This window comes from Pieris brassicae, chromosome 6 (assembly GCF_905147105.1).
Source record: "Pieris brassicae chromosome 6, ilPieBrab1.1, whole genome shotgun sequence".
Lineage (NCBI taxonomy): Eukaryota > Metazoa > Arthropoda > Insecta > Lepidoptera > Pieridae > Pieris > Pieris brassicae.
In genome coordinates, this window is record NC_059670.1 from 13,887,450 (window position 1) to 14,031,628 (window position 144,179).

Genomic DNA, 144,179 nt, shown 5'->3' on the forward strand with positions numbered 1-144,179 from the left:
TTGTCCCTATGATTGTTTTGAGATTGGTTCTGTTCAGGTTTAGAAGTCGCTTAGTAAGTTGCGGGTTCACAGCCGGCAGAGCCATTTTGGACTGTTTGCAATCTACACTTCGCGACCATCGTTGATTCTGGAGTACAGTGGATCTCTGGCGGATCCAGGTTCGAACCAGCGAGAAGGGCAAGGGGAGGAGCGGATGCGGGCCAGCAGGTATCATACCAGAGCCTCTTCTCGCAAGCTCGTCGGCTGCATCGTTGCCGAGAGAGCCACTGTGTCCCTTAATCCACTGTAAGGTAACTCTATTTGTTAGAGCTATTGCCTCCAGTGCTTCGTGACACTCCAGTATTAATTTGCTGTTTGTGTTTTCGTTACCGAGCGCCATCAGCACGGATGCACTGTCCGATATGAGCTTAATGTAAAAGTCATTGACTCCCATCCGCTGTACGGCTCTGGCTGCTTCGGTTAGAGCGACACATTCACATTGGAAGATTGTGCTTTGTGTGCCCAGAGGTAGGTGTATGTTGATGTTGAGATCAAAGGAGAAAATACCAGCGCCTGAGCCACACCCTGTTTTTGAACCATCAGTGTATATACGTAGCTCATTCAGGGGCGACTGATCTTGCTCCTCTTCTCTCGGTTGTATAAGATATTTCTTGTTGAATATTAATTGATTAGTGATTCTGTCACATGGCGCAGCTATAAGAGGTTGGTACTCTATTGCCCTGTTGAGAATCACTGTGTGTGAACTGTAGTGGTTTTTTCCCCATAGGTCCAATACCATAAGCCTGATGGCCGCTAGTGCCGCCTCCTGCTGTATGTGTAGGTCTAGAGGTAAGATTTGCAGGGCTATCTCCATTGCTGCGGTCGGAGTTGTTCTCATACAACCGCTAGCAGCGGACAAGGCAAGCCTTTGGAAGCGTCCCAGTTTCGTGATCGCCATTTGAAGTTCAGATCTTGGCCACCAAACCAGGGCTCCATAGGCCAGCATTGGCCTGATTATGGCAGTGTATAGCCATAATGTTATTTTAGGCGATAAGCCCCATTTCACGCCTAGCATCTTTTTGCATTGATAGAAGGCGATCGTTGCTTTGCTCAGTTTGTGTTCTAGGTGTTTGTTCCAGAGCAGTTTACTGTCCAGAATCACACCCAAGTACTTTATTTCATTTTTGAGTTTGATTTGTGTGTTGAAGAGTTTTGGAAGCCTGTGTGGTCCCAGAACCCTCCGGTTTGTAAAGAGTATTAACTCTGTTTTTGATGGGTTGACAGATAGCTCGTGCTTGTTGCACCATCTCTCAATTACTTTGAAAGCCCTTCCCATGAGATCGCATAGGGTACTTTCAAAGCTTCCCGATATCAAGATAGCTATGTCGTCCGCATAACCCACTGTGTAGAGGTTGCCAGCGTTGAGTTCTGTGATGAGCTCGTTAACTACGAGGTTCCACAGTAGCGGCGATAAGACACCACCTTGCGGACAGCCTCTGCTGACAATGCCCCGTGTCGTGGAATTAACAGTGAACTGTATAGCTCGTTGTTTTAGCATGTTGTTTATCCACCCTATCAGGGTTGATGATACTCCACATGTAACGAGTGCTCTGGTAATGCTCGTGAAGTTTGTTTTGTCAAAAGCGCCTTCGATGTCAATAAATGCACCAAGGGTTGACTGTTTTAACTTCAGGGAGTCGCCAATGCGAGACACAACGTTGTGGAGTGATGAATCCGTTGACTTGCCTGGGCTGTAGGCATGCTGATTTGGGTGCAGGAATTTGGATAGCGATACCTGGCTACGTATTTCCAGATCTCCAAGCCTCTCCATTGTTTTTAACAGGAAAGATGTGAGGCTTATGGGTCTGAAGGATTTCGCCTGGGTATAGTCCTCTCTGCCTGGTTTTGGGATGAATATTATTTTCACTTCCCTCCATTTCAAAGGTATGTAGCGGTGGGCTATACATGCTCGGAAGATTGAGACAAGATAGTCCACCAAAAGGTTTCCACTCCATCTTAGTAGGCCTGGGAAGATGCCATCCAGGCCAGCCGCTTTGAATGGTAGGAAGGAGTTGATTGCCCATGTTACTTTTTCATTTGTGATTATTTTGTGAGCTACATTCCAGTCTGAGTCGGTGGTGGCTCTTTCTGAGTAGGGTTGCCATGCTTGGTCGTTGGCAATTATGCAGCCTGGAAAGTGTGTTTCCATCAGTAGTACACATGTTTCTGCATCGGTTTTTGTAAATGATTTATCAGGTTTTTTAAGACAACCGATTGAGTGATAAGGCTCACTAGAGAGGCATGATTTCACTCTGGTTGCCTGGTTGTTGCTTTCAATGCTGGTGCAGAAGTGTCTCCAGCACTCTTGCTTCCTAGAACGTAAAAGTTTTTTGAATCGTCTTCTCGCGATTTTGTACTTGTCCCAGTCGGCAGGTAAACGGGTATTTCCTGCTCTATTGAACAGCTTCCTGACCTTCTTTCGGTGTCTCTCCAGTTCGGGGCACCACCAGTTATGTCTACTCCCCCACCTAGGCATGGTAAGGGGACACGTCCGTTCAAAGCTGGTCTGGAGTAGGGACGTTAGGTTATTTACATGTTTGTCTATGTCTTGTACATCAATGGTGGTTGGTATTGTTAGTTTGCTTACCTCTGAGCCGATTATACTGTAAAATTTTACTGAATCAGTTCTCCGAGGTATGCGTCGTGGTTGTGGTTTAGGTAGCTCCCCTTTGATTGTAAAGCGGATCCACCTGTGATCTGAGCATGATAGCTCTCTGGAGACATGCCAATCTGACAGACCAGAGGTCACCATTGTTAGATCGATTATGGTTTGCGAGCGTGCGTTGATAAAGGTTGGTTCAGAGCCGCTGTTTGCTAAGATAAGATTATTGCTAAGAATGAAGTTAAGCATATTCTCACCTCGAGCGTTGGTATTTGCATTACCCCATAGCGTGTGGTGCGCGTTGGAGTCTGCTGCGATTATAAGCTCCAGTTTCTCCCTCTCACAGTAGTCAGCCAGAAGGCCGAGTTCTGGAGTGGGCACGTCCTCGTCACCCGGTAAGTAGGCGGACGCCAGGACGATGTCTGGATGTGCGTCCCTAGGTAACCTAATGGATGTAAGGTCCCTTGAACACAGTTCGTTAATTAGGTATGCTGGTACATGTTTAGGTATGATAATGCAGGTTCTTGGGTTACTTACTGAGGTATCCAGCAAAAGTTTACCACCGGTGTTACCCAGGCCGCATACCTTGCCATTCCTGATCCACGGCTCCTGGATCGCGGCAATGGTCTTCGGGTTGGTCTCCAGCAGTCTGCGTAGTGAAGCCGACGCTGTTTGGCTGTGCTGGAGGTTGGTCTGGATAAGGTCAGTCCGGTTAAGGGGAGGAGCGCAAACAGCTGTCGCTGAATTCACTCCCCCCTGTCTCCTGAAAGAACTCGTCATCCGAGGTTAGTTGCACCGGTGAGGGTGGTTGTTGAACTGTCTCCATGGGGACGTTTACCTCGGCAACCGCGGCTATCTCCGTCGTTGACGAGGGCGGCTTTGGCCCCGAGGATCCCGTCCCCGATGTACTGGCAGTAGTTACTGTGGCGGCAGCTACCACTGAGGGTTCATCCTTTTCCAGAATTCGGATATAGATGTTCCCCATCAGATAGTAGATGCGGCGTTCGTGTGCCTTGATCTTTGAGATCTCATATTCCGGAACACGAAGGAACAAAGATACGCCTGTCGGGTCCTGTGTTCTACGTTCGTGAGTCAGGGTCCAAGATCTGATGTTTAGGTGGCGGTTTTGCCTGGTGATCAGTTTCCGTAAAGTTTCCGTGCTACCAGTGAACTCTGGAACATGCAGTAAGCACGGCACCTTCTTCGGAATGTCTGACTGAGGCCGTACCACCAGTTTGGTGTCCGGTATCGGATTGTTGATGAACTGTTGATAACTTAGACGGTAACTCTGCTCCAATAATTCGATAGTTCCGTCACCTACTAAAAAAATATCGCTTCTTAATTTCACATTTTTTAAATATAAAAAAAACTTCAAAATCGCGAGACTAACCTAACTATCGTTTTCCAAATAAGGAAAATTATTCCCGAGTGATTATGAAATAAACAAAGACAATGCATTAAAAATATAAACATTCTAAAATAAAGGACACCTTAATACATTTAAATCTTTATCATAACAAACAAATATACAGTATTTACAATTTTTCTTATCTACATAGTAATAATAAACGTAATTAAATATTAATAAAAAAAAATTATAACTAATTTATATAGTTTGGTCCCTGTGGCAGTGTACCTTTAAAACTGGCAGCATTTCCACGCTGTATTGTGATACTTATTCGTTAAGCGAGAAAAGCATCAGCTCTGAGGTCACCGGTACTATATATATGTATCTATCTATCACATATATGTAAATAAAAATTAAAAAATATACGCGGCTCGCTAGTAATTCTATGTATTCTTTACAAATGTTACGTGAACTTATGAATTTAAAAAAATAATAAATGGCTTGATGTATTATTAATATTTTGTATTACACTGAATTTTTATTTATTTTTTATTTTATTTATTTATTTACACTTCGTTACACTACAAAATAAAAATAAAAATTAACATAATTCAATCAAAAGGAGGGCAACTTTCGGCCTTATCGCTTACGAGCGATCTCTTCCAGGCAACCACTTTAATATCCTTTTTAATATCCTTTTAATATGTTTTAAGTTTTTGTTTCGTTATTAAACTGATATACGTGTAGTACAAAACAGTTGCGACTATCACCAATGAAATTAGTAAGAGAGATGCTAATTTAAGTACAAATTCTACTTCATAGTACTCAATCCAGGACATATTAGCATTGGCAGATCGAAGGTGCTTCGCGCCTCCATGGCGCAGCACATACTCTGTCCACCACACCGCGCGATCTAACGCACTCTGTGGCTGATCCTCCATGAGTGTCCGGAGTTTTACTGTGTTTTCCCTGTAACTGTAAGTTTATCCTTCATTAAATCGATATATTTAACTAGAAAGGAATTATCAGGATGTATATAATGTTGGTCCAATTTAATGATTATTACTCAATATAATATGAAAGATTCGTTATAAGGGCAGTGTTACATAAATATTTTAATAACTCAAAATAAGAAAATACTAATTAATTTGAGGTTGCTAAATTTTCTCAAGATCCTATAAAAATACTAAATCTTAAAAGCCGGGTGTAGAACGCAAAACAATGCCGAATTCTATCCTTTGAATTTACTTATTAATGAACATACCTGGTATCATCTATAACGGTATGAATAGCTGTTTCTAATTCTTCTTCAGTGAGGGACTCCATGTCAAGTTTCATACCAATTTTGAAATAAACATATCTATCTGAATTAAACCACTGGTCTCCAAGCATCGGCACTCCTATTGTTGGTACTCCAGCAGTTATAGCCTCGTCAGTGGACTGCAAACCACCTTGCGTGATGAACAGTTTTATATTTGGATGTCCTTAAAAACATAAAAAATTACTTAAATGCAGAATTTTTATACCTGTGATCTCATGATATGTTTATTGTAACAGAATAGAAAATAAAATCAGCAAAAATCTATTTCATTAACACAATAAACTGATGTATATTTTATCTAAACATAATTATATCAAACTAATTTAGACTTCTGCTACATTGAGTTTACAGATAAATTATGTAACATATTTGTGTTTACATTCCTTAAAAAGATTAATTTCAATATTTATAAATAAATATTTACTAGACGGCGGGAACTTCGTTACTTACTTAATAAATCTGATTGTGGCAGCCATTTTGAGATCTTGATGTTTTCCGATTTACCAGGTAGTTCTGGTTTTTCCCATTTCCATAATACATCGTATTTTAATCTAGCAAACACCCGAACAAATAATTGTATTCTATCAGGAGATAGAACCGATGAGAGAACGTTGGAACCAAAACTTAAGTATATCACACCGTTTTTGGATGAGTCGAGATAATTTTGAAGATCCTGAAAATTGTGTTAGATAGGTATTTAGTCGTTAATATTTTATACAGCACTAGCTCCGGCTTGGCATGGGTAAGTGGCTTTGCGTGGTATGTAAATTAATATGTTTAAATTATTTCGTTCGCTAGAAGAAGAGAAGAAATCCTGGTTTTTAGGTAGTTAAAAACCTGCCTTGGAGTTCAAAGTATAAATAACAATTATCGAATGTAATAATTGTACAAGCGATCTACGAGTTTAGTGCGAAGGCAATTCATTTTAAACAAAGAGTTTACTTATCGATATATGTATTAAGGCTTTCAAAAATGATTTTAAATTTTAAATACACTTTTAATAACATACCTCCATAGGTTTATATAATTCTTTGTTTTTTACGGCATGTTAAGGTACTTACCGTAGGTAAAGCTTTCCTTTGGTTTTTATAAATACCCCAAATTGTAATGACATTAGGTGGTAAAGGTTGATTGCTAATCCACATTGGATGAGCGTTTAAAAACATCATATCAATATTATTATTTATTTCCTTGAAATCGGGCACATTTATTCCCAAGATCTGACGCCATATATTACCATCATCTATTTCCATTGATGACCACAGTCTTCGAAAGAATAAATTTCTGTATAACTCTTGAGCTTTCTCCCAAAATGTAAGATTATATGTTCTTTGTTGAATTAGTTTCGGAAATAAAAACGGGTGCGTTAGAGCACCTACAGCAGTATCTTCATTTCCGAACATACCATATGAACTAATTAATATTACTGGAGCTTTAAATATATAAGAATAATAATAAGCGTGTGTTTGCCAGGCTTCAACGAATATCAAATCAAATTTTTCTTGTCCGTTAATTAAATCTTGGATTCGTTGATGCTTTAATTGAACAGATGCCAAGTTAGTATTCATAACTACAAATCTTTCCATCTGATCGTATATATCAGACTTCTTTCCCAATTTAACATTGTATGTTAAATTTTCCTTCATAACTCTGTATGATATATCACGAACATCTATTTCTGTAAAGTTTTTTGGAGAGTTACCGGCGGAGTATATCGGATCTGTAGTTATGATTGTTAGATCATGTCCTCGTCTTGCTAATTCTTGCATTAATGGCCTAAACACAACTTGATGGCTTACGGATGGAGTTGGAAATACCGCGAGAATCTTTGCTGTATTTGCTACCGTCAATGCATATGATAACACCAAAATTGTTAATGTATGCATTGTGAAATTACTAAGTCTGTTGTCGCTGACTTCAGTATTTATACTAAAGTATCAAGGCCTTCGATTGGTCTTTTATCTGGTCAAGATTACGTGGTGTTTTAAATGGGCGTAATCTCTACCGCAGATAACAAACGCCGCTGCTATATTTAAATAAATAAAAAAACACACTTAAAGAAAAAGTACACATGAATAATGATAATATCAGGTCAGCTAGGATTAGAATAGGAACGGGAAGTTATCCATCCATAGCCTTAGTCACTCAGAAAAGACCTTAAAGGATTTGCAAAAAAAGAGTTTTGAGATGGGGTTTCAAGGTTATAGTTTTCGAACGAGTGTAAACTATGGTTTCCTAAAAATCTAAAACGTTATTGAAATAGAAATGAGTTTTAGGATTAAACAATATAGAATATAACAGGTGGCAAACATGAATATTACATCGCTAACGAATGGGTAACCAATACGTGTTGCAATGGTTGCGTAATATTTTGTAATACACTCGCTCCTTGTCCGTTCTGGCTGTTCTCATCTTGTCTTTTGGGTGATTTCATCGTAATGCTATCGTTAAGGAACAGATAAATGCTTTAGCTGAACGGGACTCAAGGCATGGTTATCAAAAAGATCATTAAGTAAATCAAATTTACTTGATGGTAAACACACTTTGTGTGGTGGGACACTTAAACCACGCTCAAGCCTCATCGATAAGTAGACTCTTTGTGTCAATCGCAGCAAAATTGCGTCTAAAGACTACAGTGGGTGTTTGTTTAGGAGGTTTGAGATAGAGAAACTAATAAAGGAGGTCGTAATGAGAAAAATCAACAACAGGAAGTGATTATAAGGTCCAAAAGGTCAGGAATGGAGCCTGGAACTTTGTGCGTAGCGCTGAGATTTAAATAAGTTTCTACGAGTCGGTGATGGAGAGCAATTTTTCCATCGGCAGTCGTTTATTACGTATTAATATATTAAATATATAATAATGCAATATTATAGTGCAAAACATAGATGTGAGAAGATGAGCAGTATTGGCCTAGTAGCTTCAGCGTGCGACTTCGAGAGGTTCGATCCCCGCCTGTGCACCAATGGGCTTTCTTTCTATGTGGTCATTTGACATTCGCTCGAACGGTGAAGGAAACATCGTGAGGAAACCGGCTTGCGTTAGACATAAAAAGCCGTGCGTCAGGCACAAAAGGCTGAACACCTGGCCTATTAGATACACAAATGATCATGAAACAGATACAGAAATCAGGGGCCCAGGCCTAAAAAGGTTGTGGCACCTTTGATTTTTTTTATAACATAGTAGTAACTTTTTTTTAAATAAAAAGGCAGTTAAGACGCAACAGCACAATCCGTGACTGTGATTATGATGATATCAAATACCAGCAACTACTTATATAAGTCTGCAGCATTTGTAGTCACTTTCGGCGGCTTAATCCCTTGGCGTAGTGTAGAGATGTGGGGTTTCTCTGCATCTTCTACCGCAACTCCGGAGAGTTCGGAGGAGTTGTTCAGTCTAATACGTGCAGCTGACTTTCATTATCATTTAAAAATACAAAATACCATCTGTATCACCTCGGCCGTCGTTCCACAACTGAGAGTTTTCTTAGGCAGTTTTTGCCGCGCACCACCACTATGTGGAACCAGCTGCCCACTGAAGTATTTCCGAACCAATTCTACTTAGGGTCCTTCAAGAGAAGATCGAAAACAGCCTTCTGGCAATGTGAGTGTCCATGGACGGCGGGGCGGTATCACTAAACATCAGGTGAGCCTCCTGCCCGATTACATAAAAAAAGAGTTTATACTATATTATCTACTGTAATTGTAATGTTATCACTTTTATAATCGAGATATATTTAGATAATTATTTCTTATCTGTTTATGTCTGACCGTTAAATAACTCAATCCATACTTTTAAAATAATTAATTTGCATTAGTTAGCATGATATTGTGTTTTTTAAAAATCTATTAAATTAGTCTTGACAACAATGGTTAATTACGATATAATACGAGGAAATTATATAATAAGATAATATTAAAAAAAACACTTTATCTGATCGTGAAGCGAATACTAAACGTTTTTAAATACAAGGCCATAGAACAGACGACAACTGGCAACAAACTCATCATTCTTTGTTTACATCATTATGTACATAAGTTTGTACAATGAAAGATTCAAAAAAATAAAATAAAACCTGATAATCTAGACGAACAAACGAACTCAAGACGATAAAAATATGTTGATATACATAATCTATCCAAGTTAAAATCAATCAAAAGCTTTTGGAGGAAAATAAGTTAAATTAGTCTTAGCTTAAATAGCTAGCTTATATCAATTGAATTCCAATTGACCTTTAACGATTAATTACTGATATAACTGGATTTTATTGCATGTTCGTTAATTTTAAGTTTCTTAACGCTAATATAATTATATTAATACATGGAGTACTATTCTCACATCGGGATTGGATATATTGTAGCTATTTAATAGCCAGCCTATGCCAATTACAAATGCCAACACAGATGAGAAAAGATGTTAGGACTCATAACAATTACCATAAATTATAGATTTGGGTGTTATTTGTCTATACTTCTATTTATTCTTCATTTTTGTTTTTTCCTTTGTATTCTTTTTTGTGTGACTGTTCAAATGCAAACAAATGGATTACATAAAATTTTCTGTGTAATTTATTTACCATAATTATAAAGTAGAAAGTGTCCGTTTTCCTTTTGCTCTCCTTCCGATGATGTAACATTAATAATCAAATGTGTTTAAATGATTCTATTATCGCAATATAAACCACACAAATTTTGAATGTAATAATGTTTAAAATCAAGGGTCAAATTCTGGCAAACAACTAATTATCAAGCACTTGCATTCAGTTCACACAACTTTGACCACTATATAGTTTTGAATTAGATTCACAACAGCTTGGGAATGTTTTGACGAACAATTAAACTAGTTAGGTACGGGAATTTTGCATGTTGACAACATGGGTAAGATTCAAAGTCCAGACATAGTGTGATATCGAAAATGTTTTGGATTTAATATACGGGGCTATATATCTATATCGTTTATCCTCAGAATCACGACGTATTACTCAAATTAGTCAAAATCGAATACCTCTTTAGAATACGAGTCATAAAGTCACTCTTCAAAATTCCACCCGTATCACTTCTACGTCACAACACATAATACAAACCGCAAACTAATACTAGAGTGTCACGAAGCACTGGAGGCAATAGCTCTAACCAACAGAGTTACCTTGCAGTGGATAAAGGGACACAGTGGTTCTCTCGGCAATGATGCTGCCGACGAGCTTGCGAGAAGAGCCTCCGGAATGATGCCGCTCCTCCCCTTGCCCTTCTCGCTAGTGCGAACCTGGATTTGCCAAAAATCTGCTGAACTCCAGCATCAACGATGGTCGCGAAGTGTGCATTGCAAACAGTCCAAAATGGCTCTGCGAGCTGTAAACCCGCAATTCACTAAGCGACTTCTAAACATAAATAGAACCAATCTGAAAACAATGATAGGAACAATTACGTCTCCTTAATAAACATATTTTTGTTCTAGGCGTGACAGACAGCCCCTTGTGCAGAGGCTGTTCAGCGCAAAGGAATCAGTCACCCACGTAGTCCTGGATTGCGAGGCTGTGGCTAATCAACGTACAAAAATCCTCGGAACAGTGAGGAAGCCTGTGTGCCCGGGAGACTTCTGGGCTTCTGGAAAGAGTTAGGCTGGCTAAATTAGCCAGGACTAAACGCACAACGGATCTCTACGTCCTTCGTTCCACATATAAGCGTATTTTAATGCAGTTTTTGCCGTGCACCACCACTATATAAAACCAGCTGCTACTAAAGTATTTCAAACCAATTCGACTTAGGGTCCTTCAAGAAAATGCCGTACCAATTCTTAAAAGGCCGGTGTCGCACTCACGTTCCCTCTGGCATTGAGAGTGATGGACACTCAGGCAGCGGTATCAGTTAACATCAGGTGAGCCTCCTGCTCCTGTTCAAAATAAAGAAAATGTGTGCGTGTACCAGTGTACACACGTAAGAAGGGAGACTTCTTTATGACCTTCTTTTTCGAAAAATGGTCTACAATATGCAAGTATACAGAAATTGGTTACATAAAGTTTAACAAAAGGCTTTTATTATCATAGACATGAATACAAAAAATACAATTATTTCATTTTACCTTATTACTACTAAGATTATTACAGAATTTCATTCATTGTAATAGAATTATTACTATCATTGTTATCGTTATTATATATTTTTGTTATTAATGGCTTCGAACCTCTTGGAATCAACCGTGGTAGGGACAAGAAAAATATGGCGTGTAACGGAAAAATGTGACGATAATTTATTTTAAGACGCTGATAAAGAAGTTACACTACAATTTTTTTTATCTCGCAATAAGGTCACTAGTAACGAACATTACGTGCAAAAAATACTTGATTATACTAATGTTGCATTATACGTAATGTCCTCAATATCATTACCTTAACTAAATAAACAGAATAAGGATCATATTAGCTGATTGCAAAGGCGGTCATTATTGTTCATTATGTTAAGACGGATTTGTAATTAGATAATCAATTTATTTTATTTACGATTTATCTTACAATATATGCAATTAACAATGAGCAGTGTTGGTCTAGTGGCTTTAGCGTGGGATTCTCTTACCTGAGGTTGTAGGTTCGATCTCCGGCTGTGCATCAATTTTATTTCTTCATATATGCGCATATACTATTTAAGAACAATTTTGGGTTATGCAGTAACAATTTAATAATATGGCATTGAAGGCTATCACCGACACTGAAATCATGAGAATGAGCTTAGAAAAATCACTCTAAAATTTGCCCTTGTCGTAAAATACAAAATCTACAGCAAAATGTCATTAAAATGACCATGCAGTGGATGCGATTTCAATTAATTGACAATAAAGTAATTTTGCAAATTTTAACGTAGATAAATATACATATCTTTTATAGTTTAAATAACCACTTAACCAATAAGATTGTAGTGCTATTTACTTACAGATATATTAAGAATACAAAACTATGTTTCAACTCTGCGTGCGGACAAAAAATGCCGATAGGCTAATTACCAAGTTTCTGAGTAGGTATTTTATGGCACTACCCTATGAGGTCAGTAGAATTACAAAACAGCAATAGACCAGCAAACATCTTGAACATTAAATAAGGCAATGGGGGATAGTATGCACAGCGCGGGACACAAACGTCAACTGATTTCCAATCAGACCAATCACGCGACACATCACTCTCCCGCCGCCGCGCACCACCTCGCTTTGGGTCCAGCTTGTCAGTGGTTAGACTGGTCCCGGATCCTCCTTTTGGATCCGAGGACGTATACCACATGCCTCCTCCACGTGATGTTTATTTAATAACTGTTTACCATTTATCTTTTACTTTAGCTCACCAATACTGAACTGAACGGAACTATCTACCATATTATGCTGATACCAAATATAGGTCATTTCGGCCATTCTTCGGTTATCTATTCATTGTTGGACATAAACCATAGATTAGATGAGTTGTTTTCATATAGATATTAAATGGTAATATTTTATATAATTATATAGTTTTAATATTAAATAGTAAAATAAGATATAAATACCCTTAATAATATTTATTTTCAAATATCGCTAAATATAGTAGAAAAATCTATAAGAGTAATGGGGCAGAAATCTACTAACTATGCGTTATTTCATAATTAAATGTTCACAGATTACATACAACAGTAAATAGAACTTATAAATCGTACCTAATGAAATAGAGTTTTAGGTTTATCATTTTTAGAGCTTTTAAAATAAAACCATTTTTAAAATAAATGTATGGCGTTGCGCCTCGAAAATAATCACTGCATTTGGCATTTGACACTATGACGCCGAATGTGCTTGAACAATACGTGATACTGACAACCTCGTCAATCACAGAAGTAATATAAATCTTCCTACTATGTTCTAGAAATCACTTATGAAACTTTTCACCACCACCCTTACACCTTCACTTTGCAGTACGCTAGTAAGCTCGTAATAAATTTGCGTTAGTTTGATATTCTGTACGTTTTATTAATGAATACTTTGTTGTATATAATACATACAAACATAAAACAAATAAAATATTTTAACCCAGCAGAAAATGCAAGCAAGTTTGAAGTTGAAAGTGTCCATTTGCAGCGGTATCACTAAACATCAGATGAGACTCCTGCCAGCTTGTCCCCTGTTATATAAAAAAGTAAATAAATAAGCATGATATCTTCATCTAACATTGTACTAGGTATTATTATGTCAGACTATTTGTTACTTAATTTTGTATAATCTAATTAGGCGATGAAAATAAACAGAAAGTTTTAGGTTAACCGTGACGTGAAGTGTGTCATTTCATAGTGATCTGTGAATTGCGAACTGATTTTTATAACAATTAGCACGTACCTTTCAGGATAAGACCAACTGCTTTATCTATTCTGTGATGTGAGACGGTTCGTTCATTAGCTATCTTAATCACTTACGCCACGTTACACTTCCCATAAACGGTTTGGCTAGGGACTTATTACAGGAATTGTCATCAGATACAAGAATAGCGTAATAAGGCATATATGAAAAGCACAGCCGATAAGTTATAAGTATTTCAGAGTGATTCAGAGCCACCACGAAAATTTCTACTACTTTCCGGCGTTCATTTATGTTTTACTACGTTTAATGAGCCAATTTCCTTTATAAAAAATCCTTACAATTCTGATATCGACAGACCATCCTCTTCAAACATAGAATCCTATTTCAAAAATTTGAAAAGGCTATTGTTTCAAATCGGCAGTAAGTTGCAAAGACTACGAATAGATGAATTTATTTAATTTTTTAATTAAGCATTTAGAATATTTAACAGGTGAGTTATATATTGTAAATAGTAATATAGCACAAACTCAAAGATATAAAGTGTCAAAAAAATCAACAGCCCGGACAGAAAACAAATCTGATAACAACATAAAGTGTTCTGTTACTACCTACCTACCTTTATTTATATAAATAAACTCATATTATATTAACAAAATATTTTTACCAGGCGCTGGAGGGAATCGTAATAACATTGTTCGATATCTTAATTCCATCATAGGTACAGCATCGAGGTTTGAAAACCTAGGAAGAAGCAAATAGGAAGCAAAATATGAACCATGAAATAATCGGTAATTCATTATAGTGAGTACAATAGGATAGGTGACCAGCCATTCAGACGTCAGAATGGACGGTGACTTAAGTTGTTATGGTTTTCCCAAAATACTAAGGAAGCAAATGTCTTATAGTAGGAATTAAATAGAAGTAATTGGGAAGTAATTTTTAAACTACATTTTAACGTATTACACAACTAGTGACCGGCCATTCTGACGCGCACGTTTTCTCCACTTCAATGGCATGAAGTCTGTCACAGTCTGCTTCTTTAGGTATTTCCTTTTAACAACTAGTAACAACAACTTGCAGTGGAGTATTTCCTAGGAGAGACAGCCTACCAGAACGAACACCTGGGGACACACATGGTGTCCATCTGCTGCGATAGCTGCCTTTTAGGGCTGTTCCATAGGGGCAACTATAAAAGCCCTGTCATATAAATAAAGAATGTTGTATGCACCATACCAACATTACACATGTTTTTATTTAATAGAACAAGGGACAAACGGGAAGGAGGCATATCTGATGTTAAGTCATATGATCTGATATAGACTCTTATTATCAGAGGGCTCGCCAGTGGGTTGCCAACTTTCAAGGGTCAAATATAATCGATTTATGTTTAGTTGAGCTGTTACAGCTTCCAATGACAAGCCTTTGAGAAGACTCACAACAAACATTGTAAGGGATTGGAACTTAGATTTTATTTTGCTAAAGTTATGTTTGTATTTTGTGACTAGATATCTCTTTTATGAGAGCTGTTCCGTTATTTATTTTTGAAGTTATACGTCTTTTGACGCGTTAGGGAAAAAATGTTGAGAGTTAATTTTTACGACGCGCGCACACCGTCAACATTATAGATATTTCTATTGTTAGTGTAGGTTTTTCTACAAACGTAGAATAAAAAAAATTATACCAAAGAAGCATAATTTGTAACGTGTGTATATAAGTACACACACTTTTTTTATTAACCGAGGGTTCAATCTAACAATGCTTTATAAAACTGACTCACACGGACAGTCACATAATCGCTGTCAAGTATAAAACTAAAATGTACAAACGTAAAATATAATTCAATGTAAAAACTCAAATAATATCAGAAGGAATTACTTTAAGAAGCTTCTAATAAAACAACGTCTAAAGTCTAGTAAAAAACAACCTTGTCGCACGACCTTAAAAGGAATCTCTCGGACGTCAGTGCCATTAAAAAAATATTTTATTTATTTATTTATAGCCTTATATCAGAAATACAAAATATATACATTATAGCTATTGTTTTTCTTGTCATTCCTATTCCCATTGTCCTCCAGTTTTCTTTATTGTACACTAATTTCGTCCAGGTCTTTCCAGACATTTAATATCATCGGCCCACCTTTTAAATTGCCTACCTCTTTTTCTTTTATGGCTTCTTACAATTTTTTATCAGGGATCAATTTCAATCTTCTATTAATTAAAAAATAATAATAATTTATGTTAGCATACTTGGAGAGCCTTATTAAGACTTTTAGGATGATGAAATGAGTTTAAGATAACGTAAGCGTAAGTCATACTAAAAGAGTTGTAGTGGAGTAGTGGAGAGTTCGCCTGCCTGGTATATAGATACCAAGCAGGTATACTCTCAAACAGACAGTATATAGAGACTGTCAAAAGCAAATTATAATCCTGAGCCATTAAAGGTAGCAACCATCAGGAAGTCATCATTATACACAAAAAATTCAAGGGCGTTGTTATTTTAAAACATCGCCAACAAGGCCAACAAAACTTGAACTTGAGACATTTGAGTCCGATACACGCTAAACGAGGTCATGAAATATGAATTAACTAAAATATATGAAGATATAAATATTTATTTATAATTATTATACTTGGTAATATCTTACAATACAAAACTGGGAAGTAATGACGACGATGTTAAATCAGATGATCAGATCCTATCGGTCGCTTGGTTGTGGATTGTCTTGATTAGCAAAGTTATTATTATTATTAACTGACTTTAAAATAAACTAATGAGGATGCTATGAACTAGACTTATATATTTTTTTCATATATTCACTTGAATTTATCCTCCATCTTTGTGCCGTTACCTCTTATATATATATATAAGATATATATCGTTTAATACATTCAATTATTTCGGTAATGCAAGACTGATCAATTGAAAAAATAATTTTACCACAGAGCATGATAAATAAATAGCGGTGCGCAATTTTACCGTTAATTCGTATTTATATTTAATAATAGCATTTTTACTAATTTTTAACTGCTAATCTAGTTGACTGTTTTGTTTTTTTAAACTTTAATTTTCTTTGCCCACATATGTGCTTTTTGTTACCAATCAGTATGACTTTGCTGTGGAATGGAAGCCTGGTTATCCATATCACAGGTTCTTACCTAGTGTGGAAACCAGTCTCCCTATACCTTCTAATCTGTAATTTTATTGTTTGCTGCAAATGGGAGAAATAAATAAATTATTATAATTATTATAGCTTAGTGGTATATTTTGCATTAAATATACTCATCACTAGCGTCACTAAAACGGTGGTTATATTATCTCACAGTATGTCATAACGGCTAAAAAAACAGAAGGTCACGACGGACACATTACGTAATAAATTCGAGAAACGAAAAAAATAATACGGTTCGCAGTCCTTGTATCTTCTCAAGTTCATATAACTTAGTTTGATTTGATTGAATGAGACTTATTGTAATGAGATTAATAATGATATTTCATGGTTCAAAGGCCCCTGGCGTGGTACGTTTCAAACTTCGAACGTAGAATTTTTACGACGGAAACAAACTGGTCATTTCTAGTTCAAAGTACTATTTACTAAGCGCTTGTTTAGGATTAGAAAAGGAGGGCAACTCGCGGCCTTTTTGCTTTCGATCGATCTCTTTCAGGCAACCATTGTGAGAGGAGGAAAAAAAAATATTTTAGTATTCTAACAATTTAGAAGTTATCGTAGATTAAAATTAAAAGAAAATTATTTAAATGGTATTTTTTCCTCTTCTACTTAATCGTCATATATAAATTTCGTCACTATAATGTGATAAAGATTGATGCGCTTAGTTATGTACCACACGCACTCACAGCCAGTAAATAAATACTTTGTTTGCCGGAAGTAAAATACAGTCCGCGATTTTTGTTCGCAATGTTAAGACAAGTTGGATTTGTGTTAATATTTGTTGTAACAAATGTATATTCAGCTAAAATATTAGCAGTCTTCCCTACTCCATCTGTGAGTCACCAAGTAGTGTTCCGACCGCTAGCTCTAGAACTGGCGAGACGTGGTCACCATATAACACTTATAACAACAGATCCGTTTACACAATCAAAAAACCCTAATCTCACAGAAATTGACGTTCACGATATATCATATGAACTATGGAAAAAACACGTCGTTTTGAATTTGGAATTTGGAAGAAAAGAAAATATTTATCCACAGATCGAAGTGGTACCGAAAGTAATGATGAATATTATTTGTTCGCAACTTGAACAAGATTCAGTTCAAAAACTGATTAACAGTAAAGAATCCTTCGATCTTTTAATATTAGAAGGCTGGCTGAGGCAGAATTTGATATATTCTCATATTTTTAAAGCCCCCGTGATTTTGATGAGTTCCTTTGGAGCAATGTTTGCAATGGATGAAGTCAATGTGGGAGCACCTACACATCCCTTCCTCTACCCAATGTTAGTACAACAGAGACTTTACAATATGAGTTTTTGGGAGAAAATTCAAGAATTATACAAACGACAGTGGTTTGATACAGTTTGGTATGCTCGTGACGCTAAGGAAGTTGCGGTCTTCAGAGAGAAGATAGATAAAGATTTGCCAGATTATGAAGAGTTAAGCAATAATATTAACATGTTGTTTATAAATACCCATCCTATGTGGATCAATAATCAACCCCTTCCCCCAAACGTAGTAACCCTTTGGGGAATACACCAAAAACCGCAGAAACAATTGCCGAATGTAAGTAATTTAATATGTAAGTTTGTCTAATTTATTGAAGTTATAAATTTCCAAAAATATTTAAACTTTATAAGAATTAATAAATAATATATATTTGTTTTTTTAACTCCGGTGAACCAGGCATGTTATAAACATCGTGGCATCACGAGACCTGATACCTGAGAACCTGTTACCTTTCACTTTTGTTTAAACATGTGATAATCTGATAAATTTCAGTGAATTTAAAAACGTCCGGGTCAAAAGTAGCTCGTTATACTCTTACCGATAACGCCTATCAACTTTTTAAACGACATTCCATGTTTAAAACTTAATTCACCAATATGAACTCAAGAAGTACCTAAACTCATCAGGATCTTAACTGGATTGTTTTAAAAAAGCTCATGGTAGGCTCCCAAAACAGCACCTCAATTGTTTCGGAATAAGTAACATTTCACGCTTAATTTAAATAGACATAATCTTTTTCGGACCTATGGTTATAAAAATAAATGTGATTATGTTTTGTAAATGTACAAAAAGCAAAAAAACGCGAACCTAATTTATCAAAAATGCTTTAAGACCGACAGAAACCAGCAAACCGACGGAGGTGGGAGAAACCGTTAGTGAAGTGCCATTCCCCAGCATCGGACGGCTTCATTTCGTTGGAGTTTTAAATATAGCGTGACAAAATGTTGGAATAATATCCCTCGTAAATCTCACGTAATATAGTTTTTAATCCGCCCAAATATATTTTTATCTACTTCTTAACAATTATTATTATTTTTAATTTTATTTTTTACATTTTTTTCTTCATTGCTTACACTGCTAACTTTTACTATTGTGGTCTGTGGTGTGGCTGTGGTCTCTGGCAGAATGACTAGGGCTGTGGAACAACTCTGCCCCTCAGCATAATGCTGACCCAGGGCCAATTACAACCACAGCACATACGTACACGTATTACACAATTAAATCTTTTTCTTAAAAAAAATTGTTATCTCTCTATTATTATTATTTTTTTATTTATTTTTTGATTATTGTTATTTTATGTGTTTCTGTGTGTGTGTTTTGTTAGTAATAAATGTTATGTCTATGTCTAAGTATCCAGTGTACGATACCTAGTATCTCAAATCTAGTCCTCATTTTAACTGCTCCTTCGGCTGCTCGTATCTCGTATCCCTGTATGCACTTAATCTAATCAAATATGAGTAGAAGAAATCGTTAGTAAGTAATAACGCTGCCCATTGCCTTCTGAGTTAATCATTGCACTGTATGGTTATCCGTTAAAGGGTTCCAGAGTGCACAGTAGGAATTTAAACGACCACCGGAGCCACCCGCTATTGTTATTAATGTTATACAAGAAATTATTATATTATTTCAGAATCTTCAAACATATCTTGACTCATCTAAACACGGAGTAATCTATATAAGTTTTGGTTCCAACGTGCTCTCATCAATTTTATCGCCAGAGAAGATACAAGTTTTTGTGCGCGTTTTTTCTCGATTATCATACGATATTTTATGGAAATGGGAGACTGATGAACTGCCGGGAAAATCGGAGAATATAAAGATTTCTAAATGGTTACCGCAGTCAGATTTATTGAGTAAGTAATATATAATAGCATTTCTTTGGATACTTTCATATATTGAGTGCATTGAAAGGCTTTATTTATAATGATCTATATTTTCCATTAAACAAAACTTATTATATTATCGTAAAATTCAAACTTCAAAATCAAAAATAATTTATTCATATAGGTATCACAATGTACACTTATGGACGTAAATAAAAAATAAGTATACATTAAATGCTTCTAATTTTACATTTACTGCCAGTTCTCAAATCAAGGGCGTAGAACGGATGAGAAGAACTGACAATAAACTCTCCGCCACTCTTTTTAATCGCCATTTTTTTGTATTATACAAAGTTTGTAAGGAGCTGCAACCATCACACCAGTTTCACATGACATCAGCAGAATGTATGGTGAAATAGGCGCATACACTTACATTCTCGTGGGAACAACACGCAAATACATAGTCAAAAATAACTAACATCACCGCATACACGAATTCAAGTACGACCAGTCACCACAAGTAGCACCCGTTCACGGTTCACTCGTAACCACCAATAGGATATTGACTCACGTTGTATCAGTTGACTTTTTAAAGCATTAATCTAATAAGCTATTAGTCTTTTGAGCCAGACCACCCAAACAATTATTAATTTTCGATTCTGCTTCCCTGTTCCATAAGCAAAAATCAAACCTGTCGAAATATAATCAAATATATACCATAATTAATCACTAAACCTTTATTAGTAATCATTATAATAAAAAATATACAGAATTTACAATTTTCTTAACCTACATAGGAATAATAATTATTAAAAAGAAAATTAAAACAAATTTAAAAAGTTTGGTCCCTGTGGCAGTGTACCTGTCACGTTGTCAGCATTTCCTTGCTGTATTGCCGTACTTATTCGTTAAGCGAGGAAAGCACCAGTCCTGAGTTCACCGGTACTATCTAGCAGGCGCCAACTTAAATATTAAATTAAATTAAAGATAATTTCTACATACGTATATAAAATAAAATTTTCACATTTACGAGATGTTCGGAGAAAACCCTACCTAAATATACTATGTACTACATGAGTCCTGCATGAATTTAGGAATGAGAAGGAATTAAGGATAAAGGGAAAGAGGACCTTACACAGTGGAAGTTGTTTTACGGAGACGAAAAATAATTCGAACGGCTCAGACTGGGAATCAAACCCAGATCATTTGGGTGAGCATTTGGCGCCAAGAGCTCTACCAGTTAAGCTATCCGAAACTCGTAACTGAAAAACCAGCTGTTTAGTTCCAGTCTAGATACCGACTGCAGCGCCATCTGTCTGTCTGATGAATCAAAATCATTCAAATCAGTCCAGCCGATTAAAAGGATTTCAGTGACATACACACGCACAGTAGAATTACATGTATAAAGATAACAGGGTGACCTCACCTATTTATGTTGCTATAAGTAATATTACTTCATTACAGGACACCCCAATATAAAACTTTTCATAACCCAAGGAGGTTTGCAGTCAACAGATGAGGCTATAACAGCTGAAGTACCTATGATTGTTGTTCCATTGCTCGGAGATCAATGGTTTAATGCAGAGAAATATTTATATTATAAAATTGGAATAAAACTCGAAATGGCAACAATTACTGAAAACGAACTTGAAAACGCTATTAAGACCATTATTAATGATAATAGGTACGTACTAATAATAATAAATAACTAGCTACTGTGCCTTAGTATTATGTACATTATTAAGTACGACTATGTAATGACAGTTCACTTTCTTAGTTAACATGTATGTAGCTAACTAGAAGAACTCCTTTCAATTGTGCATCAATTAAATGGTTAAAATCCAACTGTTTCGTGCTCATTTGTTAATAGATTTGGCTTTATATAACAACACTGCCATGATCCTAGAATCTTCTTATAGCATAATATTTTATGGACAACTCCACAAACATATATTAGTCACTGTATAAACTCTTACAGTAAGCAACAAAAAATAAAATTATCTCAAAATATTATTATCTTATTTCAGCTATAGAGATAACATCAGAAGGTTTAATGTTCTATTACACGATCAACCACAGAGTGCATTGGATCGAGCCGCTTGGTGGACAGAATACGTCATACGACATGGTGGGGCGAAGCATCTTCGAGCAATTGCAGCGAATATGCCGTGGACGGAATATTACGAGATTTATTTTGTACTTAAGCTAACATCACTTTTTCTTAGTATTATATTCGGCGTTTTAGTTGTAGTTTATTTGATTTGGCGACGTTTATTTGCGAAGGAAAAGCTTAAGTCTACTTAGAAGTTTAATCATGTCATTGCAACGGATGGAGTTACGGTGTCTCAGCTATTTGTTGATTTTGTTGTCTATAATTATGGTGCAAATAGTCAAGCTTGAACGCCAGCTTGTCTAACTAATCTATGGAAGACCTTGGAGACATCCAAATTAGGAGAGATGAAGTTAGCAATATTATAAAATTAAAGCAATAAGACAGGCCTAGCAAAGGACCGGGTCAATCTGTCGTCGTCGGGATTAGCATTATTTGATTAGATTGGATTAGTAGTAAAATCTAATTATAATAAAGAAAACATACAAAATATTAAGAGTTCTGATCAGGAAGTAGAAATTAAAAAAGTTTAAGACCACTTATATTTGATATCAAATGTGAAAGTAAAAGCAAAAAACAATGAAGTTTATATCAAAAATAAATAGACAATCAATAGCTACACAACTCGCGGGCCGCTCACCAAACTTTTTAAATTTGTTTTTATAAATTTTTAATTATTTTTATCATTACTATGTAGGTTAATAAAATTGTAAATACTGTATATTTGTTTTTTGATTAATAATAAAGACATCACTTAAAAACTATTATATATCAGTTTCCAAGAACACCAAGTCATCGCATGGAGCTCAATTATATGGTACTTAGCCGGAAACCCTTGTTAGATGTGAGTGTTATGTACTATTCATACATACATACACTTGCCTTTATTGCCTTTGTCCTAGAGCATTGTATTAAATTGAATAGAATCAGATATATAAATTTTTCTTCTATATGAATCGTCCCTAAAGCTCAGCATCCTTGCACCGTAGGTTCGCGACCTACGTCGCAGTCAAAAACGAACGTCCCTCTGCGATAGGCGGATCTAGTATAGATGTCCGCTCCACTGCTCGCTGTTAGACCCGCTCTTCCTGACCAACAACAAATAGAATGCTGTGTTGGATGACTTTAGAGGTCATCCTTGAGAGAAAACTCAGGACCCTGTTGACCAAAAAACCAGGACTGTTGACTGGAATGGCTACAAACTGCCCACCGTAGGCTAAAAGACGTGCTCAATTACGACGTTATTGCCCCCATAGAATCGCGTAGTGTAAAGTTCCTACACGAACTAGAATCTCTATTAGCATTTTTAATACACCGAGCAAGCTGTATGAGTAGATAGTCAAAAAGCACCTTATAGATTTCACCCTAGAAAATGGCCACATTTCCGATGACCTGTTTAGCTTCAGACTCGTTTGAACAGAACAAGACAACAGAGTCATGGAAACGGAGAGCCACGGGTGCACTCTTCTTCGACATAGCGAAGGTGTTCATCAAAGTCTGGCACAATGGCTTTGTTTACAAGCTCTACTACCTTACAATGCCAATAAAACTACAGAAGTACACGAGTTCAGAACCGTTCGCTCGATGCGCTAACGCGTAGAGGAACATTATGTTAACATACTTACACGATTTGGGCCCCCTATGAAATTAAGTAAATGATGGTACCATTTACACTCCTCCACCAAACCGGGATCACAAAAATGTACCAATCAATCAACGAGTCAGCGTGTCAGTAGTAATGTAACTATCTTTATCTTTTATAGAGAGAGAGAGACCATAGCATTAAAGGTCTCTCGACTAGTACGTGATGTTGCGAATTGCGGGCAACCAGCCACGCCACTGACCTGTGATAACGGCGTGATAAGCGACACTATCGTGAATAGTTTGCGAATTTGCTTAAAAAGAGTTTCCTTAAAAATACGATAAAATGATGACTCATAAGAGGTAAAAATTACAAGTCAGAGGGACTATATCTATTTGTACGTAAGTAATTTTTGATGAAAGATACTATGATGACACAACAGTCACTACATATTAAAATAACAGCGTTGCTTAGCACAATAATATTTAAACAAAAATACAGACGTAATAGACATAGATAACTGAGAATATATAGGAAAAATCGAAGAATAATAATGATTTCTACTATTATTGTAATCATCTTTCAAAAATCTCCTATTTAAGCATTTCCCTATCCTATACACTTAGCTAAGGAGCTGGTGTGTAAAATATCTGTATGATTTGGTCATGCGATAAATGTATATTTTTTTTCATTTCAGGGGGTTCTAATAAATCGCATGGTCCCAGTTACAGAAACGAGCAAAATCTTTAGTAGAGCTTTGTTTACATTTTTGCATCCTTATAGATTTTCTTCGGTATCTAAATGGTATTGACCACTAACCCCAAATCGAGTTTTTTACAGATTCAAAACTGTGTAGCTTAAAATCTTGATCCATTAAGAAAATTTCTTCGGATTGATCCGATCATTAATTACTATCAATAACAAATACGAATAAATAATATACTTTAATGCTCATATTTATTTTTATCTTTGTTATTTTCTATAAAATGTTTATTGTATGTTCTTGGTTGTTTTTATTAGATTTAATAAAAATTTATTAATTATTTTATGTTATGTATTAACTATCGCACTCTTGCACTTTATAACATTTCTATTTACTTATTTTCTCTTATAATATATACGGACGTTTAATTTAATTTTGTTATAGTTATGTTATTTATGATTAAAATCGATAAGACTTGCTTTAAATATTTGTAGTAAATTTTACGATTATCTTTGTTAGTCTTACTTTAGATTCGCAATGTATAGAATAATACTATTGATTTTTTTGATAACTGCCCACAATTCACATGGGGCAAGAATTCTAGGAGTTTTCCCCACGTCATCATTAAGTCATCAAGTAGTGTTTCGACCTTTGACTCAAGAATTGGCTAGAATTGGCCACGTAGTCACCGTTATCACGACAGACCCAGCATTTAATGACCAAACTCGCCCAGCAAATTTGACGGAAATAGATGTCCACGATGTTTCATACAATCTGTGGATACAAAGAATGAAAGATAAACGTATGGAATTTGGTGATAAAGCTGGCGTATTCAAAGTAGCAGCAGGAATGGCAACCTTTTTTGCTGAAATCATAGAGGAACAATTAAAAACTGAGGGAGTACAAAAACTCATTAATGATAAAAATAAAAAATATGATTTAATTATTATTGAAGCTTGTGCACGACCAGCTATTTTTTTCTCGCATTTATATAAAGCACCGGTTATCGCAATAAGTTCCTTCGGTATGGCTTTTGGAGGTGAAGATCTGGTTGGGGCACCTTCTCATCCTATTTTGTATCCAAACATGATGCATCAAAGACTACACAATTTGACGTTTTGGGAGAAATTTAATGAATTCTACAAGCATTATTGGATCGTTAATATGTGGAAATCGACTGAATATAAAGAATTCAATTTATTCAAGAAATACTTCGGTGGCGATGATGTACCCCCTTATACAGAATTAAATAAAAATGTGGATATGATGTTCTTAAATATTCACCCGATATGGAGTCATAATCAACCTCTTCCGCCAAATGTTATTTCAGTTTGGGGAATTTATAAGAAGCCTCAGAAATCTCTACCACAGGTAAAATCAATCTTATTTATTTTAATAAAAAAAACAAAAATTTCATCGTATTAAAAGACGATTATAATTGAACGATATCTAATATTTATTTTGCTTACCGAATTAAAAATTAGGTTTTTAATGCTTTGATACTATTTAGGATCTCAAAGAATACTTAGATTCTTCGAAGAATGGCGTGATATACATTAGTTTTGGATCAAATGTTCGCTCATCATTGTTGCCACCGGAGAAAATAAAGATTTTGATAAAAGTTTTATCTAAACTGCCGTATAATATACTATGGAAATGGGAGACGGATGTTCTTCCTGGAAAATCGAAGAACATTAAAATAGCGAAATGGTTACCACAATCAGATCTGCTACGTAAGCTTAAATACATATATATAGGTTTATTTCTACACTAATATCAAGTTTCATTTGTATATTATTTTGTCATGAAAGTGTGCCTGATACAGAACCTACTTTCGCATAAAAACTTATTACACAAATATTTATGGGTAGGTAAATATAAGTAGGTACCCAATATCAATCAGGCATCATTTCATGGCAAAATAAAATACATTTACACAAATATTACGTTATTTTTGACGTTTCCAGGCCATCCAAATATTAAGTTATTTATAACACAAGGAGGTCTTCAGTCGATGGATGAAGCTATGAATGCTGAAATACCACTTATAGGGATACCCATGTTTGGAGACCAGTGGTATAATGTTGAGTCATTTGAGTATCATAAAATTGGAGTCCGAATTGAGTTAGATACTATCACTGAAGAGCAATTAACAAAAGCTATTGGAACCGTTATACATGACAAGAGGTAATGAAATAATAAAAATAAATATAAAACGTTTTAGTTAGCCTTAATACCGTGACACGAAAGAATAATTTCACTGTATTATCGTCACTATAATTTGAATTTGATTTACACTTCGGTCTAAGTAACACGTGGTTGGCTATGCTAACACCAAACATTAAAAAAGTCGAAATAATTGAATTTCACGGTATTTCGTTTACTACAAAATAAATTTAATTTATACTTTAGCCTCAATAACACGTGGTAATCATGATATTGAATTGTAGCTTATATGACACGTTTGTCGGTTTACCATAGCAGTGCCATCTATTGATTACTTGCTCAATCCAGTCAATCTGTTCGAATCTTTTGGAGTTAACAGATAATTGTGACTGTCAATTAATTATAGACAAATAATTTGCAATAAAATAAAATTGATCTTAGCTATCCTATCTCTTAAGTTGGACCAGACTGCTCACGGTGTGACAATTTAATTTAAAATCGGTTAAGTAGTTTAGGAGTCCATCGCAGACAAACATCGTGACAGGAGATTTATATATGTTAAGATAAAAGGGGTTAGTTGCGTTCTTATTAGGAGAATACATATGGGTCAGATGAATTTTGGATTTGCCTCAATAAATGCAAACAAAGACAAAGCATGTGGATAGGGAATACCTTCTGAGCCTATTAAACCGACAAATTGTGTATTGCCTCGAACAATGGTGCGGGAGAAATTACCACAAATATCCGATTAATACTCGTAAATAATATTTTCCCATAATATTTTTTTTATCTACAGATAAAATGTTTCGTTTTCTTATTATTTATCGTCGGAGAAACAAGGAAAATTATTAAATAAATAAAATTACTAAACTACTATAGATAAAATATATCTAATCTAGTTATTGAACGATATTTTTCAGCTATAAAGAGAACATTATAAGGCTCAATAGGCTTATGAATGATCAATCCCAAACTGCATTAGAACGCGCGGTTTGGTGGACAGAGTACGTATTGAGACATGGTGGAGCGAAACACCTTCGAGCAGCTGGAGCTAATATTTCCTATTTTGAATATTATGAGATAGAATTTTTATTTAAATTAGTTTCATTAGTGTTTTTATTTGTCGCGCTTATTTTGTATTTAATATATAGATTATATAGAATCATTGTACCAAGTATATTACGTTCAAAAAAATCGAAAACATTGTAATTTCTAGAGGTTATTTTATTATATGTAATAATAAATGTTTTGTTATTAATATTAAGTACTCTATTCTAAATGTAAACATTTGTATGGTTCATTATGATCGTCTGAAATTACTGTGTATACAGAATAGATATATTTTAAAAATAAATTGTTTCTTTCGATATCTAAAAGAAAATCTGATTATAAAATTCTGAGGCTTTTTTATATATTATTTCTATATGCTATATAATAGAAATAATGTTATATTAATAAAATTTAAATCTACATATTTATTAGAGTCTCAGCAAAAAATATTCTATTCGAAATGGCTACCTTTATCTTTTAGGCTTTTAATATATTTGGTTCCAATAGATTTACGCACTGTTTACAATGGAAATGTTGCCACTGCTTCATCCAAATAATTTTTAAGAGACTGAATGTTCTCTTGTCGTTATTAGCAAGCCATGTACCCTAATACTGACCATAATTTGAAGTCTTTATAAGTTGAAGGTTAGAGATTTTGGGTTGGGTTCTGGGCTAGATGAGGGCTAGTCTTCAGCTCTTATACGTAAGAGTGTAGCATACTGCTGGAATGTACATAGTATATTTTTAAAAAGTGTATTGCTAATTCTACTCAACATTTTTTCACAACATGATTCAATACAGTATCTTGATACACTTTGCCTGTAGTTGTCACTACTTTGTCACAAAAATTTAGTTTTGTGAGTCCTTAATGAGAAACGCAAAGTTCTAACAACACGCGGCCGCTCCGATCTTTTTTGGTCTTCGACAGAGGAAGTGTTGTTGTATCTGTTGATAGTACGATATCCGAACATGCAGCTGAGCTTTTTAAGTGTCGCCTCCATACCCACTTTGTGCAAGGCGATAACTGCAATCCTATTTTCTTTAACACTCTATTCCATATTAATTGTAATTTTATAATGAACAAAGAAATATGTGAATGGCGCAAAAGTTTTTAAAGTTCCAAATTCAAAATAATTACAAAGTTGAAAAGAGAAGAGTTTTTATGCAACAGTATTTATGGCCAGATCATATATGTTTATATCAATGTCTGAAAGTAAATCTCTTTATAAAAATACTTGAAAGGCTTTTCTAATTATATACTATAATAATAGAAATTTACATGAAAATGTACTAAGGTTAAGAAAATCGTAATTATTTACGTAATTAAACCTTCAGAGTATAACACAAATTATGAGCAAATAGATATATTTAATGTAACTAAAAAATGTTTAAAAAATAATTTCAAAAAACTTTGGTTATTCTTTGTTATTCTTCCTTTACATTAAATATATATTATAAATGATCAATGAATCTTAGAACTTAGAATTTAGAATTGATTATAATTACATATATACTTTGTTATATTTTTTGTATATATAGGTGTGCTGTGCTTTGTTTATGTTTGAATGTGTATTCCGTGTTTGGATTATGTGTACATTGTAATTGTTTGGATATTGTTTAGTTAGTAGTAGCTGTAGGAAACTGTTGAGCAAATAAATAAATAAATAATAGTAAATACTGTATAATATCCGTCAAAGTATAATTAAACTACGAAATAAAGGGATATATCTAAACATGTAGCAGTGGAGATTGTAATACTAGTGGGCTTAAGAAACAAGTTTACAAGATTGTAAGATTTTAATAGCGGATTGATTTTTTTCCTAATGGAGGTATTTTCAAATAAGTTTATATTGGTCACCTCATACAATAACTTTACACAATATTTCCTCCAACTTTTTAAAAAAAATCGTAAGATTCAATCAGTGGTCTGTAAACACTTAAAATAATGCAGTTCTCAATCTCCACACAGGCTACTACCAAAGAGTGTTCTACAGACAGACACACGATGTCATTACGCTCTTTAGACTTTAAATTTTTATTAACAATAATCAAAGAGCCCCCCATAAATCGCTGATAATCTGCAAAACGAACTTGCAACTTGGTGCTGGTCAAGTTTAAAAATAATTTTGCGTTCTATAAGCCAATGTTCGGTTAGCCTGTCCACTAGGCTCACATTGTAACAATGGAGGTTCTGCATTTGTCTCATTAAAATTACACTGGCAATTGTTGATAAATGACAGGAAGCGTTGTTCATTGTATTGAGACAACAGTAGAACCTCATCGATGGCCAATATGTGCTCCCCTATTTGTTACTGGGCACAACTGTATTTATCTGTCATCTTCTCAAGATAATTATGAAGACTTGTTATCCTAGAACTCAATGTCAGTTTCATATTTATTTTTTACAGCATCAATCTCACTTGAAAATATTTTACATTGATTTATGAAGTATTTCTAAAACCTTTTTGGTGTAGGCTTCAGATTTCTGTGCCTGTTTGACAATGATAACTGGATTACAAGGTATAGTTATCGATATTCTTATTGCATAATAGCAACAGAGTATAACCAGACACAGGCTCTCTGCTCAACAGGAACAGTGCCTTCATTCGTTACATAATTGTAACGCGAGTGGTTAATATAAAGTAAAATTAAAATCAACTTTCAAGGTTCTGAATGAGAGTTACCTTAGAATCATGATAAGTCACAAAAGGTAAAATGTCCAGAATATTATATTATTTTGTGCGTATCACAGCGTAAAATCATGGTAATAGATACTATGACTGTACATGCCAATCCCTATAAATTTAAATAAAAATAGATAATATAGACATAAAAATCTAACTAATTGTCAGATGTTGATAGGGGTCGACGTTATTTATACCGATTTTCAATAGCCGTTTGATAAAGTTCACCATCACCTTCTATTGACAAAATATGAAATTACAGGATACTAACAATTTGCTCCGATGGAAAAGCTCTTAAACTATCGCACCTAAATAGTGGCCATTTGGGGTTATTATTAGAATTATTTCATCAGATTGGGTTGGATTAATAGTAAGAATTTTCTTTAGGAAAATCTAAGCCTAAATAAGAAAGCATACAAAACAGTAGAAATCTTGCAATATCAAAAGATCTGATCTGGACGTGGAATTAAAAAGAATTGAAAAAAGTTTAAGACAATGGATACCAAATATGGAAGTAAAAACTAACAACAATGAGATTTTTCAAAAAGAAATAGACAATCATTAAGGAAGCAACAACACTTTACATCATATTATACAATTATAAGTAATTTACACAACTCGCGGGCTGCAGAAATAACTGTAATGGGGACATAGTTCCCCCCTATGCAACGAATCGCACCACGACTAGAGAATTTTATTGGACGACGAAGATGGTATCATAGGTAATTTATGGCATTTATATTAGTACTGGTATTTCTATTTTTGTAATGTCTGTCAATTTAGTTCACATTTTACTATGTTTAAATATTTGTACTAATAGAAAGCTTTTGTAATAGTAGATAGTATACACTGTATATACTTTAGTAACATTATTTCATTTCTCAATTATATGCAATGTGCTTTTAGCTGTTTAGTAAATAAATAAATAAAAGCTATAAAATATTATTTATGAGTTTCCCGGAACACCAAGTTATCGCATGGAGTTCAATTATATAGTACTTAGCCTGAGACCCTTGTTAGAAGTGTTTTTCATGTATCATTCATACATACACACACTTGCCTTCATTGATTTTTTTAACCTTAATTAATTTAGTTAAATTAGCTTTTGTTAAAATAGCTTTAACACATTAAGAAAACACTTTTTGAACGGATTAAAGCTATGTATTATTATTAAACCTTATAATTATTTACATAATTCTAAATTTTAATTTTTTTCCGACGTTTCGCGTGCTTTTCAGCGTGCGTGGTTACGGTGACTAGAAAAAAAATTAAAATTTAGAATTATGTAAATAATTATAAGTTTTAATCATAATACATAGCTTTAATCCGTTCAAAAAGTGTTTTTCTCAATTAATTTGTTAGACAATAGCTTAAAGTAATTATAACGACTCGAAAGGCCTTTATTGCATTTTCAACCGTATAAAGACTATAATGTTGAAAGGCTATTTGTCTTCTGTTAAGACTGGCTTGCGCCGGCACAAGTGAATTTAAAAGACTTGAACTACTCCAGATCTACAAAACAGAGGAAATGGGCCGATATGTTTGTGATTAATAGCTGTGCCAAGGTCCATCCCACATCATTAAGTTTTGGGGCTTAAATAAAAAAAAATTGTTACATGCCAATGACATTGCGGCAGTACTGTCTTAATTAGCTTCAATCGAAAGTTATTCTTTGCTGAGTTTGAGTAGAAATACGATAAAATTATGCTTCAAGGTAATAAGTGCAAGTCAGACGGATTATATCAATTCGCACCTACGGAAATTATCATAAAAGATATTATGATGACACATCGATCTCTATATATTAAAATTGTAGCTTTGTTTAGCGCAATAATATTAATACAGACATAGACATAAAAAACTGAGAATATATTGAAAAAAATCAAAGCAAAACAATTATGATAATGAAAGATGATTGCAATAATAATTGTAATAATAAGGTTTGCTCATGTGTCAGCCTTTTGTAATAGCCATAATCATACAATAATTAATATTGAGACGTCTGACATCATGGTAATGCTGCGTTGTCAATGGACACCCGCTTAAAAATGTAAAAAAAGGTATACTATATCATTTCCTCGTGTATAAGGCTGATGTGTAACTCTAACTGATGTAGAAACCTTGTCAAAGTGAAAATATAAAAAAGGCTGACATCAAGGACAAGGTATATTTAATAAATATATAGAAAATGCACGTAGACTTACAGTATTCGTTAAACTAGTCTGCCACCATCGTAACGCTGTGGTTTCTTTTAAGTGGTTTAAAAGTTTACTATAAGATTGCTCGTGTAAATTAAAAGAAGTGCATAACCAAAGGTTATACAAAAAAAATTAATAAAAAACTAATCTCACGGATTCATAAATGGCGATGCAATACAAAAGAAAATTAAAAACAAGAATTACACAAGTCACGTTGATTTGATTGATTGATCAGGATAGTATTATGTTTATTATCTATCTTATATTTAAACTATTTATACTTCGGTTCCATGCAAATGCCCATGAACACTCACATTGCCAGAAAGCACACAGGTTCTTTTTTTTAAGGACCATAAGTCGAATTGGCTCGGAATTACTTCAGTGGGCAGCTGGTTCCACATAGTAGTGGTGTGTGGCAAACAACAAGCACAACAACCTATAATAAATAGTGGGTACATTTACCTTTATACAAAAACATACTTTTCTCAATTTTATGTATACGGTAAAAGTTACGCGTATTTCTATAATATTAGAAATAATATACGGATGTTTTATATAATTTTATTATACATATGTTATTAATGATAAAAATCGATAAGACTTGTTTAAATTTTTTATAATTATCTTTTTAGTCTTACTTTAGATTCGCAATGTATAGGATAATATTATTGACTTTTTTGATAACTGCCCAAAATTCAAATGGGGCAAGAATTCTAGGAGTTTTCCCCACGTCATCTATAAGTCATCAAGTAGTGTTCCGACCTTTGACTAAAAAATTGGCCAAAAGGGGCCATAAAGTCACCGTCATCACAACATTGAGCATTTAATGTTCACAATCGCCCAGCAAATTTGACTGAAATAGATGTCCACGATGTTTCATACAATATGTGGCTACAAAGAATAAAAGACAAACGTATGGAATTTGGTGAAAAAGCTGGCGTATTCAAAGTAGCAGAAAAAAAGGCAACCTTTTTTGGTATGATCGTAGAAGAACAAAAACTCATTAATTATAAAAGTAAAAAATATGATTTAATTATTATTGAAGCTTGTGCACGACCAGCTATTTTTTTCTCGCATTTATAGAAAGCACCAGTTATCGCAATAAGTTCCTTCGGAATGGCTTTTGGAGGTGGAGATCTGGTTGGGGCACCTTCTCATCCTATTTTGTATCCAAACATGATGCATCAAAGACTACACAATTTGACGTTTTGGGAGAAATTTAATGAATTCTACATGCATTATTGGACCATTAATATGTGGAAATCGACTGAAAATAAGGAATTGAGTTTGTTAAAGAAATACTTTGGTGGCGATGATACTCTCTATTAAAGAATTAAATAAGAATGTGGATATGATGTTTTTAAATATTCACCCGATATGGAGTCATAATCAACCTCTTCCACCGAATGTTATTTTTATTTGGGGAATCCACAAGAGTCCTCCAAAATCTCTATCACAAGTAAATAAAAAAAAATTGATAGTAAAAAATCAAAATCTTCATGGTATTAATATATAATACGATTATATTCACAAGATGCCTTATTACCTAATAATTCAACTTCTAGTTTTTGTTTTTCTAAGCGTATTTTTAATTTTACGTTCAGGATCTACAAGCCTACTTAGATTCTTCAAAGAATGGCCTGATATATATTAGTTTTGGTTATTATTATCATCAATGCTGCCAACGGAGAAAATAAAGATTTTGATAAACGTATTTTCTAAACTGCCCTACAATGTACTATGGAAATGGGAGACGGATGTTCTTCCCGGAAAATCGAAGAACATTAAAATAGCGAAATGTTGCCACAATCAGATCAGCTACGTAAGTTTCATTTATGATATATATATATTTTTTTATGTGTCAATATCTAGTTTCATTTAAAAGTTAAATACTGTCTTCTTTGAATGTAAATTTTATTATGATGAATTTATGCTTGATTGGTATTGGTACCTACTACCGCATAAATATTTTTGTAATAAGTGTTTTATATAATGTATATTTATAGTAATGTTATTTTTGACGTTTCCAGGCCATCCAAATATAAAATTATTTATAACACAAGGAGGTCTTCAATCGACGGATGAAGCTATGAATGCCGGTGTACCACTTGTAGGAATACCAATGCTTGGAGACCAGTGGTATAATGTTGAGTTATACGAGTATCATAAAATTGGAGTCCGAATTGAATTAGAAACGATCACTGAAGAGCAATTAACAAAAGCTATTGATACAGTTATAAATTATAAGAAGTAATTAAATTAAAAATACGGAATAATTCTACGAATTAAATGATCTGTTTCATTCTTATTAGAGGAATACATATTATGAGGGGACACACAATTTTGCATATTATGGTTTAGAGTCCTCTTCTTTACGTTTAATTTGATATTTCTCACTTACGTTAAATATATAATAAGCACAAATTAGGAAATTAATTATAAAAATAAAAATCTTGTTTTCATTAATGGATTTTTCAGCTACAAAGAGATCATTATAAGACTCAATAAGCTTATGAATGATCAATCCCAAACTGCATTAGAACGCGCGGTTTGGTGGACAGAGTACGTATTGAGACATGGTGGAGCGAAACACCTTCGAGCAGCTGGAGCTAATATTTCCTATTTTGAGTATTTTGAGATAGAATTTTTATTTAAATTACTTTCATTGGTGTTTTTAACTGCTGTGGTTATTATGTATTTAATGTATAGAGTATATAGAATCATCGTTCCACGTAACTTACGTTCTAAAAAATCGAAAACATGGTAGTTACTAGATGTTTATTCATTTTGTTATATATATATATATATATATATATTAATGTTTTGGTGGTTGGCATATATTAAGAATGATATGTTAATGAGTGAAATTTATGTCTGTATAGGTAAATATATAGTAAAAATAAATTGTTTCCTTCAATGTGTGAAAGTAAATGTAATTATAAAAATACTTAAAAGGCTTTTATATGCTATAAGAACAGAAATTAACATTAAAATATACTTTGGAAAGTCAGATATATAATAGCTGTTTATTAAATCGGATAGAAAACGCCGTAAAATCTCAAGGATTTATTTTAATTTAATCAACGAGGAATTGAATTGCACTAAAAATACACAAATAACTCAGAAAAACACAAATACGCGCACTTCACAGCTTGATCACTTTTTTCACAATTCGCATTTTTATCTTTCGGAATGGCACTAGAAACTTAACTGTTCGCGTTTTGGTCCCCTTCATATCCTTGTGAATAATCGTAAATGATATTCGAACAGTAGTCAGTACAGTATAGTACAGTAGTCGTGAGTAGCTGGTATTCTATCCTTATCTGACAATCATAGAACGAACATGCTTTCGTGCATCTTTTCAGAACATCACTTCTTCTCGTACGACGTTCTAGAATGATCAGTCTGACTACAAGAAGTTTCCCCCTTCCCTTAATCTTCCCTCTTTTTCGAGTATTATTCCGTCTTTGTCCCACACCTAAAAAGTTCCTTTGTTCATCAGGGATAACATAGAATTCTAACGGTGAAATAATTTTTCAAATTGGTTCAGAACATTAAATAAATGAACCTCATTACAAACAAAATCTTGATGAGCAAAAGCCTATATAAGCGAACCCGAATTTGTGGAGGGTTGGAACCTCACCTTGAACTTGTTTTTCGATACAATGCAAGCGGCCGTTACTTACAGCAAATTTATGAAACATTATGCATTACTTGAATCTACAGAATTGTTCGTTTATTAATGTTAGATTATTAGCGCGTTTTATCTTCTTTTAAGACTGGCGCAGGCACAAAAGAATTTAGAAGAGCTGCAAGCATTAAACCCGATATCCCGGGGGATTTCAGGTTTAATGCTTGCAGCCTCTCTCTTCAAACCAGGGTGAACGAGCTGAGTGATAGTTAGTTTGTGTAATAATTGCTGTATAAAGTCCATCCTACTTAATTAAGTGTGGCTTAAAAAATATTCAGGTGATCGGCTCGATTCGACTGAACGCGTCGTAGGACAAGGCGATTACAGATGGTGTTGAAGGGCTTAAATAGTAATCAGCAGCGAGTCCCACATAACCCCCCATTACAGACCCATGTAGGGACATCAAACGTTTAAAAAAAAGGAACAAGTGGCTTATTATAGCATTAGCATAGACTTAAACAAAGTAAGAGTAAATGTGCTCATCTGAGGAACGGAACTGTTAAACGACCCCAACTCGGTTAGAGGGCAAACTGGGCGATGCGTCTGTGGTAATTGATGTACCTAGATCCACCCTATCAAGCGTGGAGAGCCGTGGCTTTCTTGTGGGCCGTTTCTTTACTTACGTATACACTTGATAGATGTCATTGGGTTATTTTAACTTCACCGTAGATTCAAACTCGATACATTTTTGGTACTCGTTCAATAATTTTAGTTAGGAAGTATAGCTCGCTGATAGGTGCACATGAAGAAAGCTTACCAGCCGCGGCTACTGGAGAAATATTGGGTAAGTATAGACAACCATTCAATAATTTTAATTATAACAGGGGCCGTGTTTCTAACTACCGAGGTCAGTGTGGAGGTCACGGTACACCATATAGAGGACAACCGCATACGCTAGGTTATTCAAGCTACTATAATACTCGAGGAAGAAGGGCGAGAGGCAGAGCTGATACTTACTGACAACAAAGAGGTAATTTTCATTTTAATACTCGAAATTAATAATATTTGTTTTAAAATAACTTCGTTCTTATAATATTTGTTCTTAACTGTTTGATTAATATCAATCAAATTTTCATACCGTGTATAAATTACAGCTACTTCATGAAGTTTATTTTTAATTAAATTAACTTTTTTGGTCATTCTTTGTGGTGTTCTCTTATTTTCTTTAAGACACTTCCTGTACAGTTTATAGACAAATCATGAAAAACCATACACATATAAAATCCGAATTCCCGCGTGCTGCTGCGGTTTACACGATGAAGACCGCGATTTGCTTCCTTACAACTTTTTCCTCCTATTTTCAGAAACCTTTATTTCCACGCGTATGTCTAAACCGTAGAAACAACAAAACTTTACTCTCTCCATTGTAATATCGAACAACGTCTCAAAGATGATTCCGCTAGCATGGTCGCCATGTAAGGTTTGGTATCGGACCGAGTTATTAGAAGTGAAGCGAAAGAGTGTTCAAATAAGACTCCGTTTATTCAAGAGAGAATTCTTATTATCGTATTGTATCGTAATAATATTATGTTTTAATATCCAATCTACATTACGACGTGTCGATCTAAGACATGATTTGCAAATTAAACAAAGTTTCGGAATATAAAATAAAAACTTCATCTTTCAGGATGAGTAGATTTTATATATGTAATCGTTTTGTAATTTATATAAACGTACTACGTACGTACTAGAACTTGTTGAATGTTTCGAGCTATGCAGGCAGCCAGCCGCGCACTTAAAATTTATTTATATAGTATTTCTAACATATGTCCGGGCTTATCGTGTACAATATTTATTTTATCTGCATAACACAAAGGAAAATACAAAATTGTGAATGGGAGTTAGCTTAGAAACATGATAAAGTTATTAGTCACAAAAGATAAAAATGCAAGTCATGTATCATTTTGTATCACAGTCTAAAATCGTGATAAAATATACACATGCCAAACTCTCTATATTAAAATTGAAGCTTTGCTTAGAACAATGAAATTTAGATAAAAATAAATAATACAGCCATAATAACCATAAAAATCCCCTATGTAAACAATTACTTAAGTTTTGTAGTCCTCCATCTAATTCGTTGTAGTCGTTGTCATTTTTAATAAGCCTGTTTTATGTTTTTGTTGTTTTCCAATTCTAGTATGTAGTATGTAGTCCACAGTAGTCTGGATTGTTTGGAAGAGATTGATTGGTTGCGATAAGGTAAGTTACAATAAGGTGTAAATAAATGAACTCTTGAAATGCGCCATTGGCGCTACAGTCAACAGTATTCATAATATAATGTATACGGTAAATTGTATTACTTCTTCTTATTTCGATGAATTATTCTTATACAATATACGGACATTTTATCCAATTTGTTATATGTTATTTATGATAAAAATCGATAAGACTTGTTTTAAATACTTGTAGTAATTTTTATAATCACCTTTTTTAGTCTTTCTTCAGATTCGCAATATATATATATGATAATATTATTGACTTTTTTGATAACTGCCCATAATTCTAATGGGGCAAGAATTCTTGGAGTGTTCCCTGCGGCATCTATAAGTCATCAAGTAGTATTTCGGCCTTTGACTCAAGAATTGGCTAGAATTGGCCACGAAGTCACGGTCATTACAACAGACCCAGCATTTAATGACCAAACTCGCCCAGCAAATTTGACTGAAATAGATGTCCATGATGTTTCATACAATATGTGGCTACAAAGAATAAAAGGCAAACGTATGGAATTTGGTGAAAAAGCTGGCGTATTCAAAGTAGCAGAAGAAATGGCAACCTTTTTTGGTATGATCGTAGAAGAACAATTAAAGACTGATGGAGTACAAAAACTCATTAATGATAAAAGTAAAAAATATGATTTAATTATAATTGAGGCTTGTGCGAGACCAGCTATTATGTTCTCGCATTTGTATAAAGCACCGGTTATCGCAATAAGTTCCTTCGGAATGGCTTTTGGAGGAGAAGATCTGGTTGGAGCACCTTCTCATCCTATTTTGTATCCAAACATGATGCACCAAAGACTACACAATTTGACGTTTTGGGAGAAATTTTATGAATTCTATAAGCATTATTGGATAGTGAATATGTGGGAATCGACTGAACAAAAGGAATTCAATTTGTTCAAGAAATACTTCGGTGGCGATGATGTACCACCTTATAAAGAATTAAATAAAAATGTGGATATGATGTTCTTAAATATTCACCCCATGTGGAATCATAATCAACCTCTTCCACCAAATGTTATTTCAATTTGGGGAATTCATAAGAACCCTCAGAAATTTCTACCACAAGTAAAATTAAAGTTAATTTATTTAATTACTTTAGAAAAAACATAAATTTGATGGTATTAAAAAGTCGATTATAATCACAAGTCTATTCAAAAGTCTTACAATTAAACAATATTTAATATTTGTTTTGCTTACCGTATTTGAAATTAAGTTTCTAATGCTTTGTTACTTTTTAGGATCTCAAAGAATACTTAGATTCTTCCAAGAATGGCGTGATATATATTAGTTTTGGATCAAATGCTCGCTCATCAATGCTGCCACCGGAGAAAATAAAAATTTTGATTAACGTATTTTCTAAACTGCCCTACAATGTGCTATGGAAATGGGAGACGGATGTTCTTCCTGGAAAATCAAAGAACATTAAAATAGCGAAATGGTTACCACAGTCAGATTTGCTACGTGAGTTAACTTAATGTAGTGGTTTATTAATTTACTAATATGTAGTTCCATTTGTAATTAATAACCTAGTATTAAGATTTTACATAGTTAAAAATATTATATAATGTTCTTGAAGACAGATAATACTTACAGTGTAAATTTTATATTGATGAAAGTACGTCTGGTTACTTTTTTCGTATCTACGCATGAATATTGGTGTAATTTTTAATTATGTATATTTATAATATTATTATTATTTACTTTATCAGGCCACCCAAATATTAAGTTATTTATAACACAAGGAGGTCTTCAGTCGACGGATGAAGCTATGAATGCTGGAGTACCACTTATAGGGATACCAATGTTTGGAGACCAGTGGTATAATGTTGAGACATTTGAGTATCATAAAATTGGAGTCCTAATTGAATTAGATACTATCAATGAAGAGCAATTAACGAAAGCTATTGGAACAGTTATAAATGATAAGAGGTAATGAAATGATGACTAAAAGTATACTTATAAAAAAATAAAAAGATCTTTTGCATTCTTGGTAGAAGAATACTTATGGATCAGACAAATTTTGGATTTGCCTCAATATATGTTAGACATAGCATGTGGAATATCTTCTGATCCCATTAGGTGATCATCCCAGAAGTGAGTTGCAAGAGCAATTACCGTAAACATCCGATTAAATTATATTTTTCATAATATTTTTTTTATCTTCAGGTAAAATGTTTTTTACTTATCATTTATCGTTTAATCGAATTAGGATAAACAAGGAAAATCATAAAGTAAATAAAATTATTAAACTAGTATAGATAAAATCTGTAAAAAATATGTTTCACAGTTTCACAGAGTTCTTCGTTAATGAACAATATTTTTCAGTTACAAAGAGAACATTATAAGGCTCAATAGGCTTATGAATGATCAATCCCAGACTGCATTAGAACGCGCGGTTTGGTGGACGGAGTACGTATTGAGACATGGTGGAGCGAAACACCTTCGAGCATCTGGAGCCAATATTTCCTATTTTGAATACTATGAGATAGAATTTTTATTTAAATTAGTTTCATTGGTATTTTTAATTGCTGCGATTATTTTGTATTTAATATATAGAGTATATAGAATCATTGTACCAAGTAACTTACGTTCAAATAAATCAAAAACATCGTAGTTTTGTAGAGGTTATTTTGTTATATGTTATATTTTGAAGTACTGTATGGGTGACTGGCATAATTATTGTTTTGTTATTAATATGTACATATTCTAAGTAACTAAATAAATTATGTCTGTCGATGTCTGAAAGTAAATCTGATTCTATTATTTTACTTAAAAGACATTTCCAATTTTACACTATAATAATAAAAATTTACATGAAATTATACTAAGGTACTATGTAGGTTAAGAAAATCGTAAATACTGTATATTTTTTAATTAAAATAAGTTTTTTATTTTCAAAATATACTTTCGATTGTCAAATAAAAAAAATATATATGTGTTAATCCAACGGTACTATAACCTTTTTGGTGAAGGCTTCAGATTTCTGTTGATCTGATTGATTATGATAACTGGATATAGATACTAAGGTATAGTTAACGATGTTCGAGTTTCATAACAACAACAGTAGTATCTTTTGAGTTTTCCTGTTTGTTAGCGACCGATTTTATATAGTTAAGTCTACGTAACAATGACGAGATCTTATTTAAAGTAGTCTATATGATAATAAATACCGATATATATAATCTAAAGTACAATCTTATATAAAGTGCATATTTATTATATCAGTCAGTATATTGTGCAATCTTCTAACTGGTAGTTTTGTACATGATGATAAAGTCAACAGTTTTATTCAATATTATATTATCATTTTCTCAAATAAACACAGCAAGAATTTTGGCGATTTTTCCCACGCCATCAATAAGTCATCAAGTAGTATTTCGACCTCTTACTCAAGAATTAGCCCGAAGGGGTCACGAAGTTATAGTGATCACAGCAGACCCAGTATTTACTAAGGATAGTAGACCAAAAAACTTAACCGAAATAGATGTACATGATATTTCATACAACGCTTGGCGAGATGGACTCGATGAACGTGACACAGGTTTTGGTAAAAAAACCGGTGTTTTTAAATTAGTCAAGAATATGGAAGATTTTTTTAAAGAAATGCTCGAATTACAAGTCAATACGGAAGAAATACACGCTTTGCTTAACGGTGATAGTAAATTTGATTTGCTAATTATCGAGGCATGTGTACGTCCAGCATTAATGTATTCTCATAAATTTAAAGTACCTGTTATCCAGATAAGTTCATTTGGCTTCATGTTAGGAAATGACGAAGTTATTGGTGCGCTTACACATCCAATTTTATTTCCAATAATTATGCGCCAAAGGGTATTCAATCTGACCTTTTGGGAAAAGTTATACGAATTATACCTGCATTATTGGATTATATATCATTGGCATATGAGTGAAACCAGGGAGCATGAAGTACTAAGTAAATACTTTGGTAGTAACGTACCTTCGTATAAAGAACTGAATAACAATATAGATATGCTCTTTTTAAATATTCATCCTATATGGACAAACAATCAACCACTTCCACCCAATGTTATTTCAATATGGGGAATTCATAAGAATCAAGAAAAACCTCTACCTCAGGTATGTACATTTTTTATACTTGCTAATTCTAATTTATCAAAATTTTGAAAAAGTTCGACGAAGCCAAATTCTAGGTACTTTATATGCAATGTCCCAATGGTGTATAGTATGCCAACTTTCTAGAACGATCTTTATTCTGTTAGATCTGATACATGTCAAAAATATGTTCTTAGCAAACTTTTGATATATAAAGCAACAATAATTTTATGGACCAAACTATTTAAATTTCTTACATTGATTACTGTGATTGTAGAGTAAATTGAACTTACTTAACACAAAAATTATTTGTGAGTAAATGAAATAAATGGTGAGTTGCAGTGTACATTGTTGTATGTACATGTAAAATAATGTAACTGTGTGGGCCTGGGTATCCGGGAGCTATATCCATAAATGCTATACGGTATGCGCCATAACACCGGGACACCACCTACCATCTCCCGTTCGTGTGTCAAAGTCAAATCGGAAATTGTCATCCTTCTTTGATTGACACCGATTTAGCGCGAACAGTAACATTAAAAATAGTATTTTAATTATTGAAATATTATCCAACCATAGTTCTGCAATGAGTTTAATTAAATATACCAAATGAAAATAAAATTAAAAAAAAACTCCTTAATTATTACATTCAAATTGGAGCCATATATCATATGAATTATTAATTAGCATTCTCGATTAACTCTCAACTAACTAATGTTAATCATATTTCAAGGACAAACGTTTTGAATCTGTGGTCTTGTGCTGTCATTATATTTTGTTATTAACTTTGAACGTTTCAATTTATCTACAGAAATGTATGTACAATTATTAATAGAGTAATTTAATTGTTTTATAAGATGTCTAAGGTTTGTTTAGGTCATTTAAGAAAGAAGATTGTTAGGGTAGGAATTAATTTTTCCTACCCTAACAGAAATTTTTATAAATATGATAATTAATGTTTTAGCAGCATCTGTAATCTTTTTCCTATTTTTTTTACCTGTGATATTATTGATTGTTATCTTGATTTGCAGGCCATCCAAGAGTACATGGACTCTTCCAAAAATGGTGTATTATACTTTAGTTTGGGTTCAAATGCACAGTCGACAATGTTGCATTCGGATACAATAAATACGTTAATCGACGTTTTCTCCCAATTGCCATATAACGTTTTGTGGAAATGGGAAAAAGACGAGCTACCCGGTATATCGAAAAATATTAAAATATCAAAATGGTTACCTCAAACTGATCTCTTACGTAAGTAGAATAAATTGCTATCTTTTATTTATCTTCTATCAAACATAATTATTATGTAAAATTTAAAAGACATGGAATATGGTCCCTCTTACAAATATTTTTTGTCATGCGCAACTATTGAAAAGCACATAGCTTTTAGCATCTACATGGCGCTTTTATTATTATTTTATATCATAGAAAAAGCTCTCATTTTTAACGGATATATATTATTAACATAATTCGTTGTTTGAATCAGCTCATAGTATATTTATTATATTGGTTGTAAGATTACAAATTTTTATTGCCATACGTGATATTAATATATTTATATACTTATATTGTATTGTATACATTATATGGCATACTTATAACGTACGTTATATATTTATTAGAATAATATATGTTTAGAAATAAATTGCTATTTATGTATCTGTTTCCCGCGACTTTTAATTGAGATTAATCAAGAGAGTATTAATTTCTAAAGTTTTATTAACCTTAAATATATATCGAATTTAATATGATTAAATTAACCTTACTTTTGTACGAGATTACTACACAAAGGAAAATAATTCGCGTCTTTTTTTCATAAATAGATAGATTATCTTAATAAATTGCATATAAAACGAACTATATACATATCTTATCTTACATAAATTACGCATTTGATAAATTGAGTGCTTTGATAAGAGAACCTTGACTTAGTGTAGTGTGTTAGAGATTAATTTTGCAATTTCATGTCTGATAATGTGTTATATATACTTAAACTATAAAAGTTTTGTATATAAATAGTTAAACCATAGATCGAGGTCCGTACCTTTCTTTAATTATTTAATTGGTTATAATATTAATAACTCTATAGATATAGAGACGTTTACACTTGATTATAAATATGTATACAGTCAAAACCGTTTACGACGACATCGCTTAGAACAACACACCGGTTATATTGACCAAAATCAAAGGTCCCGGGGGGTAAAAGTATTAGGGACGTCATCGGCTGTTACCGACTATCTGTTTTTACGACCAAATATGTGTAGTCCCTTCGTTGTTGTTATAACAGATTTTGACTGTATATTCAAATGGGAATTGTGAATCTGACCATCACCTGATATCCATTACAAACAATGAACTTGGAGTGAACTTCACAAGTTCATAAGTGTAGGCTGTCTATTTGTAAAAAAATATTACTTATTTATCTACGCAATCTCCGTTATGCATATTGCTTTGAAATTATACTTTTTTGTTTGAGTGTCGGACAGTAGATTTTCGTTGAATGTAGGCGACATCCTATATGATAATTATCTGGGTCAATAGCAGAGTTATACATTGAGACAAGTCATATTGTGAATATATTCTGATTTATACATTTATTATCCTTCTTATTATACATTATAGTCAGAACAATTAATTTGACAAATATTTTCAATTTTATTAACAAAACAATGCCGCCTTAATGATCACGATCAGTAATATTATTATTATTAAATACACTTAATACATTATTAATTTGGTTTCTGAGCGCTATTTGTTCGAAAAATTAACTCATGAGTACTATATCCATTCGTAATTGATGGTTATTGTTGTATGCGTTAACACAATTATAAGTTTAGCAGTCGAAATAAAACTAAATATAAATATTAAATGTGGTAGAGGTCTCGTCTTGTCAAAACATCCTATCGTGCAGGGTTCCTAAGGACCTCATGTCATTATGGACTATTTCCGGAACACGGCTTTTTAATGAGTAAGAGTTCTGAGTCGAGACAAAGCACTACGTAAATGATATTCAAACAGACCTTCGATAATATTTTCGCATAAAATATGTATAACATTAAAGTAAGTTTAATAAGAGCAGCGTTCGATCGGAGCGGAGGTTCGATCGCCGGCTATGCGCCGGATGGACTTTCAATGTGCGCATTTAACATTCGCTCGAACGGTGAAGGAAAACATGGTGAGGAAACCGGCTTGCCTTAGACCCAAAAAGTCGACGGCGTGCGTCAGGCAAAGAAGGCCTATCCTACCTACTTGCCTATTAGATTAACAAATGATCATGAAACTGATACAGATATCTGAGGCCCAGATCTAAAAAAGATGTAGCTCCATTGATTTTTTAGTTTAATTAATTATTATATTAAAATACATTGTTATATGTTATACAAATATACAATACGTTTTGAACATAAATATTTTTAATTACAGGTCATCCAAATTTGAAGCTTTTTATCACTCAAGGAGGTTTACAGTCTACCGATGAAGCTATCAATTCTGGGGTACCACTCATAGGGATACCGATGCTGGCTGATCAATGGTACAATGTGGAGTTTTACGAACATCTCAAAATTGGCATTGGTCTCGATATAGAAACAATAACGAGAGAAAAACTATTGAAGGCGATCGAAACAGTTATCAGTGATAAAAGGTATTTAAGTTATTTGTTAAACGTATTCCAGCAACATATTTCGTATTATTATCATATTTATGTGATGATTGATGGCAAGCTGTAGTTTTAGGTTATATTTCTCTATAGTTTTATTTCTCGTTTACTATCTAATTTTTTAATGACTTCTTTATTATTAACATTTTTTTAAAACTTCTATAATGATATTTTTACATAAATATAATTGTTACCATATTTATTACATCCTATATTTAAGTAGTCATAACTAAGAATTTTATCTGAGCATTCTATCAACTAACGCGTTTTAAAGTGTTATTTCGGCGAGGATTCAAACAATTTTCTCCTATTTTCAGCTACAAAGAAAACATACTTAAGCTTCGAAATATTTTAAATGATCAACCACAGAGTGCGTTGGATCGAGCGGTATGGTGGACCGAATACGTGCTGCGATACGGTGGTGCAAAGCACTTTCGAGCTGCGAGTGCTAATTTGTCATGGTTTGAGTTCTATGAAGTGGAATTTATGCTTAAATTGCTAATGCTAATCTTTACGACTATAGTAGTATTGATAATAACAAGCCATCTTGTTTATAGACGTCTGCGATGTTTTATCTATTCACATAAATTCGAGGTAACTCAAGATAAAAAACAAATTTAATTTTTTATCGTTTTATTGTCTACTAGCGGACGCGACAAACGTTGTCCTGTCTTAATTATAAATATTGATTTAGAAATTGTATAATTAACTAAAATGAGATACAAAATTCTTTGTTTGTTTTTCTGGCGCGTATATAAATAGTTTTGTTGGTATTCCGACATGGGAACAGGCGACATATAACTGGCCATGGGAAAGACATGGATTTTCAAGATTAATGCCACAAACAATAATTGATTATTGACCGAAGCATCACTCTTAAGGATTACTTAATGGTGGCTGGTGGCAAATTATTCTTAAATTTTCTGATTCCTTCCATATGAACCTTCTCCTGACAAAAACAAACACAACAAAATAAGAATTAGCGAAATCGGTCCAGCCGTTCACGCGTGATGCCGTGACCAAGGGATATGAGTATTAATTTTTATATATTATATAAGGTTAGATAAATGTATTTAATTCTGAATGATTTTTATGTTACTTTCCAGTCTTTAAAATGTTTATTATTTCCAATGTCCCATTACCAATTGTTACAATGATTTATTTTTACGTATGGATGCTCTTCTAAGCACGTTTAAAAATAAAATTGTTACCACCACTAATAATTACCCGAATGTACTATTGATATTTTCTTACCGTTTATTTTCAATCAATGTTGAATACATCACATAGTATTAAGCAAAATAAACATTCTTGGAATTTTTATTTTAATCCGAATTCATAAGCGGAAAAACTAGTTTTTGCTTTATCATGTATCTGACGTTTGAAATCATAACTAGGAAGTAATTTTGTGTCATTAACATTGCTGAATTTTATTGCTTGATCTCTGTTATTATTTATTATTAACTGAGAGTCATCATAAATTATAGTTGGCAAATACGACGTATATATTATACTTCTTGTGACTCGATAGATGATACTATTTAATTTTCATTATAAATACGACTGTCACAATGTTCACTCCACTCCTTGTTTTTTCCTTGTGTATAATAACAGTATGTGAATCAGCAAAAATATTAGCTATTTTCCCGACGCCATCTGTGAGCCATCAGGTTGTATTTCGGCCCCTTACACAGGAGCTAGCCAGGCGTGGCCATCAGGTGACGGTTTTGACGACGGATCCAGTTTTTAAAAATGGAACACCTGCAAATTTAACGGAAATAGATGTTCATGATATTTCCTATAAATTATGGAGAGACAACTTTGTGTATAAGCTAGAGTTTGGACAAAAAAGTACATTATATCCTCAAATAGAGGCAGCTGTGAATATAATACGTAAACTAACTGTGATTCACCTAAAACATGAAAAAATTCAAGAATTGATGAAGGATCCTACGCAATTTGATATTCTATTGGTGGAAGCGTGGACGAGACAGTCTTTAGTATATTCCTATATATTTAAGGTACCAGTGATTTTAGTGAGCTCATTTGGAATGATGATCGGAAATGATGAGACTCTTGGAATTCAATCGCATCCGATTTTATATCCTTTAGCACTTCAGCAGAGATTATATAATCTAACGTTTTGGGAGAAACTAGACGAATTCTACAAAAATTGGTGGTTTAAAGTGCTATGGTATAAGAAAGAGAATGAAGAAATTAATACTTTTCGAGAAGTTTTGGGTCCGGATTTGCCTGGATATTGTGAATTGAAAAATAATGTTGATATGTTATTTCTGAATATTCACACTATGTGGATTGATAATCAACCTTTGCCAGCAAATGTTATATCTATTTGGGGTATTCACAAAAAGCATGAGAAACCATTGCCAAAAGTAAGTTTTTTTTAATGATTCCGTCACTGGATAACGATGGTGTTCTTTTGACTGATAAAAATAAAAGATATATATTTTATAACATTGATAGAATATATCCTAGAGTTCAGAAATGATCTTAACTTAATTATTATAGGAATCAAATTAAATATCAAAGGTGTTTCAAAATTGATTTCATTACAAAAATCTCATAAATTATATAATTTAGGTATATACCTAAATTAATTGTATAGTATTAAACATTTGTAAGATTGATCACATGATAAAATTTGGTGTCATTGCACTTATGTAAAATATATTTTTTTATTTTAAAAAGTATTCTAATCGAACTCGTTTTTTAAGGATCTTGAGACATATCTGGACTCTTCGAAACATGGCGTGATCTATATTAGCTTCGGAACTAATGCTCCTTCGACAACTTTACCACAAGAATTTATTCAAACGTTAATCAGAGTATTTGCCACACTTCCCTATGATGTTCTGTGGAAGTGGGAAGCAGATGAAATGCCAGGAAAATCGACTAATATTAAAATATCTAAATGGTTTCCACAATCAGACCTACTGAGTCAGTATATTTTCGTGAAAGTCTCTTTTTCAAATGCAATTTTACACGTTATTCTTTATATAGCTCTGATAACATAGTTTAGCGAGTGTTAACGATAAAGGACTTTTTGTAAAAAAACGTAAAATACAGCATTAGACACTTGTGTACATTGTATTAATCATTAACATTTTCAGGGCATAAAAATGTTAAATTATTTGTCACTCAAGGCGGTCTCCAATCAACAGACGAAGCAATAACAGCTGGAGTACCGCTCATAGGTATACCTATGCTTGGAGATCAATGGTACAATGTAGAGAAATATGAGAAACACAGAATCGGTATTCGACTTGATATGGAAACAATAACTGAAGGTGTTTTTAGTGAAGCAATTAAAACCGTTATAAATGATCCAAGGTAATTAATCTAAATAGATTCACAATATTCACTAGTTTTACAGAAGTTCAATATAAATGTATCCCGAAAGTCCGGACTCAGTTTGAATATTTTGCTTTCTTTACCAGTTTCAGACAGTTTTAACTGCAATCGATTAATGATATTTAGGCTTGAATTAGCTGCATTATTGTGGAAGAAGAAATTATAAATTTCAGGCTAAACGCATCATCAACAGCTTTTCTTGCTCATCTACCACGTTAACATCACATTGCATCACTGAATCCCTCTACTACGGACTACTATGGATTTAATCTTAGAAAAATCCTTATTATTTATCTATTAGAAAATGTTTTCTGGCAATTTTATAAAAATCACTTAGTTTTAAAATAGTTTTATAATTTTTGCAGTTGAAATTTGGCCATACATATCTGTAAACAAATATATAAATAATGTGGGACACCCAACAGAAGTGATAATTTAAACTAATTTAAATTTAACTATTTAATTTTCTAACGTTCCGATCATCTTCTGGTTTATTCATATTTTTTTAATAATTATTATAAAAACGGTAATATTTTGAGGTTCACTGTTAACAAATATCTAACGTACACTAAATACTGAGTAGAGAATGGGGAAATCGTGTGTCCGAAATACGGCTAGCGCTGTAGGTTAGAGTGAGAGACGAGAAGCCTGCCTACCGCTGCCGTATTCGTGAGAGAAAGGGAAGCTAGACAGACAGGCGCCGTACGCGTTACGTTACGAAGCGGTTTACCCTCCCATAAGAAGTTTTTATATCCATAAAATACAAATATAATAACTTTCATATTTTTGTTACAGTTTTAAAGAGAACATTATAAGTCTTCGAAGTATCATGGCTGATCAGTCCGTGAGTGCATTAGACCGAGCAGTTTGGTGGACGGAATACGTTTTAAGACATGGTGGAGCGAAACACCTCCGAGCCGCCGGTGCAAATATGTCCTGGGTCCAATATTATGAAATAGAATTTATATTTAAATTACTAATGATTATCGTAATTAGTTTTATCATTATTATAGGATCGTTATATCTGTGTATAAGAAAAATTGTATTTTCCAAGAAGGTTAAAGTTGCATAGTATAATTATACGTAATTACAAATAATAATTAAAATATATACATCTAAATATAATATCGTTGTTTCTAATACAGTCTAAGTTTTATTGGATTAAATTAAATAATCTCAATACTACTGAGATATTTTTATATTTTACTAAATATCGTATATAAGCCTAGTATATACACTATATAGAGGAGAGTCATGGTATATAGGTCCTCATCTATATTAGTTAAATTTGGTTTAGCGGTTTTAAGAGCTTTGCATCTAAAATGTCAAAGGACAACATTAAAATTTAAAGAAACAGAAAAAAAATAATCTTTAAATACTCATATAGTATATTTTCATATTATTTTTAAGCCTATATTTTCATTATATTAATGTAGGCTAAAGTAGCTTTAATACTAAATAATTGTCTCTATATCTATTAGCGCAAGAGAAGTTCAAGGTCCGCAAACTATTGTTGATTGTTATAAATTATAATAAGCTACTTTTAGATAAATAACGCTTTGATATGGCTATGACATGAATATATACCTATATATACATTTAGTGTCTATACTGTATAATAGGTACTGTTTGGTGTTTTATTAAATATATTTTTGGATATAATGGAGATAACGTGTCTCGGGGTTCCAAGCAAGAACCTGAGCCGGAAGTCACAGTAAATTGGTTAGGTTAGCGATACATGACGTAAAAAATAAGATTTCTATCGATGTAGACCCTTGATTCCCCATAGGTGCTGGTCATGAAGCAGAAGATGAACCTCGGAACATTAGAGAATTGAATAGTTCAACTTAGAATAGCGCCCCGAGGCGCACATTTAAAAATCTATTTTAGCTGTAGAATTATTTAGGTGTATTATGTATTAGTAGTAACTAAACTAACTAAAAACTAGTAGTAAATAAAATCCAATTTTTTTAATTAGCTGTTGATAAGAAATACATTACAAATGGGTATTTTGACCACCGTATCGATAAGTATTGATGAATAAAAAACAGAAGTAATTATTTGCAATGGATACTGTTAATTATGATATCAAACGTAGCAGACATTGGTAAAATGTAGTGACATAATTGATTCGTGGTAACAAAAGACAAAACTCTTTTTGATACAATTACACATCGATTTATATTTTTTTTGTTTTTGTCTTGTTTTCAAGTGTAACTCATTCATCCGTGACATATCTAGAGGATCAAAACAGCATTCGCGAATGTTTTACAAAATTTTGTTCAAATGTTCAGGATATCAATTAGAGAGAGAGAGATAGAGCTGCTGTATCGTATAAAGACGGTTATATAAAATAAAAATAAATAAATCAATGGTACTAGAACCTTTTTAGGTCTGGGCCTCAGATTTCTGTATCTGTTTCATGATCATTTGTTAATCTAATAGGCAAGTAGGTGATCGGTCTCCTGTGCCTAACGCACGCTGTTGACTTGGGTCTAAGGCAAGCCGGTTTCCTCACGATGTTTTCCTTTACCGTTCGAGCAATTGTTAAAAGCGCACATAGAAAGAGAGTTATTTGTTATTTGTTTTTCATTGGTGCACAGCCGGGGATCGAACCTCCGACTTCAAGTATGAGAGCCGCACGCTGAAGGCACTAGGCCAACACTGCTTCTAATATAGTTGTATAGTTCCTCCCTCCGGTTATATAGTTTATATAATAATCGGTTTTCGGAAGGACCGTTGACGGAGGCGTTTAGTAGTTTTAAGTATATCGCGGACACGCTACTGACATATGATCAAATACATATCGCGCAAAAAAATATTGATTGTAAGACACATGCAAAAAGGTTAATTGATTTGCGTGCGTATAAATTAGAAGTACAATTTATATTTATTGCTATGTTTATATTACTAGAATGATGAGGATACTTGGAGGGTGTAAGGTTTCTTAGCTGTTTGTATACAATACTTTATTTTGATGCACGTTCTGACCTTATTGCTAAATTTTCCTTTCTTAGAGTTACTAGAACTAAAAGTCTCCTATACGCATATATAGCTCGCTTATCTAATGCTCCTATAAATAAGCCTGGCTCTTACATTTGATATATTTGGCAACAATATTCCTGCTTTCCGTTTATTAACTGTTAAGAATTAAGTTTCTATTTAGCTTTTTTATGTAGCCAAGTTTACATTTCAAGGATCGTCATGGCCATTCTTCATACTCGTGAACGGGTGGTACGTGTTAGTTATGTCCGTTATTTCAACTATGTGTTTGCGTGTTGTTCCCACGAGAATGTAAGTGCGTGCTCCTATTTCACCAAGCCTCCTGCTGATAAAGGATCTTTGACAATCTGAGACAAATCTTTGTTTTTAATTTATTTTATGATTATTTATCACTTAAGATGTCATGTGGAACATAGTGTAATGGCGATTAAAAAGAGTGGCGGAGAGTTTATTGCCAGTTCTTCTCTTCCGTTCTACGCCCTCGATTTGAGAAATGGCAGTAAATGTAAAATTAGAAGCATTTAATGTATATTTCGTTTTTTGACGTTCATAAGTGTACCTTGTTTTACCTATATGAATTTTGACTTGACTTTTAGTTTTTACTGTTTGTCCGTGTTTTTTTTTCTTGCTCAGTTGTAATTTCTATGTTTGAATTTAATTAATGTGCGTAAAACCATATTCTATTGTATTTTCAAGCAGGTATTTTATAACTCATAAATAAAAAAAGTTATATAAAATGTGTAATCGTTATACATTAAACATAAAATGCGTTAAATATAATATAATTAGTGGTTGTTTATAATGTCTTTGTATACAAAAAAAAATATAAGCACAAATTATACTTGTACGTGCTAAATACATTTATAATATCAAAACTCTTTTCTGAATATAAAAGAGCCCTGTTTGTCCCAATTACCATTTGAAAAGGGAGATTTGCTCTTTGATGCCCCAACATTGAGGTCTAGGGAAGAATTAGGTGTTTTATGGAGGTTAAAGTGTGCGCCCAGGTTGTGATCTGTCTTGTTGAACATCGGGGTATGGGTCACAGACGCACTTGCACCGTGTTTGTTCCTGAAAGAGATCAAAGCTTATATATAACAATGACAGTCTCTTAGCGCAGTCCATTATATTTTTATGTAAGTCTTGGGTTTTCATCTTGGAGAATGTCAAAGCAGGAAAATATATTTGCTGCTGATATTTCGGTGGCTTTGACGTGTTATCATATCATTCAGATTGTGTGTCATAATAATAAGAACTGTTAATATTTATAACAGTTGTCAAAAAGGATGATTAAACTACTCTCTTACGTTATAAAGACACCTTCTTTTTAAAAATCTTATCATTTCCCCTTTGGAAACATTATACGGTAGTGATCTGTAACTTCTGGCATGGTGATCAATAGTTTAATAGTCATGGCAATAGTATTTAAAATAAATATTGCGATGGTGGATTCCAAAAAAAATTGGATTTAATAAAAAATATCTAAAACCTACATGTCATGTTATTAAAATAACAGAGCTACGGATACAATTTTAAAAAGGAAATTCGTTAATGTTTGTAAAGAATCAACTCGAAATCCAATTATTTCAAAATTTCTTTCACAATTTTATGAACACTTTTATTTTTTAATTATCTATCTGGTTTATAACTGAAGATACAGAAATTAGGTTACGTCTTCGATTATGTGGCAGTTCAGTGGGCAGCTGGTTCTACAAAACGGTGAAAATTTTGTATTTGCTCCGTGCAGATATTTCCGAACTAAATGGAGGCACGAACATATCATGTTCGATATAATATTCGTGTAAACAAATTTAATTTTGATTTGTCAAAAACTGATGTTATCGTATTGACGAAACTATCGTATAATTAGGTCTCTGAACTCTTAAATCATCTTCTTTCTGAATCACCTTATTACACCCAAAGACAGTGAGGCATTGTATGTTTGTTTTTAATCGCCAAATCTTACAAATTGTTTGAACTCGAGTAAATGAATCCCAAGGATTAGGCTCATTTAAATAGTTGTCAAATTTATGAAAAGCTTTATTCATTAATTTACGTTTAACGAGAGTTTTGAATTTATTCAATGATAATTCTCTAATTTCGCCGGGGAGTTTGTTGTAAAATCTAACATAATTTCCATATAACGTGGATTATCTTCAGGAGCCTGGTTGGTCGAACGCTTAGATTACTACGCGAGTAATATACTGGTGAAAGTCACAATTAGTTTTAAAATCGTTTATATTTTTTTGTACATACAACAAGGCTACAAGAATATATTGACCAAATAGTAGCATAATATTTAATTCCTTAAACTTTAATTTAATTTAATTAACTTACATATAGGTATAATCGACCCCTGCGCCATGAGTTGCGAAATTCGGATGAGCCTTTGGTATAGTTTGGGTGCTAAAACCATGGGCATCCAATTTGTGTTTCTCGGAATTAATTAGGTTTAAATTTGCTGAACCAGTGACTCTATCACCAAAGTTGGGTATATGTTGAGCTACTACACTTGCTGAATGACCACGTCTGGAAAAAATAACCCCTAGTAAATATTTTGAGCAATTGCATTTGTTTTTGAAATGGCTATGACTTCATTTATGATAACAGTTATTTGTTGCAGTACATGAGTACTATCCCCAAGTATTAAAAATCCCAATCAAAAAAAAAATGTGTGCGTGTACTAGTACACACGTAAGAGGTGAAGCTTCTTTATGACCTTATTTTTCAAAAAATGATCTACTATATGCAACTTCACAGAAATTGCTTAAATAAAATAAAATTAGATAAAGTTTAACAGATGGCTTTTATTACCATAGACATCAATAAAATATTACAATTATTTCATTTTACCTTATTACTACTAATATAATTACAGAATTTCATTAATTGTAATAGATTTTTTACTACCATGTTTATCGTTATTATATATTTTTGTTATTTAATGGCTTCGAATCTCTTCGAATCAACCGTGGTAGGGACAAGAAAAAGACGGCACATAACGCAAAAATGTGACGGTACCTTTTTTCCAACGCCGATAACGAAGTATTACTTCAATTATCATATAATTCGGGGCAATAATTTAAAATATGGTACATGTACTTACGATTCAACAGTTAGACTCCCTCCAGCAACAGAGTAATGGGGGGCACCCAATTTCGTGGGGTCTGGGGTATCTCTGTATCCACTAACAAATGCATTTGCTGTCATGGTATTATTACAATTTTCTTTTGTACCAGTTATTAAATAATTTTTCGTCTTATCCGCATTTTCTGAAGCATTTCCCGTAAGTGACATTTTTATTATATATATAATAAATATTTTAGTTTTTTACAAGTTTGTAACAAAAAAGCACTGGTTATACAGAACTACTAGGGCACAATAAATATAACAGGGACTAATTTTCCTTTTTATAGGAGCTCCGGTGAATTCCCGGCAATGATTCATTCGGCATCAAGTAATCGAGGGACTTAAAATAACTATCGTTATGCTTGCTAACAGGATGCATTATTATTATCAGTATCAAAATTAGTATTAAGATATATAAAAATATTTTTTGGTGCGATAGGGAAAAATGATGAGAGTATTTTCCGATGCGAGCGCACATCGTCACAAAAAACCGACAACCCGCAAAACGTCATTAAAAAACCGACACCCTGAAGTTAGCATAGTCAAAATGTCCATTTCTTTAATTACGTAGAAATATTTTTTTGTGATATTAAAATAAACTTTATTTAACTAAATAATGCGTTATAATAAAACTTTCAATGTATTAAATACCTTATATTTACTATAAACCGAACGATAAAATTTTAAAAAGATTTTTATCTTGTTACGCCAAAGAAGTATAACTTCTAACGCTCGAAGATAAGTTATTTTTTAATGTTGCAAATACTTCAAAATCTGGGCTAAGTCCATCCAATTCAAGGTTCATTAATTATCGCTGATTCATATAATTTTTTTGGAGATTATTGTTCATATATTATGTCTAATGCCCGATTACTTAATGACTGATTCAATGAAGCGAGAAATGTATATGAGATTTATTCTTAACCTTCTGATTCCTTGGAATTTTTTAAATATTTTCACTGAATATTATAAAGTTTTAATATTATAAGTCACTTTTGACCTGAAAAGATTGCGTGCATAGTAAGATTATGCTATCGATGTCAAAGCCTTAAGACTTTACTAAAAGTAGTATTAAAAGTTTGGAATAAGAGTTATAATGTTTTCAAAAACAATATTGTTGTATGAAAACGTACAGAAGAACAGCTGAAAGAATTCTGCTACAAAATTGTCAAATATGTCTGTAATATGAATAGCACAAGTGACGCGGGTCCCGCCGGGTATCGGCCAAACTCGCTCATAAATATCATGAGGATATCCGGAATAGTTGTCGCCTGGTTGGTAAATAAAGTACCTTTTTAGGAAAGGGATATAACACTTCCTTGCTGCTTAGCTTCACCACAGATCTGCGGCATCGTTTGGCTGATAGGCCATTAGAGGATCTTTGCAAAAAAAAAATATTCTGAAGTAATACGCGAGCTAAGGTTCGCCCTAATTAATTTAAGTAATTAATATGTCTATACTCGCTAGACGTTACAATTCCTAACAAGGTAACACAATTTTTATGATAATAATTTGGAAAATTTATGGGTGATCGAATTGAGAGAGACTTAATCCAGATATCAAAGTTGCGACCATGAAACATTAAAAAATTTCTAAGTATTTTATTATTTTTAACTTAGTTTTTTGCTTCTACAAAATTAAGTACTTTGTAATAAAAGTTCCTTATTTCATATTTTAGATGGACTACCTAAGAAATCATTATTTTTACATAATATATTTACAAAACATATGAATTTATCATATTTGTTACAGTTCGATAAATAATCAAAATAATCTATGATAATATTAAAATACTTTACACGCAATTGATTGCATTACTTTACGTTTGACGTGCTTTAGTTTTAATAACATAAATATTATTTTAATTCTTAGGCTGAAAATTCATATTAATTATATAAAGCTTTATGTGGCACACTAAAAATAATTCGATAAAAAATTTGGTAGGTAAACATAAAAAATAAAATTAGCTAGAAAGGAGATTATAAGAAAGGAATCGTTATTTTTATTTACAATCACTTACGCTCCTTTAGATATATATATATATGTAGATTTATAACGATGTTTTTTTTTTAAATCTGTCCAGAATTAAAAAAAATCCTCTTATTATTAATCTTAGTGTAAATATAATGACGGTTTCTTTGTTTTCTATTTTTGAAATGTTTCTCCGTAAAAAATAACTCTCTCCATAGTTGCTTTCCATTTAAACAAATCAAACACAACTACACGCAATACTCGTCCAGCCAGAGTTTGCTTATCTAGCTACAAATTGTTTGAAGGAATATTAGGGTTATATTAGATTTATTTACCTATTTAAAAGGGCAATAAACTTATAAGTCAGAATGAAGCTAGTAGACTAAAATAAGGACGACGATGACGTCTATCTAGTTCGTAAATATAAAGTTTCTGTACATAAAAATATATTTCTTTTGTAATGAGAAATAAAGTTAAACATAATGTAATATATATGGTATACACAAGTTTTCTAAAGAATAAATTGTTAAATCGATACCTCCTAATTTATTTGTCCTTTCTAAGGAGGACTAGATTCCACGCAATCCCTACATTCTTAAAAAACTTTGAATCATCAATAAAACCACAGGAACTGAAATTTAACAAGCCATTACATAAGTTACTGTGTCACAGAGTGGCCTTTACGTGGTAAATCAGGCTTCGAAGCCAGAATGCTGACACTCGAGGGATTATTCCGTAATTTGGCAGACTGGGGAACAGCCGATATGGCACAGCGGGTTGCCAATTCAAGCTTCCTAATATCCTGTTAATATTATAAAATTAACAGTTTACTCTTGAAGCCTAATGGTTTATAGTGCGACTTTTAGGGTGTTAAATCCCTGATGTACCACCTGTAAGTCATAAGAAAGTTAAACAAAGGGGGCGTTATCAGATCAACATGTCATGATTGTCTTTATAATATGTGCGTAAATAAAATTGCTTGAAATCGGCATCTAGAAGTTAAGTTCAAAGTATCTCGTAAAGCAATACGTTTATAAATTACTTAGCCATAACGAATACCACTTAGGGTCCTTCAAGAAAAGAGCGTACCAATTCTTTAAAGGCCAGTAATACACTCGCAGGCCTCTAACAATGAGTGTTCACATCTGGTGAGCCTCCTGCCCATTTTCCGCTATGAATCTTAACATTAAACCCAAATTTCCTATGGTAAATAAAGGTGGTTCTTATTATATTCTATTTGAGTTTCTTTAGTGCGTACTGAAACTATATTAATTATCACAATAACAGAACAGAACAAGAATTTGTATTTACCATTTATAACGTAATATATTTGCTTTCAAATCACCCACAATATTTTATACATTTAGATTGAGCTAATTAAAATAAGCGGCGATTTTAATAGCCCTATTAATTAACACACGTTTCTGTTATTTAATTATGGAACTCAACTAATCTAAATGTATCTTTGTTTTAGTTCTGAGCGAATGGATAATTATTGCACAAACGGAAGGCTCCAGCGGCTAGCGTAACGCGTTGAAATTAGGCTCTGTGGGGAAAACCGCATCGCAAATTGCTTCTCGTCCAAATATAGGGCTGCATAAGATAGGTTTACGAAGACTGTTATGTAATTCTAAACTGGCTGTTTTGATTTATTTCTGCTGACTTTTGATACCATCCAAACACTTCGATGCAATGATGTACGAATTTTTTAAGTAGGTGTAATATTCTAAGAAGAGACATAAGTACAGAAAATCTGCCGATTTTGTGGCAGCACGATCATGAACACTTATTTCTTTAATTGTATCAACATGGCCATATAAAAGAAAAAACAAATGGACAAAAACAAGTTATACAAATTATTCCCAATGAGTGGCCTCGTGCATACAACTTACGTACATATAGATAAGAAAACAGTTATAAAATATACAGTTGAATTGCGCACATAAGTCAGTGTACAGCTGGAATTGGAGCCCATGCTTTTAATTACAAAGCCCTTCAGCTAACTCTTCAATCACCAGAACCGAGTGGTTCGGCATCCATGGAGTATAGTTTCAGCATACCAAAGGTGCATCACCGTACCGATCATTATGTGAATTAATATCTAGATAATATAAGTATATAATAAAGTTTTATATGTGAAACGTATGTAGTAAAATATCGTTACATAATAAAACTACGTGTTATATTTAAGAATTTAGTAGATATATTAAGTATATTTAACCCAGATATCCTATGCATATTAAAATATACTTGTCTATTGAATTTAAAGGTAATATTAATTTTTCTAATATTTAGTACTAGCGCTAATTTAGACTTTATGTCCATAATTTATAACTGAAAATAGCTTGGCTGCCTTCAGTGTCTAACATCTGGCGAAAAGAGTCCTCCAATAGTCATGGCTTCGGCTCTTCTCAATTGTTAATATCTGAGATTTATGCCGGTTTAAGAGTCATTTTATTGGTAACTTGACATTTGGTCATCCATTTCTGGCTATGACGGTTTGAAAGTAGTGCTTTGGGTCAGAATTTTCTGGTGATAATAATGTTCGCAGCAGCTTTATATTCTAATTTCTATCGCTCTGTATTCTTTGGGAATTCAAGTATCGAATTCAAAAAGTTTGGTCTCAGTGACTTAGTTAAATTTACGAAAAATATATTATCATACTTTGACCAAATATATGAATAAATGTAGCCCTGCAGTGAGCTTTTCCAGCTGGAACCGTACCTTTTTTATGCTAGTTCTCTTCGTATTCGTAGCGCTGACGTCGCAGCATTGGGATTGCGCGTACAAAAATAATTATTGATATTGGAATCGTTTTCGTTATCGCTATCTGAAGTTATACAGTAAAGTATCTGATGTAGTCTACATGAGCCTTTCCGATTAATTACGAGTTTTCGTACAATATAAATTAGTAACGCCTGAAAATATAAAAGTCATGTGAATTAATGTAATAAAAATAAAAAGGTTGTAAATGATAATTGTCTGAAGTTATTTTAGTTGCATTATTTTAATTGCACAAAATACTCGCTGTTATTTGTATTGTGCACCGACCATGCATACATACTCGTAAATCGATAAATTATGTTTAAAAATGGACAAAAAGGTATCAAATAACAATGTTCCTTTTGTACTAATTGTTATTTTACCAAAATAATTAAATGTATTAAACGAGGATTCTATCAGTCCAGTCTTTGTTCTATTTTTTTTGAAGTCCGTATCTTTAAATTACCTTGATGTATAGATTTTGACCTGACAAATGCAATGTACATTTCTCATACATCTTTTCTACCTATCCACAATTTTGGTGAAACGTTTCATTACAAAAGCGTCCCAAACCGACTAATCCCACCAGTGGCGATCACATAAATAGCTCTTATCGCTTTCCGCGCCACTTCACGTCACTCCGAGTGTTAGCGCCAATTTTATTGCTTAGTTACACTCGATTTAATCGCCTCTAATGCATCCAATTCACACGAGGAAGGCTCGGTCATTGGATTTTACGAATAAGTAAGCTTCTATACATAATCCAGCTAAAATGTTAAATTGAAGAGCTGGAAACTTTATAAAGTCCTTCAAAAATACGCTTTTAATTTTAACAGGCATCACGGAAAACGATTATACAGTCTTTTAGCTTAAAGTTATTATTTCACGATTGTTTAGTACATTAGTATAAACATCTCAAATATCAGAGTCTTTCCTCCAACTTTGATATCGTTTCCTTTGGAGTAGAGATATTATTAACAATTTTAACAACATTATTAACCTCACAGCCCATCGTGAGGTTCAATTGCACAGGAGTTAATATTTAAGTTGGCGCCTGGTAAATAGTCTCGATCAACGCATAAGTATCGCCATACGCAAGTTACACTGCCACAGGACCCTAACATTTTTAATTTGTTTAATGCCATGAATTATTTTTAAACTTCCTAATTATGTATAAATTATTAAGTTTGTTTCATTCAAAAATTATGATTTAAATATACATAAGATTTCTTTAAATCACTCGTTCATGTAAATACTTTTTATTGTATTTGGTGTCGACTTAATCCACAAAAGTGTTATGGTTGGGTTTTTAAATTAAGTTTTTTAAATTTATTTAATAAAGAAAAAATTTCAAAGCTCTTAAAATTACTCTTTTTATTACAAGAAAGCTCTATGGATCTGGTTCGCGGTGCGCCTTTTTAAGTTCTCATGTGATTGTCACACAATAATGTATATTCTTTCTATAAGATATTTTCGTAAGTATCTGATTCTCCTCACTTTAACGTGTGTGAAAGCTTAAACAAAATAAAAATGGAATATTATTAATTCCATCAAATGCATTACTATAATTCACTGACAATATTAAAAAAGTATTCTTAAATTTTTGTTACATTATCCGGTACAAACTTTACCATTTAAAATGATAAGATATTTCAATTAGACAACCACGGTATAACAATCCCACGATTATGCTAATGCATAAGTTGCTAAGTATTCTCAGTTTCATTTGCATGTGTATATTAAAACGGGCAAACCGGATGGAATTAACGTGGACGAATTATATTTAAGCAAATGGAAAATGTAGGAAAATACTTGGTCTTTCTGTAGCGATAAAAGTAACTTTAATACATTTCAACTATATTATTGGTTTAGGAACGGGTATCGCTCGAAACAACGACATCAGAACTTTAAGAAGATTTTATTATGAAGAATGATTGGATTGTTTAGGTGTTGGCTTCAAAATCATTGCATTTGCCACAGTCGAAGTCTTGTCAGGAGATCCAACCAGTTGTTCAACCCCTTATATTAAAATATCTCTTTATGCTATTATACAGGTTGTGTATTGAACCCAAATATACAATTTCCATTAGATTGTTAGAACAGTCTTGGCCTAGTGGCTTAAGATAGCGACCTTCATCTTGAGGGTCGAAGCACGACTATGCACAAATCGATAATAAAAATCGCGAAAAAACCGCATGTCACAAATCGAAATTTCGATGACGTCGGAAAAATGTTGCTTTGCCAAGACCCAAGGTTGCAGTGCCACTGGATTATTGTTTAAGAAGAATATTTAAAGCGATATTTCTATATTAAAATCGATAATCACAGATTATTTAGATGAACGCTTTTAATAGTATCGAATAGAGTGAAGATATTACGTTATGCAAATGGCAAGTGTTGAAAAGGCGAAATTTATTCATACCGCTCCGTCGGACGTTTAATTAAAATTATATAATGAGGTAGCTTAACGTTATGTATGTAAAGTTACCCCAGCTTGCTTCCGCACTATGACAGTGAATAAAAAATATACGATGTTTATTAAAATGTAATAAAACTTTATTTTAATACATATATAGTAATTTTAGGCATCACATGGCCATTCACCAACCAGGTAGACCGATCAAGTGAAAGACTCGTCGTCCTTAAAACTGTACACTGTCATTAGAAACCGTTGGAAACATATAGTCCACTCCAGACGCTGTCTTGCTGACCACGACGTTCAGACATAGGCTTCTTCCAAATTCCGTCATCTACCAATTACCTGTGTTTAGCTTTTAGTTTATATATTTTTTATCTGTGTTTAGCAACCGGTTCGCCGGTAATCGAACCTGAACCTCCATGTGCCTTATTCACTAAACCACATAATTTAGGTGGCTCAGTAAGTAGTAAGTACACTAAATAATAGTGTTTATTTTGTTACATCAGTTACCTTAGGAAATCGGAAATATTTAATTCACTACTCTATCATTGTGCAAGTTTTTACTAACTAAAGTAGGTTTATAGTCTTACTTTAATAATGTAAAAATGTAAAGGGCTTAAAAGTCCGGCAACGCACTCCTGACAGTTTGACAGTGCTCCTTGGTCACTTAATATCAGGTAAGCCTTCTACCCTTTTACAGTCTAAATTTTAAAAAAAACAAATCAACGATAGCATGAGCAATACAAACTAAAATGTGACCAAGTTTAATCCCTGTAAAACCTCTTCGAATAACCCTACGTAACTACTTTGCTTCTATAATTTAAAATTTCAAAAAGAGAACATGGACAGATAATAAATCTTTTAAATACACCGACAATGCATTGCGCGTGTTGGTCAGTGGAATAAAGAATTATTGTCTGTGTATGCAATTATTTCAAATGATTTATTGCTCCACGATTTCTATTGGAACAGGAATATGGCATTAATTTTATGACTGGCAAAATAATAATTCCTCCTTTGTAGGTGTTTCTTTTTTTTATTGTTCCATATTAGGGTTGCCTGGAAGAAATCGCTTGTGAGCGATAAGGCCACCTGTTGCCTAATAACTTATGTAACCTACTTACCTTTTGTTTTATTATTTGTATAATTATGTTACCATATAACGAAGTATAAATAAATAAAATAAATAAATAATTAAACATGTACTACGACGTTGTAACAGAACACAAGAACATAGAGAACTTGCCTGATTTATCTGTATCACGTTAATTACATCTATGACTATAAAAACGTCATATTTGCTGCTCTCTGCTGTTTTACGACATCGTGAACTAGAAGCCGACCGAAATCAAGCGTATTAGGGATAAATAAACTGCTTATTGTGTCCAAACATAGAAGAGCGATTTGCGGAGTAGTTCTCGATAGAATGCAACTAAATGTTAGAACAACCTGCCACCTCCAATCCGCGACATCCAAGACATTACGTCTTTAAAAAATGCTAGTTGGCTGAGTTGGCAGTGTTGCTGGTGACTACAACTTAAAGTTGACTTGATATTTTGGATAAGATTGATGGTGTTTGTATTTCTTTTATATATATAGATGAGCGTGTTTGTAATGTTTTTTCTAACAACGGTTAGATTATAAAAAATGTTATCAATATTTACATAAGTCGACCTCTAATAATACGACCAAAAGACAAATAAAGGTAAGTAATTTTATAAGTCCAGCGCATTACAGGTACGAAACGCGACAATAGATGACGTACGACATTACAATGACAATGCAAAATGTTATCTGTCAACTGGATATCTCGCTGAGTACGACCACTAATAAATATTCGAACATTCGCGTTTATATGCGCGATATTCACGTGTACGCAACTACAATATTAAAGTGGAATGAGAAAATATTTATTATTTGTATAGTTTGTAGATATCGCTGTGACGAATAATTACTCTGTGGTACTCGAAATTGACTTTTATATTGACAGCCACCTTGACAAGATTGGACAGTGTTGGTCTAGTGGCGTAATAGGCGTGGCTTCAGCATTCGACTCTCATCCCTAAAGTTATAGGTTCGCATATGCACTAATGAATGAGCTTTTAGTATGTCTGCATTTGACATTTGGTCGTACGGAGAAGTAATATTTATATGTATGCCTTAGACCAAAAAAATCGATGGTGTATGTTAAACACTGAAGGATGCCTATTAGGAAATAAATCACGAAACAAGTACTGAGGTTTTTGTTCTGTCCTTACGCTGTCAAATATGTCAAACTTCAAACTGAAAAATTGTTTTGAAACCAGTTAAGTTCGGTGACGGTTGTTGTATGTATATATTGTGATATATGTTATATGAAACACTTTGTTTGAATCTGGGTAACAACTAAGGGGCTCATTTTGGCTTCAAATGTGCGACGATCGCGTACTTTTTGTTTAAGCTTCTAATTATTAACTATAATATATAAATTAACTAATGTTAGGTTATATAACTCACCTAAACGTAGGTTTAAGTTTAATTCGTCAATACGGCTTAAAAGGTAGGTATTAAAACTGTTATGGGTTTTAAAATTAAATAAAACAAATTACCTCTTCAAACAAGTAAGCTAGCAAAATACAAAATTAAACTAAATCTTATAATTAACTTAACTAAATGAATGTGGGCGCCAGGAGGATTTTGGTTTATCCTATCTAATCTATTATATGTGGTAATGTTTACCACATAAACAAATTGTTAATTTATTATTCAATAATGAACATCTAATTTGAAGGCATTTCCCAAAGCTAAAAAATAAAGAAAACATTTCAGATAGCTTCACAACAAAATAAAACTAAACCTTAAAATAATAATTAAAAAACCATACCCCTCAACACAGTTATTCAACCAACATAATCCAAAATTATATATCACACAAGATACAATTTATGTCTCAAAAGCGTCCAATACACGACAATCACCGCTCGTGTCTATCGTTTTGTCCCTACCTCCCTATTATAAAACAAATATAACATACTATAATCATGGAAATCAAACTATGACAACAGATAAATAATGTTACAGAATTCCAAATTATTTTACTAAAAATATTTTACCAAACTTCGAGAAAATCGAACTGAATTATCATAGTTTAGTAAGTTTCTCGTAAGTTTCCTATTGACAGTATGCCGGTCAGGTTAAAAACTTCGACAATTCTTACCTTAGAAAACTTATTTCAAAGGAACTCTGACTTCCACGTTTGCATAAAAACTTAGTAACCGCCAGTCACGAGACGTGAGAATATTTGGTGAGTTCAAATCGGACGTAGTATAACATAAACAGTTGGTACGATAAAAATATTTAAACGGTTATACTAAACCGTAAAGAGCAAGCAAGTTTTTTGTAAGATTTATCAAATGGTTCTATAGCTCAGAGTTGTATCTCTGCATAAGCAAGATTATGATTACTGGAATAGGACTGAGTACTTTCGTACTAACTGATTTAAAATTATCGTCATTCATTTGCACTTTTCTTTGTCCTTCTTTTAAAATAGTGCCCTAATCACTGTACATAATTGCTTTGATTTGTTCCATTAGTTTTATCTAAACTATGTCTTATCAATTTTTGAACTTCTTAGATTCTTTATCCATATATATATATATATATACCCAGTAAACAGCCGGAGTTCGAACACTTGACTTAGTTGACGGTCGGCTAAGCGGCTTTGCTAAAACTATACAGATACCGGCAAACATCTTGAACAAATGTCCTTACCTGTGCAGAAGCAATTTTTAGGTATCACTACTATCTGTCTGTCATTAAAGTATGGGTTTGACTTGGGTTTCACAGATTTATCAGTAAGCGGTGAAAACTGCGGAGTAAAACCCGGTACGCAAATAGAGACAGAAAAACTAATACTCTGTTTCGCTCGCACTTAAGTTTTTCACATTAATGCCTTCTCTCTTAAAATATTATTGTTATTTTAGAAGCTCATCTAGCTCTATACTCTATCTACGGTCTGACATAAAAAAAATGACATTAATTAAGTTCGTTGGCTGTTGTTGTAGGGATGTTCAAATATATGTTAAATGAAACTCTTTGTTTGAGGCTGGGTGTCAACTGGCTTTATTCGTTTAAAACATGAGTTTATAACTAACAAAATTAGGGTTGCGACGCTGGATTAATAAAAAACTAACTTAAGGCTTCTTAAATCTATCTACTGTTTCTGATAATGAATATAAGTTTATTTATTTTTATTTATTTATTTATTCCACATTATTATTCTGTCTTAACAGTTACTACTAATTCGATAGAACAAAATAATACCCACACTGATTATCCTACATAAAAAGTATTAAAAAATATATATTTATATACTTAAATCTTATAACTAACAATATAGCAAGCAACTGTTGTGAACTCAGCCAGTGTACAAACAAATAGGTCTACCTCAATAGAAAATTTGTTAATTATTCGCTTTGCTTACCAAGTAGGAATGTGCGCGCGGTAAATCCATAAGTTTTGACGGGAGCCTCAGGTTTCTACATTGCACCCGTAGACCCAGTCTCTCCATTATATCCAGATTATGAACCCGAGCCGTAAGTATCTTAAATAAATACACAGCTAGCTCTCTTCTGAGGCGTAGCTGGTCGTAACCCACCATAACCAGAACTAACTGGGTCGGGTACATAAGCGGATACAAGGGTTACACTCCATTGTCCACATCTTTAGTCACCCTATTGGACATTATCGGAAACGAGAATGTTACATAACAATTTTTGAGTGTGGGTAAAACTGAAGGGCTCATTTTGGCTTCAAGTGTGTTGATTGATTCAAGTGTGTGATGATTGCTAACATTTGGTTTGCGCTCCTGATTATTAAGTAAATGTAAATATGCAAATTTATTTATGGAGAAAGGCTTAGGCTATAGGAGATCATGCTGCGACCGAATTAATGCGGGTGAAACCGCAGTGCACAGCTAATAACAAAGTTCCTACTGTTTATTTTATTACAATAAACTCTTAAATCGTGGTCACAGAACTTCACAATCTTTATCGTAAACTTTAACGTTGCTTAACAGGGTTAAACAGAAACTTTAATAAGTTTAAGAGTATAAATGTAGAAATCAAATTAAAAAGTTAGAAATAAGGTTTCTAAATTTACATATTCAGCCGACTGATATATGTGTAATAATTACATCAATGCATTGTATGTAAATAAATTTCCATTCAATTTTCTGATACACTAATTATTCGTCGTTCGTCGATAATTCAATTTAAATCAAATTAATAAAATTAAACTAGATTGATGAAGTAATTACTATACTATATATGTATACCACAGATATGGTAGTTTAACGTTTATTTTTAACGAAAATGTTTTTAACTGATCATACATCACTTTTTTTTAACGACACTTAATTATTGCTATATTAAAAGTTTTAGTTCCGATTTAAAGAACGTAATTGTCCGAACTTCGTGGCATCTAGGTGTAAACTTCTCAAAGGTCGGCAATACGCCCGTAAGACCGTCGGCCTTGCGGCGTCCATGGACGGCACATTATTCAAAGTGACCCATCGTTGGTTTGCCTCCTGTCCCATAAATTAGATTTTTGATGTTTTTAAAACGGATGGAAACAAATTTTACCGTTCAGCTTATTGCTTATGGGCTGTAAACAAAAGAATTACATTTAAATAATGCTTAGTATTAACACGCCAACAGCGTTTGAGACAATTCATCATTCAAAATCCGACAATTAATTGGGCAATTTAAAACTCCAACCTCAAGTAACAGTGGTCCTTCGTCTTGTTCTCAGATGGTATTAGCCAAAATGAGCTAAGTTTTTAGTTGGCTAATTAATTCTCGCGCACGCTATCTCTGCCTTCCTTGTCGGAATTTGGATGGCGCATGCAAAAGAGACACAGACAAAATATTAAATTAGTTTAAATGATTTAATGGAAAGTGTAAAGTGGCTTACCTCTGAAGGAAAGACAAGAAAGGAAAGAAAGGAAGGATTGGAAGGATAGGAAAGGGCGGAATGGAAGGAATGAAAGGAAGGAAAGGAATAAAAGGATAAAAATGAAGTAACTTAAGGAAAAGAAAGGAATGAAAAGAATAAAAGGAAGAAAATGAAGGAACTTAAGGAAAGGAAGGAAAGTAATGAAAGGAAGGAAAGGAAGGAAAGGAATGAAAGGAAAGAAAGGGAGAAAAGAAAGGAGGGCTAAGCTACCGCGTAGTAAGTTAATTATGAAAATAAAAGACCAATTTTAAGTTTTTAAAATGCATAATTTTAAAATGTTTATGTTCATAAAAATTAATACTAAGTACTAAGATACAACGTATGTTTTTAATTCAACAGGGCAGGAGATTAACCTGATGTTAAGTTATACCGCCGTACATGGACACTTACAATACCTAATAACTTACGAGTGCGTTGCCGGACTTTTCAAATCTGTTAGGGGTGTAATAGTTTCATATACAGGGAACTAGGGACCATTTGTAAGTCTTACGGACACATTATATATGTATTAGTATGTTATATTAACAATTTTTGATGGTTATATATTGTCTTCTAAAACCCACCCATTGAATCACAAATAAATATAACGTAATTTTTCTACTCTCCTGTCTCAAATCTTTCATAAAAATTCGCAGAATTCTTCTTTTACATTAAACCGATTGCCTTGTTCTGTATTGTGTGAAGGCTCATTACATAGAAACATTGACTAAGTCAGTTTGAGCGTGCTGTATCGTGTGTAAGATGCGAACAATTACTAAAGATAGCTGAGACTTTGAAATATTATCCTCTTTAGTCTACGGTTTCTTAGATATTAGTTTTCTCGGGTAACTAACTAAGTAATATTTAAATATTTTAGCTCATGTTTATAGTTAGCAATTTATCGTCAGTCATATTTGTGACGGCAAGTTATCAATAAATACTGAAAACATTACATTTGACAAGCAGTGAATGCTCTGTGGCATTGAGCTGGCAATTGCCATAGATGACGTTTCGTCCACTGAAATCCGGGAAAATATATTTGCACCCAAATAAATAATATATTTAAAACGACATAGAGAAATTTAAAAAAAATTAACACTTAGAACGACTTTTGGCCATGCCTGCTGTCAAATATTTATGTCTAGCAACCCAGTGTCATAAGTGAAGTTACGCGGAGTAACTTTTCTATTTCTAAACTACCGCCAGAAGTACTTATTGTCACTTACTTGGTGAGATTGCAAACAAGTAGTAGCATTTCTTCGAAATTTTCGTTGTATATAAATATAATCTACGTAGGTAATACTGCTTTTATCAAAGAACCAGTGAAATCTCTCCCTCAAGTCACGGAAACGTTTCAATTCCACAAAATAATTCCTTAACCAACAGGATCTTCATCGATTCAAGTATTCGAAATTTAAATGGTCCACTGCATTTGCATACGTACAGCTGTCGCAGTATTACCATTTCAATTCCTTTATCTCGAAATGCTTTTGCCAGCCAATAAAAATTTTCACTTTAAAAATCGAATATGACTTAACCTAACGGTTAGAAGACGAAACAACTCGCGCAATTTTACTATATTTTATCGAAGTTTATGTTGAAAATCTAATCCAAAAATTATAATTTGACCTAAAAACACGCCAGACAGTACCATTTCGTCATTGATAAACCAATTTCAATTAGTGCCTAGCATTGGATTCATTATAGAGGACAAAAAAGATTTTCTCTTCACGAAAAAGCCTCTGCGGTAGACCACAGACGAAATTGCCTGCACAGACTATACGGTTATATATTCTTAGATGCCAGGGATTTAATTATAAATTCCGTTTTACTAAAAGTATTAACTAATAGGTGTTATTTTTATTGATTGACGTCAAAGTGGTTTAAATATGTAAAGAGTTGTTAATAAGTTTATTTGTATAAAAACATACTTTAGTACAAAATTCATGTGGCTATAGCGACTTTAGATGTAGCGCCGACGAAACGTGTAGCGACTGTTTAATGAATCATTTGGAACTAATTAATTCCTAGAAATCCCAAGCAAGATATTGCCACTGGAGGCAGCCGCCAAAGACACAAAGATTTATTTCATTTACAAACATTTCTTATATTTTGTTTACATTCCACACAGATAATCAGCAACTGTGGTGATCTTTGCCTTTTGCTTATAGATATCAGCTAAGTAGGTAGATAAGTAAATACGTTTTGGAGTTAAATTTATGGGTCAATTTCAAAGTGATATTTTGAGTGATTTCTAAAATGTACCAGTGAATAAATAGTTCTTTGTTCCTGTTATAATAGGATGAAGGTAGGGACAAAACTATAGTTACGGGCCGTGATTGCCGTGTATTGGACGCTTTTAAGACATAAGTTGTGTCTTGTGTGATATATAATTTTGGATTATGTTGGTTGAATAACTGTGTTGAGGGGTATGTTTTTTCTAATTATTATTTTAAGATTTGGTTTTATTTTGTTGTGAAGCTATCCTACATGTTTTCTTCCTTTTTAGCTTTGGGAAATGCCCTCAAATTAGATGTTAATGATTGACTAATAAATTAAGAATTTTTTTATGTGGTAAACATTACCACATATAATAGGTTTGGTAGGATACACCAAAATCCTCCTGGCGCCCACATTTATTAAGTTATTTATAAGATTTAGTTTAATATATTTTAGTGTTGTATTTTTCTAGCTTACTTGCTTGAAGTCCCTTTTATAAATATATGCTAATTTGTTTTATTTAATGTTAAAAACTCATAACACTGTGTAGTTTTGTCTTAATAACTATATGTTATTTGTATTTTTGCCTTCTTGCTTACCTTATGTTATTTTTTTTTCACAGCGGTTGCCTGGATGTCATCGCTCGAAAGCGACAAGGCAGCCAGTTGCTCTCCAATCCTCAATTTTTATATTGTAATGCAACGAAGTGTTGATAAATAAATAACTACGTGTTTAAATGTTTTTAATAATTAATTAATATAAACTAAACAAATGTACGTGTCTTATCTCAACCACTGCCTGTAACGACTTCCATTGTGGCGTCCATTGTCGTTATACACGAAATCCACTGTAATTTGAAAATAGAACTAAGCCCGTATTCCAGACCTCTCAGTAGCGACCTATACATAGCTGAAGCTAACTGGACATATACGAGCGTCTGTAGAACTTTGCCAATCATCAACTTCATTCATGGAAGTTACAGTTTTGGAATTATCGCTACTTCATTGTTAACTGATTCAAAATTATCACCACAAGTATTGAATTTCAACAAAAAATTAAATATGAAAAAACAGTATTTCTCAGGTTTCAACGCACTCACGATGCTCCTAGGAGGGTATGTCCATGAGTAGTGACATAACATAACATCAGATAAGCTTATATCGTTACATAATAAAAACATATAACCCAGGCCAGAAGTGTCTCTAGTAAAAATATAACTTTATTTTGTAACGGAGGAAAGGTGGCTAGGGATAGCAAAAAATTATGCAATAACTTGTGGAATGAATTTTAATAAAATAGTTTCATAAAATATAAACAATACGTAATAAAATAAAATGTTGTATTTATTTACGGGTAAAAGAAGGCATTCCATAATTTTATATTTTTGCTATCCCAAGCCACCTTTCCCCCGTTCCTATAAACAAACAAAAAACCATTTTTGTTTTCACTGGCGTAGGTGATTGAATATGGTTTTATGTAAATTGTCAATTAACGATTATTGTACAAAACTTCTAAATTCTTGCCAAAAGATACGAAACCGTGAAATTGAGCGTTTCGCTAGTAAAAGCAAAAAACACCGCACTAAAGCTCGGTTGAATGTTAATACAGTAAAACTCAAAACGTTGCTCATAGGGAAAGCTCAGTTGGAAACTAAAAGTAGAAACCTTATGACGATAGTTATTCAGCGGTTGAATAAAAGTAACTTACTTTTTGTAATAGGAGGCAAGAGCAAAAGGCTCACCTGATGTTAAATGATACAGCCGCCCATGGACACTCACATTATCAGAAGGCGTTATCAGCCGTTTAATAAATGGTTGCTCTTTTCTTGAAGGACCCTTAGTCGAATTGGTTCAGAAATTCTTCAGTGGGCAGCTGGTTCCACATAGTGGTGGTGCACGGCAAAAACTAGCTTAAGAACGCTCGGTTGTGGAACGACGGATGTCGAAGTGATATAAGTATTTTGTATAAACTTAACTATAATATACTTAACGAGTACTTTGATTTGAGTGTTAATTTGTTTTTATACACAGTAGGTGACAGTAAAAAAGTACGTGATAAATTCATCAACGCTTCCTCGTGATGTTTCTCTCCTCCGATTCACCAAGTATTAATTGCGGTAAAAATTGCGAGACAGAATATGACGTCATGAAACGTCATATCCTGTGAGTCGCTGAAGTGCTGAGTATAAGCAAGATCTGGGCATAGCTGCTAGGGCCTTAGGCTCAACCAGCCAGTCGACAGGTCGAGGGATGAACCCTTGGATTCCTCCAAGGGTTCATCCCTCGACACATACTTCCATTAGTCCACAGCCGTTTTACCACGCCTGACCACAGGTCGAGAGTCGCGTCCCAAGCAAGCGTGTGTTTATCAGCTTGTTAATACCTAGATTATGGTTAATCTACATTACCATACAGTGTAGACATAAGATATTGAATACATAAAGGAGATACGCTGTGTATAATCGAAAGCAGAATATTTATGGTAGTTATTAAGGTTAGTTATCGTGCTTTCAACGTTATCTGTAAGGCTATTTCATATTGGTTGCGTTTGCTTTTACCAATATAACAGTTTTAACTAGACATGATCTACTATCGTGGTGGAACTAATTCATTAGGGTATTACTACTTTGTCATGTAAACATTAAATAACAACTCGTATAGACCACTATAGTAGGTTTAAAAATTAGCTGTCTAAGGAACATTTAAATGGTAGCACTAAGTTTGACATTTGGCGATGTGCATTCCCGGACTCAAACGAGCTCATAAAACGGTCGGTCATACTCTCGATACTCCAATTGGGTCCGACATCCGTTACATGGAGAAATTGATTTATGGAGTCGAGTCAATTTGCGTGTCTGTGTTATATATGATGTCCTGCGTAAAGAGCATTTCAATAGAGCTCAATAGAGACCCAGGACAAATTTCACTTATTTTATTTTCAATTTTCTTACACTTTGTGCAAAAATCAGTATAATTAGAATAATCAAATAATGAAGGGGGTGACGTTAGGCCTTATCGCTTTCGAGCGGTGACACCGTGGTACCATAACTCCAGTGCCCTAAAGGATAGGCCAAGAAAGTAAGATTTATGTGATACTATCTGAAAGATATAGTTATCAAAAGAACATAGGCTACATGAGGGACTTTTATACTTTAATAACCGTGTGTGTTACATTACTTGAAACTTAAAAAAGCATGTAAGTGCTGATACGTGAAGAAAGTCACTTAATATTACAGAGTAACGGATGCAGAAATCTAAGGCAAAGGTATAATGGTTTACCTACATTGTTAGAATTCTACCGCGACTCGTCTGAATATACCCTTTATGTTTTACCGCGAGCACGTTTGCAGCATGGCTTCATATTGTAACTTAAAGCTCGTACGAGCAATTTTGGCGGTTTTATGACTCAAACATGCAATGCTTTGAATTTCAGTTTGAAAAGAAAAAATATTTATGAAGAATCTATTCATTCTTCAACATAAATCTAATATTTGTTTTGTTAATTATTATATTGTTTTAATATGGTATAGTATAAATAATTACTAAAACGAGAATAAGACTTTTTTGTCCAGTTCGCCCAGCGGTTAAGCGATTATCAACCGTTAGTTTGTGCGTTAGAATGTTTTGTATTGGAAAATTAAGTTGGATCAGTCGCTAGTAAGTTTGAACTCAGGTCGATGTAAACTCTTGACTTAAGTAGGGGGTTCATCTACTATGCCAAAACACTCTATAAGCGTTAGAGCCCAACCAATGTGTAAACGGGTTTGGTGACATTCAGAACTGAGGTCCGAGGCGGAGAGTGAACTCTCCCGAATGTCAAATGTATTTGACATTTTAAATATCTGCCTAATTATACTAGTGAAACTCACTTCTAATACTTTCAGTACTCTTATGAACGTGTCATCGTTACGCAGTAGATACCGATATCCGAATCCCATAATATTCCAAGTCAATATGATTTCGTTACAGCGAATAAACTGCCAATAAACTGAACGGGAGGAATAAAATCTGCCTTAGCGCTTTGCAGCTTAACTGTGCGAATCATGTACAAATAAGAATTATTATCTGAGTAGGGTTACCATATTATCTAAGATGTAGAAAAATTTGGAATTTCATAAGTGAATTATCACTGTGTGTATAATAATAATCCAGTGGCGCTACAATCCTACATGGGCCTGGGCCTGAGATGGTGTCCCTTTTTTTGATCAATTTTAATTGATCAGCCTTCTGCCTGAGCGTCGATTTTTGGTTTTGAGATATGTTTCGGTTTCCTCACGATGTTTACCTTCACCGTACGCGAGCGAGTGCTAGTAAATAGTAGAATTATTAAAAAAAAGCCCAGCTGCAATAGGTTTGAAGTCAATAAATGATTTGTTTAATAAACAATATTTTTCTGCTACAGATCCGTTTTGAGTAAAGCCAATCTCTTATATATTTATCTCACAATTTCACACTGAAACTTAAAGGTAAATAATAAACGAAGGACTTAACCTTATTGTCACCATACGCGAAACCTGATTACTGTCAGCTGTCATTTTCCTACGTCACTGAACACGCGTCTTGTAGTGGAGTCATATTGAATTCATACACGCACAATAGTAAACCGTTTATCCTGTCAATTTGGTAATAATCCACAAATTGATTGATTGATACCAGTAGATATTTAATCTATGCTGTACTTGGGAGTCGTTCCGCAGTAAATATAGGTTAATAATTGAGCTACGAACATGATGAAAGGCATCATTAACTTATCGGACTTGCTAAAAGTAAAATGAAATGAGCGTCCGTTCGATCTATGATTAACTTTATAATCTAATGTATAAATAATATTAACTATAATTGCTAACTCTGAAATCACTGTCTTGTAAAATTTGATATAATACAATTACTGCCTTAGACCAAAAAATCTCGACGACGTGGGTTAGGCACAGAAGTCAGGATACACTGGTAGCATAAGATGGTCACCCCACATATAAGACAAAATAAATAACAATTTCCCTGATACGTTCTTCCAAATAATGGTTATGTTCACATTCTTGTTTATATTTTTGTTAACGCGTATTGAATATTCATTGCAAATAGGTTTTGTAACAACTCAAAAATTAGGGGTTTAAACCAAAATTAAAATACGCCTGCTAAAAATTACCAAGCAATTCCACACCTTCGGTTGTAAATTCAACACAAAGTGTAAAACCTGTAATACGAAGCCTTAAATTAATAACAGACGTTGTATAATATAATAGCACACTCAAAAAAGTTAAAATGGAAATGTAGCCCACCTTTGTGACAGTTGGGTTACAAATACCTGGAATGGCCCAATATCAAAATATCTATTCAATTTTGACTTTGAATAGATATTTTGACAGAATTATTCTTTGACATTTCAATACACGATTCCGAGGTTGCTATATTAGAACTACGGATATCGAGGTATACTCGTAGTTCTTGCTATATCGCTGTTAGAAGTAATGTTTAAAATACGATTTGGTAGAAAACATTGACACTTAAATTTTTATTTATTTACACTTAGTTACCTTTTACAAAAACATACTTATAAAAAAGCAGGTTACGTAAATTATTAGGCAACGGTTAGTTTTATCGCTAACACGCAATTACTTGCAGGCAACTCTAGTATGGAACAATAAAAAAGAAACACCTATAGAGGGTAAAGTACAAGAAGTGCAGATATAAGTAACAAACAAGAACATTAAATAAAATGTAACACTAACTATAACTAAAAAAAAATAGTTTTACTAAGATGCGGCCCCTGTCCGGGAGAAGGTCTCCTCCAACTTTTTCCACCCTACTTTATTTTTCGCCATCGTCATCCAATCTCGATCCCGTCGGCCCATCGCTCCATTGGTCTTCCTTTCTTTCTGTTTCCTTTCGGACCCATCTGCAATGCAATAGTTAATGAGTCATAATTTACATATAATATTAGGTTGGGGAAAAAGTCTTTTCGCATTATAGTATGTATGAACTTGTAATAAAATCTCTTTGGCTATACTATTTGTTTCTGGCTGGTTTTGGTATCATTTAAAGTTTAAATTTTAAAGAAGATAATTCCAAATTCAAATTAGGAAAATGTGTGATTTTTATTTATTCTTCGTACTGTCAAGATGTATGCATCGAATGAAGAAATTCGATACATTTTAAAATTTTACTACAAAAAAGGTAAAAATGCAACGCAAGCCGCAAAAAAAATTGCTATGTTTATGGACCTAGTGCAGTATCTGTGAGAGTAGCACATTTTAATGTCAAAGATCCACGTCAGTCTTGTCGCCCTATTACGTATAAAATTAATGCCATTTTAAAAAAAATGGAGCAATAGGCATGTCCTAGTTACGACGTAGCTGAAGATCTGGCACTTGACCACAATACAGTTGAGGTGCAATTGAAAAAAACTGGAAACACAAAAAAAGCTTGATATTTGGGTACCTCACGAGCTCACTGAAAGAAACCTAATGAACCGTGTGCTCATTTGTGATACTTTATTACGACGTAATGCAACTGAACCATTTCTGAAGAAGCTGATAACTGGTGATGAAAAGTGGATCATGTAAGACAAGAACAGGTCGAAGAGAAGCGAAAAAGGTCGTGGTCAAAAGCCGGTCAGGCTTCACAGAATGTGGCGGTGGTATCGCCAGGCAGGACCATCGATTCTGAACGCTACTGCGAACAACTGATGAGATTAAAGCAAGAAGTTGAGAGAAAACGGCCGGAATTCATCAACAGAAGGCGTGTGGTTTTTCATTATGATAACCGACTTCGCACATCTTTAACCACTCAGCAAAAAATAAAAGAGCTTGGCTGGGAGGTGTTAATGCATCCGCTGTATATTCTTGACTATGCGCCTTCAGATTTACACCTGTTTCGGTCTTTTCAGAATTCTTTAAGAAGTGTCAGGTTAACATCACGAGAGGATTGCCAAAACCAATTGTCGCGGTATTTTGATCAGAGGCCCCAAATTTCTATAGCAATGGGATTATGTTCTTACCTACAAGATGGCGAAAAGTTATCTAACAAAATTGTACCCGTATACTTTAGTAAAACTATATTAAAATATGTTGTATTTTTTTTAAATACGAAGAATCTTTTCCCCAACCTATTATATAAGTAGCTAAATTATGAGGCAGAAGATAAATGATCAAAAGAAGATTATAAATACTTTTAAGAAAAGTTATAACAATGTATGAGTTATTTTTACAATTGATGCATATTTTATTTAGAAGTCAACCATATCCCGAAGGCGTTAACTTAAAACTTATTAGGAATATAAGATATAAATTAACATATTTTAAACAATAATGAGAACTTCATATGAATTGTAAATTAAAATTCAAATTACTTGTTCAGTTCGCTTCTTCAACGAAAATTAATGTTGAATAGCTAATTTACAAAACTTTTGCATAAACTTTTATTTTTACTCAAAATATAAAAGATTTCTCAAACTACGCGGATGACTTAGAAATTACTTTCATTTATTTAACTTACATTCATTAAACATAATTTTTAAACTTTCACTAATTTTTGTCTTATTTCAATAATTTAAATGTATAATGTTATGCAAGTTTGGGTTCGAGTCTTCGCAACCTAGTTATAATAATACTAGCTTATACGGCGAAACAATGACAGCATGAGTAAACCTAAACGCAAGATTTAGTGACTGAGAGGTTTAGCGAGAGTATTAAGTATGAGATACGAGAGACATACTTAGCGCTATTTCTGAAACTTTAATATGCTAATAAAATAAGATTCCAACCATTCCTATTAATCTTTATATATATATAATTTTACTGTACGGTATGTCTACAGATTCTTGTATTCGTTTGGGTGCCGCCCTGGATGGTTTAGATTCACAAAGCCCGGCAGATGGCGCGGCAGTCGATATCTAGGTTATTTATCTCTACAGCAAATAAACAGCTGATATATATAATAATCTTCTGTGTATGTGTTCGTAATTAAACTCCCAAACGGTTGGATAGATTTTAATGATATTTTTGTGTGTTCAAGTGTAGTCGAGAATGTACATTTTTAGATATTTTTTTAGTGCGCGAATGATATATATTAGTGTAGATTATTTACACTAAATATATGGTGCCAAACCATTATCAAAAACAATAAACAAAACACAAATGTATAAAATTGTTTTATTTTATTTGACAGGTAAGCTTTGGAATCAGCTAAGTTTAATATTTTTAGCAGTATTGGCCTAGTGGCTTAGATAGATTCGAAACCCGGCTGTGTATTAATAGAAGCTGTCTATTCCATTTAAGTTGTTCGCATTATGAAGGAAAACCGGCCTTATGCCTTAGACCCAAAAACTCGACGGCACAGAAGACTGATCACGTAATAGGAAACTTAAAAATATAATCATTACGAAACAGATACAGAATTTTGAGGCCAATATTCTAATTGTAGTTTAGTAAATACAAAAATGCGCTTTTACGCTTCAAATAGCGTTCAATCACCTTACGTTGAAATACATGACGTGTACATTTCATGGATTAAAACGCAGACTTAATAATTACTATGACCAAATAATGAGTCACGGAACATAAGACATATATAAAGTTTGTAATTTTTAATTATAAGGCTTCTGACTGTTCTCAGAAATAAAACACAGGTAATAAGCAACAACATTTATACACAATAAAATAACAATAACAACATACAATCAACAACAAAATAAATAAATCAACTACAACATGAAGACAGTTGAAAATGACTTAAATTTAATATTTACAAGGCTCAATATTGACAAAAAAATTATTAATGATGCTCTTTGTGGTGGTGAATTGTTTTATATACGGGAATCCTCACCGGGTAGGGTTGTGGTACGTGAACTGTGACGGTTTTCTCTATTCTGATTGGCACATGTTTTTCCACGGGATATGGGACGTGCTTTACAACTGGATAAGGTACCGGCTTTTCAATGGGAATCGAAATTTCAGTCTCAACGGGTACCGCTACAGGTTTGTGTACTGGTACTTTAACTGGGTATGGCTGTGGTACTCCAATTAAGATGGGTTTGGGTACGTTGATATGTAATGGCTTGTGGATCGGTACAGTTACATGCTTGTACGATGGCACTTCAACTGGGTGCTCCTCATCGGTATGCTCACCAACTGGTATAGCTTCAACATTACCCAAATCGTAGCCTCCGTGTCCGAAGTCGTGGCCTCCATCTTCTAGGAGGAATCCCTGGCTGTGCCCATACCCCTGCTGGCCTCCATCAGAACCGCTGAAGTCTTGGTGGCCTCCAAGATCGTGAGCAGCTTGAAGATAGGAATCACCTCCAAAAGTATTCAGTAAAGGTCCATGTCCTTGGCCAAATTGATTTTGCCCAAAATTTTGACCTTGGCCCGTTAGCGCAACAGTATAGTCATTACCTTGTCCTCCAGAAAAATCGTGTCCCTGTCCACTTGAGAAGCCGTGACCCTGCCCTCCTGAGAAGTCATGCCCTTGCCCAGCTGAGAAATCGTGACCCTGTCCGCTAGACAATTCATGTCCCTGCCCACCTAAGAAGTCATGTCCCTGTCCACCTGAGAAGTCATGTCCTTGTCCAGAATTGTCATGACCGAAACTTTGGCTTTGTGCGATGTCATGCCCCTGGCTGGAGAAGTCGTTTCCTACTAAAGGAGCTGTATATTGGTAACCACCATCCTGGTTGTGTCCTCCATTGTCGAGGCTATCATAACCAGCGTGGCATGTGACTGCTAAAGCCACCAAACAAATCTGGAAAGACCACACAATTATAAGTCCCATATCTACTACGTCGAATTGTTTTACACTAACTGAAATAATATTACACAGATATAATCCAAAGTAACATAAGTTAGTAAATTAGTTTAAAGCGCGTTACTAAGATGGAATTTATTGTACTAAAAAACATCGGAGGCGGAATATGAAACAAGCTGTTGTTCACTTCACCGAAAAAATATTATATTTAACGAGAATATTCCGAGATCCGCTTAACTTATTAAAATGGATCGCATTAAAATGCCAGTAGAAGTAACAATTTTATAAAAGTTTTTAATTTACGGCATATGAGAATGGTGAAAAATTGTCTGGAAAAATGTCCAGCTCCCGAAAGTGGTTTCAAATTAACATTGTTAGTTTGGACGTTAAATTACTTACAGCAATTTTACTATAAATTATAAATTGCCATAAAGTCTACATAAACACGACGATATATTTATGAATTAATTATAACTTACATTTTCTTTAATCTCTCAAATTGGAATCAGAATTTAAACACGTTCGATTTTCAAATAGCGACCTTGAATTCAACATGCTTCATTTCCTGTTCCTTACCACAGAGAAGTCGCAATTATGTTATTACGCTGACCAGAGATTATGTGAGCACCAGTCCAGTTTTATTTGCAAAAAAGTTCATACTTTCACGTACATTCACTTGCATCTTTACCGCTTATGTAAGATACATTTAGAGATAACTTTGATTTGCTTAGTTTTATTGATAACTATTTTTTTATATTATTGAACGTTAATAATAAAGTGGGGCATCTATGATATTACAGGTTAGATATTTTTCGATATTCCTCATCGTCAGTCTATTATTAAATGAAGATTGTTTTTATGCCTGGAAGAGATCGCTCGAAAGCGATAAGGCCGCCAGTTGCCCTCCTTTTGATTTAATTATCTTCAAATTTTTTTATTGTAATGTAACGAAGTGTTAATAAATAAAATATAAAGCCTGTGTAATATTAGTAATATTTTTATATTTTAATTAGTGGGTGTCTTAAAGAGTTTATAGTTAAACATACAAAACCTCAAGAAATAAAAATGTCCCTATAGAACAGTGAATAAAAAAAACGCAACGATTCTAGAGCAGAGATTATGGTTATATAATTTCATTCTATTATCTATTGTTAAAAAGTCGGTCAACCGTGATCTGTCATTTCTCTATTTTTTGGCCAATATTCATTTCCGTACATTGAACGTTGTGTGATTTTAGAATACAGGCTGACTAAAAAAATATCCACGTTGTATTTGAATTTAACGTCTAACAAATTTTGAACTTAAAATCGTTTGGTTCATTATATTTGAATTTAAAGTATCAGAAAGATTTTTTACAAAAGTTTAAAAGTAGAATAATAAAATTGAAAACATAATATTGCATTTATAACAATATATTATTGACCAATTCCACGAAGATTGTTGGCACAATTTTTGCAATACTTTTTGCTAGGAGGGGTGTAATTTCTGTACTCTATGGAATGTAATACAGGCGCCATTTTGTGCCATTCCAATATTTCTTCAATCCCAGTTTAATAAATAAAGAAGTGTATGAAATTAATTATGATTATGTGTATTAATATTTATAAAAATATTCGAAATACTTTGTTCTCATACATTTTTAAAAATAATATTTTTTATGGCATCAATAATCTAAATCTCAGTTAATAAGCCAGTTCCACACATTTTTTTTTCTATTCTATTTCAATATATTAAACAAATTGAAGATAATTTTCACTATCATTTCCTTAATATCCAAGGCTAGAGAGGGTTCAACCAATTGTATGTTCATACTCTGAGTCATCCATTAACTAAACTATGAAGTGAGTTAATATTTTATTTAAAAGAACCCTGAAACGTTCGCTTATATCACAGAATAAGACAATATCGTAGTTACTTTAGTACCCGAATAAAAGACTTTTGTGACTGTTGTTATTATTAATCTATAAATCCCATGTATGAACACATACATACATGAATGTATAATCATTATTGTAGAGAAGTATTTATTAATTGTTTTTGTATGTTTTAGTTGTCTTTTATCAAAGTAAGCACAACATTGATTTGAATTCCAGATAACTGTTAACTTCCACGGATTTTTAAATAGTCAACATCTCTCATTTACGATTAAACGGTTCAACCATTGCTCATTAAACGAAGGTACTTTCACATAATAGTTAACTTGTTTATCTAGATAAAGTGAAAGCTGAAGGACATTCACTATCGGAAACGCAAACCTTACAATGTTGAAACCGTTATGCACTAAGTCAAATTATATATATATATACCAATGCCTCGGAAGCATACGACAGCGACCCTGGATCGTCTCTAGGCTCGAAGAATTGTGTCTAAAAGGCTGCGGCCCGAGAAGCTTTTAAAGGGGATTTGCATCCCAGTCTCTGAATAGCAGTGATTTTGTCGGTCGAATCCCACATACCCCTACTTGGGCGCAAATGTTGTTTCATGGATATAAAAAAGGCTTCAGCGTACGAGTCTCACCCTTAAGGTCGTAGGTTCAAGCCGGCTGTACACCAATGGACTAGCTTTCAATGTGGTCATTCGTGTTCGCTCGAACGGTGAAGGAAAACATCATGAGGAAACTTGGTTTACAAAACGTCACCTGCTTGCCTATTACATTGACACATGATCATGAAGCAGATACAGAAGGCCCTGATCTAAAAAGGTTGTAGCGCCTCTGCTGTATACAAAGACTCGTAATTAGTACGTGTCAAATGGAGATTGCATTTGAATTTTTTTGAAACTGAAAACCCTGTCTTTCTATTCGTAATTAACGTTGTAATGGAAATTGTTGTGAATAAATTGGCAATGCGGAAGTCGTACGTTAATGACATAACTGATAGCTAATAAAAAATAAAAGGTTCGAATGACTTTCATTTGAATATATCACGACTGCCGCTACCGCTGAATTAAAAGTTATGTACGCAAATATAAAACGTAGAAACAAAATTTCCATTCAAAAAATGGAAATAAATACGTTTTAATTTTCTCTGTACATTCCTTTATATCATAATAACTGAAAACTTGCCAAATATTTGAATCCATCGCACAAACACGAGAAAGATTTGTAAATACGCCATTGAAACGATTCGATAGTGATGTTCTATACTTTCGATACTCCACTGTAAGCTCTGGACATAGATTATTAATAATAAGCATTATATACATGCATTATTAGAAATCGAATGAATATTAGATTAATAAGTCTTTAATAATTTAATAGCTTTAGGTCCTAAAAGAAGGTCCTTCTAAATAATGTTTAAATACATTATTTTTTACTCTCTTTCACAATAAAAAACAGAGCATTTTGGATAATTACTTCGAGGCATATGTATTTATATTTATATAAATATTTTCGTTTCCTTTATAACTACGACTGCCCTCTGCTTCCTGCTGTTGAAAAACGTTCACAAGACAGAGTACTTTTAATTCCAAATAAAGTAAAGTATAAATAACTTTATTTGCAAGCTACCGAAGAAGACTAAGGCCAATATTCTAGAACATCAATCAAACTAGAATCTAGTTACATCTACATTACGGGGGGGATATTCCCCCCAGAAATTTACATAAAAACGGTACAAAAGTAGTTGAAATAGCAACTATAACAATAAATAATTCATTTAGTTGGAAAAATAATAGGGGGGGATATTCCCCCCAGAAATTTACATAAAAACGGTACAAAAGTAGTTGAAATAGCAACTATAACAATACATAATTCATTTAGTTGGAAAAATAATAATATAAATAAAATATATGAAAACTTCAAGTCATAAATTTAACACTTTCATAACGCAGATGCTAAATTTCAAAGTCTAGAAAACCCAAAGCCACTGCAATTTTAAACTCGTTACCCGACACTATGGCTTTATCCCTGAGGAACTTTACAATTTTTCACTGTAGAATTATGTTGTACTGGATAAAATGAATTTGTCTGTAATACAAGAAATATGTCAGCATTTCTTGTTTTGAATTATTAATTTACACCTTAAGAATGATGAGGTTTAAGAAATAAAAAATACCTTAACGACTACACCATTCAGTTCAAGTCAATATGGAAAATATTATTTTCTTAAGTACATACATATTTCCTCTATATCTATTTTAAATCATGTCCTCTATATGCGTTTTTAATCGTAGTCTTTTAAATATTTATGTATTCTATCATATAATATTATTTTCATAGATAATAATAATATAGACCGTTTATTTCCAATTGATAACTGTTGAATATACAGTTTAGATTTGTTATCATAACAAGGTAAAGCCTCCTCCGCCTTTTTTACAAGTATCTATATCCAAGGCTTTCTTCCTTTTTCATTCCATATAACACAAGATATATCACTAGACAGACCTATAGATTTACCCATAATCAGCCTTAATAAAACGTTTTAACTAATCACAGTTCCATATTATTTCAATAGAAATCAGTAGGTATTAAGCAAAAACAATTTTTTTAGGGCACTAGAACATGTAGATGTAATTTAAATATATTTCGGTGAATATTATCTTTGCGAAGCTACGAAATCAGCTTAGTGACGCTTTCTAAGAAGATTCTTAGAAATCCGTTAAGCTCCAAAAAATAAGTATTATTCTAACGTAAACGTGAAATTATTTCACTGATATTTTTACATACATTTTCGAAAAATATTAAGGACATTTATGCGAAGTAAGCTTAGAATATCATAACTTTATTATGCTTTTAAAGCTTTAAAAACATACGGTGAAATTGTGAGTAAATCGTATACACTAACAAAATTTCTAGTAAATAAATCTAGATCGCATAACAAAGATTATAGAAAAATATTGATTAAATGAATCGATACCAATAGTTGTACACATCACTAAGACATGAGCAAATACGTAGAAATTGAATTTGTGGACCAATATTCAATCGACTACTTCTAAACGGCGGAGTAATCGTTCAATCGACTTCCGACTATTCCGAAGGCTTTCGCTCAGTTGGTTTTTTTGATGGTAAAGACGTTTATACTCGTAGTTCGCTGGAGTATTCAAGAACGCTTAAATACATGTGAAGAGGGGTTTTTAACGGCTCAAAGGGGTTTTGGAGTATTGGAAGTCGTGTAAATTTATATCCGTTTAACTTGACTTGTCTGGGTAAATCTTAAATAGTTATTAGCCTCCTAAAGCCTATTTAATATATTTATTTAATAATAAATTTAAAAGAGCCCTCGGGAGCCAATGCATATGACAAGAGATGCAATTACAGTATTTGTTGTATATTGTTCTTTTGGAAGTGAAATTTTACCATAACCAACTGAGAAAATTAATAAGCATAATAGTTGGTTGTCAAGCTGCAGGTCAAGTGAAGACAACCTAAGCTTACTCATAAAAAATCATGTGTTAATGCAGGCACAAAAATAGTTATTTGTTTATACTCCGTATTCCAACGGGCGATCGTCACCTGTAAACCTTATATATAACCTATAACACTCATAAATATCGTGGCTTTCTATTCGTAAAAGAATTTGACAAATCGGTTCAATACATCCAGAGATTACCGCCTAAAAACTTATAAACTTAACCTCCTTATAATATCAGTGTAGTTTTGACAAATAGGTGTTAGTGAATACAACAAAAATATGTAGTAAAATTCAATTTTTTGGGATGCGTTAAGAATTCCAAGACTCCTTAAAAATTTAAAGCACGAAATTTATTATAAAACTTAAAAAGTGCCCTCAGAAAAATATTTAGTAAAAAGAATGTTCCTTTCAATAAACGGAGTATATAATTCCAAAACAGTTACGGCCAAAGAAAATTTTCATCTAGAACCAATGTCAACGCTACGATATGCTATATACTTGCTTCAATACATACATAATCTTTCTAATATATCGATACTACTGGCACAGAATATTAAAAAATAGTGTAGGTCTCTATCCTTCCCATTCATAGTTGATAAAACCGCAAATCGCGAAACTATCGTGCGGTTATAGACATAACCACCCTTCACTATTAATGAACTAGTTATCGAGCACGGAATTGCCTCCACATGAATACTAATACCGCTTCTCATCAGTACTAAGCTCCTAGCTAATGTGCCGACACAAATGTTCACTTACAACTACTGTTTTATACCAAACTATTTTCGCTCCTATTACCAATGAATGTGGGTGATTTTTGCATGTATAGTTTTGTAATTTATGTTGTGACACGACGGTTTACTAATGACTCATTAAGTCAATAAGTCTACAAAGTGGAATGAAACTGTTTCATTACATATGAAAAATATATGAATATTAGACAGTAGTACCGTAATTGTCATATATTTATGGTTTTTTTTTTCGTATTTTTTTTTTGCATAGAGGATGTTGGCTTAGTGGCTTCAGCGTGCGACTCTCATTCTTGTAGTAGGTTTCATCCCTGTACACTAATGATATGTCTAAGTGCGCATTTATTATTCGCTCCTAAGATTTCTAAGACCCAGTCGCCAGCGTGTGTGGCACAGGAGGTTCATCATCTACTCGTCTATAAGATTGATAAATAATCATGACAGATACAGAAATTTGAGGCAGAGGCCAGACCCAAAAAGGTTTTAGTTATAAACAATTTATTCGCACATCATTTACGGGCTAACTCTTGGATTCTGTTTCATGTCGCAGTAAAGTAGTTAAATCAGAGAGTTAATTGAATCTTTAGACAGTGAATTAAATTCCTTTAGACAAGTGAGTGAACGAAACGTTTAACGAGTTTCCTAAACGTTCCTAGGCAACAAGACTAACCTAACCTAACCATTTACAATATAGCAAAACACATTTTACAATCTCTCAGTCCTTCACGATCACACCAAAATAACAATAACAAATGAAATAATCATGGCGGAGTCTTGTTTTACCATCTTAAAATGTAAAACACATTTTTAATCAACAAATTATTTAAAACAAAATGCTAGCGATTTGATTGAATATCGACTTTTAATTAACTGTCTAGAGATTCAATTAACTCTCTGATTTAACTACATTACTGCGACATATATAAATCCAGGGTAAAAAAATGAATTTTACTACCTATTACAAAAGAATATCGGACATGGGGCAAATTCCGGGTATAATTACTAGACAAGGCCGTGACACCGTAAAGTTTCTTTAACATAATTTGATACACTTATTACATAAATAATTGTTAAGACTAGATTGTAAGTGAAAGTACTAACAATGAGTCATAAAAGTGTTGGAAGAGATGACTTAATGACATGCACAGACATTAAACAGTATTTACAGAACATGAATGTTTGTTCAATTAACTATTTTTACTATCTTGATAGCTTGGATCAATAAGTCTAAGAAATCACATTTATAATATTTGCTAGTATGAGATAGCGCCTTCAACTAGTAAACTAAAACAACTTCAGGTTCTACAAAATAAATTGACAATTTTTTTTTATCCTACTCTTACTTTCACTAACAAGGTATACTTTGATACATAATTAATGAACATTATGAACCTTAAATCCAAGGAAAGGGAAATGGAGAAAGAAAGCCATAGTCAGTTGGAAAAAGTTGGAGGTGGCCTTTATACGTGAAGAGGTTCCGATCGACGGTACTGAAGGTAGCTAAGGTTATATAGGATAACAAGATAAATAAAATAATGTAAAAATCTATGCTGTATATTAACTTTTTTTGTCACGATTGGAAATTAAACGGGATTAATTATTATTATCTGCCTAAAATTAGAACCGAATACAGTCGCAAAAATATAAAAAAATTTGGCAAGTCTTTACAACACCTTGCCTCCTGGCGGAAATACGGGAAATACGAATATACGGGAAATAGTAGCAGAGGACCAGTTTCAAACACGCCTGCGATGTTTTTTGGTACATGGACTCTAATGCAATAACTTGGTACGACGGTGGCGTGATATACTTTACTATTTTATGTTTATTATTTTTATTCTCATGTATGCATGTTTTGAAATGGAAATAAATTTCTTTCAACCCTAAGAACGTAGCAAGAAGTCTGCCTTATTTCGAGTACATATATCAGAACAAATTAAGCCATTGAGACGCCAACTATAATGCGTTTCCGTGTTTCTCAGTTTGCACTTTCAGTGAATGATGAAATGATCTTTGTAAAACCAGCCAGCCAATTTAACTTTGAGTCGATCTTTGCTCAAATGCCGCGGTAAGGTTTTCTGTAATTTACAGCACTTAGACATGGGTTTAACAAGACAAGAACATAATAATGTTTACAGACGAATAAATTTTAATAACTTATTCTATAGTTTTATAATTTAGAATTTTGTTCTTGTATGATTCGTTAATACGTAATAATATTGAAATTAAATTATTTTGTTTTCCATTTTTACCTGTAATGACTTAACTATAAGTTAGTTTATAACTTATAATTTCCGCAATATATCGTATGTTAAATACTTATTGTATCGTCAATCTCATAAATAATTGAAGTAATAATTTAAGGCGCTATTAATAAAGACGAATTCCAACATAGAAACCGTTTAACTAATGCAATTTAGACTAAAAAGAGGTATGCTGTATTTGGCTGTGAAATTTTGTTATAATGTTAGTTTAAATGTACCTATGCTATGTAACCCGAAACAAATAAATTCGCTGAATCTACTAACTGAAGTCTACGCTGTTCGTAACTCCACGAAGGTAGCAATTTGTTTAATAGTTAATCCTTATTTTGGTTTTGCACCTGAGTTTATAATGGTATACGCATTTTCAGTGAGGAATCCTAGTGTAACCTACACGTCATAGATCTACCACAAATCATAGAGCACTAAGGCTGTTGCAACGAGACTTAGCGCTAAGGGTGACTTCCGTCCGGCAAAAATGTCTTGGACTATGACATATGAGAGTTAAGAATATTAAATACTATTGTACGTAATTACTAATTAGCTAGTTTTAACACATGTTATATTGTAAGATTATTTTAAAAGTTATACATGAAAAATCATATCGTATGACCGTAATGTTTTTTTCGCAATACACACAAAAATTAAACAAAATATTACTATTATTATTGATCACTAACGAGCTGTCCCGGATTTGCACGGTCTCCTTTTTTTTAATCTTCGAAATAAATACAGCCTATTTTACTGAGATAATATAACATTCTAATGGCAAAAACAAATCCTTTGAAAAAAAATCTCTTCTGGAATGATTATATGATATAATTATGAGTTACACATATCGAAATTTGTTTCCTTATGTTTAATATGTAGACGGAAGGACTCAAACTCGACCTGCACTTTCACAATATAAATAAAAATTACTTACAAAAGTCTTCATGTTGAAATGCTTAGTGTCCGCGTTCCTCAATCGTAATGTTGCCTACCAAGAGATGCATTTTGTTTTTATAGAGATCGGAAGTAAGTGGTAAAAGTCTTCTGAGTGGTAAATGAAGTTTTTTAGAAAGATCGATTCAAATTGCAAGTGTATAGATTTTGTGATTCTTTGTTAGTAAAGTTTGAATGCCTTTTTGGATTGTTTAATTAATTAGTTCCGCTAGGTTTGTTTAAATTTAGTTTGCGGTTTTTGTGGTTTTCGCGTAATACGTTAAAAATGCAACATTTATAATAAAATATATATTTAAGAGTGATCAACACGAGGGTTGAAATGCGTAATTAATAAAATCCGCTCCCTCTGCGACCCAAAAATACACATTATTATATTTCTAGTAAAAAGTTTTTGTAATACTGCCATCTATATGACGTCTATTAAACTACGCTGTTTGCTCAGTTCGAGTATTCAGTTGTATTAGTTCCAAGTAGGTCACCTGGTAGTTACCAGGTGACGCAGTTCTACACAATGATAACAACATTCTTACGCAACAATGTCGCTTTCGAAAATCAGTTACGAGTATATTAGTTCCAAAAATAAATACAAGATGGCACTTTTCTTAAATTCCTTGTTAGCAAATTATTAAAAGTTTCAGCGTATAGATTAATTTAAGTCTTAGACTTTAAGTAAGCATTTTGTTAACATTCATAAAGCAACATCGCTAACAACTCAATAATTACTAAAGAGATTTTATAGTTACTGATTTGAATGACTATCCAAAATTTATAACTGCGTAGCGTCTGTACCTTCCATCATTTTATTTTGTATATACAAGTAGGTAATCGGCCCTTTGTGCCTGACAAAATGTTATGTCGTCGTTTTACAGTTTAAGACCAGCTCCTTTCTCACGATGTTAACTTTCACCGTCCGAGCAAATAATTTAAATATGTAATTGCGCTGAAAATAAAATTGATTTACAACTGAGATTTGAAACCACAACGTCATGCGCACGCTTAAACCAACCCCTAGACAGACACAGCTTTTAATGTTACAGATTGAGATATTGTTTTTCTTGGTTAATATAAGGTTTTTGATTCAGATGGTCCAACGTTATATATTCAATCTTAGGCTATTAAATTAGTTAATGAGATATTAGTACTTACACGAGGAAAACAAATTTTGCATATTTTTCCCCAATTTAATTAAATTAATTCGGTACCAAGTATTTAATAAGAGATTAATAATGTCAATTAACGCTAATTAGATTTATATTATTTCATGGAAATTGAGAAAAACTGATGATGGAAAGTAAAAAGAATTATTACTATATTAATACTACGTTATTACGTTATTAAAAATTAAAATTTAGTAAACCGTTGGCTTCGAATAGACTCCACTTAAAACAATTGTATCAGTAGTCTTTTCAATGACAAAATACAAAAAGGGCCTAGAAGCGGAGAACTCCACCGTCTTACTAGCAGGCTGTACCGTATTGCTATGTACACCCAATTCATTTACCACCATAGACACATGTTGTAAGATAGCCGGAACAAACAAACTATTCCGAGGAACACCGTAGAACTCTGAATACTTCTTCTCAAACAAATCAAACACACCCATTTTGCTAAGCGGTACATTTAGGGCGTAATTTGTGTGTATTTCGAATCTTGGCAGTTTAACGTCAACGACTGTAAGGGGCTGCATATTCAATATATTTAGTATTTGTCCATACGTAAATGTCGTCATCTTCTGAAAGACATCGTTCAGCTTCGTCTTTGGGTTTGGCGTTATCAACAGCATGGCATATTTACCGTCGGTTCCATACGGCAATTCTAATACTTGTGATCGCAGTGGTGTAATGTATGCATACGCCGCATTAACTCTTTGAAACATCATGTTCACTTTACCGATTTGGTGGTTGTTCTCATCATAAAAATTTTCAACTTTGACATTCGTGAATTTATTTCTCCAAACGTATTGGAACCTATTTATATTAGCTAATGTTATCCCATTCGGATGAATATCATCTGTTTTAATTAGTTTTGGTACTTTGAATGATAATTCCTGTCCTTCGTCAAACATTATTCTATTTGCAACTATTACAGCCGTGTATCGCTCATTTAGATCAAGTGATATAATATTCATGCCAAGAATTTTTGCTTCCTTTTCAAAATCCGTATAATTAGAACTTACATTTTCATCTAAAACCATATAATTTCGGATAAATACGGTAGTATTTTCGGAGTTTGAGCCTAGAATAACATCGCTCAAATTTTTCAAACCATAAATCAACTCTATACAACTCTTTGGCAGAAAGAGCGCTCGCTGCAGTTGCTTCTTCGTGTTCCCCGCGGTTAGTAATTTCAGGTGACTCAACATATTCCAAACACCATAAGGAGATACCGCCACATGACCAGCGGTTTCATTTTGTGTAAAGTATAAAAATTCAGTCGTAAAGTTATTTTCCCTTCCACTAAAACACTTACAAGTCAATATTGTTCCCAAAAATAAAAGTACATTTGCCGATTTCATTGTGGTTTCGACTGGACTAAATTCCAAACTATACTGACGCTAAATCAATTGGTATCGTAACAGGATGTTTATTAATAAGCAAAATGTAAAACCCCAGAGTACTAGGTTTGCTCCCACAAAAGTGTTGTCATAACTATCCAAACAGCGCGAAAAAATTTTTTAATGATAGGGCGAGTGTAATAGAATTAAATATAGTTTTACTGAAAATATGCCATTATACTAATTAAGAAAAACCACTTTTTGAACGGATTGAAGCTGAAAGCTGAGATTGAAATTTTAATTTTTTTCCGACGTTTCGCATGCTTTTCAGCGTGCGTGGTCACGGTGAAAAAAGGTATTAAATGTCAAAAGTATCAGAGCTGCAGAGAAAGTTGTCTTATCTGTATTTATTATGCAAATAATTATAAGTTTTTAATAATAATACATTCAATGCTTCAATCCGTTCAAAAAGTGTTTTTCTTAATGTGTAAAAGCTATGTTAACAAAAGACAATACTATGTACCATTATACTAGTTAAATTGTTTTATGTATGTCTAATTGAGGTTTTTTATGTACTCATATTTAAGTGATATTCGTTAATTTTTGTCATTTGTATTTAAGAGTTTAGTATTAATCGGAAATTCTGTGTTCGATCTTCGGCGATACAATAATTGTTCAAAATCGTCCCTAATATTTAAATAAAGTTATTCCTAATAAAAGCACTGTTAGTTAAATCGCAAATGATCTGATGTCCTGTTTAATCGTATGTATTAATTTATTGCTAATTATCCAGGAAAATTTAAAATAATAAGCAATTTCAAAGCCACAATACTGATTTCCAAAATACCTGAAACATAGCTAAAATTAAATTTCCTTATGATAACATACATTTGATTTATACAATATTGAATGCTATTTTGGCCTCTTGGCCTCATTTACCGCATACAAACCCGTAGGCATACCACGTATATTATATAGCGTTGTAAATTAAATTCTTCTTCTAATATAGCAAAGTTTGACTTTGCTTGATTTGCTATATTAGAAGACAAACAGAAGTTAAAATAAGTCATTTAAACTATCAAAGAGTAGTATCTTATTTTTTTTATTTCCACTTTATGTTACACAAAAACATATATATATAAAGTATCTTATTCTTAAAGTAAATGAAATCGATACAATGAGAACGGGAACTAACTGATAAACTGCAAGGTTATCTATGGACACAATAATAACTTTATTAAAAGGGATTTTCACAAGATCTAAACAAAAACCAAACTTGGCTGATCTCAATGGAAAGTAATATTTATTTATCTACTTTTTCCTACTATTCTACTATCTATTCTATAATCTACTATTAAACAATAATATGTATTAAAAACTAGCTTGTGCCCGCGACTTCGTCTGCGCAGGATTAGCATTTTGAGTTGCTTAGCGTGGCGTAGAAAAAAACTAGTAAAGATATTGACGATTTCAGATAAACATTTCCACATACCAGTGTAACTACAGCGATTTTTGCAGAGGATAGCCCGCAGATGGAATATTTTTTCCTACTTACTTGATATTTTGGACAATTTACAAAATATCTATGTACATAAATTGTAGCCTATGTGTTATTTTGACGTATAAGCTATATTATTGTAAAGTTTCATTAAAATTCATTCAGTAATTTTTACGTGAAAGAGTAACAAACATCCATCCATACCTTAAAACTTTCGCGTTAATAATATTAGAAGATAAACTTAAGAAGTACAAGATAGTCCAACGTATCGTTAAGCGATGTCTTCCAGGCAACCCTAAACAGTATTAATCAGAAAATATACAGAATTTTAACCCATCATTTATTTGCACCGTTGTTTTTGAGTATATGATTGAATTCCGCTGTCGACACCTAAGAACTAGCTGCCCCCGCGAACTTCGTTTCTCTTTAATGTGGTTTTAGTTAACCTTAATACCGTGACACGAAAGAATAATTTCACTGTATTATCGTCACGATAATTTGAATTTGATTTACACTTCGGTCTAAGTAAAACGTGGTTGGCTATGCTAATACCAAAAATTAAAAAAGTAGAAATAATTGAATTTCACGGTATTTCGTTTACTACAAAATAAATTTAATTTATACTTTAGTCTCAAAAACACGTGGTAATCATGATATTGAATTGTAGCTTATTGTCGGTTTACCATAGCAGTGCCATGTATTGATTACTTACTCAATCCAGTCGAAAAGTATCGACATCTGTTAGAATCTTTTGAAGTTAACAGATAATTGTGACTGTCAAATAATTATAGACAAATAATTTGCAATAAATTTGCTCACGGTGTGCCAATTTAATTTAAAATCGATTAAGTAGTTTAGGAGTCCATCGCGGACAGACATCGTGACAGGAGATTTATATATATTAAGAAGATATCTGAAGTAGTATACTATGCATATAATAGGTAAAATTACTGCACAAGCTACAGCTGACGGCTATCTTGTGCCTGTTCTCTGAATCTCACAATATCAATTCCAATGGTACCAATAATGAACTGAATAACCTTGCTGACCTTGGGTTTTTATAATAATTGATAAAAGATGCCAAGTTGACTGAGCATAGATGGCTTATTTAAACAGAACAATAATAATTAAAAGAAAACACTCTTTAACCGGATTGAAGCTATGTATTAAACTTATATTTATTATAGTATATAATATATATTATATACATAATTTTAAATTTTCCGACGTCCGGAAAATAATTAAAAATAATGATAAGTTTATAATAATACATAGCTTCAATCCGGTTAAAAAGTGTTTTCTTTCAATGTGTAAAAGCTATGTTAACAAAAGACTTATTTATAGACTTACTTAAATTTTATTTTTATTTATTTAAATACGTTATTTATCACATAGACATCACATTGATTACTAACGAAACACAGATATAATAACCTTTTTTTTCTTCTAAAGAAGAAGGTACATTTTAAGTGTTGTGCATGTGTGTTGTGATTATAACTGGCTCTGGCATTATGCTGAGGAGCAGACTGTTCAATTGCGCTGGTCATTCTGCCAGATACCACAACAGCTAGGTTTTATTAGGTACATGCTTTTACATTTTAACATTATTTTTTCAATAATTATTATTATACAAATTAATAGTATTATAGTAAACATTAGCTTTGTAAGTAAAGAAGTCTGTAAGAGTGTATATATAGTAAATAAAAATTAAAATAGACATAAAATTAAACTTTTAAAAATTTACGTACATAAAATATCTTTTTAGTAAAAATAAAGAGATAGAAATTCTTTGGACACAATAGCAGTAGAGAGTATTATTATTTTTAAAAAATTGTGTGCGTGTACTAGTACACACGTAAGAAGTGAAACTTCTTTATGACCTTATTTTTCAAAAAATTTGTACTAAAAGCAAACTTTACAGAAATTGGTTAAATAAAGTTAAATTAAAGATAAAGTTTAACAAAAGGCGTTTATTATCATAGACATGAATACAAACAATACAATTATTTCATTTTACCTTATTACTACTAAGTTTACCTATTACATAATTTTATTAATTGTAATAGAATTATTACTATCATTGTTATCGTTATTATATATTTTTGTTATATTATTAGTATCGTTATTATTAATAGCTTCGAATTTCTTCAAATCAACAGTGGTACAAGAACAAGAAAAAGTTGGCGCGTAACGAATAAATGTGACGCGTAATGGAATAATGTGACGCATGACCGAAAAATGTGACGGTATTTGTTTTTACAACGCCGATAAAGAAGTTTCACTTTAAATACACAATTTATTTAAGTTGCGTAAGTTGACACCGCTGCCTATGGACGGACACTGCAAGGCTCTTTTTTCTCAGCCCATTTAGGAATAAGTTTGCTCTTTTAGCCTAGTTTAAGTTCGGATATAACAAAACTTGTTATAACACGGAACTAGTCGTATCATTTTTACGTTATCGATAAAATTCAAGCTGTGAATAACAATATATTAATTTTTTTATTCTACAACCACGATAGATAATTTGTTTCGATTTCAAAAAAAACAAACGCAATCATTTCGATTTTTAGCCTATATGTAAAGGTTTTAGTACAATACGTACTGAAGGACTTTAAAAAATGTGCCCAATTCCTTATTTCGTTAACAAATGAAATATCGTTTAATACATTTAATGATTTTGACAATACAAATCAATTAATACTTCTTAGTGATTTTTGATGTCGTTTTTTAAAATAATTTATATTGAGACATTTGTTTTAGCAATAGTTCGACAATCGATCAAACACCAACAGTTTGGATATCCAAGAAGTGAATAATATTATTAGTACTAATAAGTACAGGTGCTTATTAAAGATTTGGGTCGGCGTCTGGTAGATCGTACCGGTGACGCCAGAGGTGGTGCTTTCCTCGAATAAGTATGGCTATACAGCGAGGAACTACTGCCAGCGTTAAAGTGACACTGCTACAGAGACCGAACTGTTAAAATTTTATTTTTATTAAGTATCGCAACACAGCGAGTTATAACTTGGCGTATCGAATGCAAAACATTGAAATTGACCAAACCCTCATAAGTAGTAAGATTAATAAGATATACTATATCTAATAAAAGAAAAACTTTATAATTTTATAATATTTCAGATATTCAAGAGAATAATTATTTTTTTGTTTTATTGATTGTTATAAAATCATCTGTCGAGTAAGTTTGACAGTTAAAACACTTACAGAGAAACCAAAAATTTATTATTAAGTATCGCAACACAGCGAGTTATAACTTGGCGTAACGAATGCACAACATTGAAATTGATGAAACCCTCATAAGTAGTAATATTAATAAGATATACTATATCGAATATAAGAAAAACTTTATAATTTTATAATATTTCAGGTATGCAATAGAATAATTATTTTTTTGTTTTATTGATTGTTATAAAATCATCTGTCGAGTAAGTTTGACAGTTAAAACACTTACAGAGAAACCACAAACAAAATAATCGTAATTTAGTTCGTTCTTGCAATACGTTTCAGTTTATAGGAGGTACGAAATACTATTGAATTAAGGAACCTAAACTCATCAGAATCTCAATTGGGTTTTTAAAGATCCTATACTGCAGGTCAGCTTTATTAAAAAAATTCTATGCATTAATAAGTGTATTGACCTACACTCACAAGTATAACTATTGTACCTAATCACATACATTGCGATACCTTTAAATTCTTATATAAAAGAAAATAGTAAAAAATATTATCAAAATTTAACGCGAAACAACGATTGTATACTTATATAATAATAATAACAAAATCCCGTTTAATTACCATTACTATTACAAAATATTGCTTAGGTTTTATTAATTTTATACATGATAAGCGTGGCGATTTCCAAAATCGGCGGAGTTACGCCCCGAGAGTCTAGCCAGACGTAGGCACTCTCTTCAACTGTTACATTGCATTCATTCGTTACATAACAATTAGTATTCATTATTTCGCATATGTTCTATGGTTGTAAGCGAGTGGTTAATATAGAATACTATACTAGATAATAGAAATAAAATCTTATATTCCTTAACGAACACCGATGACTTAGGAACCGTACTGTTTTTATCTTGTTATCCTATATAAATCCTAGCTACTTTTAGTACCGTCGATCGAAACCCCTTCACGGGTAAAAGCCTCCTCCAACTTTTTCCAACTACTTGCTACCGCTACTATTGCTACTATCCACCTTTTTTAAGGATGAGAATTGTGTTTTGCAATAAAAATAAACACAAATTTATGTCTATCTCAGGTGTGTCGTAACAACAATTTAAAATCCCTTTGTCTGGAGCAAAGCTAACGTTCGGGAGCTTTACGATCGATTCAACTACGCAAATACTCTGGAATTGTTTGTAGACTTGTATAAACATTGGCATACGGGATGCGAGACGCCCTAGATTTGGTAACGCTAGTCTTAGGGTTGTCACTGAAAACATTTTTTGCTTGTGGACATATTTTCGGAACGAAACAAATACAGTCTAGCTAAATATGTAAAAAAATAGGATGGCTCATAATTTATAAATTATATTTGAAGTTGCCTGATTGCCTACATCAGGAGTTGCCTCATGTCCAAAGCTCGTTGGTAACAAAGTGTTGAAAGAGTTTTACCTTCAACCGGCCTAGTAGTAACCAAAATCGTACGGGCAGGACATATGTATATATAAGAATAAAAATGTTAAATACGAAAATTCTAAATGCAAAACTTTCTTTTATAAAATTAGAGACATTTAATTGTAGAACTTCAGTGTCTTAGAACTTCAATATACAACATTTCATGTAGTTTTATTTTGAGACAGAAAAAGAAATTCTTGTTTAGTAGTTCTGACCCGGCCATTCGCCAATCAGAATGCATGGAGACGTCAACGCAACAAAAGGCACCGATCGATCAATGATGCGCGGGCGCTTGTCACGTGGCTATAGTTGCCAACAAATTGTTTTAGTTTAGTTTAGTGACTTGTAAAGATTTTAGGTAGATTTTAGAAGATTTGTGTTGCGTTATAAACTGTTGGTTTTTGACAAAATGAAATTATAAAAATACAGTAGGTAAAAGTCGAGATTAGTGATTAAAATACATATTTTATGCGCCTAATAGAAAGATTAAAATAATACTACTGGACACATTTTAATCTATTGCTATAAGAATTTCACACATTTAAAAAATGCATGGTTTCTATAGAAAATGTTAGAAAAAGTATTACCAATTTCAATATAGTGTTGGAAATAATCACTTTTGTAGATCAATATCTACAAAAGTAGAATAGAACGTATCAATTACGTTCTATAATAATGTAACTCATTTTTTTGTTCTTTCATCAATAGTTTCCACAGCGCACGCGATGACAGATTTTTATGTACAATTTTGGAGTCCTAAACATCTGCAAATTAATTAAAACAAAACAGTACAGCACTAATGATTCCAAAGTTAAACAGATGGAATGCCCTTTATAAATACGTATACCTCTTATCTCTTGACATGTCAAACTTTAAACGACTTTCGCGGGTATAAAAATACCTAACCCTTGAAGATACTCGTTCCAATTAGTCACGGTTGACAACCCTACGAGTGCTTTCACATGAATTTGACGATACAAATTGGACCATCGTGCATCGCTGCACTTGAGGAAATATGATTTTATGATTACACTTATTACTTACCTTTGTGCTTTGAACTTTCATTTTGTTGTCGATATTAAATTGTACCTAATGTTTTTGTATTAAGTTTTTTTAGATCGGGCTGTTTATTATTATTTAAAAAATTTTAACCTAAAATAAATGTAATGTAGTTAAACAACACAAAAGTGTCCTTAATGAATGAAATGACTAACATTGCCACATACACTGTAACACCGAATCATTATTATTAAAAAAATCACTGACGTGAATAAATACATTTTTTGAATTATTTGTTAGTAGCTCTTATCGCTAACATTATTTACAAAAAAAATATCATAATTATGATTTGTTCTAATATTATACGAATATATATATATATATATATATATATATATATATATATATATATATATATATATATATATATCGTACTAATATGATAATTAAGACAGTTAAATTAATAATAACCGCATTGAAATACCTTGACCTTAAAGTATGTTTATATGTAACATTTACCTTATATATGTTATACATACCTTCAGTTCAAAAACATTCAAACAATATTAACCTGGGTGGACATACACATTGGCAAAATAATTATATAGGAAAATGATCCTCAAGTAAATTTGTAATTATTAGTAGGATGTGGACAGTTACAGAAACGGATATTGCCGACGTTCTCGGAAATAATGTGAGGTACAATTACGGGCTGAATAACATGCAGAAATCCTCGGAGCAGTGAGGTCACTCCGTGGATCCTGTAAAGTGACCAGGAGACTTCTATGGAAGGAGCTAGGCTGGCTAAATTCGCCAGGACTTTACCCACCACGGACCATGACGGATTATGAGTCTAAGTTCGGAAACTGAGTCCACCAACCTTAAATCGTTCTCGCAAGCCTAAAGAGATCTCAAGTGTTTTTCGATTCCCACAAAATCATATTCAGGTAAAACTAAAAATCATAATTTTTCATATCGCTTAAACAGACATTATATTACGTTTTTTGCTTTGTGTTATAACTATTTTACAAGAAATATATATGTCAATCATATTTCATAACTAAATAATTCTATATTTTTTTATTATCTTGTCAATTCGAACCATTATTTAGAAGAAAGAACCATACGACGGGATGAACATTAAATGCTTGACAGTCACGAAACAGTTTGTTTTTTATAATAATATGTCAATCACGTAATCGTCACGTGATACACTGCCGATTTAAAAATTATCTTACGAAAAGAAATAACTCCACTATTTAATTTTATATACGTGCAATAAAATTTAAAAGAACAATTCAGTCCTTTAAGAAAAGAGCGTAGCGATGCCGGCAACGCACTTTCGAGCCTTCTGGCATCGTGTGTCCGTCAATGGTCGCCGGTATCAACAACAGGTGAGCTTTCTGTAAGCCTCTTTTTCTATTAAAAAAAGTATAAATTCGCTTTCCATTTATGCGATAGAAAATTGTCGTACGTATGCCTTTAAATAAACAATCTAAAAGGATTTAAACAAGATTACTAAGAATTCGTTGCACGAATTTCAGAGTTGCTTTTAATTATGAATTCCGTCAATATTGGTAGTGCACTCAACGTGCAACTCTTTGAGATGCATTTACATTTTAGTATTTTTCCGGGTTGTTTTCGTCCTAGAACCAGATTGCATATTTCGTGGTACTTCGGAAATGTAAGCTGGATTTATTTTAGCTTTAATTTACTTTTAAAGCTGTTGTAATTGAAATGTAACGTAATTTTTATGTATCTCGTATTTTATTTATGTATGCAAATCATACCTGTATTTATTCACGTAATATGTTAGCAACAAATATTTTTATTTTATATAGATTATTTTAAAGTAATTTCGTAACACGATGTACATAACGGATCTACTCTAAATTTCCTCGCTAAGAGAATGTAATCCTTTGAGAAATAAAGTGGCAACGAACTTGCGAGCCCTATAGCAATGTGAGTGTCCAGTTATATAAAATAACTGTTGACCTACTGTTTCTGTATCTATTTTATTGGTTATTCTCAAGATCAGTATTCTATACTCAACACACGATTGGTTTAAATCATGCTGGTTTCACACGATGTTTGTACGAACAAATGTACAAAGAAAAAGTTTGATTTCACATTGAACATTTCGGCTGTGGAATTTTGAACGTGCTTTTCTGTTAAAAAGGACGCTTCAGAACTAGGACCTGTGCTACAACTGTTGTATAAATCTTTAACGGATATAATCGCTAATTTATAAAGTGCGTTTCACTAACCGTGGTCGGTGAGAGGCTTATGAAAACTAAAACATCTAATTGCACTCTTAGTTAAAGTAAAATAACGTTACGATGAGATGAGAAGGGAGATTGTAGCGATAGATATAATCTGCGCGTACGATGACCTCATACCCTGAATTGCAAGTTATTTCGACCGCTATATAAACTAGCTAACTAATTATCCAGCTACTGGGGCCTTCGAGCCGGCCAGTCAGTGGTTGAGTATAAGCATGACCAGTAGGTCATGGATACTATTAGATTGAAGTAAGCTCCTCCTTCCTCCAAATGATGTTACCTAAAACATTTAAAAATGTTAATTTAGTTAAAAATTCTTTTAATAATAATACATTTGCATTAAGTTGTAGAAGTTTTTAAAGTAGTACGCGTGTTCGCCAAAAACGTATATTTGAAATGTTGAACGCCTGAAGGTTTGTAATGGCAAAGTTATCGGGTTTATTTCAATAAATTTAGTAAAGACGTATCATAATAAATTAACAATTAAATATAATTAATTATGTATTTTAAATGAGTCATAGCTTTTTTGAAAGAAAATATAATAAGAACCCGACTCAAAACAAAAATGTGTCAAACAAAGTCTTAGGGAATATTGTTTTCGTTTGTCTTGTAGTATGTTTTAGACTAGAGATAAGCTTTTTAGGAAAAAATAATTTAAGTAATTTAAACGAGTAATTAATACATTATTTTTTTATTTAAAAGTGTGGTGGAAACATAAACTGTACACAGTTGTTCTGTTCACCAAGATGTCGAACATATTTAAATCATTAACATATATACTAAGGCCAATGACATATAAACTATAACAATCAAACAATTCAAAGCATTAAAATTGCACGTAAAACGTAATAAACCAATTTAAACACTGTCGCGCCATAGATAGCCGATGCAAGAAACCTGTTTTTGTAGAGAATTCTAATTCGAATGCAGGATGAGTTCTTATACTCAAATATGTATTAAATGACGATAATGTCTGATTACTTTAATTTTTTGCTATGCATAATTTATAATTGTTTGATTCATGTAATATTTTTTTTAAATTTAAGTTTAATATTGTTTCTTGTTATATTAGTATGGAGTGTAGCTGGTAGTGTGTGGGCCTGGGTATCCAGAAGCTATATCCAGGATGCTCCCTTCCCTCGGTGAAATAATATGCGCTGGTTCGGCTGTCGCGTGTCAGTATAATAAAAAAGGAATCCAATAATCGATAAGACTAAAACTAGCACTTACCATCAACAGTGGCGTATCTCCCTCCAAACAGTGGATCCTTAAATGATGAATCAAGAAAAAAGTAAATGCTATACGGTATGCAGTATATATTTAGTGCGCACGCGACAGCGATTAAAATTACACTCCCTTGCTCCATTACGCCGGGACACCACCTATATTGTCTTTAAAATACGTATTTGTATTGCAAATATTTGATTTAGATAAGTTTTGCATATTCTCCCATAGCTTGAAAGTCCATGTGTTATAATGGATTCGGCTAGTGCTTGTGAGCACACTAAAGCAAAAAATAACTTTTCCGGACCTTATAATATATTTTTTGCCTTCACAATAGAAAAATTATTTTGAAGACTTTCGACCTTTAGCTATAATAAGAAAGTTCTTTAGTTTAAGAATGGGAGCTATCGTCAGCCTACATCTTTACAATATATTTCGATGTATGAAAATGAATTTATATTATTTTAAAATACCCACTTGTGGTTCCACAAATAAGCGTTTTTGAAGTGAAACTTCTTTAATCGCCTGAGGGTAATTTTTTTTACGGATGAAACGTCACGAAGATGTGCAGCGTTTTTTGTCGAAGAAAAGGGAGAGAGCGATTGAGGCCGATTGAGAGAGAGAGAGAAAGGGAGATCGAGAAAAAATACACGCTATTGGTTGATGTATTCGTTTAGTAGTTACATCTTAGAACTTTAGATAGCAATTCTGTCACATAACGTCTGGTACAGTAAACGCATTTTTTTAAATTAATTATATTAGTACGTATATCTATATAAGATATACAAATACATGATCATTATGATTGGGGCTTTTGTGTACATTGTACGCACGTACTTTTTTTTAAGACACTTGCCACTTGCCGTCACCTATCCGCTGAAGTATTTCCGAATCTTTAATGCAACTATGGTAACGCAATCACGAGCCTTCAGCTCCCTGTCCAATGTCTTAAAAAAAAAAACAAACATTTCTAAAAGAAGGGAAAGTAAAATACTTTTTGTTCCGAAAACCTCTACGAAGGCGTCTCAATACATTTACTCCTAAACTACCTAGACACTTATTCCTATAGAGATAGTAGATCTTATGTCTGATCAAATTCATTGAACCAATTTATGCCTACGCACAGATCACAAGGCGGGTGTAACCTAAATCCATGCATTTTGGGAAATGGACCCACCGGACATGTAACATGCTTCAATCACAGCACACTCCGGAGGGCTGTATTTACTTTGAACAGTGGGTTTGGGCCCATTGAAATACGAACAGACGTGTCGTTTGCTACTTTGTGCGAGTTTAAAGTATTTTTCAAGCGATATTTGAATTAATTCAATTGAGAAATGCCACCATAAAACATAACTTGTAAAAAATACCAATTCTCGCAGTTCTACAGTAAAAATAAGATATATAAAGATACTCATCCATGCTTGGGACATTCAGCCTTATTACGTAATTAGCTAACCTAATAATCTTAAATTGACCACATCAATATTACAATGTTTTTTCTTGATTTATAAACTAAACACTTATTGTATTATTAATTTGCATGGAAGAGATCTCTCGAAAGCGATAAGGCCGCTAGTTGCCCTCCTTTTGATTTAATTATGTTCAATTTTTTATATTGTAATGTAACGAAGTGTTAATAAATAAATAATTTGAAACTTCTGTGTGATCATGTCTTAGAATTTTGATGATTGGTCAGTCAGTGATAAATTTATAAATTTGAGTAGTTATAATTCTTAAACTGCTGGTTCAAATTGAATAAAATTTTAAGTAAACCGTGTTTATAGGATGTCTGCTTGGTAACTGATATCGCAGGCGCCTAATTTTATCCACAAACAAGTTATAGGGGGTCGAAAATGGCCTCAACTTCGTGAAAAGGATAGTACGAACGTATCGCTTTTGCTTGACTTGGAAGCCAGATAGAACTGCCTTTGCTCCACATAACGTTAACGTAACATTAAGTAACGAGGTACGTTAATTATAATCAATATTAGGAAAACACTATTTAAACGGATTGAAGCTATGTAGTATTATTAAAAACTTATAACTATTTAATTAATTTACACGGTGACCGTGACCACGCACGCTGTAAAGCAGGCGAAACGACGGGAAAAACTTTTTTTTATTATTATTAAAATTATTGAAAGCTATGTTAACAAAAGACAATACTATAATCAATATGTTATTTTTAGAGGCTCTTCTGATGTGATTAATACTATGGACACTCCCAATGTCAGAGGGCTCGCGAGTACGTGGCTGGCCTTTTCTTATAGGACTGTAAGTCAAATTCATTGGGAAAGCTGGTTCCACATAGTGGTGGTGCGCGGCAAAAACTGGTATCAGATGAGCCTCCTGCCCGTTTGCCGTCCGTTCTATAAAAAAAATTTACTCATGATATTTTTATCATATAATTAAATTAGATAAGGCACGCAAGAAGTGCAGAAATACATAATACATAAAGTTATATACACAAAACTTAAATAGGTTCAAAAAAACCTAAACTAAGAATGACACAATTTGAAAATGAAAAAGTGCACATGAACCACGATAATTTTATTACAGTCTCACATCGGTTGGTACGAAAGTTACGATGTGGACAGGTAATATTTGTACAGTAGAGATTTAAAGGATAGAGAAGGAGCTAAGTGAATAGAGACGGGAAGTGAATTCCACAGCCTAACTGCAGAGACCTTAAAGGATTCGCCATGAAAGGAAGAGTTATGAGATGGGGTTTCAAGGATATAGTTTTCGTAGAGCGTAAGCTATAGTTATGGGCTCCCAAAAATTTTAAGTCATTTTTGATATAGAAAGGAGATTTAAGGTTAAGAGAAGTAGAACGTGAGCATCACGTCACTGCCAGCCTAGCCACTTGCGGAACGCAGAGATATGGTCATACTTTCTAAGACCGAATATAAATCGGATACAGAAGTTTTGGAGACGATCCAGTTTATTTAGCAATTCCTCGTTAATATAATTAACACACTCGTGACTTACTTAACCAATAAGCCGTAGTTTCACAGTTGAGTGAACATAAATAATATTAATTACATTAGTAATTGCCGTGTGCCAATGGATCAACGCACTCCCCATACAGTGCTGAGTCAACATAATGGATGAGCGTTGCATTTGGCTAGCATCCAAATTTACTAGATCTAGGTATATAAAGCAGGTTACATAATAGGCACTGTGTTAGCTTCGTTTGAAATGCTAAAATATTTGCTCTTACGAACGGCGTGCTCGAGATTTTGACTGTTTTAGCTGTAACAGGGTTTCGACTAATGATTAGGCTATTAAAATGTATAAATATTGAAATACCCTTTTTGATTATGAACAAGAAATTGTGTACATATCGCTATTTGTGGATTTCGTGTATCTTAGTGCGGGTTGTGATATTTTTACTCACGAAATAAGATACAGCTTTTAAAAAAACTAGTACTTGTGTCTGAAGTAACGGAAAAATTAAGACCAAATCAAATAGCAGATAAAAGAAATTGTCATGTGTTACACAAGAGAAGAGAGATGGGAAGAAAGAGACAATATGTGCCTTCGAATCACTATGATGATGAGAGCTATATTTGTATACAAATTTTCCCCATTAGATACTGGGGCCTTTAGGCCAGTGATTGAATAGGTCGTCCACTCTTTAGGTTGGAGAAGCAGTACACCAGCCCTCCTCTTTATATATTAAACTCCAGTTCGTCTGTCTATGTTAGTAACAGTGGTATTTATTTTGCTATTTTTCATATTTAATGTTTGTGTAGGTGACTGAAACCTTTACAGTCCAAGTCGTGATCTCTTAAAAATGTCACTAAAAGTGAATAAATAAACTTTATGATATTTATTACGAAGACAATAAAAGTCGTGAACTCTATCGCAATCGGCAACCCTATAAGTCATTAATAGATAACTAGAACATATGTTCGTAAATAATTCGAGCATTCAAACAACGATTAATCGGCAATTCCCTGAGTAATTGCGGTATTAATATTATCTTAACATTACTATAAATGGTATTTGTAATTGGTTGACTTTTTTGAAGTAAAACTTCTTTATCGAATGAAATTATTATATTATTTGTATTCATGTATATGATAATAAAAGTATTTTGTTAAACTTTATCTTATATAACTTTTTCGAAAGGTCATAAAGAAGTTTCACTTCTTACGTGTGTACACTAGTACACGCACACATTTTATTGTTTAATTCGTAATATTTCTATGGAGGTTCATATTTATTATGGTCAGTGGCTTCAGCGTGCAATTTTTATCCCTGAAGTTGTAGGTTTGATCCCCGGCTATGTACCAATGGACTTTCATTCTATGTGCGCATTTAACATTGGCTCAAACGGTGAAGGAAAACATCGTGAGCAAACCGGCTTGCCTTAGACCCAAAAAGACGACGGCGTGTGTCAGGCACTGATCACCTACTTGTCTATTAGATTAAAAATTGATCATGAAACAGATACAGAAATCTGAGGCCCAGACCTAAAAAAAAGGTTGTGACGCCATTGATTGATTCATTCATTGCTATTATTATTAGGATACTAAGTATATTACATATACAAATATATATAAAATGAAAGCTATCTTTTTCCATTATACCATTTGTACCATTGATTTTTTAATATTATATATTTATTTATTGTTAAGAATCTGCAGTCTTTGTTCTGAAACCTTTTACATTTTTTTTATAATCATTAATTTTGTTTGTGGTTTATGGTAAGCGATTAAATATGCCTTAATATATATGCAGGTAGTTTAATACGGCGTTTTCTCGCATGAAGATTCGACCGTCATGCACTCATACTTAGCTATTTTTCAGCCTCAGCTAGCGTCCTCCTCAGTCAGGGAGCCTTGATTTTCTTGTTTCAATTTATATGTTCCTAGTTGCATACAATTAAATTACATATTTGATGAGGTAATTTACAATAAATGCATTATAATTGTTTTAACTCATGTCATCTAATTGAATATTTTCCATTTCGTCAAATTCCTTTGTAACAAAATCTATTACCACGAAAACATTCTTCCCAGTATCAGGGAAAGATCCTGAGTCGATTCACTTCTAAGTGTTAAGATGTGGTCAGCGAAGACTTGGATGTTTCTATCTTAATCCATTTGATAGCCATACAAATTTTGGTTGCAGTTTCTAATAATCTTATACATATATTTTTATATAACTTCATAAAGTTACCCCTTTTTATAAGTAGGACAAAAAGCGAGGCCACGATCGCAAGCCGGATCGTAACTTTGCAATAAATTCCAAAGTACCCTCGTTTTTCTCTCAACATTAAGTACAGACATTATCGTTTTGCTACAAATTCCACTGTTTTATTATTGTTGTAAAGTCGAAAATTTATATTTATGGATGTTTGTTATTTTAGCCGAGTTTATGAGTAGACATATTCGAACTGAATGTATGTCAAATTTAAATTATTTTATTAGTCACATTGTATCTTAATAACGAAAAATGTATGTATTGTTACGAGCTAGGGGATCGGATAGAAAATGCCGTAGATTTCTTCAAGGGTTTATTTCTTGAAAAATCAATGAGGAATTTATGGGCACAAAATTAATTGCAGAGATTCACTTATAACACACAAAAACACAGTCACAAAATACTTCACTTATGCACACTTCACACAGTACTTTATCACTTATATTCACTTTATTCGCACTTTATCGCTTCGGTGTTTCTCTCGTGTAATCGCATTCAAAACTAAGTGACTAGTCGCGTTTCGGCTCGCTTATATATCCCTGGGAATAATTCTAAACAATATTCGAGAACTTTCTAGGCGGGCTTGCTACTGAGTAGCGATTGCACAATTCTAGAACGTTCGCACTCTTTGTCTCTTTCGCACGTTGCTCCGTCCTTGTCGTACGGCGTTCTAGAGTGCTCGTCTAGTTTCGAGAAAGATCTGATCTTCTCTCTCTCTCTCTCGTATCATTTCGTCCTTGTCTCACACCTAGAAAGTTTGGTCTAGAATATTCCTTCATCAAAGGGGTATAACTAGGCCTGAAAACGCCTGAAAACGGGTCTCCTGAAAACTGCACTAACCGACTACACCTGTTCTGAAACCGACTGAAAAAAGGTTTCAGCTTCCTGAAAACTAGGGTAACATTATGAAAATTACAATTTTCTAATATGTGATTGACCCTCTCCTGAAACGGTCAGAAATCATATTACAGCTTGCTGAAAAGTTCTCTAACTAGTGGAAAAATCTAGAAACATTGCAGTCGACCCGTCTTGGTAACAGTATTAACAATGAATTATCATGATCGTCGTAACCTACTAAAATATAAGAATAATAGATATTGGTGTGTTTATGCGTATGTATGTGTTTGTATGTGTTTATATATATCGAGTTAGGCCTTTGTATTATAAAAAATGGTAAATTGAGAAATAAAAATGTAACGTCCTAATTTCGTTTTAATATCTACAATATTATTTCTACTCTTTATCAAATTCCCTAACAAACATTGGGCCCGAAGACACATTTCTGCGTTCTAACTGATCAGTAGCGTTAAGCTAATTAGGAGTTCACTCAGTGGTCAATTTTTAGGTCAAAGCCTTACAGATTTTTTGTATACAAAGATTTAAAGCTTAAAAGGAGTCGCGGTAAAGTTCTTGCCAGTTCCTCCCTTGATTTGGGAACTGGTAGGTAATGTAAATTTTGTAATTTTTTTTTATAGTGACGTTCATAAATACAACGACCACCTCATATCAACCAATCAGATCTTCTCACGTCTACTCAAGAGATCGCTTAGATTGCGTTGCGTTGTTAATATTACCTTTTTACTTCGATTATTTTACTCACTTTTTATATTGCTAAACATTGAATATTTTATATAAGGCATTTTCTATTTTAACCAATATCTATAGGTATATAGAAAATTCTCGTGTCACAATGATCGTTCCCATACTCCTCCGAAACGGCTTGACCGATGCTTATGAATTTTTTTATGTATATTCAGTAAGCCTGAGAATCAGCTACAATCTATCTTTCGAACCCCTAAGTGATAAGGGGTGTCCACCTAATTTTTTATTATTATTTTATAGATATATATTTCGGCTTATACTATCTACATGTATGTTTCGTATAAGGGCCGTTAGTTATGCAATTTTTATATAGATGTATCATGAAATTTTTGGATAGTGGGGTACAAAAACGAACCCGTGTTTCAGAGTGCAGGATCGAATTTACCCTACAAATTCTCTATATATATATAGTAGTAATATATGTTATATTAGACCTAAAACTAAGTATAAAAAGAGTGCTCGTGCTTTCTATGCTCAACTAATAAGTATTCCAATACAGCAAGGAAATACTGCCAGCGTTACAGGTACACTGCCACAGGGACCAAACGTTATGTTTTGGTTTTATTTGAATAAATTAAGCCTTTGCTATATACAATTTAATTTAAAAAATATATGAAAATACCATATCAATAACGAACTTCTGTTATTGTAATAAAACACCTTTGTTCATCTCTTACTATTTTCATATTGCAATCATTTTCTTTCTTTCAAGCGTTGTACAGTCTATTCGCGTAGAAAATTATGCGAGTAATCAATAGAAGGTTAAAATATATTCTATTCATTCGAAAAAATAATAATTAAAACACTTGGTTTGTAATAATAAATATAAAACTATACGATAATTAAACTGTTCAGTATTAAGCTCAAATCCAGTTCTTGCGTTGACCCTTGACAGTTGTTCTGAAATAAAAAAGAATCCAAAACATTAACTATTTTGTTACTGGGCTATTCTGGTTTTCAATGTTTAAGTAAAATGAAATTACCAAAATAGCTTTTGAAAATATCTTCACTAACGAACATGCAGGGTGAATGTCATGAAAGTGGATGAAGCGTGAGTTTATCAGGGCCATAGCAAGGGGAGTTCCATGGTCTCTGCCACTCCTTTATGAGGCGAGTATTTTTTTAAATGTTGTAGGAGGCAAACGGGCAGGAGGATCACTTGTTTTTAAGTGATATCGCCGCCCATGGCCACTCACATTGCCAAAAGGCTCGCATGTGTGTTGCCTTTTAAGAATTTGTTTGCTTTTTTCTTGAAGAACTCTAAGTCGAATTGGTTCGGAAATACATCCGTGGGCATATAAATAAAGAATAAATGAAAACTTTTAGGTTGATATTAATAATCCTATCAATAATGCATTGTAGTAAATCGTGTATTGTGAAAAGTTGCGTGAAGAGCTTACTATAGAAATGATCCAATGATGATGGTCTCGTAAGGGCAGTTTGGCCTAGTAGTTTTAGCGTGCGACTCTCATCGGAAAGGTTGTAGGTTCGATGCCCTGCTGGGCAACATGGTCTTTCTGTCTATGTGAAAATAATACACGTTCGTGCGGTGAAGGATAACATAGTTAGAAAACCGGCACGCCTTAGACATAAAACGTTGACGGCGTGTGTCTGGCTTGTCACCTACTTAGAAGAAAAAAACAAATGATCACGAAACCGATACAGAAATCTAAGGCGTGAGCGCTCTGTCAGCGTCTATATCTTAATTATAATCTTTATTTATCTTTACTTTATTATCTTTACTTATAAATAATCTTTATTTATTTATACTTTGTTAACATAATATACATAATTACACAAACAAAAAGTAAGTAGGGTACATAAGTTATTAGGCAACAGGCGGCCTTATCGCTCACAAGCGATTTCTTCCAGGCAACCCTAATATGGAACCATAAAAAAAATAAAACGCCTACAGAGGGTAAAGTACAAGAAGTGCATAATTAAATAACAAAAAACAACTCAAAATAACATGCAACTATAACTAAAACTAAATAAAATAAAATCCAAAGAAAAATAATAATAATAATATGTATAAACAGACATGTAAAAGCACTGCCAAACGTTAATTAGTTTTTACACAATTAATATATATTAGTAGTAGCTTACGAGGCAGAAGAAAAAGAAGATTTTTAAATAAATTTAGAGACTGAGCTTGTCTGATATCAATTGGTAATAATAATTGATGTCATAGTGCATTAAAACATTTATATATATTATATTTTTGTATCATCATCGCTCAAAAATAAATATAAGTCTTACCCAATTTTTTAATTTAATTAACGCTGATTACACCTCTTGGAACTTTTTTTAAATACACAGGCTTCACAGATTCAAAATTTTTCTCAAAATATATTTCTTCATGATCGCGTGGCTGATAACTTGTTCTGACAAAACGAGTGTGTGTACCAATTATCAGAATAATAAAAAATAAACATTTACAAATCATTTTAAAATACGTGGATAGTTACGTTGCACAGTATTGAGTATTGAAGGTTTGATTTTTTTTTTTTTTTCTTTATGGAATCTCGCTGTTGGCCTTATGGGCCTTTACAGCTCAGCTCGGGCTGTTTTGGCGAGCGTAGCTCGGCCAGAATGGCGTTTTATCCCGCGGCTAGCGCAAGGGCGTCTCCTGTGAGACTCGAACCTCGGCTTGGGCCGTCGCGGGGCGGTCAATCGCCTGAAGGGCAGGACGGAAGCTCACTGTAGTGAGCGAAGTGCGAAGTAAAGGTCCTCGCCTTCCCCGGTGAAGGCGGTTTTTTACCCTAATCTGTGATTGGCTATTTTTATTATTGGCCGCGCGGGCGGCATTTAATTTATTGTTTGCTACAGTAATTGGATCGTCCGGATCCGTTAGTATGTGTCGGGGCCTCCTACGAGCCTTTTTTGTCGGGAAGGGGTAATAGTTGATGCTATTACGCACCAGCGGATTGGGATGGTGTTTAGCCTTGTCAAAGTGGCGTGTGGACGCCAACTTCATCCATTGGGCTATGGTAGGGAGCTCCAGGTCATGGTGGAGATCGACGTTTCTCACATAGAAGGGCGCACCGGTCGCGATTCTCATGAATCGCGACTGAAGCACCTGTAGTCGGTGTATATAGGAGGGGGCACAATGCGCAAAGACTACGCTAGCGTATGTCATGCACGGTCGGATGCAGGCCTTGTACAGGGTGACCTTGTGTCTTAGAGACATTTGACTCCTTTTATTTAGGAGGAAATGAAGGCGAGAGAGGACAAAATGTGCCTTCTTGCGAACGGCGGCTATGTGCTTTCGGAAAGACATGCCACTATCGAGCGTGACTCCTAGATATTTAACGGACTTTTGCCATGGAATGGCTTGCCCGTATAGGGTTACCTCTGTCTTGAGGTGAAATTTATCCCTAGCGATAGCACCGGGGTTGCCCCTGGCAAAGAGAACTGCTACGCTTTTCTCGGGATTTATTTGGAAGCCCCATTTCCGAAACCATTCGCCTAACGACGTGGTAGCGGTCTGGAGTCTGTCCACAATGACACCTCTATCTTTATGGGTGGTATAGAGAGCGGTGTCATCGGCATAGAGGGCTAGCTCCACATTGGGAGCCCTAGGGATGTCGCCGGTATACAGCGTGAACAGAAGGGGCGAGAGGACCGAGCCCTGAGGGACTCCGGCCATGATGGGGCGAGGAGACGATAACGTTCCTTCTACGCGATAGCGCATTGAGCGGTCGGACAAGAAGTCGTGTACGATATGCACGAGTCTTAGTGGCACATTAAGGTGGTAGAGCTTGTAAACCAAGCCGTTGTGCCAGACCTTGTCGAAAGCTTTCGCTATGTCGAAGAAGAGCGCACCCGTGGCTCTCGGTTTCAGGGAGCTATTCATCCCGGAGAGGATGTGCTCCGTGATTCGATGGACTTGATGAACGCACGAGTGGGCCGGCCTGAAGCCAAACTGCTCATCGGGAATGAGCCCCTTATCTAGGGCAAAGTCTAGGAGGCGCTTTTTAAGTACCTTCTCGTAAAGCTTGCTAAGCGTATTGAGAAGGCTGATAGGGCGGTAACTGGTGGGGTTGTTACGGGGTTTGCCTGGTTTGTGAATACCAATGACAATGGCCTCTTTCCACTGCGCCGGGAAGGTGCAGTTTTCAAGGAGGCAATTGAAAATGGACACTAGTAGGCATATCAGATGGGGCGGGAGGCACCGGAGGACCTTGTTCGAGATGGCGTCGAGACCTGGAGATTTACGAGGGAGTGAACTCTTTATTAGAGTTTTGACCTCGGCGATCGACGTAGGAGGGAGCGGCTCGGGAGGGAGGGGCAGTGCTACGATGCGTTCGACCTCGCGGTTCACGTGTTCGACGTGCGCCGGGTCGCTATGATCGAGATACGGGGTGCACTGCTCCACTAGGTTGACGGCTAAGCACTCGGCTTTTTCGTCGTCGTCGAATGCGTCAGGCAGATTTGGACGCTTGAGAGGGGGCATGGACGCCACCGTGTCGGTTTTTAGGGAACGCGCGAGAGACCAATAGGCCGTGTGCGAAGGTGACAATTCGCTGGTAAGACGGTCCCAGCGTTCGTTTCTAATTTCCCGCATGCGCTCTTTGACTCGGCGCTGCGAGGCGCGGAGTGCTCTGCGGTTTTCGTCGGTCGGTGCTCTGGCGAAGGCGCGAGTCGCCGCGTTCTTCTCGGTCAATAGACGCCTCGCGTCCGGGGGAAGCTCCCAGCGTTGAGCGAACTCATCTGGGACCTTCCGGGACGACTCGGCGACCTTGGTCTGAATGTGATTAGTGACCGAGGAGATCGCGTCTAACGCGTGAGCGGACGAGACTAAATTGTCGGGGACATTTGGGAGGGCAGAGGTGTCGGCGGGCTTGAGGGCCTCGTCTAACTTCTGCCAGTCGACAATGGACTTGAACCTCTTCTCTCGAGTGTTAGGAGGGCCGAATTCAAAGTGAACCGGGAAGTGATCCGAGTCTAACTCGTGTAACGTCTCTACGCTTCGCGGCTGTAGTGCCACGTTACGTAAAACCGCTACGTCTATGACGTCCGTTGAGAGAAGGCCGTTGCCTGTTATGCCACGGCGAGTCGGTTGTATGGGGGCAATGACGTTGAAATTGAGCACGTCTATAAGCCTATTGAGGGCTAACCCATTAGGGTTTTGTTTTGAACTATTCCAGTCCCCGTGTTTGCTATTGAGATCCCCGACTAATAAGACCGAGGGGCCCATCGCAAACAGGGTTCTGAGATCGCTCTCTAGTATGTCCTTGGCGGGAGGGAGGTACACCGACGCGATAATAATCGGCTGATGGCCGGTCATGGCTACGCGCAACACAGAGCACTCTATATTGGTAAGGGAGGGCGGGTCTAACGGCGAGCAGTGAAGCGCTCGTCTATAATAAATGAGCGTACCGCCTTTCGCCGTAGGTCGGTCGTTTCGCACTACGTTGTAATTCGCGAATCTGGGAGCGTGAACGCTGGGCTTGAGGAAATATTCCTGTACTAGGAAAATATCTATTTGGTGGCGAACGAGGAAATCTCGAACCAAATCTGCCTGCGGCTTGAAACCGTTTGCATTAAAAGTCACTACGGACAGTGATCGAGCCTTGATCCTAGACGTGGTCGTAGCTATTGCGGTGTGGTGGAGTCTGCAAATTGTCGCACGGACTTAAGGAGCTGGACGTGCTCGATTACAAGTTGCTTCTTGTCTTCCGCGTTATTGGCGGATTTGAAAGCCTCGGAGAAGGCGACAAGAGCGTCTATGTCTAACGCGTCTACGATGCTAAACGCGAGATTTAAGGCGTCGCGGACCTTTTCTGATTCCGCGGCGGCCTCCGCCGTGTGGCTGAGGGCTTTAGCCGGAGGGCTCACCTTGCGTGTGGGCCTCGCCGTTATGATGGGGGTCGGCGCCGGCGCCTGGAAAGGCTTCACGGCTGCCGATTTTGTTGGCAGAGGCGGGAAGGCCTCTGACGTGAGCTGGGGAGGGCCCTCCGTAACGGGGGGCTTGGTCCAAGCACTATTCTTAGGAGGTGGGGCCGGCGCGTACGTGGGCTTTGCTCCCGCGTCACGACGGACCGCATCGCGCCCCGCCGTGCGCCCAGACGCCGGCTTATGCGCCTTGGGGGCACGAGGGCACCCACGATAATTCGCTGGGTGGCCCTGTTGCCCGCAAAGCACGCACGCCGGTGGCTCAGCGCACGGAAGCGTTCTTTTGCAGTCCGCCGTGCCGTGGTCGCCTAGGCACTTTACGCACCGTGCCCTAGCGAAACAGTTACGGGCCGCATGCCCGTAGAGTTGACAGCGGTGACACTGTCGTGTGAAGGAATGTTTGAGGGGGGTTTCAACCCTCAGCCCCGAGAGCTTGCAACACTCTCTCAGGCTAAATATCTTTTTCCCACTCGGGGTGGGATCGAGGACAACGAGTACCATGTCGTACTCTTCTTTAGTTGTTCTCTTGAGCATGCGGAATACATCCCTTACGGGGTATCCCTGCTCGACAAGATCCGATTGGACTATCCCGGAGTCTATTTCCTTTGGGATGCCCTTAATGACTACCCTTAGGACGCGCTCCTCGGGTAGGGGGAAGGTGTGGCCACCGATACCTTCAGAGCGAAGGTATGAAGTTAAAAATCTATGGTGGTCGGATGAAAAGACCTGAACGCAAAGGTTATCCCTGAGCGTTCGGGCCTTGTAATTTATCGACTTTGTGTCGAGAATTTTGGAAAGGGCCGGCCAGGCACCCTTGTCCCTAACGTATACGGGCGGGGGGGTTTTAATGCGGTCCGCGGGAGCGGGGGGCGCAGGTTTTCCCGATAATAGGGAACTAAGATCCCTCTTCGGAGGGTTGGCGGCTTGAGTGGGCCTTTTGGCGGGGGGACCGCCGTTGGCCGAACGCTTTTTCTTCCGACCGACGGTTTGAAAGCCGTCGCTTTCGGAAGATGAGATTAATGCGGCTTCGTCATCTGTTACCGCCGGAGCGGATTGGGTCGACATGACCGAAGAGGGGCGTGAATTTTGTCCCGTCTCCTCATCGCTGGCGCTTCCCACTTCAGGGAGTGGTGAGCGCGAGCGCGAGCGAGATCGGGTAACGGGTCTAGATGCCTTCCCGGAGGCATTTTTCTTCGCCTTACGCGGCGATGGCGACGGCGAACGCGGTGAATCCGCGGTTACGGACTCGTTAAAAGCCCGCATTGCGTCGGGGAAGCGCTCTTGGAGAAAGAGCAGAATTCTTCTTATGTCAGGGGGTGGATCCCCGGACGCCATTCTGAAGGCGGGAAGCCAACAGGTTGACGACGGGTGTGTGTACCTAGTTTGCCTAAGTGAGGTGAGTACCTAAGCTAGTGATTTTGCCCTACAATGTGGTGTGTCTCCGCTGGTGATAGCGGAGGTGTGGTTTGTCACCGACCTAACCAGCCCGTAGGAGATTGGGTATAAGAGCCCCTACGGATGTGACAGGACCCGTCCAACAGTGGACCTGTGTTTAGCCGGTTGCTAGAGAGTAGTTGGCGTACCTACTCCCCAATACGTGCCTACTAGGAGGCCCGGCCGTGCACAGGACTTGGAGGAAGCGGAGGGGCTGTTACGCGCCTTGAAAAAGGCACGGTGTATGCACCCCGGACAAAAACACTCCCGCACAAGGCGTTAACCCACAGATAACCGTTTGGCACCGTTAGGTGGCTATCTGAGGGCCGCAGGTAAACCCGCGTTCATAAAATGCAGCCTTCAACCCGATGTCCAAACACCGAAGACGCGAAGCGACCAATGAGAGGGCGGCAGGCAGCAAGGCAGCGATCGGGCTGACCAATGAGAGGGCAGCAGGCAGCAAGCAGCAAGGCAGCGGTCGGACAGCGCGTGCGCACTGTACAGCGGCAAGCGGCGATGACTCACAAGGAGCGAGCGAGATGGCACTACAGCACTGATGACTCACACGGAGAGAGCACTGGAGCAGACGTCCGCACGGGTCGGCGGTCGGAAGCGAAGTCCCCGTAGTAGTAAACACTGCGGGGGCGGGTGAAGGTTTGAAGACATGCACCTGGGTTTTATACATCTAAGTATGGTTAAAGGGGTTCCCCGACTATAACAAGACATTAAAAAGTATTTTCCTTAACACGCACGTGTTGTACGATATTATGTGTAATGTAAATAATTAAATTGAATTAATCAATGGCGCTACAATCTTTTTGTAGGTCTGGGTTTCAGAATCTGTATCCATTACACACACGTCGTCGACTTTTTGGGTCTAAGGCAAGCCGGTTTCCTCACGATGCTTTCTTTTACCGTTCGAGCGAATGTTAGCACATATAAATACTTACCATTGGTGCACAGGTTTTTAAAATAATAAACGTGTTCCAAATTCGAAATAATTTAAAAGTTAACAAAAATAAAAGCTTTTATGTAACAGTATTTATGGCCAGACTATGTATAATATTCCAAATAGTATTAACAACTTATTTTAAAACGGAGTATTATTTACACGTATATCGTACTATCAAAGTACTGTCGAAGACCAGAAAAGATCGGCTCCGCGTCGTGCTTTTAGAAGTACAAAAGCTATTAATGTCGCACAACTCCAAAAAAGTACATTGTTTCTTTCCATTTTATGTCATCGTTTCTTGAAGTATGGCAAATGGAAAAAATATATGGTGGAGATAAGTAGTTTATGTATACATTTTGAAAGATCGATAAACGATTTAAATAACTTCGCTCGATAGAAAAAAAATCCAAACAGCCAGTTTTTGACACTTTGAATTCATTTTATGACAAAAGTGTACACAGAACATAAATTTGATACATTTTTGTTTTTATAATATTCTCAATTCAAATGAGTGAGGGTTTTTGTATCTGTCACAATTATGCAGGTTTAACGTCTTATACGGTGTTATATTGAAATTTTGCTTACAAGGAACGTTTATATGTACATTTGGAATATGTTATAATTCAACTTAATCAAAAAAAATTATATATATATATATATGACGTATTTTCCGTTATGTTAAAGACAAAATTATGCAAAGACCCGAGTCTGCAAACCTACTACGTACTTATTTTCACTGATTATATTTATAAATCAAGTAAACCTTCATACTTCCATAATGTTTGTTAAATTAGGGCCTTTGATTATATCAGAATATCCTGATACTACTTACAGGTTTACCGATGATATAATTTATATGTAATAGATACATATAATAAATAACATAACATCACAACAAGCCACTTTAATTTCTCAAAAACAAATGACTGCTCTTAATGTTGATTGGTTTGTTCTAAATAGTGGGAAATATTTATCTAAAGAAAGTTCTGGAGACTGCATTTAGGGGCATTACACTTCTGAATATAAGTATTAGTTGTGTTAGTATAAGTTAAATTAATCTAAAAGGTAAGGTTAGTTCTGTTAGGGTTCTAGTATTTATATGGCCTATTTTAGGGTACAAGCCTCCTTTTCTGCTATTTGTCTTATGTATATATATAAAATAAATTAGTAAATAGTAGAGTATATATATAAATAATGCCACCAGCATCTCTAGACTGCTTAAGGAAACATAAGTCACAAATAAATTCTAATAATAATTATTATTTATTTGCAAGAATATAGTATCAATATGGTATGGTGGTACAATCTAGAGTTCGCATATTCTGCTACACATAATGTTGGCGACTCGTAAATATAAATAGAGATAGATTATACGTTAATTTTGGCGACTCTATAATTATAAGATAAACAAGAATATTTTTGGCAGGGCATAAGTAGAAATTGAGTATGAGTTATAAGTTTGATGAGAATATTGTTGATAGCTTATAAGTAGAAATTAAGTATGTGTTATAAGTTCTATAATTAAAATATGTAAATAATTTAAGTATGAAAAATGGTTAATAAATAAATGAACAAATGCTTCGCCGAACAAAAGGGTCGCATAGCTCTCGTCGCGGTATACCGGCGCAGATGTTTGTAAGCGCAGCTCTCGTCGCGGTATACTGTTCGAGTACTTAAGCTCGGCGAGATCTACGCAAAACTCTCTTTCCTCTCTCCTCTGACTACGAACTGGGACCCACGATTAATCGGCGAAGCAAGAAACAAGATCAAGGCGCAGTTTCATTTCAAGACAACGTCAAACAATTACGCACTAGCAGGGGTGCGTGGGTTAAGGCGGTGCCAGCACTACGTCAAACCGTCTTGACAAAACGTACGAAGTCAATCCCTACCGGTATACAAAACCGCGCCGAGGAACTTTGGTTACTGCACGGGCGTGTTCAAACGATATAAACGTAATATCCCGTGCAGGCCCGAGTACCTGAGGTGTCGTAGGGATTGGCAACAATAGCGGTACGTACGAAGTTAATCCCCACCGGTATTCAAAGCCGCGCCGAGGAACTTTGGTTACTGCACGGGTGTTTTCAAACGAACACATAAACGTATTATCCCGTACAGGCTTGAGTCTCTGAGGCGTCGTGGAGGTTGGCATTCAACAAGTGGTCCTTCGAGCCGGATCCTGCAACGATTGTCATCAAGAAGTGAATATTGCGAAGAGAAAATGCCAGTCACAAGGTCACAGAACGGGATGCAGCGAGGGGAATCGACGTTAACTGCTACCTCCGCCACTACGTCCGAAGCCACTCGGATTACAAGCGGAGAGATAACGATAGAGCAGTCCACGTCGACGAGCGCAGCCAGCCAGCCAGATCAAGCATTGACTCTGGCACCAGCGGGTTCCACCCGGCGGGCCGCATCAAGAGCCGTATCCAAAGCCAGCTCAAGAAGACAAGCCGAGGCCAGAGAAGAGCTGGCTCGCTGCGAACTGCGGGAAGCGCAGGCAGCAGCACGCCTGGCCAGAATACGGTTAGAAGCAGCAACGGAAGAGGAAGACTCCGTTATAGAAGATGTCAGTGATAACCATAATGAAAAGGTCGAAAGCTGGATGTGCACATCGGCACAAAGGCCAGAAGAATTAGAAACAAAAAGCGACATTCAAGCAATAGCTGACGCAATAAAGGAAGCCATGACGACACATGTAGCGCCGCAACCGAAGTACATTCAAGAGCTGCCAATATTTGAAGGGGACAGCTCCGAATGGACGGCGTTCCGGGTCGTATACGAAGACACTTCTCCGATGTTCACTGGCATTCAGAATATGGCGCGGCTACGTAAAGCGATTAAAGGCAAAGCGAGAGAAAGCATTAAGAGCCTCCTGTACTCAGAGGCAATGCCAGAAGAAGTAATTAACGCTTTACGCCGAAGATTTGGTAGACCGGACGCGCTGGTGTTAGCTGAACTGGAGAAATTAAAGGCGCTTCCTAGAACGACGGAAAATCCGAGGGACATATGCGTATTCGCTAGCCAAATCAACAATAGCGTGGCCGCCATAAAGGGATTGAAGAGACCGCAATACCTCTACTCACCCGAAATCGTGAAACTTATAATAGAGAAGATGCCTCCAATACTTAGATTCAGGTGGTACGATTTCACGGCTGCGAGGGAAGAGGAATCATTCTCTGATATCCAAACAATAAGCAACTTCCTCAATTCAGAAGCGGACAAATGCGGCGCATTCGCGGTACTCGAAGACAACAAAAGTGTACGACCGAGCGCAGTGATAAGAAGGCCAGTGAAGCAAGCTACTTATAATGTCGCTGAAAGGAGTAGACCAGAAGAAATCAAGTGCCCAGACTGTGAAGGCACCCATAAACTCAAAGACTGTGAAAGATTCCTGAAGGCGGCAGTCAACGAGAGATGGGAAACAGTTAAGAGCCTTAAGGTCTGCTTCAAGTGCCTCACTGGGAAGCACCGAAAGGAAACATGCCGAAGACCACCGTGCAAGATTTGTCGAAGATGGCACCATAGCCTATTACACGTGACGTCGGAAAGCGAACGATGTCACGATGAGGCAGCGCCCGAGACAGCGACGGTCAACACAATAAGCACACCGAAAGCTATTTTAAAGATGCTTAAGGTGGAGATATATGGACCGGCTGGGAGCAAACAAGTACTGGCGCTGCTAGATGAAGGCTCAACGGTTACACTGCTTGAAGAAAACGTGGCTTCGAGCATCGGCATCCAAGGCCCTCGCGAAATCCTTAACATAGAAACTATCGGCGGAGGGCAAATGCAAAATCATAACTCCATGATTTTAGATATCGAAGTGAAAGGGATCAAGCAAAGCGAGAAGTGCATACTCAAACGGGCAAGAACTATGAAGGAGCTCATATTAACCCCACAACTAGTAGATAAAACCCGACTAAAGAAGTATATTCACTTGCGGGGTTTACTACAAGACGTGTGCTATGAAGCTGAGGCGCCAAAACTGCTCATTGGCCAAGACAATTGGGAATACATTGTCTCGTTAAAAATACGACGTGGGAAGCCAGGGCAGCCGGTCGCGTCACGAACAAAGTTAGGATGGGTTCTTCACGGTTCCGACAGCAGCGGCGTGTCACCGATCAATTATGTGAACACATGTGCACACGCAAGCGTCGTCGATAAAACAGATCAGCTGGTGAGGGAACATTTTAGTATTGAGTCCTTGGGGGTTCAGCCGAAGAAGCCTTCAACGGATATAGAACAGCGAGCGCTTGAAATATTAGAAAGAACCAGTCGACAATTGAAAGATGGCAGATACGAGGTCGGACTATTGTGGAAAACGGACGACATACAACTTCCAAACAATTACGCAGCAGCTTTCAACAGATTTCAAGGAATAGAAAAAAAACTGCGTAAGGACACTAAATTAAAAAATGAATATAGCGCGCAGATAGAGAATCTGTTGAAAAGTAACTACGCTGAAGAAGCACCAGATGACTGCACATCCAACAAAAAGTGGTAATTGCCTCATTTTCCAGTGCTTCACCCCCTTAAAAAGAAGCTGAGAATTGTCTTCGACGCTGCGGCTAAACACAATGGAGTCAGCCTCAACGACGATCTGCTGTCCGGTCCGGACTTACTGCAGTCAATATTTGGAGTGCTACTTCGATTCCGTCAAGGTCCCGTAGCGGTAGCGGCCGATATAAAAGAAATGTTTCTGCAGGTGAAAATATCTGCAGAAGATAGAGACAGTCTCAGGTTTCTATGGCGGAAAGACAAGGAAGCGCCAGTGAAGGAATATAGAATGTCATCGGTGATATTTGGAGCTGCGTCGTCGCCTTGCACCGCGATTTATATAAAAAACAAGAATGCAAAGGCCTTCTTACATAAATATCCGGAAGCGGCGCAAGCAATAGAGCGGAATCACTATATGGATGACTATTTGCAAAGTTTCCATAGTATTGACGATTGTAAACGAGTAATGCAGCAAGTCGACTTCATTCACAAGAAGGCGCACTTCGAGCTACGAGGATGGGCGTCGAATAAAAAAGAAATCGTAGATGCCGGCGGCGAACAGGAAGTGCACCTAGGTGAAAACGAAGAAAAGACCCTGGGACTGAGATGGCTGACGTCAGAGGATTGTCTTGGATTTAGAAGCCAATTTAGAAGAATCCCTGACGAGGTGGCACGAGGCATGCAGACTCCAACAAAACGAGAAGTCACGGGAGCTGTGATGTCTACCTTCGACCCACTCGGACTGCTGTCACCCATTCTCATCCAAGGGAAGAAGCTCATCCAAAAGATATGGCGCAGTGGTGTCGGATGGGATGACCAAATAACTGAAGACGATACCGAGGCTTGGAAAAGCTACCTAGAGCATATCAGTAGAATACAAGACATCCGGCTGCCGCGATGCATGTCACCATTCTGCACTAAGGGGGAGCTGCATACTTTCACTGACGCAAGTGAGACAGCGTATGCAGCCGCAGTGTACTGGCGAACCGGAGATAAAGGAAAATACTTAATAAACCTCGTCGCAGCCAAGTCGCGAGTAACGCCTTTAAAACCAGTCTCTATGCCGAGACTTGAACTACAGGCAGCTCTGTTAGGTAGTAGACTAGCAGATTCAGTGGCAAGAGAGCTCGACCTACAAGTTACAAAGAAAACCTTTTGGTCGGATTCAAGTGTGGTCCTGTCCTGGATAAAGGCAGATCCCAGAACATTTAAGACCTTCGTAGCGCATCGTATTGCGGAGATAGAGGATCTGACGAATGCACAGGACTGGAGGTGAGTGCCAACAGCGGAGAATCCTGCCGACGATGCAACCAGAAGTCCACCCGAAGAGTTTAATGCGGAACATCGATGGTTCAAGGGTCCAGATTTCCTGTCGAAAGGCGAAACAGAATGGCCAGCTCCACGAAGCTTTAAAAAGGAAAAATGCGAGGAAGACAGAACGACGGAACAGGTCAATACAATTCACCACAGCGAAGTAACACCGGTTCCTGAAAACTGTTCATCGTGGACGAAATTGTGGAGATCCACTGCCAGGGTACTACAATTCATCAATCTGTCTAAAGAAAAAAGGCCGTCGAACCACGAACGCTGCAATAAAACTGCAAAAATGAGGCGACACTTCCTTCCATTAGATGAAACGCATCTACTGAGAGCGGAGGAGGTTCTAATCGCCCAGTGTCAGAAACGCAGTTTCGAACAAGATATCAAAAACTTTAAACAAGGGCGCAAGACAGATAATAGAAGCCAATTGAACAGGCTAGATGTCACTATGAAAGACCAATTCATAAGACTTCAAGGCAGAGTAAGGAACGTAGCGGGCGTTGACAACAACTATTTAACGCCCATAGTACTGGATGGCAGGAGCGCTATCGGGCGATTGATTATCAAACACTATCATGAAAAGTTCAACCATGGTAATCAAGCCACGGTAATGAACGAAATCCGCCAAAAATACTGGATGTTGGGTTTGAGATCAGTACTGCGCAGTATACAGCAAAACTGCCAACATTGTAAGCTAAAGAAAGGTAAACCAGCGGAGTATCCGGCGGGCGACTTACCTCAAGAAAGACTCCGACATGGTGAGCCCCCCTTCACGTGTACAGGTGTGGACTACTTCGGTCCAATGCTCGTGGCGATTGGCAGACGAAGAGAGAAGAGATGGGGAGCCTTGTTTACCTGCCTGACCACGAGGGCAGTACACATCGAAATAGCGCCCAGCCTGACGACGGACTCTACAATAATGGCGTTAAGGAGATTCGCCTCACGAAGAGGAATGCCAAAAGTAATTTATTCCGATAATGGAACTAATTTCGTTAAGGCTAATAAAAAACTCCAAACCGCCATTGAAGGGCTTAAAAGAGAGGAAATCGTCACGGAAGCGGAGAAGGTTGGCATACAGTGGAAATTTATTCCTCCCGGCGCGCCGAATATGGGAGGAGCTTGGGAACGATTGGTGCGCTCCATTAAGGTTGCACTGGACGCTACATTAAAGGAGCGTGTTCCACGAGAGGAGGTCCTGCATACGTTGCTGTTGGAAGCAGAACATATGGTCAACTCCAGACCAATAACCAACCTCGCTGACAATTTAGAAGAGGAGGCGCTAACACCAAATCACTTCCTCATTGGACGATCCAGTGGAGCTGCGCGCGTAGGGCATTTTCCTGATGCGAAGCTAGTGGGCAGAGAAGATTGGAAGACCGTCCAACGACTCTCTGATCACTTTTGGAGGAGATGGCTGCGAGAGTACTTGCCCACGCTACTGCCCAGGAAAATGACAGGACGACAGGAAGGTGAGCAGCTACAACCAGGCGACGTAGTTCTTATCGTGGACCGCACACTACCACGATGCACGTGGCCGAGGGGCATTATCAAAACTACGTACCCCGGGCCCGACGGAAGAACCAGGATCGTGGATGTCGCAACCAAAGGTGGAGTGCTACGAAGACCATCGTCGAGGATAGTGATCTTGGTGCCTGCGAAGTCGCCGTGCAGGAACGACGGTGCTACGCACGAGGGGGAGAATGTTGGCGACTCGTAAATATAAATAGAGATAGATTATACGTTAATTTTGGCGACTCTATAATTATAAGATAAACAAGAATATTTTTGGCAGGGCATAAGTAGAAATTGAGTATGAGTTATAAGTTTGATGAGAATATTGTTGATAGCTTATAAGTAGAAATTAAGTATGTGTTATAAGTTCTATAATTAAAATATGTAAATAATTTAAGTATGAAAAATGGTTAATAAATAAATGAACAAATGCTTCGCCGAACAAAAGGGTCGCATAGCTCTCGTCGCGGTATACCGGCGCAGATGTTTGTAAGCGCAGCTCTCGTCGCGGTATACTGTTCGAGTACTTAAGCTCGGCGAGATCTACGCAAAACTCTCTTTCCTCTCTCCTCTGACTACGAACTGGGACCCACGATTAATCGGCGAAGCAAGAAACAAGATCAAGGCGCAGTTTCATTTCAAGACAACGTCAAACAATTACGCACTAGCAGGGGTGCGTGGGTTAAGGCGGTGCCAGCACTACGTCAAACCGTCTTGACAAAACGTACGAAGTCAATCCCTACCGGTATACAAAACCGCGCCGAGGAACTTTGGTTACTGCACGGGCGTGTTCAAACGACATAAACGTAATATCCCGTGCAGGCCCGAGTACCTGAGGTGTCGTAGGGATTGGCAACAATAGCGGTACGTACGAAGTCAATCCCCACCGGTATTCAAAGCCGCGCCGAGGAACTTTGGTTACTGCACGGGTGTTTTCAAACGAACACATAAACGTATTATCCCGTGCAGGCTTGAGTCTCTGAGGCGTCGTGGAGGTTGGCATTCAACACATAATGACGTGCAAATTTGTCTTAAAAGGAATTTTATATAGAAGTTATATACATTATGACATAACATAAGTCATGTATTATTACGTTATCAAATTAATAATAATGTGTTTCATGCAAATAATCATTAATAGAATAATATTTTTTTTTCAAAAGTAGTGCATTAATACGATTTTTAAAAACTGTAGTAGGAAGATTTTTAATGTTTTAGGTAAATTATTATAAACCTTGATTGCATACAAAAGGTGTATTTCCTATACAATTCTAGACTTATTTTTGGCACGGCCAATTTCTCCCCATGTCTACTTCGACAGACAGTCCATTCCCGTTGACTTAAAGATATTTATGTTTTTGTGAACGAATAAGGACATTTCTAAAATATACATACAGGGAAGAGATAAAATTTTGAGCTTCTTCAACTATGCTACAAATCTCTTTATCTGTATAGTGATATCTATACATATATGTCTCCTATTGTCAGGTGCACCAATATGCCTTTATGAAGGTTTATATTTATAGATACGGAAAATATTAATAGTCTATCAAAGTTGATTTTAATCACAATTTTGCCGCAGACCAAAGCGTACCGTATCTACCTAGTCATACTAAGTAGCTTTAAGCTCTGACGGGAGATAAATTACTCTTCGGTGGCCGTACTACCTGTTTACGAATCATGAGCCAACAAAATTATATATAAAAAATTCTGCGTGTACTTGTGTACACACGAAATAAGTGAAACTTGTTTATGACCTTATTTTTCGAAAAATGATCTACTATATTGAACTTTACAGAAATTGGTTAAATGAAGTCAAATTAGGTAAAGTTTAACAAAAGGGTTTTATTATCATAGACATGAATACAAATAATACAATTATTTTACCTTATTACTAGTAAGATTATTACAGAATTTCATTAATTGTAATAGAATTTTTACAATCATTGTTGTCGTTATTATATATTTTTGTTAATAATAGCTTCGAATCTCTCCGAATCAACAAAAAAAGATGGCGCGTAACGGAAAACTGTAAAAAATACTAATAATTTTGAAACGTTATCTCACTTATAACGTTTATCTTATCCGTGCAGCGACCCAAAGTGAGTTTATCACTTCTTAATCAGGGTATTTCATTTTGCGCTCAATGCCAGTTGGTCCTTTCCAGCCATTTCTGAGTCGAGAACCATTCAGAAATTCTACTTCTCCAGTCCTATCTTTTTCTGTTGCAATGCAGTCCAACATTATACGCTCATTTCTTGAGAGTTTAGTGAACTACAATTTTCCATAATACTTGCTTTGCCGGTTAAAAGTAAAATCCTCACTTCCCATCCGCCTTCACATCTTGCCCGCATATGTGGGACGTTTGGCCGCGTTCACCTGGTGTGGCACCTATAGAATACTTTCCATTCTTATCGGCTCATCTATTTATACATTAATTCATTTTATAATAAATACAACAAAAGCTTGTTAAAAGGAAGAGACTGGCTGCCCATAACACAGGGAATCCTAGTTTGGGGGCCAGTGCACTTTCCTTTACCTAAATATTTTGTATATTGTGTATAATAAAGTGTTTCTTTCTTTTCTTTCTTTCTTTCATTCTGTACATAACATTTTGAAGTGATCACACTCTTGCTTTTTTTCGAAAATTCTAAAAGTCTGTTTCATATTATTATTACATTAGTAGTTAGTAGTAATTAATATTAAAAATTGAAAATAAAATCAAAATTAAAAAGTTTGAATCCTGTGGCAGTGCACCTTTAATTCTGTTAGCAAACAATATCGCAGTTTGAATCTCATAGTAGAGGAGACTGCATGCTTCGTAAGGCAAGTTTTTCCGTCTGCCTGTGACCTGGTTTCGAAGAATTTAATCTCGAAATTGCTTGCTTAACAGATCCGATCGGCTGGGGAAAAACATTGACTAGTTTAGAACCGTATAACTACATTACGTTTGATGAAATAAACTTAATACAAAATTTATGATTTTACTAATTTTAGACATTAAATATTTTAATGAATTAAGTTTGTTACGAGTGAGTATTAAGTGCTTGAAAAAGGGGCAAAGGCTTGATGTTAATAATTACCAAATTTCAATACTTCCAATATAACTGAAGAACAGTATTTTCTACAGACGAAAACAATTGCAAATATTGATTTAGTAGTTCTTAGAATTGACTAATATTCTTATATCTACCTAATATTCGTATATAATAAATTCCTAAAATATATTTATACTGACAAAATCCCATTAGTCTGCTTCAAAAACTGCTCTCAGAAACTATTTACTACGGATGAAGAAATGTATTGACTTAAACGAAACAATCTGAAAGACTAAACCTTAACACAAAGTCCCGTAGACAATAAAACATACCCTGTGGTCACACCACAGATTAAAAAACAGCAAACTTTAGCACAGCGTAAATTACACAATGCCAGCAAATTGCCGCGTATTTAAACTATGAACAAAATATTCAACAAATGCACAGCGTTTTATGATTACACTGAATATGAATTGCTACAGTCTACAGATTTTAAATATTAGTATTCGCGAGTATTTACTCTTAAAAGTCACGTAGTGATATCAGAATGTTGATAATTAAATTTTTGCTACTAACTTTTCAGTGTGAGAATAAATTTCTAAGTTCCAAAAAATAAATAATTAATAGTTTATAATTATATGATATTAAGTTCGGTTAGTTCCAAATTCAAAATCAAAAATCATTTATTCATATAGGTAACTCAATGTTCACTTATGAACGTCAAAAAATAAAGAAATAGACATTAAATTCTTCTAATTTTACATTTACTGCCAGTTCTCAAATCAAGGGCGTAGAACGGAAGAGAAGAACTGGCAATAAACTCTCCGCCACTCTTTTTAATCGCCAAGTTCAATGTTCCACATAACATCTTCAGTAATAAATAATAATAAAATAAACTAAAAACAAATATTTGTCGCAGATTGTTAAAGATCCTCTATCAGCAGGAGGCATGGTAAAATGCACTCGAAGAGAACCGTTTGGAACAACATTTCAGTGCCATATTCGTAATGGGGAAATTGTTTCCCAAAACGTCATGTGTCATCTTGATTGTCATGATTGTGAAGCAAGAACAATGTTAATTTGATTTTGTTTTACATCTCAGAAGTAGAATATAATATTATACATTTTTCTTTTGAGGTAATTGTGTAGCTATGAGTGTAGTAAATTATAAAAAAAAATTTTTTGTCGTTACGCAACTTTTTTTTGCAACTTTAGTTTTAATTGGGTATAATGTTTCGTATCTTAAACTAAATTTAAATATAAATATAGAATGCTGTGTTAAAAATTTCAGAGGCAAAGTAAGATAGACTATCCCGTGAGTGAACACCGTAGCTCTTGGGAAATGCTTCGTGAAGTAGAACGTGATATCCAAGGCCAACTATACTGGCTATACTTACACTCCTTATGTATTTACACCAGTACTAAATCTGACCACTCATAAAGAAGAAGCATACAATTATGCCCACATTAGAACTCGCAATAGTGTAGAGAGATGTTTTGGTGTATAGAACAACCGATTTAGGAATTTATTGTCAGGGGATTCAGAACATCAACATAACCAAGATGTATATAGTATCTTTGGCAGTCTTGCACAATATAGCCATTGAATTGAAAGAGGAACCTATCTCTGATGATGATGATATAACCCTGCTTTGCCACCGACAGCACTCTCATCTCAAAACACAGCGTGTTTTCTTGCTGCGTGGAGTAGCAGTCAGTGCCATATTTATTAAAAAAAACTTTTAAGTTTGATAGTTCTTATTGAAACATTTTTATTACATTATTCTTTTTATTTTTAAGTGACTACTAAAGTCTTCAATAGAATCTCTGTCTGTAATTTTTAATTTATCTATACTTAGCTGTGTATCTTGGCCATAATCTTAATTCTTTGTTTCTGTTCCTTTTGAAGGCACTACTTTCCAAAATTTTCTTTTCTTAACAATTAAGTTATTTAAACAAATAAAACATTATTCTATTTATTTTTAAAACATTTTTATTACATTATTCTATTGATTTTTAAGTGATATTAAAATCTTCACTAGAATGTCTGTCTGTAATTTTAAATTTATATTATATTAGTGTTCTTTCTTTTTGAAGGTGCTAAACTATGCATATCTGCATATAAGGCTTCCCCGAAACTAAAATTATCATTACTTGCTTTCTGTAACAAATAAGAGAATATTAATTTAGGCTATGTCCACGCACAACTAAAAAAGTATATGTTTTGATTAAACGTATGTATGTATGTACGAAAAAAAAATATGTATATTTTTTGAGATTCTTGTACTTGTTAAAATAAACCACTTCTCTGTTATTTCGCTCCAAGCCTTTATTTTCTCCTATTTTGTGTTCGTACTTAAAACTTTGTTTTCAATTATCGACCGCTATCGGTCGGTATCGGTAGCAGCCGTTTAGAAATCTATTACAACCCTATGGTTGTAATAGATTTCTAAACGGCTGCTGTTATCGAACACAAGAAACAAATTAAAATTCAACAAAAGCAACATTGATGTTTCAGTTTTACTCGACATTCACAATTCTTCTTTCTTCCAATTATTTCAGCGTTATCTTTTTTTTTAAACTGGTTATTATAAGAAAGAAAACAATTTTTTAACCGGATTAAAGCTATTTGTATTATTATAAACTTATAATTTTTAATTTATTTTTTTCCGACGTCTCGCGCGCTTTACAGCGTGCGTAGTCAAAATAAACAACCCCGAATCAAAATAACAGCGAATGGAAACGTCAAACTGACAGAAACGCGGTTATCAGAGACAAGTTTCTGTTTTTTTCTTAAGTTAATCAATGAAATGCGACGTTGCCGTCTTGTGCCTATGGCATAACGGGGGAATAGTTATACCAACGTAGTAACGAGTTTATAAGTAAGAAATTATGATCTCCTTATTCTTAGCTTATTCTAAGCATAACTATTCCTAGTATGGTTATTTAATTAAGGGTTCTCGAAATGGTTACTATTACAAAATATTACAGTTCAAGTAAGAGAACGTTGTATGTGGTAATAAAGTGGAGGTATTACTTAGTTGCAGTGTTGGCCTAATTGCTTCAGCGTGCGAATCATCCCTGAGGGCGTAGGTTCGATCACCGGCTTTACCAATGGACTTTCTTTTATGTGCGCATTTAACATTCGCTCGAATGGTGAAGGAAATCATCGTGAGGAAACCGGCTTGCCTTAGACCCTTAAAGTTGACAGCGTGCGTCAGGCATAGAAGACTGATCCCCTACTTGCCTATTAGATTAACAAATTATCATAAAGAAAACTAAGGCCCAGACCTAAAAAGCTTGTAACGGCAATGATTTTTTTTATATTTTATGTCACTTAGTTAAATATATTTAATAATTTTATTGATTTTTTCCCTTTATAAGTTTCTTAACCTTTTTGTATTTAATATATATTCTACTTTTAATATGTTTTTTGTAATATATAATTTATGAGTATGAGTACGAAATTAATAATTACAATATTCGAACCTTAGATTTTATTTGATCGATCGATTTGATCATTAGGAAAACCTAATGAATATATACATATATAGCTATATCATTATATAATATCCACCGTACGAGGAAGCTATATGGTATAAACATATGTTTATACAGGTGAAGGCCGAAATTCGAGGTGTCATAAAATCGTTACGTTCAAAAAACAAACGCAATTGAATGTCTATGTCATGATTTAATGCTTTATACATTGTAAAATAAATACATAATATATTTTCTAAAAGACATCCGGTGTACGTTCCGAATCTGATTCATTTGATCTCGGCCAGTTGATAAATGACTGAATTTACGTAAAAGTAAATAATGAAACATTGATGAATGTTTATTATCAAATCGAATTTTGTGGTTCAAGTGTACAGGCCTAAATAAAGATTTAAAATAGGTAGATAGTGACCCTAGAGATGGTGATTTCCTCGCTCAACAAATAAGTTTTGCAATACAGCGAGGAATTGATGCCAGCGTTAAAAAACTACCACAGAGATAAACATTTTAAATTTGTTTTAATTCTCTATTTATATTTTTTTGTTATTATTATTATTACTACTATGAAGGTTAAAAGTATTGTATATACAGTACATTTGTATGTTTGAAATAAATATCATATAAAAATTATTTAAGGCAATTGTTTTAAGAATTACATATAGTATATTAAAGGATGTTAAACCCAAAAAAGGTATTACGTGAAAATTAAAAACAGTAAAAAACCAATTAAGTCCTAAACGTTTAAAATTCGAATTGAGTTAAATTTGAAATTGGAATCAACGAATTTGGTATCAATTGATACAGATAAAAAACTGCAACAGTTGAAAACGGTCTAATAATCTAGTTTTATGCTGAGGCGTATTCATGAATATGCAACGTGTGTCCTCTAGTAGATATTAATTATGCACGGTTTGCCTCCTCTCGTGTTAAAGGGAAGCTGTTATCGCGTTGACACTGATAAACATAATAGGACCTTACATATGAAATTGGCGTTTTGTCGTACTGGCCACGTTGACCTCAAATACCTCCTCTTTGGTTAGGAATTTCAAATTCAAATTTGTACAGCTATTTACTCATGTACTTCTGCTTCGATTGCGTTTGCGTCACTCATTTTACAAAATGGAAAACTTAAAGTATCGCATTATTTACGAGTACGAGTTCCGCCGAGGCACTAGTGCGCGGATCCATCGCAAACTACGTCCGAGTTAGCTGCAGGCTGCGGTGTTAGTGATAAAACTGTTTTAATTCACTTGAAGCAAATTGGGAAGATTAAAAAGCTTGAAAGGTGGGTACCTCACGAATTGACTGAAGCAAACCGGCAAACGCGCGTCGACTGCTGCGTTACATTACTGAACCGGCACAATAATGAACGTATTTTAAACCGAATGATTACCTGTGATGATAATTGGATTCTTTACGATAATCGGAAGCGCTCAGTGCAATGGTTGGATCCTGGCCAGCCAGCCAAATCCTGCCCAAAGCGAAAAGCGAAAATTAACCCCAAAAAAGTTACTTGTAAGCGTTTGGTGGACTAGTGCCGGTATTGTTCATTGCAGTTTTCTCAAATCTGGCCAGATTATGACGACTGATGTCTATTGTCAACAATTGCAAACCATGATGGAAAAGCTAGCGGCTAAACAACCTAGGCTGGTCAATCGCTCCACGCCACTGCTACTTGCTACACGACAACGCTAGACCACACACTGCACAACAGACGGCTACCAAATTAGAAGAGCTTCAATTGGAGTGTCTAAGACATCCTCCGTACTCCCCGGATCCCCTTGCTCCAAAATATAACAATTTTTTTCGAAATTTGGACAACTTGTTGCAAGGGAATTTTTTTTAACTCTGATGAGGCAGTCCAAATCGCCTTCACAGATTTTGATTCCCGTCCGACTCGTTTTTTTAGTAAAGGGATCCATGAACTACCTATGACATGGCAAAAGTGCATAGAAAACAATGGTTCATACTTTGATTAATTAAATATATTATATTTAAAAATATTCGACTGTTTGTTCCTCCCATACAAAACGCCAATTTCATATGTAAGAATTAAAATCTTGGATCACGTTTTCTTAAACTTTAAGTAATTTGCAAATTTATGACTTTAAAAGAAGATTTTGTTGTGATTGGAACAACAGTGAATTTATAAATAAATCTTCCTTAACATACAGGCTAAGTGCATGGAGTGACTTGAAAGCAATATGGAACAGCAATCGTTAACTTGACAACTTGATGTAGTAGTTCTCGCTAACTAAATATAAATAAATCAGTATCGCTACAACCTTTTTAAGCATGGGTCTCAGATCAGATAAGAGTCGCACGCTGAAGCCACTAGGCCAAGACTGCTATATATTTTAGGTCATATTTTTCAAAAACCTCGTAACATTAACTAAGAACTGATTTGAAAGGACTGAGTTAACTTACCAAATTGAAATATTTGTTTCCGTGATCAGTTTGGGTTGTTCCAACGACTCCACCAGCAAAAGCCTTCGGGATAGATATTCTAATACTCAAGTATAGCGGGGAAAAGATGATAACAGTATGAGGTAGTTGTAGGCATAATTTTATTAACAAATTACAATTTATTGCATCTATAAGGTACAAGTATCAAATTATTTACTGTATTTTAAATAAATATTAGCATACATTCCCCTTAACACTGTGTACTCACGGTTTTAAGCTCAGATTTTAAGCGTTGCAAAACTCCAGCAAAGTGCTCGACGGACGAAAAAAATTGTCGCGTCGTGGCTTATAAAATTTTAGCGGTTGTGAAAACACTCAGGTATATAATTATATACTTTCCTACTGTTTATATAAGAGATTTAACGCGCCGGATATTATATAAATATAACAGCAGAATAAATGTTCATAATTTAAGTTATTAAGGAGAAAGTGAAAAACTCCTAGATAAACTGAAAATCACAACATAGAGTTGTTAAATATAACAATAGGCATACGAGCAGGTGGTGGACTTGAAGTTAAGTGATGGATGGACTGTCACATCGCCAAAACGGGAAGTGCTTTGCCGGTCATTTAATAATTTTCACGCTCTTTTCTTAAAGGATCCTAAGCTTAGGATATACTTCAATGGGTAGCTGGTTCCATATTTGGTAGTGGCTGTCAAAAACTTCCTTAAGTAACGCTCAGTTATGGAACAATGGACGTTGAGGTGATACAGATGATATTTCCCATCCTACCTTGAAATCCGATGCTGAAAATTTGCTGCAGCAATTAAGTAACTTCTCTGAACACTTGTTCCCTGTTGTCTTTTTACCTTCTAACAACTCCGATCCAATCTACTATATATTAAATTAAATTTACCTTACCACACGTAGCCGGCATAACACTAATCATATGCACCTTAAATCAGAACTGAATATGGTCACAAAAATATAACTTATTTCAAAGCGAGTCTACACCAGCTTGCCTGCTAATTAACGGGGAATAGTAGCTGTGGACCTGTTTCGTATACGGAGTATTTTTGGCAAATGGACCAATCACTCAACAGTCTTACGTTCAGCGTAAGACTGTTGAGTGATATGTATGTTTTAATGAGAATAAACTTGTTTATTGCGAATTGAATCCTACACAAAGATATTTTTTACATTTATCTTAAGCATATTTACACTATATCACGTTAGTACTCGTTATCTGCTTGACTTTGATGTTAGGTGATCCTTAGGGATTTTGATGGTTGAACTGTTGAAAGTACCTAAACTGACCAGGGAACCATGCCTTACCGATTTGTAAAAAAACTTCTTTCGATAAAAAATTGTGTTAAAACAAAACGTGAATTATTTATGGAATCAATTTTAAAGTCATCCCCATTCATTTCCACCTTCTTGAAGTGCTTATGCCTATAATTTTTGCCAAGTATGTAATAATGTAATAACACGAGAGGGAAGTATTAACCTAATCTAAAAATTTACGCGTTATAAAGTTTTCGCTGTCATAAATCAGCTTTATGTTCTGTAAAAATGTAGACCTAATCAAGCAAGTATTGTGAAATGATATGCAAAAAATGTTTTATCCTATAGAAAATATTGCTTAAAAAGAATTAGATTATTGTTTTGCACTGAATAATCTTGAACATAATAATCTTTTTTCTTTATATTGAACAAATCAATATACTCACTTTAGTTGATAATTGATAGTTCAATCTTAGGCAGGTTGGTATTAAAACAGGTGCACAAAGTAGTGTATTGATGATTGGCTACGGGACTTCGACAATTCACTAAACATCAAATGTTATTCAAACTACAAGTGAGAATGTTTTGCTGTCTGTGAAGGGCAAAATATAAAGTTTATTGGACTATCTTTACGCACAATGGACCTATTGAGCGTCTAAGTGCGGAAACAGAGTCCACACATACATTGGACTATCTTATTGTAGCGTTTATTTCCGCCTTGTGACTTGCGAGACGGCGACAGTTTGAATTTAAAAGAACGCTTTGAGAGCTCGATGTTTTAGTTTAAAGTTTAAGTTATTTGAAATATATTTTGAACTATAAATTTTGAACCAAATACGTTATTAGTTTCGTATTATATCTTTTCAATATGAGTCTTAGCTACTGCGGATATGTTACATAATGAAAACACATTCTTAATTAATCTAATACGCGTTATGAAGGCATAAATATTATTAACACTATACCCTCACTTTTACATCATCACACATCACAGCCAAATTAATTATCACTTACTTAAATGTATTGAATATTTTTTTAGAAATATTTAAACAACGAAAAGTTGCGTACCTGGGCTACGTGTTGCGCCATGGCCACTCCCACCTCCTTTAATTAATTATAATGGGTAAAATCCAGGGTAAACGGCGTGTAGAAGGAAGAAATAATGGCTTCGCGACGTTAGGGAGTGGACAGGTATTGCAACTGCGGAAGAGTTGGTGCATCTAGAACAGAACAAGATACGCTTCAAGAGACTGACGACCAACCTCCATTAATGGAAAGGCACTAAAAAGACAAAAAATTGAAGTAGTGTACGAACCTTTTATATTTTAAGCGTGATTGTTTGTTTTTATATGTATTTCTTGTTAGCTGTAAGATTACGAAGTAACTTAATAAACAATTTAAGTATGTTACATATCCAAGGCATTCCCTTTGCCCCGCATAAGCAATACCCCTCTGACGCAACCAAAAAGGAAAAAAAACATAGACTAGCTTAGATCGGATACCTCACATCGGACCGGTCAATTCTCAATAATTAGTAATATGTCTATAATATAGATTATTGATTGTGCACCTCATATCGGACCTATTAAATAGTCATAGTAATTTATATTATATAATTAATTCACCGCTGGCCCTCACTTATTCCAAGAACCCTTTTACTAATGATTTCAACTTTTAATGATAGTGTGTTGTTGTTATGGGTCTCAACACCTTTAGTATCCTGAAACAAGCCAAGGATACAGCAGTGTGGCCTGTGGAGGTTATCGGTTAGCTTAGGACATTTCTAGACGAGCCCAAATATTCTACTATAGTTTTTGGAGCCACTAACTAGAGGGATACAATTTAACTTTTTTTATTTTTATGTAATAGCAGGCAAACGGGCAAGAGGCTCACCTGATGTGAAGCGATACCGCTACCCATGCACACTCACATTGCCAGAAGGCTCGCAAGTGCGTTGCCGGCCTTTCAAGAATTGGTACGCTCTTTTCTTGAAGGACCCTAAGTCGAATTGGTTCGGAAATACTTCAGTGGGCAGCTGGTTCCACATAGTGGTGGTGCGCGGCAAAAACTGCCTTAGAAAACGCTCAGTTGTGGAACGACGGACGTCGAGGTGATACGGATGGTATTTTGTATTTTGCCTTGACGTCCGATAATGAAACTCAGCTGCGGGTATTAGACCGAACAACTCTTCTGAACACTCCCAACCCAACATCTCTACGCAACGCCAAGGGATCAAGCCGCACGGAAAGTGATTGGTCGTCGACGATTCGAACCGCTCTTCGTTGAATACGGTCTAGTGGAAGGAGCTGGTACTGGGGAGCTCCCGCCCAGAGGTGAGAACAGTATTCCATGTGGGGCCGAATTTGCGCTTTATAGAGTTGCAAGCGGTGGCCCGGAGTGAAGTACCGTCTTGCCTTGCTGTGCACACCAAGCTTTTTGGAGGCTAATTTAGCCTTCCCTTCCAAATGACCGCGAAATTGGACGTTATTCGATATGTCAACGCCCAATATTCCGATGTTAGCTGAGGCTTTAAGGAGAGTGACTTCAAAGAGGGGAGTAGCGACAAAGGGAGTTTTTTTTAGCGGAAAACGCGCATACTTGTGTCTTCTTGGGGTTAAATTGGACTAGATTTAGTCTACCCCAGTCCGAGACTCCACGTAAAAGAGTTTCAACTTCAGACACAAGTTTGTTCCGGCACTCATCAACAACAGTCCGAGAAATACCTGCCCGGCCCGTGTAAAAAGTATCCCCAGTGCTGTCGTCCGCATTGCAATGAAGGTTGCTAAGTTGCAACATATCATTAATATGCAGAATAAACAGGGTCGGGGATAGGACACAGCCTTGTGGGACACCAGCATTGACGGGTTTAAGGTCGGAGCATGCTCCGTCGATGACGACCTTAATGCTCCGATCAGCGAGAAAGCTGGAAATCCAGTTGCATAATTTCTCGGGGAGCCCATAGGCTGGAAGCTTCGAGAGCAGTGCTCTATGCCACACCCGATCGAAGGCTTTCGCTAAGTCCAAACTTACCGCCAGCGCCTCCCCCTTGGACTCAATTGCCTCTGCCCACCTATGTGTAAGGTATACAAGGAGGTCACCAGCTGAGCGACCACGACGAAAGCCGTACTGAGAATCGCTAATCAGCTGGCTGCCCTCTAGATACCTCAAGAGCTGGCCGTTAATAATGGTTTCCATTATTTTGGAGAACAAGGAGGTTATTGCGATTGGGCGATAGTTGGACGGATCAGAGCGATCGCCTTTTTTAGGGATCGGATGTATCAAAGCTGTCTTCCAGCACTTCGGAACAGTGGACCGGAGCCAACTCAGGAGCACAAGTACGCAGCACAATTGGGGGGATGCCATCAGGCCCGCTCGACTTATGGATGTCCAGGGAAAATAAATTTTTACGGATAGCACGTTGCCGGAATGTAACTTCAGGCATCGTAGTATCACACCGCAATAATGTCGGTGGTTCCTTCCCCTGATCATCCAAAGTTGAGTTCGACGCAAAGAGACAGCCTAGAAGATCGGCCTTCTCTTTTGCAGTATGGGCCAGTGAGTCATCCTCCCTATGCAGTGGTGGAATAGAGGGCTGACAGAAATTCCCTTGGACAGCTTTGGCAAGAGACCAGAAGGCTCGAGTTCCCGAAGGAAGGTGGGCCAATTTCTCACCAAACCTGGCAATATGCTCTGACTTTGCCTTAGCGATTTCCCGTTTGAAGGACCTAGTCCACGGCGAGTGTGGATGGGGGTGCCTTTGTTGGATTGCTCCGTTTGCCCCGAGACCGATATTTTTTTTAAAGAGCGCAGAATTCCCCCCCCCCCCCCCAGAATAGGAAGGGCAGCCCCATATTTTCAAAAAAAAAAGTATTAAAATGCACAAGATCCCTCTGCAATCTAAAAGTCAGTGTTTTTTAAGGACGAAAAATAACGAAGCTTGCAATGACAAAAACAGATCTCTAAAACCGAGTAACGTACGATAAGTCGTTTGAACAATGAATGCGAAATACAATAACAAGCCTGCTCTTGACATCTGTTGACTGTTGTTCTAGAAAAAGTATTGTCAGAGCCGCGTAGCGGGAAGTTTCCACTTACCTTTTTTGGTTTGGAAATATGGTTTCTATTTGACGATATTTTAATTGTTGTATACGAACCAACAGTCCATGGCACATTGTTTTTATTAATAAGCAAATTTTGAGAGTATTCCCTGACACTACCGTAGAATGCGAAATCGAATGCAAGGTCCTTGTAGAAATTTGAGCTGTTGGTAGTAAGTCCCACCACAGTCTAATCAACAAAGATTCGAGCGTAGGATCCCCAATACCTTTTTCTTTATATGAAAAATGTTGATCAGCCTTCTGTACACGTCGTAGATTTTGAACAGTCTATTGGCAGCGGTATCTCTAAAAGTCTAGTGAGCCTCTCCTGGAGGCAGACTCCTCCCTGAGCTCCTGGTATATAGAAAACATTTTTAACAAATTTTGTATTAATTTAAATAATATCATTTAAATAATATCGATACTATAAATATGTTCATATATCAACTCATCATTAAGTGTAGCAGCCTGATTGAATTGTAAAAATCATTTACATTTTTAATTTGAGACTCAACGGCTTATTAAAAGAAAATTAAGGAAATTCTTTTTTTGTGGAACTCAATAGAAAGGAAGTGCTCTCTTTGTGCTTACTCTTCCTTTAACCTACCTAATCTAGGGAATTTGAGTCAGTCTTATCTCTTACTGGTAAAGTTGTATAGGGAATCGTCGGAATAACTTTATTAAGCGAATTTAACTGTTTGACGTCAGCATGCTTGTACAATATAAGTGTATAATTAAATATCTGTATTGGATTAAAACGTCCTTTTATATCATGATACTAGGTAAAATCTATGATTTATTACACTGTTCTCTCTTACATATTACTATTACTATAGACTTGTATTAATTTTAGTAAGTTAGTAATAGTTAATCTTAAGGATTATTTAGCTTTTGACTGGCTTTTAAAGAATGACGTTATCTAGTGACTCATATGTTTATAAAGAACAGACGGCAAAGGGTCATCTAATGTTAAGTGACAAAACCCATGAACATTATCAACGCTCTGGTATTTTGAGAATTAGTATGTAAATGTCACTTTTATAATAATCTTTAGTCAATCACAAACGGATTAACATCTTTTTTTATTAAATAGTTCAATAGACCATGACCAGCGAAGGAGTGTTTCTTAAATTTCTTGTTATAAAGAAGAAATATTTGTATGTTTTTATCTCAAATATTCCTCCACCCAATGCTACATTACACATCAGTAACATATTCTTCATTTAATAAAATATTTAAAAAAATCTTGTCTGTGCGAAGGCAAGCTCGTTCAGCAATTATAATTTTGAAATTAAGATGTCTAAGGGTTTAAATATATAATTGAAAGTTCAAAGACGAGACCTACACAAAGATCTTGAAAATATAATCATTAAAACCCCAACTAAACTCTCCTCAAATGGAATAAAAATATTTTCTCACCGTTAGTTTAATTGCTCGGAAACGTTCAGCGATGAGACTTTCTCCATTTATTTTTTGAATGAATTTAAATATTGCTTTTAAATTATTGAGATCTCCATTACAATAGAGAAACATTTTAGCAGGACATCTTTATTTGTGATTCTGTGAAGGATTGAGAAACGTTTGTGTTCGCTTTGCTTTACATAATACTGTTTATAAATTTTTCTACAGGAAATAGTTAACACAACATTTGACTTTTATAAAACAATAAATAATTTTGAATAAAACAAAAAAGAAATTTTTGAAGTGAAACTTCTTTATCGGCGTTATAAAAAAAAATTCCGTCACATTTTTCGGTTTCGCGTCACATTATTCCGTTACCCGCCATCTTTTCCTTGTCCCTACCACGGTTGATTCGAAGAGATTCGAAGCCATTAATAACAAAAATAATTAGTTCTATGATATGATAATAAAAGCGATTTGATAAACTTTATCTTATTTAACTTTATTTAACCAATTTCTGTAAACTTGCATATAGTAGATATTTTTTCCAAAAATATCTATATACAACAAAAGGTCATAAAAAACTTTCAATTATTACGTGTGTATACTATTATTTTCTATTAAAATACTCTTTGGTTTTTCTATCATCCCTTATCAAATATTTTAAACTAATTTACACATTAAAAGCACATTAGAGTCCTAAACAAACGACATTAGAATTGTATAGTATAATAGAATAGACAAAAATATTACCAAACGTATCAATTATAACGTATATAGACAATTGGTGGCCTACTGTTGATAAAGTTTATACTTTAAAACGAATCGGTAGCTTCATACGATAAACACTATACTATTGCTTGGCTACCATTTCTAGTAGTAGTAGCCAAGCATTACTTACTACTAGTACTTTTGACAAGCGACTTCGACTACTAGCGTTCGAAACGTCTACCCAATACCTTGTAGAAAGCGACCAGCAGTTGGTTATTGTGGGATTGTTTAAGTAAAATGTTTTCTTTGAACAGACGTATCACTTTCAATAAAGTGAAAACCGCTACCTATGAAAACCTGCAACGCCACGAGCTACGCACGTTGCTGACCTTTCAGAGAATGTTACGCTCTTTTTAAGGCCCTTAACTCGTATCGTTTGTTTAGTCGAACGCAAGTCGTCGAGATGATTACATTACTTACAATTAAGAAAATAATAAACTTACTGCTTTAAGATTAGGTTTCATACAGATTGTATTCACAATCGAAACAGTAATTAAGACACTGACTGACAATTCAATTGATGCCGCTGTTCAGATGTTATTCTACATTTCATCCTTTCAATCTTATTTATAAACTAAAATTATCATTTGTTTATAATAAGTTTTCCATACTATTAAGAACGTACTTATTAAGTTGGTAATATTATTGTTTATTTAAAAGTTCTCTAGCTGTTAGTATGATTTAAATGAAATCATACTTCACTATATTATTGTCATTAAAGTTAATAATATTTTCATTTTAGTCGTTACTAACTAATGATAGTTATATATGTAATATATAATAGTACAAATGAAGTGTTGGTAAAAACGTGAGTCTAGTAAAAACTCTCGCTGAGTTTGTGTGTGTGTTTGAGTGTTTATTTTAATTAATGTTTAAAGAACTTTATCTCTCATTACAAAATTATATTTTATTTACATGAGAAACATTATGTATATACGAGGGAGATACACGTCCCAATTTCAGTCCACTAGATTCACTCTGACATGTATTTCTAATGCTCTTTTGAATTTGTTAAACGCGCTAATATTTCGAATTTTAGATGGTTATTGATTTTAATATAATAGTTGCACAACCTCATACCTAATTGACCTCTTCAAATAATTTGTGCGCGCCTTCGGCAAGATAAGCTTACTCGTTCGACGAGTGTTGCGTGTTTGGTTTTTTTAAATGATAAGCTACTATTTAGAGAGCTATTTAATTTTTTTTAAATTAAGATACAGGTGCTATAAAGATACAGTTGTTTAATCGTCGTAACTTTGGTTTAGTGGTAAATTTTATTAGTTTGTGTTAAAAAATTGTATCTAAATAGTGCTTTTATTAATTTATTTGTAGTGCTTGTAAGTTTGATATTATTTTTTTCATGCTTGGTTGCTATTTGGCTTGACTAAACAATTATAAATTAAATGACGTACGGATTGCGGAATATATTTGATATTGACCAAAATCTGCCTATGAATGATTTTAGTTTGGTAACTATGTGTGATATATGAAAGTTCCACTTTAAATAGTATCTATTCTAAGACCAAGATATTTCTCCCATTTTTTGTTAGTGATTTCAACGTCTTGAAGTTTTAGCGGTTGAAAGAAAGGAATGATTTTATTTTTGTCCTGAATATTACTTAAGATATTTTTGAGATATTAATGGTTTAATTAATAGAATTTAAAAAAATTGAAATTACATTCAAATTTACCGCGGTTCCTCTTGACAAAATGTTTAGAATTTTTGTCTAACGTTTACTAACAAAACCAGAGATGAAATTTGTCTACTATCAAATAATTGAAGCTACCGAGCGTTCGATAACTACCACGTTTGGCTACCAATTTGATATCGATAACAATGCAGCGTTTAACTATTAATTAATTAGAATAGATATGGGGCGTTTGCCACTTGAATAGATTACGGGTAGTAGAAACTACATCGAACTTAGATACAAAATCGTCGGAATCAGTATCGCTGTCGATTTTGAAAGTTAAGAGTAAGTCATCTTAGTCAGTAAGTCACTCAGAAATAGATGTAACAAATATGGAAGTGGCAACTATACGGCTTGTTGAGGTTATGCCTTACTTAAAATAATTACTAGACAATAGTCTATGACCCTGTAGGGCTTCAAGTGACAACAAAAAAACGTTTAAAGAACTTAATTTCTTACTACAAAATAACATTTT

General features: G+C 34.7%; 9 protein-coding genes, 1 long non-coding RNA gene and 1 pseudogene across 11 annotated transcripts; 6 read left to right on the top strand and 5 right to left on the bottom strand.

The window, feature by feature from the left end:
• Positions 1 to 4,616: 4,616 nt before the first annotated feature.
• LOC123711349 (UDP-glycosyltransferase UGT5-like) lies at positions 4,617 to 7,838 on the bottom strand. The gene is made up of 4 exons (XM_045663889.1): positions 6,372 to 7,838; positions 5,761 to 5,983; positions 5,254 to 5,473; positions 4,617 to 4,964 (listed from the first exon to the last, which is right to left on the bottom strand). The coding sequence occupies exons 1-4, from the start codon at positions 7,194 to 7,196 to the stop codon at positions 4,688 to 4,690; spliced, it is 1,545 nt and encodes a 514-aa protein (XP_045519845.1). The 5' UTR covers positions 7,197 to 7,838; the 3' UTR covers positions 4,617 to 4,687.
• Positions 7,839 to 11,148: 3,310 nt separating this feature from the next.
• LOC123711427 lies at positions 11,149 to 12,627 on the bottom strand. The gene is made up of 3 exons (XR_006753953.1): positions 12,231 to 12,627; positions 11,877 to 12,008; positions 11,149 to 11,196 (listed from the first exon to the last, which is right to left on the bottom strand). It is a non-coding gene; the product is annotated as an uncharacterized LOC123711427 (long non-coding RNA).
• A 4,888-nt stretch (positions 12,628 to 17,515) lies between these two features.
• Positions 17,516 to 22,685, top strand: LOC123711472 (UDP-glycosyltransferase UGT5-like). The gene is made up of 4 exons (XM_045664080.1): positions 17,516 to 18,344; positions 19,699 to 19,921; positions 21,356 to 21,575; positions 21,919 to 22,685. Exons 1-4 carry the CDS (start codon positions 17,523 to 17,525, stop codon positions 22,193 to 22,195), a joined length of 1,542 nt encoding a protein of 513 aa, XP_045520036.1. The 5' UTR covers positions 17,516 to 17,522; the 3' UTR covers positions 22,196 to 22,685.
• A 2,132-nt stretch (positions 22,686 to 24,817) lies between these two features.
• LOC123711473 (UDP-glycosyltransferase UGT5-like) lies at positions 24,818 to 26,477 on the top strand. The gene is made up of 3 exons (XM_045664081.1): positions 24,818 to 25,657; positions 25,797 to 26,019; positions 26,254 to 26,477. The coding sequence occupies exons 1-3, from the start codon at positions 24,824 to 24,826 to the stop codon at positions 26,475 to 26,477; spliced, it is 1,281 nt and encodes a 426-aa protein (XP_045520037.1). The 5' UTR covers positions 24,818 to 24,823.
• A 6,729-nt stretch (positions 26,478 to 33,206) lies between these two features.
• LOC123711474 lies at positions 33,207 to 34,875 on the top strand (annotated as a pseudogene).
• Positions 34,876 to 38,522: 3,647 nt separating this feature from the next.
• On the top strand, positions 38,523 to 41,065 carry LOC123711470 (UDP-glycosyltransferase UGT5-like). Of its 2 annotated transcripts, XM_045664077.1 has the most exons (4): positions 38,523 to 39,368; positions 39,542 to 39,764; positions 40,013 to 40,232; positions 40,629 to 41,065. In XM_045664077.1, exons 1-4 carry the CDS (start codon positions 38,541 to 38,543, stop codon positions 40,915 to 40,917), a joined length of 1,560 nt encoding a protein of 519 aa, XP_045520033.1. In that variant the 5' UTR covers positions 38,523 to 38,540; the 3' UTR covers positions 40,918 to 41,065. The 2 variants fall into 2 exon arrangements, with proteins under 2 accessions (XP_045520033.1, XP_045520034.1); XM_045664078.1 differs by lacking the exon at positions 40,629 to 41,065 and having other exon boundaries at positions 40,013 to 40,236.
• Positions 41,066 to 41,520: 455 nt separating this feature from the next.
• Positions 41,521 to 47,358, top strand: LOC123711469 (UDP-glucosyltransferase 2-like). Its single transcript, XM_045664075.1, has 4 exons — positions 41,521 to 42,401; positions 43,409 to 43,631; positions 45,807 to 46,026; positions 46,359 to 47,358. The coding sequence occupies exons 1-4, from the start codon at positions 41,568 to 41,570 to the stop codon at positions 46,660 to 46,662; spliced, it is 1,581 nt and encodes a 526-aa protein (XP_045520031.1). The 5' UTR covers positions 41,521 to 41,567; the 3' UTR covers positions 46,663 to 47,358.
• A 150-nt stretch (positions 47,359 to 47,508) lies between these two features.
• LOC123711471 (UDP-glycosyltransferase UGT5-like) lies at positions 47,509 to 50,553 on the top strand. The gene is made up of 4 exons (XM_045664079.1): positions 47,509 to 48,434; positions 48,777 to 48,999; positions 49,173 to 49,392; positions 50,209 to 50,553. Exons 1-4 carry the CDS (start codon positions 47,613 to 47,615, stop codon positions 50,483 to 50,485), a joined length of 1,542 nt encoding a protein of 513 aa, XP_045520035.1. The 5' UTR covers positions 47,509 to 47,612; the 3' UTR covers positions 50,486 to 50,553.
• A 2,629-nt stretch (positions 50,554 to 53,182) lies between these two features.
• LOC123711050 (defense protein 3-like) lies at positions 53,183 to 55,783 on the bottom strand. Its single transcript, XM_045663445.1, has 3 exons — positions 55,523 to 55,783; positions 54,754 to 54,945; positions 53,183 to 53,487 (listed from the first exon to the last, which is right to left on the bottom strand). The coding sequence occupies exons 1-3, from the start codon at positions 55,711 to 55,713 to the stop codon at positions 53,286 to 53,288; spliced, it is 585 nt and encodes a 194-aa protein (XP_045519401.1). The 5' UTR covers positions 55,714 to 55,783; the 3' UTR covers positions 53,183 to 53,285.
• A 23,879-nt stretch (positions 55,784 to 79,662) lies between these two features.
• On the bottom strand, positions 79,663 to 89,958 carry LOC123711174 (filaggrin-2-like). The gene is made up of 2 exons (XM_045663621.1): positions 89,924 to 89,958; positions 79,663 to 80,628 (listed from the first exon to the last, which is right to left on the bottom strand). Exons 1-2 carry the CDS (start codon positions 89,933 to 89,935, stop codon positions 79,663 to 79,665), a joined length of 978 nt encoding a protein of 325 aa, XP_045519577.1. The 5' UTR covers positions 89,936 to 89,958.
• A 1,190-nt stretch (positions 89,959 to 91,148) lies between these two features.
• On the bottom strand, positions 91,149 to 92,450 carry LOC123711043 (serine protease inhibitor 77Ba-like). The gene has a single exon (XM_045663438.1). The coding sequence runs from the start codon at positions 92,303 to 92,305 to the stop codon at positions 91,292 to 91,294; it is 1,014 nt and encodes a 337-aa protein (XP_045519394.1). The 5' UTR covers positions 92,306 to 92,450; the 3' UTR covers positions 91,149 to 91,291.
• Positions 92,451 to 144,179: the final 51,729 nt, after the last annotated feature.

Coding starts and splice junctions, on each gene's coding strand:
- LOC123711469 (XM_045664075.1), top strand. CDS start 41,568: ATGATGATAAAGTCAACAGTTTTATTCAATATTATATTATCATTTTCT. Junction 42,402..43,408: donor AAGAAAAACCTCTACCTCAG/GTATGTACATTT, acceptor CTTGATTTGCAG/GCCATCCAAGAGTACATGGA. Junction 46,027..46,358: donor ACAGTTATCAGTGATAAAAG/GTATTTAAGTTA, acceptor TCCTATTTTCAG/CTACAAAGAAAACATACTTA.
- LOC123711349 (XM_045663889.1), bottom strand. CDS start 7,196: ATGCATACATTAACAATTTTGGTGTTATCATATGCATTGACGGTAGCA. Junction 5,984..6,371: donor AAAGGAAAGCTTTACCTACG/GTAAGTACCTTA, acceptor CACAATTTTCAG/GATCTTCAAAATTATCTCGA. Junction 4,965..5,253: donor ACCGTTATAGATGATACCAG/GTATGTTCATTA, acceptor ATAAACTTACAG/TTACAGGGAAAACACAGTAA.
- LOC123711471 (XM_045664079.1), top strand. CDS start 47,613: ATGTTCACTCCACTCCTTGTTTTTTCCTTGTGTATAATAACAGTATGT. Junction 48,435..48,776: donor ATGAGAAACCATTGCCAAAA/GTAAGTTTTTTT, acceptor TCGTTTTTTAAG/GATCTTGAGACATATCTGGA. Junction 49,393..50,208: donor ACCGTTATAAATGATCCAAG/GTAATTAATCTA, acceptor TTTTTGTTACAG/TTTTAAAGAGAACATTATAA.
- LOC123711043 (XM_045663438.1), bottom strand. CDS start 92,305: ATGTTGAGTCACCTGAAATTACTAACCGCGGGGAACACGAAGAAGCAA.
- LOC123711050 (XM_045663445.1), bottom strand. CDS start 55,713: ATGTCACTTACGGGAAATGCTTCAGAAAATGCGGATAAGACGAAAAAT. Junction 54,946..55,522: donor GGGAGTCTAACTGTTGAATC/GTAAGTACATGT, acceptor TATTTTTTCCAG/ACGTGGTCATTCAGCAAGTG. Junction 53,488..54,753: donor GGGGTCGATTATACCTATAT/GTAAGTTAATTA, acceptor GATCTCTTTCAG/GAACAAACACGGTGCAAGTG.
- LOC123711470 (XM_045664077.1), top strand. CDS start 38,541: ATGATAATATTATTGACTTTTTTGATAACTGCCCATAATTCTAATGGG. Junction 39,369..39,541: donor CTCAGAAATTTCTACCACAA/GTAAAATTAAAG, acceptor GTTACTTTTTAG/GATCTCAAAGAATACTTAGA. Junction 40,233..40,628: donor ACAGTTATAAATGATAAGAG/GTAATGAAATGA, acceptor AATATTTTTCAG/TTACAAAGAGAACATTATAA.
- LOC123711472 (XM_045664080.1), top strand. CDS start 17,523: ATGTTAAGACAAGTTGGATTTGTGTTAATATTTGTTGTAACAAATGTA. Junction 18,345..19,698: donor CGCAGAAACAATTGCCGAAT/GTAAGTAATTTA, acceptor ATATTATTTCAG/AATCTTCAAACATATCTTGA. Junction 19,922..21,355: donor ACCGCAGTCAGATTTATTGA/GTAAGTAATATA, acceptor ACTTCATTACAG/GACACCCCAATATAAAACTT.
- LOC123711473 (XM_045664081.1), top strand. CDS start 24,824: ATGTATAGAATAATACTATTGATTTTTTTGATAACTGCCCACAATTCA. Junction 25,658..25,796: donor CTCAGAAATCTCTACCACAG/GTAAAATCAATC, acceptor GATACTATTTAG/GATCTCAAAGAATACTTAGA. Junction 26,020..26,253: donor ACCACAATCAGATCTGCTAC/GTAAGCTTAAAT, acceptor TGACGTTTCCAG/GCCATCCAAATATTAAGTTA.